Genomic DNA, 108,300 nt, shown 5'->3' on the forward strand with positions numbered 1-108,300 from the left:
AAATATAAATAAATGCGAATGCGGTTGCAAACTACAGATAGCCTACAGATCGCGTTGTGTGTTTGCGTTTCAGCAGAGGCATGTGATCCTGTTAGACGCGATCTGTAGGCTATCTGTAGTTTATGACTACATTCGCATTTAATTATATTTGTTCATAAATATCTGTAGAAATCAGAATCAGAATAATTTAGAAACCCCTCTGGAAAATGTACAGCTGGATAAAAATATAAAGTATAAAAAAATACCAATAGTAATGTATACATATAATTCATGTATACATATAAAACACTATACACTATAGTAGTGTATCTGCTGTCGAAGTATACTGTATTAAATGTGTATCTGGGTTTTTTTGATATGGGCTATATCAATAACCTATTTTATTATAGTTATTATGATTATTATTAATATTACCAACCACATGAGATATGTTTGTTAACAGACTGAACTTTTATTGCACAACATGAGACTAACAGCCCACGATCTAGCGTTAAATATTCGACTCACACAGGAAATTTGCATTTTCTACTTAACGTGCTGTTTGTTGTCATAAGACCCAATCAGCTCTTAGATGAGGCGAGAGGCAGGCGTTTCCCATCATGCCCCGGGGCTTGCAGTCGGTTGAGCGCAACGGCGGCGCCTGGCTTTATATTTATATATATATATATATATATATATATATATATATATATATACATATTGCATTATTTTATACTTTATGTTTATAAAGCAACTGCAAGTGTACATTTTCCCGAGGTTTTACTAAAGTATTCTGAGTTCCACAGATATTTCTGAACAAATATAAATAAATGCGAATGCGGTTGCAAACTACAGATAGCCTACAGATTGCGTTGTGTGTTTGCGTTTCAGCAGAGGCATGTGCTGCTGATCAATCCTGGAGGGAAGTGGTTCGACCTGGAATAGCCGAACGCTCGTCGACCCCGCAGGATCCCTCACTGGTGTCCCAGTACAAGACGCTCGCCCAGTAGCTGTTTGAGGCCGACGTGGCCTAAATTTATATCTACTCGCTTTCTAAAACACACACACTAAACAATTTGGTTATGAGGACCCTAATTGAGAAATGATTTTCCCAAACCCCTGACCTTAACCTAAACTTAACTGAGGTGAAACGCTACAGCTTGCTTCCATAACATGTCTTCTTTCAGACTTGTGGAGGGAAAACATTTTATTTTACTACTTTGTTTATTTTTAGGTCTGTAGATTTATCCTAAATTCACCAAAAAAAAGGGCGGCACAGTGAATTGTACTGTGTCGCGTGGGTTTTTCGCCGGCAGCTCCGGGTTACCCCACTATAACAAACCAATTTGGCCCCAAATTATATATTAATATATTCTCCCCATCCACGTGGGTTTTTCACCGGGTGCTCCGGTTTCCCACAACTAAAAACAAAAAACCTCTCCGGGAACCATCACCTTAACGTGGTGGAGAGGTTTGTGTGTCCCTATGACCCTGAGGGCTGTTGTCTGGAACTTTGTGCTCCTGGTATGGTTTCCTATGGCAAATTGGTCTCAGGCGAGGGGCCAGACTAAGAATGGTTCAAAAGACCCCATGAAATACAATGGAAACCATAGCAACTGTCAACTGACAACTGTTGCTATGGTTACCATTGGTGAGGGCGCCCCAAACAAACAGCCAATCATAACTTCCTTTATATTTCTGAACAAATATAAATAAATGCGAATGCGGTTGCAAACTACAGATAGCCTACAGATCGCGTTGTGTGTTTGCGTTTCAGCAGAGGCATGTGATCCTGTTAGACGCGATCTGTAGGCTATCTGTAGTTTACGACTACATTCGCATTTAATTATATTTGTTCATAAATATCTGTAGAAATCAGAATCAGAATAATTTAGAAACCCCTCTGGAAAATGTACAGCTGGATAAAAATATAAAGTATAAAAAAATACCAATAGTAATGTATACATATAATTCATGTATACATATAAAACACTATACACTATAGTAGTGTATCTGCTGTCGAAGTATACTGTATTAAATGTGTATCTGGGTTTTTTTGATATGGGCTATATCAATAACCTATTTTATTATAGTTATTATGATTATTATTAATATTACCAACCACATGAGATATGTTTGTTAACAGACTGAACTTTTATTGCACAACATGAGACTAACAGCCCACGATCTAGCGTTAAATATTCGACTCACACAGGAAATTTGCATTTTCTACTTAACGTGCTGTTTGTTGTCATAAGACCCAATCAGCTCTTAGATGAGGCGAGAGGCAGGCGTTTCCCATCATGCCCCGGGGCTTGCAGTCGGTTGAGCGCAACGGCGGCGCCTGGCTTTATATTTATATATATATATATATATATATATATATATATATATATATATATACATATTGCATTATTTTATAATTTATATTTTTATACTTATAAAGCAACTGCAAGTGTACATTTTCCCGAGGTTTTACTAAAGTATTCTGAGTTCCACAGATATTTCTGAACAAATATAAATAAATGCGAATGCGGTTGCAAACTACAGATAGCCTACAGATCGCGTTGTGTGTTTGCGTTTCAGCAGAGGCATGTGCTGCTGATCAATCCTGGAGGGAAGTGGTTCGACCTGGAATAGCCGAACGCTCGTCGACCCCGCAGGATCCCTCACTGGTGTCCCAGTACAAGACGCTCGCCCAGTAGCTGTTTGAGGCCGACGTGGCCTAAATTTATATCTACTCGCTTTCTAAAACACACACACTAAACAATTTGGTTATGAGGACCCTAATTGAGAAATGATTTTCCCAAACCCCTGACCTTAACCTAAACTTAACTGAGGTGAAACGCTACAGCTTGCTTCCATAACATGTCTTCTTTCAGACTTGTGGAGGGAAAACATTTTATTTTACTACTTTGTTTATTTTTAGGTCTGTAGATTTATCCTAAATTCACCAAAAAAAAGGGCGGCACAGTGAATTGTACTGTGTCGCGTGGGTTTTTCGCCGGCAGCTCCGGGTTACCCCACTATAACAAACCAATTTGGCCCCAAATTATATATTAATATATTCTCCCCATCCACGTGGGTTTTTCACCGGGTGCTCCGGTTTCCCACAACTAAAAACAAAAAACCTCTCCGGGAACCATCACCTTAACGTGGTGGAGAGGTTTGTGTGTCCCTATGACCCTGAGGGCTGTTGTCTGGAACTTTGTGCTCCTGGTATGGTTTCCTATGGCAAATTGGTCTCAGGCGAGGGGCCAGACTAAGAATGGTTCAAAAGACCCCATGAAATACAATGGAAACCATAGCAACTGTCAACTGACAACTGTTGCTATGGTTACCATTGGTGAGGGCGCCCCAAACAAACAGCCAATCATAACTTCCTTTATATTTCTGAACAAATATAAATAAATGCGAATGCGGTTGCAAACTACAGATAGCCTACAGATCGCGTTGTGTGTTTGCGTTTCAGCAGAGGCATGTGATCCTGTTAGACGCGATCTGTAGGCTATCTGTAGTTTACGACTACATTCGCATTTAATTATATTTGTTCATAAATATCTGTAGAAATCAGAATCAGAATAATTTAGAAACCCCTCTGGAAAATGTACAGCTGGATAAAAATATAAAGTATAAAAAAATACCAATAGTAATGTATACATATAATTCATGTATACATATAAAACACTATACACTATAGTAGTGTATCTGCTGTCGAAGTATACTGTATTAAATGTGTATCTGGGTTTTTTTGATATGGGCTATATCAATAACCTATTTTATTATAGTTATTATGATTATTATTAATATTACCAACCACATGAGATATGTTTGTTAACAGACTGAACTTTTATTGCACAACATGAGACTAACAGCCCACGATCTAGCGTTAAATATTCGACTCACACAGGAAATTTGCATTTTCTACTTAACGTGCTGTTTGTTGTCATAAGACCCAATCAGCTCTTAGATGAGGCGAGAGGCAGGCGTTTCCCATCATGCCCCGGGGCTTGCAGTCGGTTGAGCGCAACGGCGGCGCCTGGCTTTATATTTATATATATATATATATATATATATATACATATTGCATTATTTTATACTTTATATTTTTATACTTATAAAGCAACTGCAAGTGTACATTTTCCCGAGGTTTTACTAAAGTATTCTGAGTTCCACAGATATTTCTGAACAAATATAAATAAATGCGAATACGGTTGCAAACTACAGATAGCCTACAGATCGCGTTGTGTGTTTGCGTTTCAGCAGAGGCATGTGCTGCTGATCAATCCTGGAGGGAAGTGGTTCGACCTGGAATAGCCGAACGCTCGTCGACCCCGCAGGATCCCTCACTGGTGTCCCAGTACAAGACGCTCGCCCAGTAGCTGTTTGAGGCCGACGTGGCCTAAATTTATATCTACTCGCTTTCTAAAACACACACACTAAACAATTTGGTTATGAGGACCCTAATTGAGAAATGATTTTCCCAAACCCCTGACCTTAACCTAAACTTAACTGAGGTGAAACGCTACAGCTTGCTTCCATAACATGTCTTCTTTCAGACTTGTGGAGGGAAAACATTTTATTTTACTACTTTGTTTATTTTTAGGTCTGTAGATTTATCCTAAATTCACCAAAAAAAAGGGCGGCACAGTGAATTGTACTGTGTCGCGTGGGTTTTTCGCCGGCAGCTCCGGGTTACCCCACTATAACAAACCAATTTGGCCCCAAATTATATATTAATATATTCTCCCCATCCACGTGGGTTTTTCACCGGGTGCTCCGGTTTCCCACAACTAAAAACAAAAAACCTCTCCGGGAACCATCACCTTAACGTGGTGGAGAGGTTTGTGTGTCCCTATGACCCTGAGGGCTGTTGTCTGGAACTTTGTGCTCCTGGTATGGTTTCCTATGGCAAATTGGTCTCAGGCGAGGGGCCAGACTAAGAATGGTTCAAAAGACCCCATGAAATACAATGGAAACCATAGCAACTGTCAACTGACAACTGTTGCTATGGTTACCATTGGTGAGGGCGCCCCAAACAAACAGCCAATCATAACTTCCTTTATATTTCTGAACAAATATAAATAAATGCGAATGCGGTTGCAAACTACAGATAGCCTACAGATCGCGTTGTGTGTTTGCGTTTCAGCAGAGGCATGTGATCCTGTTAGACGCGATCTGTAGGCTATCTGTAGTTTACGACTACATTCGCATTTAATTATATTTGTTCATAAATATCTGTAGAAATCAGAATCAGAATAATTTAGAAACCCCTCTGGAAAATGTACAGCTGGATAAAAATATAAAGTATAAAAAAATACCAATAGTAATGTATACATATAATTCATGTATACATATAAAACACTATACACTATAGTAGTGTATCTGCTGTCGAAGTATACTGTATTAAATGTGTATCTGGGTTTTTTTGATATGGGCTATATCAATAACCTATTTTATTATAGTTATTATGATTATTATTAATATTACCAACCACATGAGATATGTTTGTTAACAGACTGAACTTTTATTGCACAACATGAGACTAACAGCCCACGATCTAGCGTTAAATATTCGACTCACACAGGAAATTTGCATTTTCTACTTAACGTGCTGTTTGTTGTCATAAGACCCAATCAGCTCTTAGATGAGGCGAGAGGCAGGCGTTTCCCATCATGCCCCGGGGCTTGCAGTCGGTTGAGCGCAACGGCGGCGCCTGGCTTTATATTTATATATATATATATATATATATATATATATATATACATATTGCATTATTTTATACTTTATATTTTTATACTTATAAAGCAACTGCAAGTGTACATTTTCCCGAGGTTTTACTAAAGTATTCTGAGTTCCACAGATATTTCTGAACAAATATAAATAAATGCGAATACGGTTGCAAACTACAGATAGCCTACAGATCGCGTTGTGTGTTTGCGTTTCAGCAGAGGCATGTGCTGCTGATCAATCCTGGAGGGAAGTGGTTCGACCTGGAATAGCCGAACGCTCGTCGACCCCGCAGGATCCCTCACTGGTGTCCCAGTACAAGACGCTCGCCCAGTAGCTGTTTGAGGCCGACGTGGCCTAAATTTATATCTACTCGCTTTCTAAAACACACACACTAAACAATTTGGTTATGAGGACCCTAATTGAGAAATGATTTTCCCAAACCCCTGACCTTAACCTAAACTTAACTGAGGTGAAACGCTACAGCTTGCTTCCATAACATGTCTTCTTTCAGACTTGTGGAGGGAAAACATTTTATTTTACTACTTTGTTTATTTTTAGGTCTGTAGATTTATCCTAAATTCACCAAAAAAAAGGGCGGCACAGTGAATTGTACTGTGTCGCGTGGGTTTTTCGCCGGCAGCTCCGGGTTACCCCACTATAACAAACCAATTTGGCCCCAAATTATATATTAATATATTCTCCCCATCCACGTGGGTTTTTCACCGGGTGCTCCGGTTTCCCACAACTAAAAACAAAAAACCTCTCCGGGAACCATCACCTTAACGTGGTGGAGAGGTTTGTGTGTCCCTATGACCCTGAGGGCTGTTGTCTGGAACTTTGTGCTCCTGGTATGGTTTCCTATGGCAAATTGGTCTCAGGCGAGGGGCCAGACTAAGAATGGTTCAAAAGACCCCATGAAATACAATGGAAACCATAGCAACTGTCAACTGACAACTGTTGCTATGGTTACCATTGGTGAGGGCGCCCCAAACAAACAGCCAATCATAACTTCCTTTATATTTCTGAACAAATATAAATAAATGCGAATGCGGTTGCAAACTACAGATAGCCTACAGATCGCGTTGTGTGTTTGCGTTTCAGCAGAGGCATGTGATCCTGTTAGACGCGATCTGTAGGCTATCTGTAGTTTACGACTACATTCGCATTTAATTATATTTGTTCATAAATATCTGTAGAAATCAGAATCAGAATAATTTAGAAACCCCTCTGGAAAATGTACAGCTGGATAAAAATATAAAGTATAAAAAAATACCAATAGTAATGTATACATATAATTCATGTATACATATAAAACACTATACACTATAGTAGTGTATCTGCTGTCGAAGTATACTGTATTAAATGTGTATCTGGGTTTTTTTGATATGGGCTATATCAATAACCTATTTTATTATAGTTATTATGATTATTATTAATATTACCAACCACATGAGATATGTTTGTTAACAGACTGAACTTTTATTGCACAACATGAGACTAACAGCCCACGATCTAGCGTTAAATATTCGACTCACACAGGAAATTTGCATTTTCTACTTAACGTGCTGTTTGTTGTCATAAGACCCAATCAGCTCTTAGATGAGGCGAGAGGCAGGCGTTTCCCATCATGCCCCGGGGCTTGCAGTCGGTTGAGCGCAACGGCGGCGCCTGGCTTTATATTTATATATATATATATATATATATATATATACATATTGCATTATTTTATACTTTATATTTTTATACTTATAAAGCAACTGCAAGTGTACATTTTCCCGAGGTTTTACTAAAGTATTCTGAGTTCCACAGATATTTCTGAACAAATATAAATAAATGCGAATACGGTTGCAAACTACAGATAGCCTACAGATCGCGTTGTGTGTTTGCGTTTCAGCAGAGGCATGTGCTGCTGATCAATCCTGGAGGGAAGTGGTTCGACCTGGAATAGCCGAACGCTCGTCGACCCCGCAGGATCCCTCACTGGTGTCCCAGTACAAGACGCTCGCCCAGTAGCTGTTTGAGGCCGACGTGGCCTAAATTTATATCTACTCGCTTTCTAAAACACACACACTAAACAATTTGGTTATGAGGACCCTAATTGAGAAATGATTTTCCCAAACCCCTGACCTTAACCTAAACTTAACTGAGGTGAAACGCTACAGCTTGCTTCCATAACATGTCTTCTTTCAGACTTGTGGAGGGAAAACATTTTATTTTACTACTTTGTTTATTTTTAGGTCTGTAGATTTATCCTAAATTCACCAAAAAAAAGGGCGGCACAGTGAATTGTACTGTGTCGCGTGGGTTTTTCGCCGGCAGCTCCGGGTTACCCCACTATAACAAACCAATTTGGCCCCAAATTATATATTAATATATTCTCCCCATCCACGTGGGTTTTTCACCGGGTGCTCCGGTTTCCCACAACTAAAAACAAAAAACCTCTCCGGGAACCATCACCTTAACGTGGTGGAGAGGTTTGTGTGTCCCTATGACCCTGAGGGCTGTTGTCTGGAACTTTGTGCTCCTGGTATGGTTTCCTATGGCAAATTGGTCTCAGGCGAGGGGCCAGACTAAGAATGGTTCAAAAGACCCCATGAAATACAATGGAAACCATAGCAACTGTCAACTGACAACTGTTGCTATGGTTACCATTGGTGAGGGCGCCCCAAACAAACAGCCAATCATAACTTCCTTTATATTTCTGAACAAATATAAATAAATGCGAATGCGGTTGCAAACTACAGATAGCCTACAGATCGCGTTGTGTGTTTGCGTTTCAGCAGAGGCATGTGATCCTGTTAGACGCGATCTGTAGGCTATCTGTAGTTTACGACTACATTCGCATTTAATTATATTTGTTCATAAATATCTGTAGAAATCAGAATCAGAATAATTTAGAAACCCCTCTGGAAAATGTACAGCTGGATAAAAATATAAAGTATAAAAAAATACCAATAGTAATGTATACATATAATTCATGTATACATATAAAACACTATACACTATAGTAGTGTATCTGCTGTCGAAGTATACTGTATTAAATGTGTATCTGGGTTTTTTTGATATGGGCTATATCAATAACCTATTTTATTATAGTTATTATGATTATTATTAATATTACCAACCACATGAGATATGTTTGTTAACAGACTGAACTTTTATTGCACAACATGAGACTAACAGCCCACGATCTAGCGTTAAATATTCGACTCACACAGGAAATTTGCATTTTCTACTTAACGTGCTGTTTGTTGTCATAAGACCCAATCAGCTCTTAGATGAGGCGAGAGGCAGGCGTTTCCCATCATGCCCCGGGGCTTGCAGTCGGTTGAGCGCAACGGCGGCGCCTGGCTTTATATTTATATATATATATATATATATATATATATATATATATACATATTGCATTATTTTATACTTTATATTTTTATACTTATAAAGCAACTGCAAGTGTACATTTTCCCGAGGTTTTACTAAAGTATTCTGAGTTCCACAGATATTTCTGAACAAATATAAATAAATGCGAATACGGTTGCAAACTACAGATAGCCTACAGATCGCGTTGTGTGTTTGCGTTTCAGCAGAGGCATGTGCTGCTGATCAATCCTGGAGGGAAGTGGTTCGACCTGGAATAGCCGAACGCTCGTCGACCCCGCAGGATCCCTCACTGGTGTCCCAGTACAAGACGCTCGCCCAGTAGCTGTTTGAGGCCGACGTGGCCTAAATTTATATCTACTCGCTTTCTAAAACACACACACTAAACAATTTGGTTATGAGGACCCTAATTGAGAAATGATTTTCCCAAACCCCTGACCTTAACCTAAACTTAACTGAGGTGAAACGCTACAGCTTGCTTCCATAACATGTCTTCTTTCAGACTTGTGGAGGGAAAACATTTTATTTTACTACTTTGTTTATTTTTAGGTCTGTAGATTTATCCTAAATTCACCAAAAAAAAGGGCGGCACAGTGAATTGTACTGTGTCGCGTGGGTTTTTCGCCGGCAGCTCCGGGTTACCCCACTATAACAAACCAATTTGGCCCCAAATTATATATTAATATATTCTCCCCATCCACGTGGGTTTTTCACCGGGTGCTCCGGTTTCCCACAACTAAAAACAAAAAACCTCTCCGGGAACCATCACCTTAACGTGGTGGAGAGGTTTGTGTGTCCCTATGACCCTGAGGGCTGTTGTCTGGAACTTTGTGCTCCTGGTATGGTTTCCTATGGCAAATTGGTCTCAGGCGAGGGGCCAGACTAAGAATGGTTCAAAAGACCCCATGAAATACAATGGAAACCATAGCAACTGTCAACTGACAACTGTTGCTATGGTTACCATTGGTGAGGGCGCCCCAAACAAACAGCCAATCATAACTTCCTTTATATTTCTGAACAAATATAAATAAATGCGAATGCGGTTGCAAACTACAGATAGCCTACAGATCGCGTTGTGTGTTTGCGTTTCAGCAGAGGCATGTGATCCTGTTAGACGCGATCTGTAGGCTATCTGTAGTTTACGACTACATTCGCATTTAATTATATTTGTTCATAAATATCTGTAGAAATCAGAATCAGAATAATTTAGAAACCCCTCTGGAAAATGTACAGCTGGATAAAAATATAAAGTATAAAAAAATACCAATAGTAATGTATACATATAATTCATGTATACATATAAAACACTATACACTATAGTAGTGTATCTGCTGTCGAAGTATACTGTATTAAATGTGTATCTGGGTTTTTTTGATATGGGCTATATCAATAACCTATTTTATTATAGTTATTATGATTATTATTAATATTACCAACCACATGAGATATGTTTGTTAACAGACTGAACTTTTATTGCACAACATGAGACTAACAGCCCACGATCTAGCGTTAAATATTCGACTCACACAGGAAATTTGCATTTTCTACTTAACGTGCTGTTTGTTGTCATAAGACCCAATCAGCTCTTAGATGAGGCGAGAGGCAGGCGTTTCCCATCATGCCCCGGGGCTTGCAGTCGGTTGAGCGCAACGGCGGCGCCTGGCTTTATATTTATATATATATATATATATATATATATACATATTGCATTATTTTATACTTTATATTTTTATACTTATAAAGCAACTGCAAGTGTACATTTTCCCGAGGTTTTACTAAAGTATTCTGAGTTCCACAGATATTTCTGAACAAATATAAATAAATGCGAATACGGTTGCAAACTACAGATAGCCTACAGATCGCGTTGTGTGTTTGCGTTTCAGCAGAGGCATGTGCTGCTGATCAATCCTGGAGGGAAGTGGTTCGACCTGGAATAGCCGAACGCTCGTCGACCCCGCAGGATCCCTCACTGGTGTCCCAGTACAAGACGCTCGCCCAGTAGCTGTTTGAGGCCGACGTGGCCTAAATTTATATCTACTCGCTTTCTAAAACACACACACTAAACAATTTGGTTATGAGGACCCTAATTGAGAAATGATTTTCCCAAACCCCTGACCTTAACCTAAACTTAACTGAGGTGAAACGCTACAGCTTGCTTCCATAACATGTCTTCTTTCAGACTTGTGGAGGGAAAACATTTTATTTTACTACTTTGTTTATTTTTAGGTCTGTAGATTTATCCTAAATTCACCAAAAAAAAGGGCGGCACAGTGAATTGTACTGTGTCGCGTGGGTTTTTCGCCGGCAGCTCCGGGTTACCCCACTATAACAAACCAATTTGGCCCCAAATTATATATTAATATATTCTCCCCATCCACGTGGGTTTTTCACCGGGTGCTCCGGTTTCCCACAACTAAAAACAAAAAACCTCTCCGGGAACCATCACCTTAACGTGGTGGAGAGGTTTGTGTGTCCCTATGACCCTGAGGGCTGTTGTCTGGAACTTTGTGCTCCTGGTATGGTTTCCTATGGCAAATTGGTCTCAGGCGAGGGGCCAGACTAAGAATGGTTCAAAAGACCCCATGAAATACAATGGAAACCATAGCAACTGTCAACTGACAACTGTTGCTATGGTTACCATTGGTGAGGGCGCCCCAAACAAACAGCCAATCATAACTTCCTTTATATTTCTGAACAAATATAAATAAATGCGAATGCGGTTGCAAACTACAGATAGCCTACAGATCGCGTTGTGTGTTTGCGTTTCAGCAGAGGCATGTGATCCTGTTAGACGCGATCTGTAGGCTATCTGTAGTTTACGACTACATTCGCATTTAATTATATTTGTTCATAAATATCTGTAGAAATCAGAATCAGAATAATTTAGAAACCCCTCTGGAAAATGTACAGCTGGATAAAAATATAAAGTATAAAAAAATACCAATAGTAATGTATACATATAATTCATGTATACATATAAAACACTATACACTATAGTAGTGTATCTGCTGTCGAAGTATACTGTATTAAATGTGTATCTGGGTTTTTTTGATATGGGCTATATCAATAACCTATTTTATTATAGTTATTATGATTATTATTAATATTACCAACCACATGAGATATGTTTGTTAACAGACTGAACTTTTATTGCACAACATGAGACTAACAGCCCACGATCTAGCGTTAAATATTCGACTCACACAGGAAATTTGCATTTTCTACTTAACGTGCTGTTTGTTGTCATAAGACCCAATCAGCTCTTAGATGAGGCGAGAGGCAGGCGTTTCCCATCATGCCCCGGGGCTTGCAGTCGGTTGAGCGCAACGGCGGCGCCTGGCTTTATATTTATATATATATATATATATATATATATATACATATTGCATTATTTTATACTTTATATTTTTATACTTATAAAGCAACTGCAAGTGTACATTTTCCCGAGGTTTTACTAAAGTATTCTGAGTTCCACAGATATTTCTGAACAAATATAAATAAATGCGAATACGGTTGCAAACTACAGATAGCCTACAGATCGCGTTGTGTGTTTGCGTTTCAGCAGAGGCATGTGCTGCTGATCAATCCTGGAGGGAAGTGGTTCGACCTGGAATAGCCGAACGCTCGTCGACCCCGCAGGATCCCTCACTGGTGTCCCAGTACAAGACGCTCGCCCAGTAGCTGTTTGAGGCCGACGTGGCCTAAATTTATATCTACTCGCTTTCTAAAACACACACACTAAACAATTTGGTTATGAGGACCCTAATTGAGAAATGATTTTCCCAAACCCCTGACCTTAACCTAAACTTAACTGAGGTGAAACGCTACAGCTTGCTTCCATAACATGTCTTCTTTCAGACTTGTGGAGGGAAAACATTTTATTTTACTACTTTGTTTATTTTTAGGTCTGTAGATTTATCCTAAATTCACCAAAAAAAAGGGCGGCACAGTGAATTGTACTGTGTCGCGTGGGTTTTTCGCCGGCAGCTCCGGGTTACCCCACTATAACAAACCAATTTGGCCCCAAATTATATATTAATATATTCTCCCCATCCACGTGGGTTTTTCACCGGGTGCTCCGGTTTCCCACAACTAAAAACAAAAAACCTCTCCGGGAACCATCACCTTAACGTGGTGGAGAGGTTTGTGTGTCCCTATGACCCTGAGGGCTGTTGTCTGGAACTTTGTGCTCCTGGTATGGTTTCCTATGGCAAATTGGTCTCAGGCGAGGGGCCAGACTAAGAATGGTTCAAAAGACCCCATGAAATACAATGGAAACCATAGCAACTGTCAACTGACAACTGTTGCTATGGTTACCATTGGTGAGGGCGCCCCAAACAAACAGCCAATCATAACTTCCTTTATATTTCTGAACAAATATAAATAAATGCGAATGCGGTTGCAAACTACAGATAGCCTACAGATCGCGTTGTGTGTTTGCGTTTCAGCAGAGGCATGTGATCCTGTTAGACGCGATCTGTAGGCTATCTGTAGTTTACGACTACATTCGCATTTAATTATATTTGTTCATAAATATCTGTAGAAATCAGAATCAGAATAATTTAGAAACCCCTCTGGAAAATGTACAGCTGGATAAAAATATAAAGTATAAAAAAATACCAATAGTAATGTATACATATAATTCATGTATACATATAAAACACTATACACTATAGTAGTGTATCTGCTGTCGAAGTATACTGTATTAAATGTGTATCTGGGTTTTTTTGATATGGGCTATATCAATAACCTATTTTATTATAGTTATTATGATTATTATTAATATTACCAACCACATGAGATATGTTTGTTAACAGACTGAACTTTTATTGCACAACATGAGACTAACAGCCCACGATCTAGCGTTAAATATTCGACTCACACAGGAAATTTGCATTTTCTACTTAACGTGCTGTTTGTTGTCATAAGACCCAATCAGCTCTTAGATGAGGCGAGAGGCAGGCGTTTCCCATCATGCCCCGGGGCTTGCAGTCGGTTGAGCGCAACGGCGGCGCCTGGCTTTATATTTATATATATATATATATATATATATATATATATATATATATATATATATATATATACATATTGCATTATTTTATACTTTATATTTTTATACTTATAAAGCAACTGCAAGTGTACATTTTCCCGAGGTTTTACTAAAGTATTCTGAGTTCCACAGATATTTCTGAACAAATATAAATAAATGCGAATGCGGTTGCAAACTACAGATAGCCTACAGATCGCGTTGTGTGTTTGCGTTTCAGCAGAGGCATGTGCTGCTGATCAATCCTGGAGGGAAGTGGTTCGACCTGGAATAGCCGAACGCTCGTCGACCCCGCAGGATCCCTCACTGGTGTCCCAGTACAAGACGCTCGCCCAGTAGCTGTTTGAGGCCGACGTGGCCTAAATTTATATCTACTCGCTTTCTAAAACACACACACTATAAACAATTTGGTTATGAGGACCCTAATTGAGAAATGATTTTCCCAAACCCCTGACCTTAACCTAAACTTAACTGAGGTGAAACGCTACAGCTTGCTTCCATAACATGTCTTCTTTCAGACTTGTGGAGGGAAAACATTTTATTTTACTACTTTGTTTATTTTTAGGTCTGTAGATTTATCCTAAATTCACCAAAAAAAAGGGCGGCACAGTGAATTGTACTGTGTCGCGTGGGTTTTTCGCCGGCAGCTCCGGGTTACCCCACTATAACAAACCAATTTGGCCCCAAATTATATATTAATATATTCTCCCCATCCACGTGGGTTTTTCACCGGGTGCTCCGGTTTCCCACAACTAAAAACAAAAAACCTCTCCGGGAACCATCACCTTAACGTGGTGGAGAGGTTTGTGTGTCCCTATGACCCTGAGGGCTGTTGTCTGGAACTTTGTGCTCCTGGTATGGTTTCCTATGGCAAATTGGTCTCAGGCGAGGGGCCAGACTAAGAATGGTTCAAAAGACCCCATGAAATACAATGGAAACCATAGCAACTGTCAACTGACAACTGTTGCTATGGTTACCATTGGTGAGGGCGCCCCAAACAAACAGCCAATCATAACTTCCTTTATATTTCTGAACAAATATAAATAAATGCGAATGCGGTTGCAAACTACAGATAGCCTACAGATCGCGTTGTGTGTTTGCGTTTCAGCAGAGGCATGTGATCCTGTTAGACGCGATCTGTAGGCTATCTGTAGTTTACGACTACATTCGCATTTAATTATATTTGTTCATAAATATCTGTAGAAATCAGAATCAGAATAATTTAGAAACCCCTCTGGAAAATGTACAGCTGGATAAAAATATAAAGTATAAAAAAATACCAATAGTAATGTATACATATAATTCATGTATACATATAAAACACTATACACTATAGTAGTGTATCTGCTGTCGAAGTATACTGTATTAAATGTGTATCTGGGTTTTTTTGATATGGGCTATATCAATAACCTATTTTATTATAGTTATTATGATTATTATTAATATTACCAACCACATGAGATATGTTTGTTAACAGACTGAACTTTTATTGCACAACATGAGACTAACAGCCCACGATCTAGCGTTAAATATTCGACTCACACAGGAAATTTGCATTTTCTACTTAACGTGCTGTTTGTTGTCATAAGACCCAATCAGCTCTTAGATGAGGCGAGAGGCAGGCGTTTCCCATCATGCCCCGGGGCTTGCAGTCGGTTGAGCGCAACGGCGGCGCCTGGCTTTATATTTATATATATATATATATATATATATATATATATATATATATATATATATACATATTGCATTATTTTATACTTTATATTTTTATACTTATAAAGCAACTGCAAGTGTACATTTTCCCGAGGTTTTACTAAAGTATTCTGAGTTCCACAGATATTTCTGAACAAATATAAATAAATGCGAATGCGGTTGCAAACTACAGATAGCCTACAGATCGCGTTGTGTGTTTGCGTTTCAGCAGAGGCATGTGCTGCTGATCAATCCTGGAGGGAAGTGGTTCGACCTGGAATAGCCGAACGCTCGTCGACCCCGCAGGATCCCTCACTGGTGTCCCAGTACAAGACGCTCGCCCAGTAGCTGTTTGAGGCCGACGTGGCCTAAATTTATATCTACTCGCTTTCTAAAACACACACACTATAAACAATTTGGTTATGAGGACCCTAATTGAGAAATGATTTTCCCAAACCCCTGACCTTAACCTAAACTTAACTGAGGTGAAACGCTACAGCTTGCTTCCATAACATGTCTTCTTTCAGACTTGTGGAGGGAAAACATTTTATTTTACTACTTTGTTTATTTTTAGGTCTGTAGATTTATCCTAAATTCACCAAAAAAAAGGGCGGCACAGTGAATTGTACTGTGTCGCGTGGGTTTTTCGCCGGCAGCTCCGGGTTACCCCACTATAACAAACCAATTTGGCCCCAAATTATATATTAATATATTCTCCCCATCCACGTGGGTTTTTCACCGGGTGCTCCGGTTTCCCACAACTAAAAACAAAAAACCTCTCCGGGAACCATCACCTTAACGTGGTGGAGAGGTTTGTGTGTCCCTATGACCCTGAGGGCTGTTGTCTGGAACTTTGTGCTCCTGGTATGGTTTCCTATGGCAAATTGGTCTCAGGCGAGGGGCCAGACTAAGAATGGTTCAAAAGACCCCATGAAATACAATGGAAACCATAGCAACTGTCAACTGACAACTGTTGCTATGGTTACCATTGGTGAGGGCGCCCCAAACAAACAGCCAATCATAACTTCCCTTGACCCAGCAACAGCAACCTTATTGGTTAAGAAACTAGTGAACAAACCAGGCAATACGTGTGAGACAGAACCTGAAAATAGGCTCGTTCAAGATGAAGGCGGAGCCTAAAAGCTGCCATCCCCGTGGACAGTTTCCATCGGCCTTTGAAGATTTGACAGGAAGTCATAGAAATGTAACTTTTTCTATGACTTCCTGTCAAATCTGTTAGACGCGATCTGTAGGCTATCTGTAGTTTACGACTACATTCGCATTTAATTATATTTGTTCATAAATATCTGTGGAAATCAGAATCAGAATAATTTAGAAACTCCTCTGGAAAATGTACAGCTGGATAAAAATATAAAGTTAATAATTACATTAATTAAATTAAATTAAATTTTATAGTGTCAATCAACAGAAATCATCTCAGGACACTTAATATTGAGCAGACTAGAATACGCCGAAAATTTCAAGAGTCAGATACACATTTAATAAGTATAGCTAGTATAACTCAAGTATTCTGACTTCCACATTTCTGAACAAATATAAATAAATGCGAATGTGGTTGCAAACTACAGATAGCCTACAGATCGCGTTGTGTGTTTGCGTTTCAGCAGAGGCATGTGCTGCTGATCAAGATGAGAAGATGGACGGCACTCACGTCTGTACAGTAAATATGAAGCTGCAGCCAGCAGCTGGTTAGCTTAGCTTAGCACAAAGCCTCAAATATTCACACGTTATATCTCGGTTGTTTAATCTGGACAAAAACGGATTCTAACGCATTTGTGAACTTCCCTAAATTTTCAGATCGGATCAGTTAAGTTGGTACTCTGAGGACGTCGCTGGCCAACGATCCTTTTCCAGGTCCGAACTCGACCAGCTGAAGCTGTTTGGGTCGACCTGCTCCCATCCACTGTCAATCAGCAGGTAGCGCCGCCCCTACAGCATCCCCTGCTTTCTGGTCTATTTCTCTGACTGACTCTAAATGGACCATAATTGATTGAATGAACATCATGCAGGACTGCAAGACTTGTTACTAGAGACGGAGAAGACTTCTATACAATCAGAGAGCAGTCGCCCCATGGAGGATGCCATTTTAATCAGTGTTGGCTGGGTTCACACCTGCCCCCCTGTTCACACCAAACGTGTATTTCTCCACGACGGTCCACAAGCGCTTCTGCTCAGCTGTTGTTCAGAGCTATTTTTTTCATTATGGAGTAAATAACCCCATAAAATTAATACGCCATATTTCTGTAACCAAGAAGTTTGTACACTTCTTGTATTTATCCGTTCGACAGAGAGAGAGGGAGAGAGAGAGAGAGCATGGTAGTGCAGATATACCGTTGAAATAAACATTTGTTTATCTACTTTCACATTTATTAAATGTATTGTCTCTTCCTGTTTCCCAGTGCAAGTTTAGATACACAAATATGATCGCATTTGTCAATCGTGGTATTTTATTTTGAAAATTGACCGGATTGTCTCGTGTTTCTTTGTGTGATTTTCTGCCAGAATTGACGCGTTCGCTCGTGGCACACGCAAAAAATAGAGCAGACGCCGAAACGATCGCTTCACGGCGCGGGACATCCCGCGCCTGTTCGCGGCGCTTCCGCGGCCGGTGTGAACCAGGCGTGAGATTTTCAGAATAATAATAATAATTAATATGGTAATATGTCGTATAATGTTCCTTTATGATAGAGATCGAATCCATGTCATACAACCGTAAATCTCTAAAGCAATTATGTCCATAATCCAACTCCAACACATTTGTTTATTCAATGTATTCTCGTATCATAAGAGGCCATTCAATTGGTCAGTATTTCACTAACCTTAAAAGCAGATTTCTCAAATAGAAAACTTTTTGATAAATATTTATTTCTCAATATGTATATTTATTCTGTTGAATTAACTGGCAGACTGTGATGAAGATCTTTGAAAGTAGACTGACTGCTGCCTTGGACGCTGCTGGATATCTTCTGTTTACTTGTTCTTACTGAGTGTTCTCTGCTTCTCTGCATGCTCAACTATCTTCTCCTCCACGTAGAGGCCTTTACGGCGGCGGACAGCGTTCATGTATTTCAGGGACTGATTTGCAGAGTCAGCTTTCTCCCCAAAGTGCAGGTATTCTTCTTCTGTGGTAGGAACCCAGTACGGATCACTGCTGATCACCTGAGAGACACAAATATAGTATGAGACAACATGTCCTGTTGGACCAGCTCTTAACTATGCTGCTATAGGCCTAGAATGCCAGGGGAATTACTACTACTATTGTTAATACTACTACTACTATTACTGTTAATACTACTTCTACTACTAATGCTATTACCAACACCAAGCAGTGTGATGTTGGGACTTTGAAAATGTATTGACTGAAAATCATGAGCGTTTTCAAGTCCTGCTCAATGTGTAAAGTGTCCTGAGATAACTTTTGGTTAACAATATACAGAGAAAATGGGAATTTTCCGGGTAGATTTACTGATAGTGTATAATGGTGATTAATCCACAGCTACCCTCTGATTAATCAGATTCAAATCTTGAATGGTTTGACAGCCCTAATATGAATATAAAAATAAGAATCACCTCCCAGTGGCTGAAGATCAGCTGAGGACTGGCCAAGCCACTGGTCCTCTTGCGGATCTCGTCGGCAAATCCAAAGCTCTCAGCCACAGGTAAGACGGCCTTGATGATGAACATGTCCGTCCCTTCCTTCATCTCTTCATGGAGGACGCGACCCTCTCGCTTCCCCAGCACACCATATACTCGGCCTGGTGGAGGAACAGACACAGATGCAGAACACCTGATCAGAGGCAATTTTCAAGAAATCATTTTACCAACTGGAGACGAATTAAACAATACCCATATGCACATAAACAAGCTAATACTGTACATACATCCTGGCTGTTTTATAGGCGCTTGTTTAACTGTACCTTTACTGGCAAGTGTCAATGTTTCCAGTGTTTTAAAAGGCTTGTGGAATCTGTAATTGATGAATACTGACAAAATAATGACATTTGTAAGTTATTGCTAAAGTTGTACAAGGTAGGTCCAGTATGAAGAGAAGAGAACAAGTCTTAAGATACAGATGGAATGCGAGTATTGCATTCAAACAGACTTGTATAATCTAATTGACACAACATGCATGGTCTCACGCTTGCATCACTCAGCCGTCCAATAATGACTCCCATGTAATAAGGTGATTATAGAACTTGGAAACAAAATTAAAGATATCATCAAAATAAATTCATATTGTGCAACAATATGAATAAAAACTCACAATAATAATTTAAAAAAACTTTTTTGCTCATTGTTAACTAATTTTTCATGGAAATACAGGAGGTCTGACTTATAACCGGAAAACAAGGTGGATGTTACAAAAGCTGCTCCACCACACGCCTCCTATATCCAACCTGTCCGAAGGTCCAGACCCAAACAATCAGGGAGGAGTCCTTGAAAACCTGGACATTATGAGGGATCCAGCCCACCCACACACCATTGTGGAGGTAGATGGTGAGTCCCAGAGCATCACATCTTGTGCTTGTGCAGGGAAGTGGAACTTGTGTCACTTGTTTTGCATCAGGTGTGAATGTGAAACTTAAAAAGGATGTGCAGAAGCCCTACATGCACCATCGGGTGGGCCGGGGACATCATGGACCTTCATTTTCTCGTCTTTTTGAACACTCAAGGCCTGTCAGTCTCGAAGACCACTCGCATGCCCCCCAGAGTTTACAAATACATAAAATGTAAAACCCGAAGGAAAAAAATCCTGTCAGAATAAATAGATAATTTTCTTGCACAGTTACAATCATAACTGATAATGTTGCACTGCATTTCTGTATCTATTGTGCTTGCCTGTTTTGTCCTGACTTGTGGGTAGATTGGCCGCCTACCTAATTGAGTGGCACCTCCTCCACTCCATCCTCTTGCTCTACCTCTCAGCCTACAGATCCACCACATTGCTGGCATCCCCATGCTTCTTGACTTTTCTCTCAGTAAACAGCCATAGTTATTGTATTGGTAAACCCTGGTTGTTTTGAGTCCTTTGTATTGCTTCCCTTTGAGCTGGGGCTGTCACAGTGACAGGCTGAAAGTGAGATGTACACAAATTGACTATATGGTAATTTATTCCCATGCATGCTGATCAGAATAATAATAAAAAAAAAATCTCAAAACTTTTTCACAGCACTGTATATCGATATGTATTTGAATTTGATCTGTTTTACTCTGTATGGGAGGGGGCGGGGTAGATAGTTTCAGTGCTACTGTTTGGTTTGTTTATCCATTATTATTGTTGTGCTTTTCGATTTTCTTGTTAAGAACAATATATTTTTGGAGACAAAAAAAAGAACATGTGACATATAGTTCGACACATCCCTACTGCAACAACTTTTTTTCACAACTGGCAGTTTCTAGACTCATTGAAGACCATTACTTAACTATCTAGATGGGCTGCCAGCTCAGGAAATATCTTTGTAAAGTCCCACTGTATGGTTATGTGTGTACTCTCCACTCTGTTCCGGTCCGACAGCGGCAGATAGCCCCCACCCTAAGAGACTCTAACATAACAAACTTGCTTTGATGGCTGAGGATTAAGTAGCCATTCAGTGTTTCCCCTAGAATTTTTTTCAGGCCCGGTGGTACCCACCGAAAAAACCCTAAACAGACGAGACGTGTGGGATGGTGTATTGGTGCAGTTGGATTTAGTCAGGTGGCACAGCAAGCAGTCTGCAATTCTGCAATTATTATATTTGCATTCAACATTTTTGTTCAACCAGAGTGTATTCAAGATCACAAGGAGAGAGTGACTTATTAAGGTGCTGGTTGATGGAAATGATCAGGGTCCAGAAAAATATGGCTGGAAAATGATGAGCATCACATTAATAGCTACAGATACTGTAAAACACTACAACGACATATGAGTGCATATATTGTCTTATTTTATCAAGTAAAATATAAGTTATAGGTTTACTCAACAGCAGTTAACTCAAAGTTCCACATCTTATCAAAAACAATCCTCCCCCCCGGGGAGGGGGGGCAAACGGGCTTTGGCCAGTTGTACATACGTCATCACGTCCTAATACTACACACACATGGCGTGATGTTGTTTTTAAGGAGCGCCGTCTCTGCTTATATTTCTCGACAACACTCGACCTGCATCAGCGCATGTGCGCACGAGCGGATCTGTGCGAGCAGGCAGCGCGAGGAAAGCGGGTTTTGGACGGAGACACACAGCGGCATTTTTATTATGTAAAAATAAATAATAATGTAATGTAATAAAATAAATATTATGGACCCTATGGACCGGTTCCGCTCACACCACGAGTCTGAAGAGTGCAACAGCTTATCAAAATACAGTGTCAACGTTCCGTGTTTTCAAAGTAGAAAGCGACATCGTGGTGGTTTAACGAGGCGGAACGGCATCAGAACAACATCAAGCGCGTAAAGGACACGAAGAAAAAAGTAGCGGGAGCGCGCGGCGAGGATTGTTGCGGCCGCGCGTCTTGCGGAGCAAGTCTGCTGTGCTGCGTGGAGGCGCTCCTAATGTAAATGATTATTGATTTATGAATGAATTGATAGGTGGCTTATTTTTGGTATATTGATTTTTTTTGTTGGCCTGGCGGCAGGTCTCCTTGGCCTGGCGAGCCGCCAGGCCTGTACAATGGTAGGGGAAACACTGCCATTGATACGTACTTTGTAGTTAATGATCAGCACTAACACCTTACATTTGTATTTCTAATTAGTATTAGGACCGCTTCTGTTCTCACTATACACCAGATCACTAGGTTCTTTTACATCACATGGATTCTCCTACCATTGCTACGCAGATGACACCCAGCTGTTCCTCTCTTTTCCCCCAACCTCTGACACTCACATTGCAACTCGCATCTCGGACTGTCTGGCTGACATCTCTGTCTGGACGTCTGCACATCACCTCAAGCTTAACCTGAATAAAACCGAACTCCTCTTCAACCCAGGGAAAGACTGCCCTCGCATGGACCTGTCGGTCACTGTCGAGGGCATCACAGTATTACCTTCCTCAACTGCGAGGAACCTGGGTGTAATCCTCGATGACCAACTATCCTGCACCCCCAACATCACTGCTGTGGCCCGATCCTGCAGATTTGCCCTCTACAACATCCGCAGGATTCGGACCCTCCTCACAAAGGACGCAACGCAACTCTTGGTGCAAGCACTGGTCATCTCCCGCCTTGACTACTGCAACTCTCTCCTGGCCGGACTCCCGGCCTCAGCGACTAAACCATTGCAGCGTATCCAGAACGCTGCAGCACACCTTGTCTTCAATCTACCCAAATTCTCCCATGTGACCCCCCTCCTCCGTGACCTCCACTGGCTCCCTGTTGCAGCACGTATCCAATTCAAGATGATGACACTGGCCTTCAGGGCCATCAATGGAACGGCACCCATCTACCTTCAAACACTGGTCAAACCTCATGCCCCGAAGCGAGCACTTCGCTCCTCTACTTCAGCTGGCCGGCTGGTACCACCATCGCTGAAATCAAACAAATGTCGCTCAGCAAAGTCCAGACTCTTCTCTGTTCTGGCGCCTCAGTGGTGGAACGAACTCCGACTAATGTCAGGACAGCAGAGTAATTTGCCATCTTCCGAAAAAGGCTCAAGACTCACCTGTTCAGACTTCACCTCGACTCTACATAGCATGACCCACTAACACCCCCCCCCCCCCAAAAAAAAACAACAACAACAACAAAAAACCTTACCTATAGCACTCTGATCATAGCACTGTTGCTCTTAAGGTACTACTTTACTCAGATGAGGACCTAACACTTGTTCTATTTTTAGCTCTTACTTTATCGGCAATGATACGTTGTGGTTTCTTTGTTTCCTTCTTTTGACAAATGTACTTATTGTAAGTCGCTTTGGACAAAAGCGTCTGCTAAATGACCTAAATGTAAATCTAATTATTACTGAGTAATAGTAGTAGTTACTGGGGGGGGGGGGGTAAAAAAAATAAAGACATTGTATCCCTGTATACACTGTGTCCCCGACTTGATAAATAAAAGTGATATATATATATATATATATATATATATATATATATATATATATATATAAACAATATTTAACAAAAACTTAAAGGTGGTTGATGATGCTTTCTTACCCAGGACGTCAGCGGTGGCCATTATCTCGCAGGTATACATGGCAGCCATGAGTCTCTGGGGCTGAGTCTGGAAGGCATGGCGGCAGGCGTCCTTCATGGCAGCGATCAGCTGACCAGATACCGGCCCGTAGCAGTCTGCAGAGGCACCGTCTGTAGCCAGGGAGATGGAGTCTTTATGTTGAGGTGGGGCTGAACACTGAATGTCCCACCTCTCCACGGAGAAACAAACTCCCATCAGGGGCTCCTCACACATGGGCCCTGACAGAGTTGCTAGCTGGAAGCCGCTGACAATGCTATTATCCAAGTCTCGCGTAATGGCGTCGGGCTGAGTTCCAGCCTCGCCAGCTTTGAGTGCCTGGCCCAGACACTGCCACACTGACGGCCGCTGGTAGTCCTCCACACTGTTCAGCAGAATGTTGGGTCCATATCTGAAAACAACAACAGTGACATGATGTACTGCAAATATTTCATTTCTGTTAATACAAATGCCAGGTATGCACCGCAGCCTTATTCTGAAACAACATTTTCATGACAACTTTCATTATAAATCAATGTTTGGTCTTATCTGCTTTAAAGTATTTAAAGTGTTTATTATTTAAGCATCCAGCAGAAACAAGATGACATTACCATTTTGATTCATGTCTCTGTTCGCCTGCTTAATCTATGTCCTATATTCACTACCTTTTAGCTCCTTAGTTGCTGAATGCTCACCTACGTTCACCTGCTAGTCTGGTGCAAAACTAAAACACATAAGCTTATAGAAACAGAAAAAATGGACCTGAACCAGGCTTGTCTCAAATACAGGCCTGGTTCCTGGTTTTGTGTGAATAAACTTCCTTTCAGAAAGGTCAGTCTACTCTGTTTTTATTTTTTTTGTGTTCCATGTGAAACCAAACAGAATATATTTTGCCTCCCCTGATTGATGCCCTTGCTGTGTCTTGGTTCAAATCTGTCCTTGAGGAGTCACAATCCATTTTAACCATGCATGTCTAAATCCAATTGCAGACCTGCGAGGCCCAAAGGCCCAGATACGATCCACAACATTCCTCCATTTCCTCCCCTGCAGCAGGCTCTCCAGCTGGGCCTTGAGTCCAGCGATGGCTTCCATGGTCCTGAGGCTGACGTCAAGACTCTTCCCCTCCTTCAGATACATGTTGATCTGCTCCAGAGTCCGGATCAGCTCTGTGCTCCTCTCCAACAGACTGGTCACTTCTGACAAGGAAACAAACGTAATTGACATTTTAAAATATGTGTTTTAAAAAAAAATCATCATCTAGTATTAATTCACTGGTCTTAAACCTGGTTTCGCTGACACAGCATGCTGGTTTTCTATCCACACACAGACTTAAAAGCATTATAAGCTGCAGGTATAATTCACTCCCTGATTAAAAAAAAAGTAAGCGAGAGTAAAGAGCTGGTCCGTTGTTCTGCGGCCAGGACAGAATCCGCATTGTTCCTTCAATCCGAGGTTCGACTATCGGCCGAACCCTCCTTTCTAGCACCTTGGAGGAGACATTACCAGAAAGGCTGAGTAATGTGATGCCCCTTTAGTTGGTACACACTCTCTCCGTCTGAGCATGGCTCAAGTCGGGCTTCCTCCGGACCGGATCACTCCTGCTTTGCCTCGATTTTTCATAGGGTCTTTTAAACCATTGTTAGGCTGGCCCCTCGCCTGAGACTAATTTGGCATGAGAGACCCCACCAGGAGCACAAAGCTCCAGACAACAGCCCTCAGGGTCATAGGGACACACAAACCTCTCCACCACAGTAAGGTGATGGTTCACAAGAACTTTGTTTGACAATGGTTGTAATTTTCAAGAAATGGCAATTTGACAGAGAGGTTGACCTCAGGCTGTGGAGTTGAGGAAGTAGAATTTGACGTTCTCTCTCTTCATGTAAACAAGAACTTACTCTGCCTGATTCCTTTCACTGGTAGGATTCAGGTGTATTGTCTCTCTCTATGATGATAGGGCCTAGCAGTGTAAAAGCTTTGAATGACACAATATTCAGAGAGCTTTAATTCAGGTCTTACCCTGAGGCAGAGGGATGGCCCGGACGCTGACCGTGGCCAGTCTATTAGGGGTGGTGATGGCAACCAGTCCACTGGGGTCCACATGTAGGGTGTCTGACAAACGGCCCTGAGTTGCCTCCTCTTTCACCTAGCAGGGCATAAATACACACCAACATGTTTGAAAACCAGTAATCTGCACTGAGAGATGATAACTCAATGTAAAAATTGCTAACCCAATAGCCACAAAATGTAAACGATTGGTTCCATGTGCAGGGACACAAACTGTCTTTATCATGGTGGAAACCACATGACTATGCCACATCCAGACCTAGTGACTAGTATTACATAAAAAACATATAGAAGCGGAATTAGGGTGGGTTGTGAGGTGAAGAACACATCACTTTGAACCCCCAGACTGTTGGTGGAAAAAAAGTGTTGTTGTAAAGAGGTTTTGTTGTCTAAAACTTATCTCGTTGTCTAAACCTAAACTTGTTTTCATTGTCTTAACCTAAACTTGTTTTCGTTGTCTTAACCTAAACTTGTTTTCGTTGTCTTAACCTAACCTTGTTTTCGTTGTCTAAACCTAAACTTGTTTTTGTTGTATTAACCTAAACTTGTTTTCCTTGTCTAAACCTAAACTTGTTTTTGTTGTATTAACCTAAACTGGTTTTCCTTGTCTAAACCTAACCTTGCTTTCGTTGTCTAAACCTACGCAGCTGCAGGTGATCGAGGTTTACAAGCCTTCTTATGCTCCACAATAAACAGCAGAGGAGGTGGAGCACCCACAGACATGGTGAAAATGTCTGAGAGTTATTATTGGTTTTGGTTTTGTTGTCTCAACCTAACTAAGTGTTTTTTTATGCCAACATTGGTATTGATGCATAATGTCGTTGAGATTTTCATATAAACTGCGTTAATGATTGTTGATGATTATTACACCGTGGTAATGAAAAACATGCCACTTCGACACACAACGGTCAAAGACAACAGAAAACTTTTTCTGAACTGGTTCTACATGGATATAGACTAAAGTTCAATGGTTGACTGACCTTGTGAATGATGGCTACTTTCTGCTGCTTGCCGAGGTCTTCGTTCACCATGTCCACTTTAGGAGGACGTACCACTGTTTCTCTGAATGGAATGATGGGCTTGGATGCGCTGATCTCAATTTTAGCAAACCTTCAAAAGGACGATAAAAGTGAAATTCCTGTTATTGATGGTTTGTTCTTGACCGTCCACCATCAGCTTCATGCAGTTTGATATTGTTGTGCATTACCTTCATATAAGAACAGAAGTTACGAAACGTAGACTGAAACCGTCTGAGAAGAGACTGAAACCATCTGATTTTAGACTGAAACAGTCTGAGTAGACTGAGACGTCTGACAGTCTGAGAGTAGACTGAAACTGTGACTGAGATTTAAAAATAAAATGTGTCACTTTTAAAGGGCTTGTGTTTTACACAATCATCTAAAAGAAATCAAGGAAACTGTCTCTCAACTTTGTCTTTACTGAATCTATATCGTCATTGGAGAGAACAGCTGTCTAAATTCTCTAAAAGTCTATGTGCCAGTCTGTTTTTCTGAGGAGGCCTGCATCTCCACATACCTCAATCGAGTAGAATCACAGAGAGAAAATCAATGTGATTCAGACACAAGTATGAAGATGGGATACAAGGAACGAAGACTGGAGCACATGCGCATTATGTTATTGTGAGCAATACACCAGGTGGGACTTTCTGGAATAATGATTATGACGTATGGAGACGTCCCACACACTGACCTGTCTCTGAGGTCGTCCAGACAGCGTTGGAGATGGACCTCTCCGGCAGTGACCAGGACGTGTTCTCCTGTTTCCTGTATCAGAACCTCAGCACAGGGATCTGCCTGGTTCAACAGACGCATCCCACGAACCAGCTTCGGCATCTCACCTAGCACACAAACATCCCAGGTGGAAAGTGTATTCATTTGTCTAGATGAGCAAAACGACATAGTAGGGAAGCTGAATAAAAACTAAGGAATATTTGTAGAAACAACTGGAATATTCTCTGAGATTCTCTGACAGTAACAATCCACCATTAACCATAGTGTTGTTAAATGTAACGCGAGTTCTTGGGAGGTAACATCTAACGTGACAGAAAATAAAAGATTGCTGAGACACTCTCATGGGAACGTATATAAGGAAAATATTTAAGCTACCATATTGCATTGATGCTGCATAGCCACTGACTTTCTGTCCGTGACACAAGCTAGAAAGAAACGGAGGCACACCAAACAATTGAGGAAATATTAAATAAAACAGAACATGAGCCACACAGCACAAAAATCCCTTAAATTCCCCCTCCCTTTGTAGTCCCAAAATTAACACACCTCTCGCAACGCACATATCACCGTGGAGATCACAATGTCTTCATTCATTTTTTGGGTCACCGGTTCATTAATCACCTTTTTTTTTGTAACGACAACAAACTAACTAACTAACTTTTTTATACACAAGCTACAGTCCATTTAAACTGTTCCATCCTACTCACTGTGAAGACTCCTCAATTGAGAAGCGTGGCAGGGAGACAGGTTGGTGGAGAGAGAAGAGTGGCAGGGAGACAGGTTGGTGGAGGGACAAGAGTGGCAGGGAGACAGGTTGGTGGAGGGAGAAGAGTGGCAGGGAGACAGGTTGGTGGAGAGAGAAGAGTGACAGGGAGACAGGTTGGTGGAGGGAGAAGAGAGTGTGTTCACGTGGTGGAGGACCCTGGGAGCTGTGTTGTCGGGAGTCAATAGCTACTGACATGATGGGTTAGACAAAGACAGGACCATCGCCCTGGAGACCAGTCTTCATGTCTTATGAGCAAATAAAATTGACATTTTTGTCTCACCTAACACTAGCTAGTCACATAAACCTGAACCTCCTTTGAAGTGTACTTTGAAAAGACACTATACATGTAAGAAGCATCAGTTGACATGGCGTCACTGCGTCACAGTTTGAAATGAGTAGCTCTGACCAAGCTGCATTATTTGATGCATTGGAGTGAAAATGTCCATGACCTACTTGGATGTTTGGGCTCTATGGCGACCCTTACAATGGGCGTGGCCTCAAAGTTGAGTGGGATGAAAGGCGGGCAGGCGGGAGAGGTTGACAGGGTGGCCGACTTCAAGACAGACTCCTCCAGACCTCCGATACCTGATGCAGAGTAGAAGAACATTAACAGCGATGGCAAGGCTACTGGCAGGTATCTCCTTTATAACAACATTAAAGTTTAAATATTTTGTGTTCCCACCCCAAGATTCAGAGCCAGATTGAATGGGTATATCCTGGTCCCATGCTACCTATGATATCCTTCAACCAAGGTTCATGACAATCGGCCAAGTCACTGGTTGCTTCTTCTTCCGTTCTCTCCCTTTCAAATGTATCTTGTAGACCATTCTCAAATTATTCGTGTCGATGTGTAGTCATCCCAGCCCTAATCAGTGTGCTCACCTGATTCTTAAGTGTCTAACCTGGTGAGATGGCCAAATGTGTCCTGTAATGCAACATGCAGAAAGAAGAAAGAGATGCGTTTACCTAGAACATTTCCTGCAGGAACCTCCTCCATCTCCTCCAGCTCTCTGCCCATCAGCAGGTAGAGGTTTTCCATGGAACAACAGGACAGATGTGGCACCTCAGGAACCTGGTCTGAAGACCTACAACCCTCCGGCAGCTGGCAGAAAGGACAGAAGGAATGAGCATCATTAAGGCCATGATTTGTCGAATAACTGTAGGTTTATATAAAAAAGCAGCATATTATCAAATTTGAGAGGCTGGACGCAGCACGCAGGGCTGAACTCTAGTAGCCATGTGCCTGATGTCCACTCTGGTTCAGACTCGCTGCAGGTTTGGCTTCCACAGGTGCCCTCGTCGGCGGCATGTAGGAGAACCCTCCTTACTATCCCAGTGGAGCCGGGGGAGGTTTTCAGCTTGGCTGCTCTACAGGTGCTGGAGGGGACTGTCCAGGCTAATCGGATCAGGCAGCAGTTCTCAGCTCTTTGCAGAGACATAACATACCATAATAAAAAGTTGGTTGATAGTTGTTGATTGATTGGTTTACCATGCTCAGGCCCATTGCCGGGTCATACTTTGGTCCTAGTACAAAGACTTTCTGTCCTCTCTTGACCACGCCACTGTAGACCCGAGCAAATGCTATGAAAGTCTGCTGCTGCTCTTCCTCCTCCGACTTTGAGGCTTTCAGCGTCTCCATTTGAGCTGACAGGGAAAAAACAGATACAAAAAAAGCTGTCTTTTGTCAAAGTGTTTCCAGAAACAAGAAGATGGATGAAAAGCGAATCATGGAGTGCAGGGTCAAGCTAACCCGTGTCGCATTCTACAGGTTGGCCTTCCTGCATGACTTTTTTGTTGCTCTCTGCTGTCGTCTGACCAGCTGCCATTCTGTCAGCATTTCTTTGTCTAGCCAGCTCCCTCCGCTGGCTGATCTCCTCCTGGGTCAATGGCCTATACCCACACACACACACACCCACACCCACACAGGAAGATATGAAAAATATGTGAAAAAGGTTATTATCACTTGACTGTCTGGGAAAACTAGGTTTAGACAGAATTACATAACATATGGTTAGGTGCTAACTAAATGGGTACCTCTGTCTGTTCTGAGGCAGGGCCTTGGTGTCCACAGCAAACATCTTGGACACAAAGACGATAAGAGGATCACTGTCCCCGCTGGAACACTGGCGGAACACTGGGAAGACACCAAGAGCAGGAACGAGAGTCAAACACACACCTGAAATCGAATCAAACTGCGAGCGACAATAAACATATTGAAAGTGGACAGAATTAAATGATTTACATGTATTATTATTTTTGAGTAAGTTGTATGACTGCATCTGCTGACTAATGAATGTCAGTGTTTCTCTAATTGAATCATTTTTATTACTCAATTTATTTTTTTCATGTGGATATTTTTACTATATTATTTGCACATAATTGATGGCCAATACATTCTATCCTGATAGGTCATTTTATATCTTGATAACGATATACAGTATATCAAAATATAACATATTTGCTTGTGATTCAATGAATACATAGTTTATATAAAATAACTACATGGTAAAGCCTACTGTTCTTTACTCCTGCCTGAATTAAAACTTGACTAAAGAAAAGTACTGAGCATCTTATTATGTGTACCTTTCTTCAGCTCTTGTGTCTGTTCAGGTAATGAGTCAAATCGTCTCGCTCCAACACTCATTAGTTTCTCCACCCTCTCTGCCGACATTTCTAAAGGACTGGGTAGTTTCTCACACACCATCGCTGCAGTCTGAATTAAAGAACAACACTCAAATGCACAGACCTTCAAAAGAAGCAGCTAAAAGAACACAAAGTGTTAACAAAGGTGGTAAAGAAACCAGAAAAGGATACAAAGGACAGCCCGGGACAGAGGTAACCACTGGGTGCAGATGGCAGACAGGAGGACTTTGGGGTCGGCGTGACGAGAGTCTCTGGTCATCAACTTCACCCCAAGAGACGTCACCACCTTGTCCACCTTCTCCTTGTCTCTACTCACACGAATAGGACAGATAGTTTTCACATCACACTCGGACCTGAACCTTACATCTTTATACTGTAGATAGAGCTATATATATTTAATTTTTGGTGTGATTTTGAATCCATGAATGGGTTGATGATTTTGGTTTCCATTGATGGTTGTTTTGTCCTCAACAAATTACACAAGATACACCAGGACAGTTTTCAAGTTCACCAAGGGTCTGAACACACATCAATGTGATATATCATTTATCAGATTTACCAGGGAATTGAATTTAAACTATTTTAGCATACAGCTTTATATACACAGCTCGGGATTAATTAAGAGACCACTACAAAATAATAACTTTCTTACTATTTATAGGTATGTGTTCAAGTAAAATTAACATTTTTGCTTTATTCTATAAACTACTGACAACAATTCTTCCAAAATCCAAATAAAAGTATGACATTTACAGCATTTATTTTTAGAATAGAAAATGTCAACTGGTCAAAATAACAAAAAAGATCCAGTGTTTTCAGACCTTGATAATGCAAAGAAAACAAGTTCATAATTATTGTTAAACAACACAATAGTCAGAAATCAATATTTGGTGGAATAACTCTGATTTTTAATCACAGCATTCATGCATCTTCTCTCCACCAGTCCACCAGACATCAACTTCAAGGATAAAATGTTCATTAGCTTCCTAATATATCCCAACCACTGCCAGGTACCATTGTAACGCGATAATCAATGATATACGCCTCACCTGGCAGTGGTCATAATGTTATGGCTGATTGGTGCATCGTTATGACTAAACATCACATTACAACAGAGAAATCATAAAATGGAGAAACCTATCTATGTGTTTGAGGGTTGTATGTTTCACCTACCTCCTAATGACGACAGCATCATATAGACTCCAGATGTTATCCAGCACAAGCTGCACAAACAGCTGCTTCTTTCCTTTGGCCTGCAGCAAACAGGGCGACAAAGACACGACAAGAGTTTGACTGAGCATTGTTTGGTACCTTTTGCTGATGTTGTGGTCTTTCACAAAATGCAACTACAGTGGAACAATGTTTTCTGTTAAAACTTTAAACACACGTCCATATCGTGTTTTTCTCTGGAAGTGCATCATTAAAAATGTAAAGAATCACTCTTTCTGTCAACATCAAATACAAGGAAATAATCAATGTTGGCAACTTCTGGTAAAAACCTTAATTGGATGACGGTCATTGCTCTACATGAATGCACCTGATCAGTGTCTAAATAAAACTTGTTACATTGTCCTACAGGCTGCGTTTTATTTCACTACTGTACCCTGTATGCTGATGATGATCTGCTCTTACATACAAACACTTCCCGGGATTGGTTCAGTCTGTGTATACACGAGTAAAAGCCCAAATCAATATTCTACAGATGTTTACGAAATTACTCTTAATTAATCAAAGCCATTATTAACCATTATCAGTCAGCCCAATGATGAATATGCATTAACATCTAGCTTTATTTAAGAGAAAGAGACTATGCTCAATCAGCTTGGGAACAGAACACCATGTGCATGAATTAGAGGAAACATTTCTCAAAATACCCAACGAATCGAGGGAAGGTTTCTCTTTTGTTGGATTATTATAATATTTATGACCCGAGATTGTTTAAATATAGTACCATAACAGATGTCAGCAAGGGCAGAATCAGTGAGAGGAAGTTGAGCCTGTTATGGTAGTTACAGTTGTAGTATTTGGTCAATTTTTTAATCCATGCATATCAGATTCACAGGGTCAGAGTAAAGAACATGTTAAAGAACTAGAGGATAGTCACATTACCTGAGCTCCTTTCATGATCTTCTTTGCTTTGATGTTGAGGTAGAAATCTCCCCACAGGGTTTTGAGCAGCACCTCTTTCCTGATCCCCATCTTCTGGCTGTAGATGTGGGCAAACTGCTGGATGCTAAAGGACCCAACATCAACTGTTAGTCTTCCATTACCATTTATTCTGCATGTTTACTGTCGCAGAAAGACCTTTTTACAAACAGCTGCATAGTGGAGCTTTGTAGAGGCCTGCAAGCCCGACGGGTCCCGACGGGCCCCGACACAATATGCAAATTCGGGCCGGGTACGGGCCTTAAATTCAATGAATAGCACGGGCTCGGGTCGGGCTCGGGCTTGACACAAGTAAAGTTGGTTTTATGTATTCATGATTTTCATGTCCAATGCGCTATTGTAATGTTGCCTTTATTAGGTGAGCAATACAGTTATTTAATTGTTATTTAATAAATATTCAAAGTGATTGAATTCCTTTATTTCACGGTGCTTACTAAGTTGGCTATGGACAATGATCTCATGTGTGCTGCTCATTTATCTACTCCCGCGGCGCACAGATTTACCGATGTCATATATCCTGACTTTCCTTGGTTACAACCTGCTATTGCGACATCCCGTTATTTCGACATTGAGGTCAAATTAAATTCATGAACGCTTGTCTTTGCATGGGTTAATCGTGTGTTAAAAGTATTATTTGTTTAATTGTTTAATACGGCTTTCTGAGAAACTATTACACGACCGAAGTGTCGGGAAACCGGCATGTCTAAATAGCGGACCCTTTTAGTCGGGCTCGGGCTCAGTAATTGCTTAATTTGTCGGGCCAGGTTCGGGCTAGGGCCTGATTGCCGGGTTTCCGGGTTTCCGGGCCGGGCCTGAAATTTTAGGCCCATGCAGGCCTCTAAGCTCTTGCAACAGGATCAGGGTAAACGTGACGGTTGTCTGGGTCTCAGCTTCCTCTGGTAAACATGCGTCTTAGGTTCTGATGTGGACAAGACTTTACGATATGGCACTATTCATTAAGATCAATCTTAACAGATTTCTGTCAAACAACTCGGAATTGTAGTTGAAATGTCAGGTATAATGGCCCACTTATTCAAAAAATGAAGCCTTCCAGAGACCCGCGGATGCTTTTCTGTAAGAAAAAGACAGCATGTGGACACAGGTCCTATGAGGGATCTAGCCTCACCTGAAGCCCCACCCATCTATGGCGCTGGCAAACACCACATTTCCCTGATCAGGAGAAAAGTAGAGCTCGGAGTCGTCAGCCTCCTCTAGTCCAGCACTCCAGTCGTAAACCTGATCTCCACTAAACGTCCGGCTTTCCGTCTCCTCCTTCTCTTTCTCCGCTCGCTCCTCCAGCACTTTGGATGTGAACAAAGTCCCCGTTACTGCATTCACCTACAGAGAGGACCACAGAGGGTGCAGCGTAAAAAAATTACCTGCGGACCACTATCTGGTGGTCTGAAGGACACTGTATGTAGGGCCCTACGAAATCTGTTTTATTTTTTTCCAGATTCTGTATTATTTTTTTTCCCAAATTCTGTGTTTTACAATTTAGGTGCATTTTTTTTCCACAAAATGTTGTCTAATCATGTAGTTGATGAATCAAAATTAAGAAATTTACTGAGGAAACATTCTAGTGGTTCTCATAATAAGTGATTCTAATTCCTTGTCATTCAGAGACCATGCAAATGTGCATAAATATGTAAGTGTATGTGCAATCATTTATGGAGGAGTCACATATACCACCCACTTTTTCAACCCCCCCCCCCCAGTCAGCACATCTGTCGATCCACTCAACTTTCAGTTGTGAATCCATTCATTTCTGAACGTTTCTGATGTGAGATTCTTTTTGAAAAGGTATTTGGAAAAGAAAAGGTTTCTGTGTTGCAAGCTCCTCACCTGCTCCAGAATCTTCTGCAGGTGAGCGTAAGCTTCCTGAGAGGTGAGTTTTAGCTCCATGATGAGTCTGTCGATTTTATTGATGACCAGAACTGGCCTGATGTTTTCCAGCCACGCCTGACGCAGAACAGCCTGAGTCTACATACAATACACACACACACACACACACACAATAATAATAATAATAATAATACAATTATAATAATTAATAAAATAAAATCAAGTCTTTATGCTTAGCAAAGCTAACTGGCGCCAGCTTCATATAACTGTGCATGTGTGAGGGACGTGCACACATAAATAAAACAGGGCTTGAGCCCCTTTCCTGCATGAGATTTTCTTTGGATTTTTTTTATAAATGGATAAATTCCTGTGTGTGCACAGCCTGCCTTGTCCCCTTAAATATAGATTAAATCAGAATATGAGGCTGTAACATTACTCACACTAACACCAGGTCTCTCTGTGTGTTGGGTACCAGGATGTAACGTTACTCACACTAACAACAGGTCTCTCTGTGTGTTCGGTACCAGGATGTAACGTTACTCACACTAACACCAGGTCTCTCTGTGTGTTGGGTACCAGGATGTAACGTTACTCGTACATACCTAGCTAAGTTAGCTAGCTAGCTAGCAAGACGAGCTAACGGCTGTGTTGGTGACATACACTGTGTGAGACCAGAGATGTAGTTCACTGAGCGGCTTCACACTAAACTAAATGATACGACAAACCTACAACACACAGACTTTCTTGACAAACATATGTGTAATTCATGGTACAGTTCAATCAGAATAAAAAAGTAATTTTTCCCATGCTATCGACTACCGTACATATTTATTAAGAAATAAGGTCCCATGGGGGACAGAGGAGGGTGGGACATAGTTTCTAGAAACAAACAAGTCAGAGGCACCTGTGATATTTACCTGTGGACAGACTCCCTCCACAGCATCTACTACTACGATGGCCCCGTCACACAATCTGACAGCAGTGGACACTTCTGAGGAGAAGTCCACGTGACCAGGTGAGTCGATCAGGTTCACTAAGTAGTCCTGATCTCCTGAGGACACACAAGGCACACAAACCACACAAACACTATTCAGAATCGTAGACAGCAGTCCATCTATCAGGTTTTGATTTAGAGTCATGTCAATAACACTGGAGCTTATGAGCCAACTAACAATCATTTTCATGAATCAGTATGTTCAATTTTTAACGCTACATAAATCTAAACATTAAGTAGTAGACTCATATTAAAGCAATACGAGTCAAAACTACAGATTAAATATATACTATACTTCACTGCTCAAAAAAATTCAATGACCACTTAAATCTCACATCAAATCTTGTGAACATGTGAACATTTCTGCGGTTTAAGAACAGACTTAGACTTTTCTTAGGAACATTCTTTAAAAACATCAACAGCAGCAGTTAACAGGAAGAGAAACTTGAAAGTCTTACCATTAGTGCAATGCAGAGAGATGGCACTGGACTTCATTGTGATTCCTCTGATCTGTTCATCCTCCCTGCTGTCCAGATACCTCAGCTGGAAAATCAACATACCACAAATAAGCACAATAATGACTAAACAACATGACAGCAGCACATTAAGCCACTCACCTTCCCAGCCAGACGACTTGATATGATACCATTACTGGCCACTAAGCAGTCCGCCAGAGTAGTTTTACCTGCAAGATAAGAACATATAAGACAGTCCTTTATACGTCCCATGGTGGGGAATAAACGTCTCTGATTGGCTGAGACCCCGGTCTCTTCTTCGCTGAATGTTGGTGGGAAAAAGAAATGAGGCAGAGTGTATAAGCCTTAATACTATGTGTGAAACTGTAGGTTATCCTGCTCCTCCTTGACGGACAACAATGAACTGTAGATCATTTCTTCGTACAGAAAGGGGGTGGGCCCATAAGACCACCTGTCCCAGCACAGACACGACATCATCTACGGAGTTAACCGCTTCATCACCTGTCTCCCCTTGCACCATAAGAAGCCGGTCCCATCTCATCTGACTCTGAGTCGATGTAGCGAACCGGGCGGTCTGGTCGGTCGTAGTTTTAAGAACCGAACGTTTGATTCGGTCTCCAGTTCACCGTGGGCGGGCCGACATACACATTCAGTGCAAACAGGGAAAGCTGCTTTTACTGTCGGAGCATCGTCGTTCAAAATCGTAAGCACCAGAAACTGTGACAGGTGCATGGTGGGCAGCATTTTTATTATAAAAGGAAGTTCGGCTCCAGTTGCACTCACACCACGAGTCTGAAGCATGCCCGAGTCCTACCCAGAATCCAGCTGGCACAGTCAGAATGCAATCTTTGAGTTGGACACTGAGCCATAATGTGCTTGTGCTCATGCATGAGTAACTGTACCGTGCCAAAGTTCACACATTCCAACCATGAACTGTGCATAGGTTCGGTACGGAGCACTCACACTAGTTAAACATACTGGACTATGGGGGACGAACATGCTTGTGCATGGTACGTAGGGCCTACTGTAGTAGTTTAATCCTGTTAGATATGATGTGTGGGCCATCTTTAGCTTGCGACTACGCTCGGATTTATTTTTGTTGTTGTAAATATCTGTGGAAATGTGTGTTGTCATTGTATTCTATCCTTTTAATGTTTGCCACGTTAAGAACGTTGTAATTGCTCATTTTGATAAGTGCTATGCTGAATAACCTTTATTGTTATTGTTCCTGTTGTTGTTATTATTATCATCAACAGCCACACAAGATATGATTAATATCTGTCAACACATAATATATCAGCCTGTGGACTTACCGTGGTCAACATGAGCCAGAATGCACAGGTTTCTGATGTTGGCAGGGTTTTTCTGCAGTGCAATGATCTTCTCCAGGCTGGTGTGTCCCATGGCCAACACCTACACAATACAACACGTACAGTTAGTATAGCCTGCTTTTAATTTATAGTTTGCTACTGATGCTAATATAGCGATAATTCATTGATACGGTGATAGTACAGTAAGAGTCTCAGTTACAAGCATGAAGTTAATTTACAGACTTTCATTGCGACAGCTATTGACAACAGTATACACAATAGGTAGCTGTCATCGTGAATACATCTTTGAGTAGTTTAAGTCGCCAGTAAACAAGGTCGCTTGATAAACAGAAGCACTTTCGCTAACTAACACGGTTACTGGACAGCTAGTTAGCTAGCTAGCTAGCGAGATGTAGCTGGACGATCCATTTAGACAGTGTTGTTCCGATGTTAACCCGAGTACCATGAACACATTGGGTGAAACCAGACTGGACACTAAATAACGTCCCTCACAGCGACTCTGATAACTGTGAGAAACGCAGAGGCTCATAAAGAGAAGAATCCGAGCCAACCTGTCATCTGAAGTATCCACACTATGGGATTATCACGAGCTGCGCCGCTGTGTCGCATTCAACACAGCACATGTGAGTATTCTCAACTCGCTGTTTTCCCGGAAGTCGTCAGGGCACATTAAAAAGCCCATTGGCTAACACAGGTGCTGCATTCAGGCTACAATAGTAAAAACCGCACAAATGCATCCGACTATAATTGTTTTCCTCGTACCGATGTAATTAGATACAACAATGTAATTCTGATGATAAGATTGGTATATAATTTCAAGGTGTAAATACAGTGGATTATACAGCAATAATCCACATATTGATTACAGCTGCAAATAAACTGTAATAATAGCATTATCATCTGTCATCTATCACTGTCAATAGAAAAAAACCTACACACTGCATATATATATATATATATATATATGTGTGTGTTTCTTTGTATATTTATATATATATATATATATATATATATATATATATATATAGATATAGATATATAGATATATAGATATAGATATATACTGTATATTCACACTTGTCAGTGTACGAATAGCCTTCTTGGCCAAATAAAATTGAATCTGATTATCCTCTTTATGTTCGTGACAGTGAATGTAGCATCTCCACAATGGTGAGATCAGCTGCTCTGTGGCTGCTGGGTTACCAGATATAAGAACATATTTGAAAAGATTCTTTTATAATAAGATTTTTATAAATTATGTCTGAGTGGTCGGGTTTAGATGCTGTTGTCTTGTTCTTTTGTTCATGTTCTTTTTTCATCTCTACATGATTCTTTATCTTTTTTAAATATCTCTACCGGGCTGCACGGTGGTGTAGTGGGTAGCACTCTCGCCTCACAGCAAGAGGGTCCTGGGTTCGATCCCCGGGTCGACCCGGGTTCCTTCTGTGTGGAGTTTGCATGTTCTCCCCGTGTAAGCGTGGGTTCTCTCCGGGTTCTCCGGCTTCCTCCCACAGTCCAAAGACATGCAGGATGGGGATAGGTTAATTGATGACTCTAAATTGCCCGTAGGTGTGAATGTGAGCGTGAATGGTTGTTTGTCTCTACATGTCGGCCCTGCGATAGACTGGCGTCCTGTCCAGGGTGTACCCTGCCTTCGCCCAATGACAGCTGGGATCGGCTCCAGCCCCCCCGCGACCCTGAATACAGGATAAGCGGTAGAAAATGGATGGATGGAAATATCTCTACCTTGAGATGATGTCAGTGTTTTATCTGATGGATGGAAAAATCTCTATAAATAAATTATAAAAATCACAATAGATAGTTAAAAATGTGTGTGATGTATTTGTCTGATACCACGTTAAAGTGGTGTGCTTTCGACGGGTGTATTCTCTCCACGATTCTCTCCATATGATTTCAGTATGTAATTGTAGTGAGCAGGTTTTGAGACAGTAATCAACAACAATATTTTACTGTACTGTATGTAATGTTTCTAATAACACAGAAGAAACTCGGGATCATTAACAAGGTTATTTATTGGTGACTGCAGCCTGCGTGTTGTCTTTTTTTATCAAAACATTATTATACCTTCAAGCATACGGAAAATTATAAACATAGTTGGCAAGGTACAATGATACATATTTCCATCAGTATATAGACAAGCCCTGCACAGCAGTCACAAGTTAACAGAAGGGGGGGGGGGGGGGGGGGATAAGAATATAAATTAATTGCAGACAAAACATAAGAGGGGAGATCTTGGGGTTCTCCACTAAGTCATTAAGTTCTCCATCAAAGAGACAAAGCTCTTTGTGGAAACTGTAGCAATTCAGCTGTGTTTTTAGAAATATTTTGTTAAGCAAGAAGAATTTACCAAGAACAATGAAAGTTTTTCTTTAGTCAAACCAGAAAAATTGTAAACTTTTGGAAATATTTAGGGATGCCCCGATACATGGGTACAGTTTGTAGCAACAGACTACCAGGTGTCATCTTGATGTGTGCTGCTGGATTGAGGAGAACTGGATGTGGATCTTTTGGACAGAACATGGCCATGGTTGGAGAAAGCACCTTGCATGGTGTGAAGTGGTATGCTAACTGTACAGTCAGTCTTCTCAGTAACTACATAGGAGCACACAGGTAGAGGTTAATAGGTGGGATGGCAAGCATAAGGAAATCATCAAAGTCCCCTGCCCTGCTGTCGTGAGAGAGTCATATACTGTATGTTTTCCTGTCTCATATATGTTTTCCTGTCAAAAGAACATGACATGTTGGAAAGATTCACACACAGACAAGCGAGTGCAGGTACCCCCATGTAGCAAAGGTTGCACAACGGTACCTCTGTTGCAAGTGAGAGAATTTTCTCCACTGCAAACCGCTCTCGCCTTGCTGCAGAGAAGGTGGACACGTTTACCTTTTTACGGAAGAACTCATAATACAGGAATAGACAGCTGACATGGCACTATACTCACAAATCCCCGGCTGAGCGCCGCTACATTGGAGTTTACCCTGGTGGACGCCTTAAAGGGGTGAAAACTTTTGGCCTTCTTGGAGACCCTGAATGGAGTCCTGCATGGAGCTTCAGTAGGGGACTCCATAGTTCTGCTGGGTGACTCAGATGGTGTGTTGGTCCAAAAAGCAGGCGGACTGTCAGTTGAACTGGTTTCAGGATCTGAAGGGTGAGATGATGTTATCTGTAGATAGTGTCTCTGATTCTAACACAATGTGTATAATGGGCCAAACCAATCAGGTGGCAAAGTCACCATAATGCCCCAGTTGCCTTGTCTGTCTGTTTGTTTAGTGGGCGAACCCGCTTTGGTACTTTATCATTAACACAGTACAAACAAGGTCATTAGATCCCTGAGGGCAGGCAGAAAAAACGCTGGTGTATGTGTGTTGTGTCAATCCGCTAGCTGTCCTTTACTTCCTGGAGGGGAGGAATAAAACCTCCAGGTAAGTGTGACTGGGCTGGGTGTAACCCTTAAGAATGTCAAACAGAGAGAGAGGCTGGGTGAATAGAGGATTTTACCATCTGTGTTCATGAGACACGTCAAATGATCAGCTCTTTACCCGAAGGTAAGACTGTCACCTTGACTGCTGATTCCACTACTTGTTTTAACTTCAACCTTTTTATGTGTAAAAGAGTGTTTTGGACCAGCAGCTCAACTTTTAGAGCTGATTCACAGGTTTTATTCTTTACTGGTACTTTACTTGGGCCATTTGTCCAGTCATTTCAGAGGATCGAACTGAACTTCTACTCACTGTTAAGGTTTTGAGATGTCAGATGGAGAGTTGTATGGAAACGCAAGCTTAACATGTTTTATGATGCACATCACATCAACCCTCGTCAGGATGAAACTTCAAACATGTTAGGCTGACATGTTAAGGACACTGAAACAAACTCTGTCAAGTTCAGTATTCAAACTGGAACTAAACATCTATCTATAATGATGAATTTAATATTGTCTCTGTTTTTAGTTGTGGAGGTGAGCAGCAGCTACGTAACATGACTCTGCTCATGTTTATCATAAAAACAAAACAGAACGGGTTCACAAAGACCTCCGCCCACCTGGACAATACATGTCATCATCAAATCCTCATCCTGACTCTCTGACAGCTCACAGACTATAGGATGTCCTTTTTTCATGATTAGAATTGTAGGTTTTGCAGTGTGGCTTGAGGAAAATCCCCAAATGGTTTGGTTTACTCGAATCACATAAGAGATACAACTTCCTAACTCACATCTCACATCAGACTCACTTAGGGACTTACATCTGTCGTAAAGCTAACTAAAAAGCCATCCTTCTAACATAGACAAGGCAAAGCAATGTTATTTGTATAGCACCTTGTATAGCAACAGGGCAATTCAAAGTGCTTTACATAAAACATTAAAAGTATTGGAGAAAAAACATTAAAAAAAGCAAATAAAAGAAAATATTTTTTTTAAATAAATAAAAACAAGCATTTCAAGGAATAGAAATGACCGTGCAGTATAAGAAGTTTAGTATTGTTTATTGAAAGGCAGCGGCAAACAGAAAAGTCTTCAGTCTTGATTTAAATGAACTGAGATTTGCAGCAGACCTGCAGCTTTCTGAAAGCTTGTTCCAGATATGTGGTGCGTAAAATCTAAAAACTGTGTCGTTTGGTTCACATAATGTCATGACTTCGTATGAATCAGAATTGTAAGCTTTTAGTTTCATTTTATTCAGTCCAGGGAGCTTAGCTACTGTAGCAGATTATTGTAGTGAGCAGTTAATAATGGAAGCTTTAATCAGGCTTTCATTGTCAGTTTTTTGCTGGGCATATCTCTCTCCCTCTCTTTGAAATCTGTTGAAGTAGGCGTGGAAGTCATCTTGAGAATAAGGGAGGGACTGGGTCAATATTTGTTTTGGAAATAGACCATTATGTACAATATACAGTAAGTGCAGCATCTCTGACTGCAGTATGCTTGTTGCTTGAGTCACTTCACTGAAAAGATCTTTCATTAAAAAACAAATAATGTATAGTGAATGTCTGCCTTGTAGTGAATTATGTTCCCATACAGCTAAACTTCTGTCATTTTATGTGTTTTTACGGACCAGATGATCTCAGTTGAAACATGTACTTAATGAACAAAACAAAACTCGCCACAGAACGATATATTTAGGTTTAGACAACAAAAGTACTGGCTTAGGTTTAATAAAAAAATGGAGGTTTGGAGGGGCTGCACGGTGGTGTAGTGGTTAGCACTCTAACAGCAATAGGGGCCCGAGTTAGAGTTTGGGTTCCTTCTGTGTGGAGTTTGCATGTCCAGATGATGACTCTAAATGTCCCGTAGCCCTGTGATAGTCAGTTGACTTGGCGTGAAGGTGTGAAGTCATAAAGAGCATGCAAACAGTCCTGTTGTGTTAGACATACGCCCCGCGGATAGTGGTGTACATTTATCATAATTCATCATCACATATCCCCATTCTTCTTCTTCTTCTTCTTCTTCTTCTTCTTCTTCTTCTTCATTATTATTATTATTATTATTATTATTATTATTATTATTATTATTAGTGCTGCATGTATACTTGTGGTAACAGAATGAGCCTGTATTGTATGCTTCCTGTATTTATGTGACCAGGTGGAGGGATGTTGGACTCGCTGTATGAGTGGTTCTGGTGGGATAGGATCTGGCTGCCTGTGAACTTAACATGGGCTGACCTGGAGGACAGGGACAGCCGAGTCTATGCCAAAGCCTCCCATCTCTACGTCACTGTCCCCTACACTTTCGCCTTCCTAATCATCAGATTCTTGTTTGAAAGGTGAGATACCATACTGTACCAACATTGCACACTCAACACTTAATTCTACGTCACTAGCTATGGATGTTGCATCGTCTCAAGATTGTGTTTAAGGTGTCGTGTAAAATTATCTTTAGATTGACATTGTTTTAGTGCTGAGAGACACAAAAAATGACGGACCAGCTAACCCGGATCAAGCCGATGTCTGTAGGCTTTAGGACAACAGCAGATAAATCTCTCCTGAGGTGTCTTTGGTGTAGAGGGAATAGAGCTGTTGGGAGAGCACATCATTGGGGGGCTCCAGTGCTGAGGATCTGCTAAATGTCCCTGCAGAATCAGGGTGCTGCAGCATGTAGTTCAGACCAATGTTGACAGCCTCATCCACTGACCTGTTTGTCTGGTAGGAAAACAGTAGGGGGTCCAGCAGGGATCCTGTGACATCTTGAAATCATCTGGCACCCCACCAAACTAGAAAACCCTACGTAGTCTGGCAAGACAGTTTTAAAACATATAAGAAGACTCTCTGTAATGCCAGAGCAGCCTACTACTCATCTTTAACAGAGGAAAATGAAGTAGTACTGTATCCAGGTTCTACTGAGCCGTGAATTCCGATAGATCTTAGTAGTAATGACTTTATGAACTTCTTTAATGATACAATTTTAACTATCAGAGACAAAATTACTCCCTTCTTGCTTTCAACCAGAACTACTTTAACCTCAAACTCACTGAAGTTAGATACTGTTTCTGTGCTCGGACCAATTATTTTGAACTTGTGCTTCCTTTAGGCAATATCGTTAGAAGAGACTCTATAAATGTCCATTGTTATGCAGATGATACTGAATTATATCTACCAATCAAACCTGAAGAAACTAATCAGCTAGTTAAACTCCAGGCATATATTGATGATTTAAAAACCTACAATTTCCTGATGTTAAACTCAGATAAGACCTGTATTAAGGGTTATCAACCTAACAGCAGCATAAATTACATATAGATTAATAATACTCAATCAGTGTAATCATTAAACTGTATATTCTCTTGTCATATCTTCATATTGTATATTTGCTGATTAGTCATGTGAAATATCAGCTTCTTCAGTCGTATGTTACAGCATGTCTTGACCTTATGTGCTCAGACTGTCTGCATCACCCTGCATTACTTTGCTACCAGTACTTCTATGATGCTGTGGTGATTATAAGACATGCAAGGAAAACTTCTTACTGCTTTCAATCATGTTTTTATATTCATGGTATTTTTATTTGCTCCAAGTCTGTTTCACACCGCTGGGGTTGCAGCTGGAAGAAGTCTAAAAAAATGTTTATATAATATACAAATGTATGTATGTATATTGTGTTCTAGCAGTAATATTAAGTGAGTCATTGAGTCTATTTATTATCACCAGCAGCAGTAATAAAAGGTGTCAATTCAGACTAAAGCAACACAGTTTAAACTATTTGTCTGATATTGTAGATTATGAAATACGCTGACAGTAGACTTGTCTATATTAAACTCCGCCCCTTTCACGTGAACGATGCTCATAGCCAGACTGAGAAATCCTGGTTGATTTACTGAATCGATAACCACCGTCGCAGACTGCTTTGTGTGATCACAGTTTTTAGTGTTAGTCATACCAGATAACCTAAAGATACCTGGGTATGTTGAACTTGCTTCGTAGTCAACGACTCAGGATATACTCTGCTTAGTCTGTCATGTTTTATATAAATGTCTTCTAGGTGGATAGCAACACCATTGGCAGCCTTGGCTGGGATCACACAGAGACTCCACCTGAAAGCAGAGGACAACCCCATCCTCGAGCTCTACTACATGACTCAGAGTAGAAAACCTGCTCAGGTAAATAAAACACATGCAAATCAAGAAAACATCTCCATTAATTTGACAACACAGTAAAAAAAACTGGATGTGCAGCATTTATAAAAAAAAATAGAGAAAATACAAGCACATACAGAAACATAACTGCTACCTGTTCTTTAATTACACAAAGGGTCAGTATATATTTTAGGTGAGCTAGCTTTGGTCATCTTTTTTGTCACATTTCTGTCATATTTGTTGGAATTAACATTACATCCAGAGCAATTAATATATCAGATGCTCTGACGACAAAATAAAATCATCTGGCATCTTCAACATGAAGCACCGTGAAGTTAGTCAAGCGAATCCAGAACTGACGAGCAGAGATGAAGGTTTGATGAGAGCAAGAAGCTGATACAGAAGCTGGTACACTGAAGGCTACTTCTTCACTAGTTGACTGCTTGATGCTGAAGAAGAAGTGGGAGCAGAACTGTGAACAGTGGTGGACATTATGTTCTTTCTGTTGGGAGACAGATACACATCTTGTCCATCTGTTGGGGCCTCAAGTTTTGTGTCTATGAAACAATTCATGGATGCAGATGAAATTTTTGAACATTAAAATGGGAAGTCTTCTGTGTGAAAACACTCACACAGGGGGAGACCTCCCCCATCTGCCTGCGGTCCTGATCTCCCTCACTTTTAGTGACACCTGCCATGTGACCTCCACACACACACACACACACACACAAACAAACACACACACACAGACACACACACACACACACACACACACACACACACACACACACACACACACACACACACACACACACACACACAGAGAAACTCTTGTATTGTATTTTGTTATATATGCCACTTAGACTTAGTGTATGTTTATTTTATCCATTCTGAACATACTGCTGTGTTTATTAATGTTGTAAAAGAATGAATGATATCAACCTCTTATCTGCAAAGAATTGACCATTCCTTCAATTGTTCATAGGCTAATAGTTATTCATTATTGGCATTTGAGTATAAACCCCTTTAAATTGAGACTGTGTCAAGGTTCGGTTATCTATTTGTCATTTCAAGGTGGTGTGCCGTTTTTTATATATTTTTTATTTTTTTTATGAATACTCCTATTAATATCAATAATTGTATTGATATTAGTAATGATCTATTAATAACCGAAACTGCTCCTGCTAGTGCCCCAACAACTCGTTCTGTCTGTTTGTGTCCTTCCAGGCAGACATCGATGGGCTGTCTAAGAAAAGCAGTCTGTCAGTCAGACAAGTTCTTCGCTGGTTCCGAAGAAGACGCAGTCAGGACCATCCAGGATTACTAAAGAAGTTCACGGAGTCCAGGTACCTATGTGTGTGATGGTGATGATAATAATAATAATTTAATATCTCCAATAGTGTCTACATGTTTCCACTCTGCTTCCTGCAGTTGGAGGTTTGTCTTCTACCTGTCGGCGTTCATCGGAGGAATGGTGGCTCTGTACGATGTGAGTCGATTATGTGATCTCACCACAATTAAATTACATTTTAAAGCTGCTTGTAAAGCAAAGCATATTGCAAAGCTATACTACTCTACATGGCAAATAACCTCAACAAATATAATAACATTTATTCTCTGTTTTTGCAGAAAGAATGGTTTTATGACACTCAGGAAGTGTGGACAGGTTTCCCTAATCAGGTTGGTCAGAATCTTATTAAATATGATTCAAGTTTTCATTGTATTTAATCACAAATGTGTAGATGTGGAATCTTATTTTTTATGACTAACAGAACAAACAAGAGACTCAGTCGTCCTTATTGAATACACAGTTTATATTAAGTTCAGTCAGAGAAAATCTTTTTAGAGCATCTAGACGCACATTCAGTCAGCTTCTGATTTGAGCTAAAAGGAGGATTTTAACTCTGGTGAGTTCTAATGAACCATGACAAATATTATCTTTCACTGAACATGAACAAAAAGTTAAACACAAAATATCTAAAAAAAATCAAGCAACTTTGGTAAACATGGTAAAAGTTATTGTAAGCTAGGTGGCCAATGTTGTCAATGGACAGTGACATGTAGTACCACTGGTATGGTCCTTTAAGACCATTTATCATGAGTCTTGCACCACTCACAGATTTTGTCTAATACATTTCCACCACAATAGGGCTGTCTCTTAACACTGCTCATGGTCCGTGACAGCATATTCAGCAGACTTAACAAAATCTCATCGTGTTACCGTGTACAATCTGGACCAGATCATTATCAGTTTCTCTTTGCTGATCCTGACCAGATTATTTATACCAGCGGGGTAGCTGATGACTGGCAGTTAGTGGTGGGTAGAGTAACCAAAAACTGTACTTGACTTGACTCGAGTGGAAGTAAAAAGTAGTCATCCAAATAGTTACTTGAGTAGTTTTTTCCACTAAATGCTTCCTTACTCCCTTACTCAAGTACAGAGTAACTGCTGAGTAACTTCTGATTTACTGTTTCAATCATCAGAGCAGGAATGTAAAATAGACAAAATATAAACGTGCAAAATCAGATATTGCCAAACAATATCCCTGTATCTAAAACAATAATAAATAATTATAAAAAATAAATAAATAACATAAATGAAGGCAAATTCAGCCACAAAAAAAACAAAACACTAATAAATCCTACAAACTTGCTCAATTTAGGTTCAAAACATTTTTTTATTGTCAGACTGTCACTCATTTTCATAACAAGCTTTTGAAACCATAGCCTTTACATGCCCCTGGTAATGCAAGAGATGTTTTGTGCCCTAGGTAATCTGAAAGACTCTGCTGTCTCTCTCTGTGTCTCTGTCTCCAGTCCATGCTGGAGTCTCAGTACTGGTATTACGTCCTGGAGATGAGCTTCTATGGCTCTCTCCTTTTGAGTGTTGCCTTCGATGTCAAGAGAAAGGTGAGTATTTAACGTGCATCTCTTTATGTTTGATCTGAAGTCCTGCAATCATAGTAGTGAGCACCCTTTAATATAATGTGCTTAACCCTCAACTTTATGCCATTCCTACTCACTGATATCAAAAAGTGTTCTCCAAGGAGACAAAAACACCTGACAGAACACACAGTATAATTAATGGCTGTAGTGAAAATTAGGTCAGAAAAAAGAAAGGCAAACCCTACACACGACTCCACGCCTCTATTTATTAGTTGATGTTTCCTTCTGCTTGGATCTTCATCTCAGATGCATTCCAGAAAGGAGGTCCTGTTAAAACTCTGAGTTTGTTAATCCTGAGGAGAAGGATAGGCCTACTCTGGATTTTGCATTCCCATAAGAGAGTGAACTTAATCTATAGGTCAGTTACCATGGTAACAAACGTTTAAACTCAACTTTTACATCAATGCAGTCTCAGGTCTCATTGTTCAGGATGGGGATAGGTTCATTGATGACTCCAAAATGCCTGTAGGTGTGAATGTGAGAGTGAATGGTTGTCTGTCTCTACCTAGGATCGGCTCTAGCCCCCCCCGGGACCCTGAATACAGGATAAAGCGGTAGATGATGGATGGATGAATATCTTAATCTGAGCAAGAGGAAAACATGAACTGTGTATATAACTCAATTGTCTGTCAAAGAGTCTGTGTTTACCCTGCAGTAATTGGCTGGTTTGATTATTTTCCTCCTGTAGGACTTTAAGGAACAAATCATCCACCACCTGGCCACGCTGGTTCTCTTATCATTTTCCTGGTGTGTCAACTACATCCGAATAGGAACATTGGTCATGATAGTCCATGATGCCTCGGATGTTTTACTTGAGGTCAGTTTAAACAGCACTGACACCCCATGATGCTTGATGACCCTGAAAACAACTTCATTATATCCAGTGTTTCTATTTGTGTTTACTATATATGTTGGGCCTTGACAGGCTCCAATTACATGTATAGCTCCAGATGCATAGCTCCAGGTGTATAGCTCCAGATACATGTAGGTCCAGATACACGTTTAGGTCCAGGTACAAGTATAGCTCCAGATGCATGTATAATTCCAGGTTAATGTATAGCTCCAGATACATGTAGAGCTCCAGGTACATGTATAGCTCCAGGTACATGTATAGGTCCAGGTACATGTATAACTCCAGGTTAATGTATAGCTCCAGATACATGTAGAGCTCCAGATGTATAGCTCCAGGTACATGTATAGCTCTAGGTACATGTATAGGTCCAGGTACATGTATAGCTCTAGGTACATGTATAGCTCTAGGTACATGTATAGGTCCAGGTACATGTATAGCTCTAGGTACATGTATAGCTCTAGGTACATGTATAGCTCCATGTACATGTATAGCTCCAGATACATGTAGAGCTCCAGATGTATAGCTCCAGGTACATGTATAGCTCTAGGTACATAGCTCTAGGTACATGTATAGGTCCAGGTACATGTATAGCTCTAGGTACATGTATAGCTCTAGGTACATGTATAGGTCCAGGTACATGTATAGCTCTAGGTACATGTATAGCTCTAGGTACATGTATAGCTCCATGTACATGTATAGCTCCAGGTACATGTATAGCTCTAGGTACATGTATAGGTCCAGGTACATGTATAGCTCTAGGTACATGTATAGCTCCAGGTACATGTATAGGTCCAGGTGCATGTATAGCTCCAGGTGCATGTATAGCTCCAGGTACATGTATAGCTCCAGATACAGGAGGACCAGGATAAGGACAGTCTGAGGTCATCTAGTGGACAGGTGGAGAATAGCAGTAAAGCTGAATAGAGTTGAATGCATCTCTATGTAACTAAACGGCTGGTTAGACGTACTCATCCACCTTCTTAATGGCCACACATAAAGGATACGTTACTTCCTGTATTGGTACTGAACATTGTTTTTGGCAGAATTGTCCAATATGAAATTAATTCCTTTGGATACCTGATTTAGATTATAGCATGACACAGTAGAAAATGTACAGCTAATCAGTTAAAACGTGTTCTTTGTTTTCATTTTTTCAGTCTGCCAAATTATTCAACTATGCCAAATGGGAGAAAACCTGCAAAAGTCTGTTCGTTGTATTTGCTATGGTGTTTATGGTGACACGGCTGATCATCTTCCCATTCTGGTAAGTTATTACATGAGACAAAGATAATTTCAATATGTTTGTCTATGCTAAATGACAGTGAGCTTTAAAGTACAATATTTGACTTTCTTTCCATGGATTGTTAAAATGTTGTTATTTCTTTCTAACTGGTCCGTATCACTCAATGAAGACCTTATTAATGTTGTGCACGTCACTTCACAGTTAAGATAGAAATGTATTCACCCAGAGGGAAACTGTTGCAGTACAAAGTGTGAAAGGGAGCAAATATAAACAAAAGGTTAGCAAAAAGGTGCAAAATGAAATATGTACAAATTTCCGTTGATTCACTATATAATGCAGTAAAAACATGTGCATAGCTGGACTAGATTGTTTAACTGTTTATACAAACAAAGACATCAATTTGAAGTTCACCTGGGTTTGACTTGTTTTTAACGGCTTTAGTACACCCTGAATAAGAAGAAATACATAGTTTGTACATCTAGTTCCTGGAGAGACTGGTACCATCTTCATGCTATTGTGGTGCCTACTAAATGCCTCCTGCCATCATCATGAATACTCACATGTTCATCATGGTGGCTTTTTTGAGAGGTTTCAGCATTACTGTCTCCTTACTGGTAGCATTTACAAATACAGTGTAGTAGAAAATATAAATGTGGTAGTCCACCGAGCAGAAACAATGTGGGTCTAACAGAATCTGGTCTTACCTTATAAGTTTTAATTATATAATAATAATAATAATAATAATAATAATAATAATAATAATAATACATTTTATTTACTGGCGCCTTTCAGTACACTCAAGGACACCTTACACATACAATAATAAAAACAGATGCACAAGACTGAAAACAGACCAAACATAAAAACAAAGCAATGAACAAAAACAAATTAAAATCAGAACAGGTAGATACTAAAAGATAAACAGAGTACGCCAGTTTGAAGAGGTGGGTTTTCAGGTGGGATTTGTAAGTGGGGAGGAAGAGGGGAGAGTAGTGTGAACAGTCTTAACAGTGAGGAGGAGAATCTTGAAGTCAATGCGGTAATTGACAGGCATGCAGTGCAGTTGTTTGAGGACGGGGCTGTTGCGTTTGAAGAATGGGATCTATGGAGGAGTTTGAGTGGGAGACCGGAGAGGAGAGAGTTGCAATGATTTATACGCGAGGTAATGATTGCATTAACAACAGCGGTTTAGTTAGAAAGGCCACTAAGACTTGGTGTATGTTTATTTATTTATTGTTAATAAACCCCTTTTGAACATACTGCTGTGTATAAGAATGAATGATATCAACCGCTTATCTACAAAGAATTGACCATTCCTTCAATTGTTTGTACTCCATGCTAATAGGTATTAATTATTGTCAATTGTGTATAAACCCCTTTATATTGAGACTGAGTCAAGGTTCAGTTATCTTTTCCCGGATGTCAGGGTGGTACCCCGTTATTTCGATTATATAAATAATCCTATTAATATCAATAATTGTATCAATAGAGAGGTGATTGTATTTGCTGAAGAAGTGCTTAGCGTAAAATAATTGATCAAAAATAAGACTGGTTTGAGCTCACAGTTTACAAGCCTGCTTGTATTGTGCTGTTTCAGGCTGATCCACTGTACATGGGTCTATCCTGTTCAGCAGTACCCCCCCTTCTTTGGCTACTACTTCTTCAACATCATGCTGCTGGTCCTCCTCTGTCTGCACATATTCTGGGCCTATCTCATCCTCTGCATGATCAGGAAGTTCATGTTTGGCACTGTAAGTCCTGTTTTGTATTTGTTTGTTTTTTTCAATTTCATAGTCATTGTAATCCAAACCATGATTTTTCAAACCTAATGTTGTTTTGTTGCCTAAACTAAAATATGCATTTTTGGTGTCCAAACCTAACCATAAGGTTTTGCCTAACGTATCTATGCAGTTTGCCGTGTCTTTGTTTTGTTTTGTTTTAATTTCACCATCATTTTAATCCAAACCATGATGGTTTTAATAAAAGGTACTGCCTCTCTCCATTGTTAGACATTACCCATTTGCCAGGTGACCACAAAGCCATTTTGCAAGTAATTTGGAGCTGGAGCAAGGGAGCAAAACAAGTATTTTGCCTCAGTCTAGTTCCTCTGCCAGGCTCTCCAGCAGCCACGTCTGTCTCTCCACCTGGGCATGGAGGAGCTCCAGATCCTGCCGGTTGGCAGCCCCCTGCTCGTGGTGCATGGCAACATCTGGCTGCGCCTCTGTCATCACTCTCCACTGCCCAACAGTTCTGCGACACAGCGTGTCCGTGTACTTCTTCCCTCGCGACCTCCTTCTCCTGGAGCATATACGCTTCCTCATCACCCAGATCACCTGCAGCTGCTTTAATCAGCTGACACTGCTGCCACCTTCACACATCTCTCTCTCTCTCTCCTGCAGCCAGATGCTGCACCATGCCCACCTCCACTATGATGTTATCATAACTGTAGTTTCCTTAGTATTCTTGAAATGGCATTACCTTTCCAACGCCAAGTTATGTTTCACCTCTGACTCATATGACCAGTTGGAGTCTGCTTCTCTTTGTCTCTGAACATTCACTCCCTTCATGTTTTCCTCTTTAACTGTCATATCTGCTGTCTCTCTCCACATATACTCTATTTCACAGCTGACTGGAGATGAAAGGAGTGATAATGAAGAGGAAGAGAAGGAAGACAGCAGCCCATCAGAGGATGAAAGTGAGGACCAGCACAGCGCTGGTCACGGACTCGGTGAGAAGGAGGACAACAATGGAGGCTTTGGATGTTTGTCTCTACCAGAGGAAATCTGCCACTCAAAGACTGTATACTGACTAATATCAGTCATTCCAGTCGGTCAATGAGCAAGAAGAGCGCTGAGATCCTGATTCAGGAAATATCAACAGAAAATGAAAGTGATGAACTGTGCGCAGGGACAACCTACTTTTCAACAGGAGAAGGATTTCCATTCATACAGAAACAGCACAGCTGTTCAGAAGAAGCATACACTTTTACCATGGTAAAAAAAGTAGCTGCAAGCTACTGGAATAACTTTTCTGTTACATTTTGTATTGAATCATGGAATTCCAATCACCCAAGTCCAGGACCTTCTAAATGGCCTGTAATTAAACAGTGAAGAATCTCCTTTCTTTTTCTTTTTGTTTCTTAGTGATTATAGTAAGCCTACATCCACATTCATTGCCTCTTTCATTTCATAGGCAATAGAGTTGCTTATCTGTTTTTTGTTTGTTTCAGATATTTCCGGGAGAAATTTAATTCTTCCATATTAATTTCTCAGGTGTCCAGATCTGTCATGAGATTATGAATACAAATAAAAAAAATATATATAAAAAAAAACAATTGAGGATTTCCATCTTATTTCCATTCTATTCTCTCATTTCTCTCCCCCTCCCCTTTCTGTTCTTTCAGTTAAAACCATTATCCAACCCAATGAGGTTGGGATCAATTTGAAAATGACAACAAATAGCTTCTCTGCAAGCAGAGATATGGCTATTAAAAGCAGAAGACAAGTCAGTGAATATGTGTCTAGCATGTGTCTTGGGGCCCTCCGGATGCCCGAACAGAAAATGTAAAAGTGTAGCAACTCCATACCTCTACCCGGCCTGCATGCAAACTGTAATGGATAGAGCAGTAATACCTTCCTCTTGATAAGATTCTTAAAAGACTTCAAAAGACATCACTAATGAAGTCAGAACCACTCAATGTTTATCCTTCCTTCACTATCAATGTCAGACCTTTGTATGCATGAAAAAACTACAAGTAAGCTGGTGGATAAATATATCATTACAAATGTATGCAATTTATTTAAGTGTGTATGGAATTATCTTGGATTTAGCCAATATTCCTGGCCCATGTTGTCAATAATCCATTTCAGAGAAAAATAACAATGATAAATACATTTCAACTAATATGAACTGAAAATAAGCAGAACGTGAGGTCTTCTTGTGATAAGCTTTGAGCTACACACATGTAAAATGGAAGATATTGTACTTGGGCCTAAACTCCTCCAAAATTTGTTGTCTAAAGATATAGCTACTATTGATGGGATTGCCATTGCCTCAAATACTGTAGAACCTTGGAGTTATCTTTGGATCTGTCCTTTAACTCACATATTAAACAAACTACAACGACAGCCTTCTTTCACCTGCGTAACATTACTAATATCAGGTCCATGTTGTCACAAAAAGATGCAGAAAAACTAGTCCATGCATTTGTTACCTTGAGGCTGGATTATTTAAATTCCTTATTATCAGGCTGTTCCAACAAATCACTTAGGGGGCGCACTCACAGGGCCATTTGATCCATCCCGTGCCTCGGCACGATTGCCCCCTCTCTCCTGTCCCCCGTGGCATCACACATGGCATCACACCACAGGTCTGAAGCCCAACCCCGACCCAGAATTCTGCTGTGACTTCAGTCATCAACAGTATTTGCGGTCATAAATCGGCTCGATAGTGGGGGGGGGGGATGATCTGAGTTGAACACTGAGCGATAATGAGAGGGACGGCCTATCGATTAAAGCCTAGGTCATGTCCGCATTGTGTACGGTGCGTGTGCTCATGCATGAATCGTACCGTACTCAAATCCACCTTTTCCAATTGTGCCGGGCCGAGGAAGCGTATCGTTCTTAAGTACGGAACGGAGCACTCACAATGGCCAAACAACTTTAGGCTCAATCCTGCCTGGGCTTGGTATGGTTGGCCCAGTGTGAGTGCGCCCTAAATCTATCCAGCTGGTCCAGAATGCTGCAGCGTGTGTTCTAACTACAAATAGAAAAAGGGATCACATTTCTCTTGTTTTAGCTCCTCTGCACCGGCTCCCAGTAAAATCCAGAATAGAATTGAAAATCCTTCCCCTCACTTACAAGGCTCTTAATGGTCAGGCACCATCATATCTTAAACCCTACCGTCCTAGTAGAGCACTGCACTCTCAGAATAAAGGGTTACTTGTTGTTCCTAGAGTCTCCGAAAGTAGAGCAGGTGCCGGAGCATTCAGCCATCAAGCTCCTCTTCTGTGTGACTGTTATATTCTGATTGTTGCAGGGTGTTTTTTATAGTTTTATTGTTACAGTGTTGTTATAATATGATTGTTACAGTGTGGTTTTTAATCATATGATTGTTAGTGTGTGGTTCTGACAGTGTAATTGTTATAGTGTGGTATTTGCAGTGTCATTGTTACAGTGTGGTGTGGTATAAAATGGTTGTTAGAGTGTGCTGTTATAGTATGATCGTTACAGTGTGGTTGTTATAGTATGATTGTTACAATATCTGAACTTCCTGTTATCTTTCTTATTTTATTTCATTTTGGACAGGCTCTCCCACTCGTCTCTGCTCCTGATTTTAATTTATAAATATAAAATATCATTATGTTTTTCTTGCAATGGTTTAAAGTTGAATTGCCTTTGCTGTAGAACCCTTGCCTTCCTTGTTAATTTTGCACACTAGGTTTTTCACTAGGTTTTTTTTTTAATGAAGACTAAAGCCTTAGCTGCTGACACACACACACACACACACACACGCACACACACACACACACACACACACACACACACACACACACACACACACACACACACACACATTCACACACACACACACACACACACACACACACACACACACACACACACACACTGAGACCACGTGTAGGGTTTCAGCCTGTGACAGACATCCTCTCTGACCAATGAGAGTGGAGTCTGATGGTCCCAGTGTGACAGAGGAGGAGGCGTGTCCTGGACAGAGAGTCGGTCTTTGCAGCTTAAATTAAAGTTGTCCAACCTGAGGGACGCCGCTGTCCTCTTGGTATACCTCTCATTAAAACCACCAACAAGTTCCAAAGTTTTCTCCTTCTTCCTAAGATGCACCACCACCACCACCGCAGCAGCAGCCATGTTCCCCTCCTGCTCCTGTCTCTTGTGTGCATCGGACTGACTGGTGAGTACCGTTACTGACTTCGAGGTCTTTACGTGTTGGATCCAGGCGACGCCTACGTCTCCTGGATCAGCAGGTTTCCGCAGTAAACCGCGGAATGTGTTGAAGAACGACGGTAGTTTCCTCATGTATGACAGCCTTGAGACTTCTGCAGGTCTCTGATGAGGACAAGCTGTGCTCTGGAGTTGAACGTGGCTCTGAGAGTTCAATTCAGGAGACTAGGCCTCTGTCTAATGGACACTGTCCCTCCCCACAGCCCAGTCCGACCCTGAGACGGAGGAAGTGTTTCCCAGGCTGCTGTCCGGAGGGGAGACACACCTGTCCTCTGACCACACGGTCCGCCGCCTGCGGCGTCGCGGAAGGCGGACCCTGAGCGCCGCGGGGACGGGACACCCTGACCCGGATAACATCATCCTGTCTCTCCCCGTATTTGGAAGGAACTTGTATTTAAACCTGACCCGGGACAGCAGGTTTCTGTCGGGGGACTTCGTGGTGGAGGAGAGACGCGGGGACCAGAGCGCAGCGGTGAGCCGTCTGTCCACGGACCGGATCTGCTTTTACTCCGGATCCATTATCAACCACACGGACTCCCTGGCTTCACTTAGCACCTGTGGCGGTCTGGTGAGTCCTACTTCAGTAGTTTCATCCCATTAAATCAATGTGAATCTCGCAGCTGTGCATGTTACCGGTGGGTGTAATCTCTGCTGGTGGGTCAGTTCCAACACACACACCGGTGTCATCTGAATGCTCCCAGAAACCCATCCGTTTTTGGAGCAGCAAAAGACATTGAGTGATCTTAATTTAAATGCCATACATTTATATATATATTTAAGAAAACCATCTGTAGGCCAATGTTAAAACGCAATGAGCTTCTAATTGAGCTCTCACAGTCTCTTCAGTGGATGGAGGAAGAGCAGACTGTGAGATGTGGTTGTAAGCTCAGGAAAAGTAAAACTCAGGGTCAAACTGTTTTTGTATTTAAATCTTGCAGAATAAGGTTATTACTCTGATCTTAGAGCTACTTTGGGGAAATAAACGGTGTAAAGATCAGACTGTCACATTCTGGAGCAGAGCCTGACCTCTGACCTTCTTATGTTGGGGGGGGGGGGGGGGTTAAAGACAATACAGACCACTGTGAGCAATGAAGCTCCATATCGTCTGAGGCATTTGGATAAAGCTCTTATATAATGTGAGTGTGCAGGTCGGGGTCCACGCTCAGTCCTGGAAGCTCTTAAAGTAGACCTTTTATTTCCTTGATATATCGTCAGTGACCGTTGATGCGTTCAGCTGACCTACAGTCAACAAGCACATCTTTGTCCTGCTTCTGCATGCAGCGTGCTGTGTACACTGGCCGCTAATTGAAGTGATTATTTGTTGGCTCTGGATTCCAGCAGAACATCTGTCTGTTCAAACATGCTGCTCTACTTTATGGTGTTTACCACAGCAGCACAGTTCACTGTGACCGCTGTAGCTTCTTCCTCTCCTCTATACTCTCGCTGCATTGATTGCTCTGCAAACAATGGTTGTCTGCACTTCACTTGACTTGGACTTGATAGGTAGAACTCCTTCATTGAACCTTGTTTTCAGGAGCAGCACAGGTTTTCTGGACGACTTGAAGGAAGCAGCACAAGTATATATAAATTTAAAAACTTTGGCAGCTGACCAGCACATTTTATTCAAAACCAAAACCAGTTTTCTACATATAATACATTTCAATAACCATTACAGTGTTTCCCACAGGTTTGAAATGTACTTGTTGTTGTAGCTGATATGGTGGAGTGTCCTTAGACCAGGGTTCCTCGCATTGAAAACTTTGAACATCACTTAATTTCCTTCATTCTGGTGACATTTTATGCATCAATTTCCTAACAAGCAGACAGTACCTAACAATGCCGATAATGAGAGCAGACTGTCCCTAACCACGCTTATAGTGACAGCAGACAGTCCCTAACAACGTCTATAGTGACAGCAGACTGTCCCTAACAAAGTCTATAGTGACAGCAGACGGTCCCTAACAACGTCTATAGTGACAGCAGACGGTCCCTAACAACGTCTATAGTGACACCAGACGGTCCCTAACAACGTCTATAGTGACAGCAGACGGTCCCTAACAACGTCTATAGTGACACCAGACGGTCCCTAACAACGTCTATAGTGACAGCAGACGGTCCCTAACAACGTCTATAGTGACACCAGACGGTCCCTAACAACGTCTATAGTGACACCAGACGGTCCCTAACAACGTCTATAGTGACACCAGACGGTCCCTAACAACGTCTATAGTGACAGCAGACGGTCCCTAACAACGTCTATAGTGACAGCAGACGGTCCCTAACAACGTCTATAGTGACAGCAGACGGGCCCTAACAACGTCTATAGTGACAGCAGACGGGCCCTAACAACGTCTATAGTGACAGCAGACGGTCCCTAACAACATCTATAGTGACAGCAGACGGTCCCCAACGTCTATAGTGACAGCAGACGGTCCCTAACAAAGTCTATAGTGACAGCAGACGGTCCCTAACAAAGTCTATAGTGGCAGCAGACGGTCCCCAACGTCTATAGTGCAGCAGACGGTCCCTAACAAAGTCTATAGTGACAGCAGACGGTCCCTAACAAAGTCTATAGTGGCAGCAGACGGTCCCCAACGTCTATAGTGCAGCAGACGGTCCCCAACAAAGTCTATAGTGGCTAGGGTTGCAAAATTCCGGGATTTTTTAAAGGTGGAAACTTTCCATGGGAATTAATGGGAATTGATGGGAATAAACAGGAATAAACTGAGAATTTTTAAAATTGATGGTTGGCTCTTCAAAGGGGACTTAAATATAGCTGAGGAAAGTTATTTTGTAGAATAATCTTGACTAAAACAAACGGATGCCATTCAAATAAACTTGAATATCCATGCCATTCCTCAACCACATGCACAGAGCACACTGCTTAGTGCATGGCTATTGAGACCACGCCCCCTACTGGCACTGTGCATGCCTCCATCACATGTACAGAAGATCACTAGAAGACTGGACCACACTTTTGAGCCTGAAGCACAAAGACTATTGAAGGCACACATTTGAGCTTCTGGACCAAACAAAGTGAAGTTTTGATGCTATTATGGGGAAATGTATTTATTAAAACTCTAGTCTACGATTTGAAAGGTTTGAAAAAAGCCCCCCCCCCCACACACACACACCCCTCCCCTCCTTGCTCCTCCGAGCTCGTATCGTTCTCCCCTCGCAGCCTCCCACCTCCCTCTTATTTTACGAAAATAGTTCAACGAAATGTGTTTCTGAAAACATTTTAGGCGAGAAATAAGCTATGCAGTTGCTGAATCTGTCTTTATTTTAGATCGACAACGGTCAGTTTAAAAGATTTTCGAGAGCTTGCAGTGTTCTGTTCTGTTCTGTTCTACGTTCAAATAAATCTGTTGAAAACATTTTGTATAGATGTTTTCTTATGACTTCTGTTCATATTTATGCTTGGATATAATATATTCACAATTAGTTCCCCTAAATTCCCATTAATTCCCATAATTCCCATTATTCCCATGGCAAGTTTCCAAATATGGAATATTTCCAAAATTCCCAAGCTTAAGTTCCCGTGGAACTTTACCAGAAACTTTCCGGAAATTTACCGGGAATTTTCCGCCCCTTTGCAACCCTAATAGTGGCAGCAGACAGTCCCTAACAACTACAGTGGCAGCAGACGGTCCCTTACAACGTCTGTAGTGGCAGCAGACAGTCCCTAACGTTTAGATCCCATGGTACTATTCTAGCACTGGGATGGAAAAGCTTTCATGAACTGGTTGTTTGTGTTTAATCAGTTGGTTATCACAAAAAAGAAAAAAAGATCCTGTAAAATAGTGTCCGTTGCTTAAATCTTGTAACTGTTACATTCACCATACACTTAGATATTTAAATTTCTGCTCATCTTGACTCTGAAATAGAAATAATCACACGTTGATCTTGTGCGTGTCCTGGTTTTGTCCACAGACTGGTCTCATCCAGATCGGGGAGGACAGCCTCTTCATCCAGCCAGTAGGTGAAACTGGTCTATCACAGTCCTTCTCAGGACTGAAACACCGGCTGCTGAGACGCAGACGGCGTACCAAGACCAGCTCTGGCCCCGATGCTGACCAGACTAACTACTGTGGGACTGTATTAGGTGAGTGAGTCTGAGAGCTAGATAGGATATGGGATCACGGTCACGCTGACTGACCCCGAAATTTTCGACTACAGGTGAGAGGCTGGCGTTCAGTGGTTTTATTTCCGTGGAATCCAGGAGGATATTCTCCATTGGGCTGGAATAATTGACCCTTGGACTGTCCTTCATTGCTGGAAGCAATTTGGATCAGAACTGTTCTTCTGGACTGTCGCCGGTGGTGAGATTTCGTAGTGTTCCATGAACTTTGACTGGGGCGTCTCAACACGCCTGCTTGTAACCTTTTTCTATTATTTGTGGATTATTCCTTGAGGAACTGTGCCCATCGGATTTATTAAGTAGGAAATTTAGGGACACTATACAGGGCTCCCGACTAACTTTTGTATATTGGCCGCACAGGTGCCAAAACTGTGCCTTCTGGCCGCTTTGCCCACCACCACCTTTCACGGTACAGGTTGTGATTCTTGAGCTTTTTAATGTTTCGATTCGGCTGGAGTTGACCAAGGTGTGAGGCGCTGGGCGGGTGCGGGAATACTCACAAATCCTGAATGCCGCTGCGTTGGAGTTTACCCAGGTGGATGAGAGGGTTGGCTCCCTGCGCCTTCCGGTTATGGGGGACTGTCAGCAGTTCGGAGTATTCGGCCTTCTTGGAGACCCTGAATGGAGTCCTGCAATAGGGGATTCCATAGTTCTGCTGGGAGACTTCAATGCGCATGTGGGCAACAATAGAGATCCCTGGAGCAGTGTGATTGGGAGGAACAACCTCCCTGATCTAAACCGAAGCAGTCCTTCTGTGGTAGTCATGGACTGTCCATAACAAACACCACGTTCGAACATAAGGATGCTCAAAAGTGTACATGGTACCAGAGCCCCCTAGGCCAAAGCTCAATGATCGTTTTTTGTGATCGTATCGTCTGATCTGAGGCCGCATGTTTTGGACACTCGGGTGAAGAAAGGGGCGGAGCCACCATCTGGTGGTGAGTTGGGTCAGATGGTGGGGGAAACCTTTGGACGTACCTGGTAAGCCCAAACGGGTAGTGCGGGTGAACTGGGAACGTCTGAAGGAGAGATCTTAAACTCACATCTCTGTGGTGGACAACGGTGATCAGGGAAGCCGTGCGACTGAAGGAGTTATTTCATGATATGTTAACTCTGAAGACTCCGGAGGTGGTTGCAAGGTACCGACAGGCCCGAAGGCCTGCACCCTCTTCCGTGAGGGAGGCAAAGCAGCGGGTGTGGGAGGACTTCAGAGCAGCAATGGGAAGGACTTTTGGTCAGCACCAAGGTGCTTCTGGAAAACCTTGGTCCTGATGGTTGTTTTAAAAACTGGTTGTTTCTGGCGCGCAGGTGGCGGAGTGGTTAGAGCGCATGCCATGTATGCACGTATGCATACGCAGCCGACCCCGGTTCAATTCCCGGCCGGAGGTCCTTTGCTGCATGTCACACCCCCTCTTTCTCCTGTCTTATCTATCTGTCCACTGCTAATAAAAGGCATCTTTGCCTAAAAAAATCTTAAAAACAAAAACTGGTTGTTTCATTTGTTCTCTGGTTCACCGCAAAGGGGTTAGTCCAACAACTCAGTGAATTAACTTGGTTCAACGACTTTTGGGACTTTTTGGTCACACTGTCATCTCTATGAGCCAGTGCCCACCATATTCAAACATGCCAAAGAATATGTGTTTCAGGAGGAATGGCTTGTCCAATTTCTGTAGCTAAGATATGACAAAAATACATTACAGCCAATATTATACATTAATTGCAAAGTACAGCCAGAGCCTGGCTGAGAACGCTGCTTTAGCTGTCGGAGCATCATTGTTCCGAATCAAAATGAGAAAAAAATGCACAAGAATCACAACCTGTACTGAGACAGTTGGGTGGTGGGCAGAGCAGGATTAGTGACGAGGGATAACCATGGCGGAGGCCAACCCTCACTAGGAATAATAATAATAATAATAATACATTTTATTCATAAAGCGCTTTTCAGGATACTCAAAGACCCTTTACAAGGGTTAAACAACAAAACAACATAAATATAAATCAATTATTAGGGGTTACAACAGAAAAATCACAGGTTAAAAGTTCTTCAAAATGGGTGGGTTTTTACTTGTGATTTAAAAGTACAGTGTGGAGCAGTCACGGATGTGTTTGGGGAGATGGTTACAGAGGGAGGGGGCAGTTATGGAGAAGACTCTGTCGCCCCAGGTCGGGTGCTTGGTCCTGAGAGGTGGAGAGAGGAGAGGAGAGCATTTTTTTTTCATCAAATGGTGTCTAATCATGTGGTTGATGAATAAAAATTAAGAAATTTACTGAAGAAAATAATTCCTTGTCATTCAGAGACAAATGTGCATAACTATGCAAGTGTCTGTGCAGTCATTTTTGGAGGAGTCACAGTATACCACCCCCTTATTCGAAATAAGAGAGCAGCATTTAGCTTTGATGTTCATTCAGCTTCGGTCTGTTTTCAGGAATGTGCTGTGTGGAATGCAGATGTTTCCTCATTTAATGTTCTTCTCATTTCTGCACAGTTCTTGTTGGAACCTGTTAACCTGGTAATGCTATCAAACACGGAGAAAAACCTTTCTTCACCTGTCTATCTTCATTATGTGAAGATTTTTGGGGCGATAGTGGCTCAGAAGTAGAACGAGACATCCTACAATTGGAAGATCATGGTTTGAATCCTGGCTCCTCCTGGCCGAAGGCTGTGCCATCGGTGTGTGAATTTGTGTGAATGAGCAGACTGTGTCTCCTCTGCCATCAGTGTGTGTGACTGGGTGAATGTAGACTGGATGTAGTGTAAAGTGTGTGGAGTTGTCGAAAAGACTAGAAAAACGCTCTAGAAATGCAGGTCCATTTTACTGGGGGTCTGCCTGCGCATCAGCTTCGGTCATCAGTAGGGTTGGGCATCGTTTGGATTTAAACGATTCCGATTCTTAATTTTGATTCCTGTTCTAAACGATTCTCGATTCCGATTCTTTGAGTTGTGCAGGTCAATAGAAGAAGACAATCACAATTTTCATGTACCTGATTCCGTTTTTCAACGAGGAGTTGTTGGCTGATGGTTGACTGTCCGACGAAGTGGAGGAAGCGACAGGAGCAGGAGAGCAGCGCAACAACACTGTACTGTACACTCAATGATTATACCGTGCTGCAGGTGAACGTGTTTAGCCATGTTTGTTGTGCAACCTCCTTTGGCAGAAATACCTTTAGGTGTTGCAGTGTGCCAATTTGTCCTTTTTCAAATTAAAATGAAGCCAGACTTTCGGGCGACATCGGTCATCCAATCACAGACTGTTTGTGTATTTTATGTATCACTTACCTTCACCAGACTGACTGACAGCAGACATTTACTCATGTTGGCTCCATGGGAAGAAAACAACAGTGGTTGTACTTATTGATTAGTGATGTGATGAGAGTAGATGAATTCATGTTCTCACTTTTGGAAATTATTACCTTTTCGATAAATTTGGACTGAGATAATGCTATTAGTGTGAGAGTGCTGATCCGTGTGAGATTTTTTTTCTCATTATCTGGTTTTGGCCGGTGATGAACCAATCTGTAATCTGCAATCTTTTTGTTTGCTTTCTTTTTTTTTTTGTGGATTATATTTTGTGGACAGATGCGGGATGCACGGGCATCTCGGCAGCCTTCTTCCGTTTATTGGAGAACTTTGAGGAATGGACTTTAAAGGACACTATTGTCCTTTAAGTGATAAGCTACTCCTCTGAGTCTCTTAGCTTTTTTTATCTTAAACATTTATCTAAACCGTTAATTATTAATATCCCTGCATACTCTGCTCTGTTTGGAAGACACAAAGTTAAATGTTAAAATATCAGCAACAGCATCATGTTGTATATTTGTTACAGTCAGAAAGTGATCTGATGAAAATTAAAGATGTTTCAAAGTTATTGTTAGAACTGTAATGGTATCTGGTATCTGAACCCCCTCTATGTCAACACACACAAGTGGGGACATCATTGTAGCCTCAGAAAGCTTTTCACAGATTGTGTATTACGGACAAATATATCATAATATAATCCTCCTGATCGACTCAGCCCAGAAGAAGGCTGCTTTCTGTAACTTTGCCCAGCTCAATCAGGAACCTGGAAAAACCAACAAGTCTGTCCTAGCAGTCCCTCGGGCGTAGCATTTCTAACCATGGTCTCCCTATCTATCTCTGGTAGGGAAGAAGAAGGATAAGATGTCTAAAGACAGGGAGGAGGGTCGAAGGAGGAGAAACGCCATTCGCCTTCATGAAGCATACACTGTGGAGACGGTGGTGGTGGCGGACTCTGACATGGTGCAGTACCACGGTGCCGAAGCAGCTCAGAGGTTCCTTCTGACGGTTATGAACATGGTAAGAATACTAGAAACATATACTCAAGTCCTCTCCTCAAGGTCCACATGTAAAAAACCTTTTGCTGTTTAAGGTCTTCAACACTTTGAGAGGTTTGCTTTAACATGTGCTCAGTCAATCATGCAATGATCCTTTCTGATACTTTTTTCTTGCAGCCTTCAGAAGAATGCGTTCTGTGCTGATGATCAGTCCTAATGTATGAATGGACACATTTACACCCAAACCAATCACAGTGACCAATAACCTGTTCAATGTGTGGGCATGTCAGTAGTTTTAATATGATTTTATCCTTCATCCATTTATTCCTGTAGTGTTGAGGTCATTTGTCCAGTCCAAAAATGAAAGATGGTTTGAAGACAAACCTGAGCAGCCGGGTTTCCACAGAAACATCATAATCGATTTGGCCAGAGTACTTCCTGTCAGATGCTGGGTGTTTAATGACGGAGATGATCCAGAACCACTGGATCCCACCTATAGCCCTTTTAGCTATCCTGCTCCTCCTCGAGCAAGGAGAGAACCTAGATTGTTTTTTCATAAAGAAAGGTGCTGTTCCTTTAATGCCACCTGTCCCAGCACAGACACGACATCATCGTCTGAGTTAACCACTTCACCACCTGTCTCCCTTCGTAACGTAAGATGCCGGTCCCATCTCATCGGACTCCGAGCCGGTTTCGCGAAGCGGGTGGTCTGGGTGGTCCTAGTTGGAGTGTGTTGGTGTTGGATGCCATGAATTTCCTAGGCCCGAACTACATCCAGTTCCCTTACAGGAATCCACAACAAGCCGAGATCAAATGGGGATTTCACACAATCGCTGGATTTCCAAATATAATAGGAGGGATAGACATAGTGATAGAGCCATAGTGATTAAAAACACTGTCACGCAACAAATAAAAATCTTGAAATCTTGAAAATGATGAATTATGTTGATGTAATACAATTTACTTTACCTTTTTCTAGTGCAGCTCGCATTCACAGCCTTCATGTCTTATATTTTGTAATTTTGTGTCTGGTTCTAATCTTTGAAGGACATCATCATAAAACTGGACCATAAATATTCACTTGATATGTCTCTGCTCTGTCTACTGTAGGTCTACAACATGTTCCGCCACCCCAGTTTGGGAGTCCGGATCAACATCCGTGTCACCAAACTGGTGTTTCTTCACAGGCGCCCAGTAAGTCTGACTTTCCACCCAGGTTGACCCCTCATTAACGCCCTGTTGACCCCAACAACATGACAGGTGACAAATGCTTGGCCCACCCTGCAAGACTTTGTCTTTTACAATGCTCTGTCTTGTGGACTTCAAATGGAAGAGTCTAAGTAACCTGCATTTAACCCATTACAACGCAGGTCTCAAACTCAAATTGGCTGGGGTCCATTTTTGGCATTGTCATCATCTATGAACTATAGCATATGTTGTGCAAACAACATTATACACATTATTGTGACAGAAAGGGTCTGCCAGCAGCTGGGGGGTGTCATGGTGTACCCTGAAGTCATTGATCATCCTTCTGACATTAAATAATGATGACTTAACCGCAATGAGGGTTTTTAGATTTTTTTTTGCTGGATGCTATACATGGAGATAGACATGCATGAAGACAGCTACTCTATAGACTCACTGATGGTTATGTCTCACTGACTAACATCCAGCCAATGCTAGAGTAGGCACAAGCATTGATCTGTGATTGAATGTCTAATCATCCATTTATGTCTAACTGGGAACGAGGCTACAGCTCCTCAATGTCATTATTGGCGCGAGTTGAAATATTTCAACTCAATTGAGAAAGTGTTTGGATTCAGATTCTGAATCAGAAATTAAGGAAACAAATTTTTGTCTTCTGTGTTTGTTGTCCCCCAGAGGTCTACAATAGTAGCTCATATTAGTCCAGGGACCAGACCAGACTACATGGAGAAACCAAAAACTGTCTGTGGTCTCCCAGAGGTCTACAATAGTAGCTCATATTAGTCCAGAGACCAAACCAGACTATATGGAGAAACCAGAGACTGTCTGTGGTCCAAACCAACAGACAGTGTTGCTGTATTTATGTCTATTCCGGTCAAATGTGTGAGGAATGTAAGGTGAAAATGTGCTTGCTAGGTGTGACAACGGCCTTAGGTATTAAATGTGGACACACTGTGTTTGTGGATGTCTCTCGTCTTATTTACAATGGAAAACATTTACATTACATTTTACATTTACGGGCATTTAGCAGATGCTTTTGTCCAAAGCGAGATACAATAAGTACATTTGTCGAAAGAAAGAAACCACAACATATCATTGCCAATAAAGTAAGAGTGAAAAAAAGAAACCAGTGTTAGGTCCTCATCTGAGTAAAGTAGTAGCTGTTCAGAAAGGATACCTTAAGGACAACAGTGCTATGATCAAAGGGCTATAGGTAAGAACATAGAAGTGTTGTTTTTTGTCTTTTTCTGGTTTGTCTTTCTGGGTAAAGTAAGTTGCATGCAAGTCATCAGCAGTGAAGGAGGGGGAGGGTTTGGAGGGGTGAGGAGGGAGGAGAACATGGAGAAGATTTTCCTGGGGTTGGAGGCAAAAGAGTTGATCCTTGACAGGTAGAAGGCACATTTAATATTCCGGGGAAAAAGTCGCACATTTTCAGAGAAATAGATCACAAATTAGATTGAGATTATAAAGTCGAAAATATACTCTATGAAGTGAACCTTCCTTGGGTCTGTCCTTCAGGATGAAGTTAATCTTTTCTGTGTTTATCCTTCAGGACAAGCTGAAGGTGGGCCATCATGGGGAAAGGTCTCTGGAGAGTTTCTGTCAGTGGCAGCATCAAGAGTTTGGGGGTCTGCGATACCTCGGCACCAACCATGTCCCTGGTGGACGGGACGACGCCCCCCCAGTGGACACTGCTGTACTGGTCACCAGGTATGTAGATGAAAGAACAATAATAATGTGTTAAATGTCAGCTGATTTCATCTTCACTATAAAGAAGCCAACCAACTAACAGTGATTATTTCAAATCATGGACTTGATGTAATCTAAAGCAGGTGGTAGGGTTAATGTTGACGTTCCTCTCCTGGTTGTCGAGCTAACATTAGCCTACTTTATAAGGCTTTCCAGTCCTCTAGTTCCTGCTGCGTTCTATAAATGATGTACTATAATTTATATGTTTCCGTAATATGAAATTATTCTTAAAAACCATAGCAACGCCGCCACCCCTAGCAGTACTCCTAGGTGTGCCAATGAATAAACAGCACCTATCCACATCTCGATTTAAAACAGTATATCCAGGTGTTGAATGAAGAAGCACTTCAGAATAAACCTTAGAGGATACAGACCTCGCATTGAGCAGTCCCAGCTTTACCGCGAGGTGTTCCGGAGTTTGTGGACGTCAGGCATATTTCAATGGCCGAGTGGTCACCCGCAGTCTTGGAGACGCTGGGCTGACGGTCATCGGAGTCCGGGAGGGAGCGATGAGGAGATGGCAAGAGTATCTCAGGTCCCACGATCGTCGGGCCAGGTGGAGGTCTCTGCACCCTGAGCTGGAAGGCCGACGGTGCCTTTTCCTCACCTGAATGCCCCCGCGTCTGCCCCTCTTCCTGTGTCTCTTATGACACATCACGTCAATCTGTCATTCACACTTCACTCCCGCTGCTGCTTTGCCTGGCAGAGGCCTATTAGCCAACTAGCTGAAGGTAAATTATGTATAATAATGACCGATGAGGTGTCCATTATTAGGAGATAATGGATGACGGACGCTGGCATTCATTTTTCATTAATGTTGTTGTTACAGTTAAGTCATAAAAGAAAAGTACTTATCATTACAGTAATAGGGCCTTCGCCCACTACTTAGTCGGTGCCCTGTTTGTAAAACATGGGAGACAGACTGAGTTAATTGGCTCTGGTTTCTCTTTCAGGACCGATTTCTGTGTTCATAAAGACGAACCCTGTGATACTGTGGGTGAGTACCACTCACTCACTCACTCATTCACTCACTCACTCATTCACTCACTCACTCACTCACTCACTCACTCACTCACTCACTCACTCACTCACTCACTCACTCACTCACTCACTCACTCACTCACTCACATCTCTGGGCAGTCCATCCTTACCGTAACCAAGCGATATTTAGATGGTGGCTGGTGTCACATGGTTACATGACATGCATGAGTTGTGAATTCAAAATATTTTTTGTTGATACATCATGGTTGTGGCAGTATCTACATCAATCTTAAAGGGGCTTGTTTTCCCTTGTTGCATTGAGCAGATGTGGAGGGTGATAAGGGGGTCCTCAGAAATATAGTTGGCAATGCTGTTGCCTGATTTTAACGTTTTTTTTTTTTTAATAAATATGTGATGGTGTTGACAAAAACTTGGGACACCGCTGCTTTTAGTTTTGAAGAGGTTTTTTCACTATAATTTTTCATCTGGCATAAATATGCATTTCAAGTACGGCTGTCCGTAGGTGTGAATGTGAGTGTGAATGGTTGTCTGTCTCTACATGTCGGCGCTGTGATGGACTGGTTACCTGTCCAGGGTGTACCCTGCCTTCGCCCAATGACAGCTGGGATTGGCTCCAGCCCCCCCGCGACCCTGAATACAGGATAAGCGGTAGACAATGGATGGAACAAGGGCTGTCAAACAATTAAAAATGTTTATCAGATTCATCGCAGGGTAGCTGTGGATTAATCACGATTAATCACTTTTCATAAATATATATGAAAAATTCCAATTTTGTCTGTTTATTGTTGGGGGAACGTAAAGACAAATGAGAGAAGGTGTATATGCACCAGAATCTGAAGCCTCTACAAATAGAGATGCACAGATACCACTTTTTACAAATACTTAAATTTCAGTACTTGCCGATACTGAGTAGTGATATTAGAACTTAATAATACCGTTACAGTTCTAACAATAACATTGAAACATTAAACTTGGTGTTTTCCTGATACAAACAGAGCAGAGTTGATATATAGTGTATTATTGTATTATCAGAAATCTGCAAGGTTGACCCTGGGATGTTGGGGGAAGTTGAGACTTTGAAAATGGATTGAATCTGAAAATCATGAGCGTGTTCTAGTCCTGCTCAAAGTGTCCTGAGATAACTTCTGTTGTGAAATGACACTATAAATACAATTTCATTAAATTGAATTGAGCTTGTCCCCTGACTTTGGGTCTGAGAGGTGTATTACCATTGTGTTTTTATTATGTAATGTCACTGTGTTTCAGGTATTGCTTATTTGGGAGGTGCCTGCAGCAGCAGGAGGAAGTGTGTTTTAGCAGAGGACAATGGACTCAATTTGGCCTTCACCATAGCTCATGAGCTGGGACACAAGTAGGTTTATTTCAACACTTTATGATACTGTTGCTCTACTGTCCACGTTGCTGTAAAAAGTGTGCTCCTGGTTTCCGAGTCCCGGGAGCCAGAGTTCAATTCTGCATATGGATGAAGGAAAACACATTGGGCCTCATTCACCAATATCTTCCTATGTTTTTCTAGAATTTGTTCTCATGAAAGGTCCTAAGAAAAGTCCACTTCGGATTCATGACGTGTTCTTTAACGGCAGAAATATTCCCATCTGTGTTCTTATCATGATGAATCCCACGTCTTCGTAAATTGAAAGCGCGTGCCAGTTGTTACTACATAGCTTAATACCCTGCCAATGCCCATGAAAGGGCATGAGACTGCAGAGCCGTGTGCACACACAGAACTTGAGAAAAAAGTTGAGAAGGAAGGAAATCTAAAGACGGTGAACAACCGGACTCCAAACGAAAGAAAAACTTCAGCCGTTCTGAAGTGGAGGAAAGCGACTGTTGCAGGAAGTGAACAGCAAATGAGCCGTTATATTTTGTAGCGTCAGTAGTGGATCTAAAATAACACTAAAATGAGATGCATGGATGCTGTTAGTCATTCAGTGAATGCTGTAACTGGTGAAAGATGCACAAGCTATGAAATAAAAAAAAAATTTGCCAAACAGAGAAGAGAGATGCCAGCCACTGGAGGTGGAAACGCTGCTCAGAGTTATCTGTTTAAAACTATTAAAGAAATGAATACATATCTTCAAAAATAAAGATGCTCTTACCTATTTGTTGAAGTGATGAACATCTTTCTTGCGATTAATTGGAAAGCTATAAATAAATCGCACTGTTAAAGTTTAAATTTTATTCAGCATAGTGCATTTTAAGTCTGGGTCGCCAGCAGAGCAGCGCCACCGGATGCAAAACTCCTTTAATAAAGTTCTAAAAACAAGTAGTGAGTGAAGAATCGTCAGTATAACACGGGTAGTAAAAGGTGTGTGGAGAAAGTGTGAGTCACCGTGAGACCACCAGAGGTCTTTGGGCATACAATCGTAACTGGACACCAATATGAAATATGATGCAGCAGAATTAAAGATCAGTTGTGGACAGACACAGAGTTGCACACTCACTCACAAACTAACACATGGTCGATCACATGAAAGATAGAAGAGATGTCTGTTTGACTCTTTGATGGAGCGACTCTGTCTCTATGTATGATCCTCAGCATGGGTATGAGCCATGATGACGACCACACCACCTGCACCGGTCACTCCCACATCATGTCTGGTGAATGGGTGAAAGGAAGGAACCCCAGTGACCTGTCATGGTCCTCCTGTAGCCGCAACGACCTGGAGAACTTCCTGAGGTGAGACACACCTTGAAGACATGTATTACTGCCACATGATTTTTGTCTGTTTCATACCACAACATACTTTGACGTTGGTGTAATGGTACACAAAAAAATAGGGTACAATAGGGGAAAGAAAGAAAATGCATAACATAACTTTTTATGAAAATTCCTGAAATGGGGCTGTAACAATATACACACATACATACACATAGAGACAACAGCATGACCAAGGCTACATTTACACAACAGTGCCTTTTAAAATAATCTACATTTAGACATTGTTTTGAAAATGATCAGCATTCACACAGAGCTGCAAAAACAAACCTTACACTGTAGTATGCATGCCAGGCCAGTAGGTGGCGGTGAAACTTTGTAATAGATGGCCCTTCTTGACAATTTGCCACATGTAAATAATCTGTCTCCTGATCACAGTAATGGTGCAGCAAATAAACACTTTGTTGGAGGAGCATTCATAAATTAATCAGAGCAACATAATCATAATCGAGTTGCTTATTCAAACAGTTTCACTTAAAAAAAGATTTTCATTTTGGTTGTCATGTAAACAAGCGGTCAGAATGTAAAAATACTTTAGCATATTATGTTGAAAACGTTGTCGTGTAAATGGCCCCTAAAATACACATGTGAATGCACATTGTAGCGGTGCTCAAGCACTTTGATCACATGCTTTACTTCTGTATTTTCTATGATCAAGTGTGGCTGCATATACACATTAATACACACTATAGCGTCATGTATTCAGTTAAATTCAATTGTATTTATATAGCCTTAAATCACAAATTTGCCTCAGGGGGCTTTACAATCTGTACAGAGTACAACATTCTCTGTCCCTGGACCCTCCATTAAAAAAATAGAAAACACAGGGAGAGAGGATCACTTTCCCAGGATGGACAGAAGTGCAACTGATGCCTTGTACATGATAAACAACAAAAATGACAACATAGTCAAATCACGGGAACTAAGGTGTATGAAATACACTTACAAAAATGCAGTCAGACCTGGAGTAGGCATTAAAGCAGAAACGAAAAAACAAAAAAGAAAAGAAGGATCTAAATAAAAACTACAATAATAGCTAAATAAAACATACAGGTAGATGAATGAAAAAAACATCACTGGAAGCTGGCACACATCACTGGGGGGCACTGGGAGGCCAGACAGAGCAACGGTGAGCCGACAACCACAGACAAACTAGCAATGACACAAAGGAAACACTTAGACTAAATCCCATCGTTTAGACTCAGCACCCATGGGTGCCAGAGTCTTCAGCTGCTCTGCCCCACGTTGGAATGCTCTCCCACCTCATACCATCAACTTGACTCTCCTCATCTGTTCAAATGATTTCACAACTTAAAACACATCTGTTTAGATTAGCATACCCGACATAACTTCACCATATCCACCTTGATTTTAACTTAAATGTTTTAAACTTGATTTTACTTTCTACTTGATTTTACCATCAATAAATGTGTTGTATTGCTTTTATTTAAATTTGTATTTTTGTCCCTGAAGGCTGAACTATGGGTTTGTGAATGTGTTTGAATGAGTTAGATTAAATTGGATCCTGATGTGCGGGTGGCTCCTCTGCCATGACTATATTAATATGTGTGAATGGGTAAAGAGAGAGAGTAGATTGAATGTAGTGTAAAGTTCCTTGAGTGGTCAGAAAAAAAAGAAGACTAGTGCTCTATAAATGCAGGTCCATTTACCAGGTCCAAGTACTGTGGCTTGATGAATCAGACTATGCTATCTTGTTACTGTACTGCTCTGGCGAATACGAGTACATTATGATCTCTTTTGTGTCTTTCCAACAGGTCCAAATCCAGTACCTGCCTCCTGCACACAGACCCCAGGAGCCGGTATCAGGTCCGGCTTCCTCCCAAGCTGCCAGGGATGCACTACAGCGTGGATGAACAGTGCCAGATCCTGTTTGGAACCAATGCTACCTTTTGCAATGACATGGAGGTAAAACACACTCCATTAGTGCCAGTAATGTCACATCATAACATAATTATTTTACACATAACATCTCGCTGAACAACCTCCTAGACCCTAATCAATCAGGATTCAGGACTGCTCACTCCACTGAGACGGCCCTCCTCACAGTGACCGAGTCCCTGCGAGACGCCAGAGCCTCGTCCCACTCCTCCGTTCTCGTTCTCCTCGACCTATCTGCTGCGTTCGACACAGTCAATCACCAAATCCTCCTCTCCACTCTGGCTGAACTTGGCATAACTGACTCTGCTCTCGCCTGGTTTACATCATACCTGACAAATCGCACCTTTCAGGTCACATGGAATGGCTCTATGTCCAAACCCTGTTCTCTGGACACGGGTGTCCCTCAAGGCTCAGTATTAGGACCGCTTCTGTTCTCACTATACACCAGATCACTAGGTTCTGTTATCACATCGCATGGATTCTCCTACCATTGCTACGCAGATGACACCCAGCTGTTCCTCTCTTTTCCCCCGTCCTCTGACACCCACATTGCAACTCGCATCTCGGACTGTCTGGCTGACATCTCTGTCTGGACAACTGCACATCACCTCAAGCTTAACCTGAATAAAACCGAACTCCTCTTCATCCCAGGGAAAGACTGCCCTCGCATGGACCTGTCGGTCACTGTCGAGGGCATCACAGTATTGCCGTCGTCAACTGCGAGGAACCTGGGTGTAATCCTCGATGACCAACTATCCTGCACCCCCAACATCACTGCTGTGGCCCGATCCTGCAGATTTGCCCTCTACAACATCCGCAGGATTCGGACCCTCCTCACAAAGGATGCAACGCAACTCCTGGTCCAAGCACTGGTCATCTCCCGCCTTGACTACTGCAACTCTCTCCTGGCCGGACTCCCGGCCTCTGCGATTAAACCATTGCAGCGTATCCAGAACGCTGCAGCACGTCTTATCTTCAATCTACCCAAATTCTCCCATGTGACCCCCCTCCTCCGTGACCTCCACTGGCTCCCTGTTGCAGCACGCATCCAATTCAAGATGATGACACTGGCCTTCAGGGCCATCAATGGAACGGCACCCATCTACCTTCAAACACTAGTCAAACCTCATGCCCCGAAGCGAGCACTTCGCTCCTCTACTTCAGCTGGCCGGCTGGTACCACCATCGCTGAAATCAAACAAATGTCGCTCAGCAAAGTCCAGACTCTTCTCTGTTCTGGCGCCTCAGTGGTGGAACGAACTCCCGACCAATGTCAGGACAGCTGAGTCATTTGCCATTTTCCGAAAAAGGCTCAAGACTCACCTGTTCAGACTTCACCTCGACTAGCATGACCCCCCCCCCCCCCCCCCCCCCCCCCCCAAAAAAAAAAAAAAAAAAACCCTTACCTATAGCACTCTGATCGTAGCACTGTTGCTCTTGAACTACTAGTTTACTCAGATGAGGACCTAACACTTGTTCTACTTTTAGCTCTTACTTTATCGGCAATGATTCGTTGTGGTTTCCTTGTTTCCTTCTTTTGACAAATGTACAAAATGTACTTATTGTAAGTCGCTTTGGACAAAAGCGTCTGCTAAATGACCTAAATGTAAATGTAATGTAAATAACATTAAAACCGGGAGATAGAGTGATATTTATGATGTGGTGGGTGGGGTTCCCTCTCTCTCTGTCTCTTGACCACACACAGCAGCTACCGATACATCAGTCGTCTAAACTAAATAGGAGCACATGGAGGTGGCTGACTGGCAGTTGATTAAATCATGTGACTACAAACTAGGGATGTTAGTGGTTAACAAGGACTTTTTTTTACAGTTTTAGCGGTTACGCAAGTCGGTTGATGTTGGTTTTGTTGTCCATCCATCCATCATCAACCGCTTATCCTGTATTCAGGGTCGTGGGGGGGCTGGAGCCGATCCCAGCTGTCATTGGGTGAAGGCAGGGTACACCTGGACAGGTAACCAGTCTATCACAGGGAGACATGTAGAGACAGACCGGTAACCAGTCTATCACAGGGAGACATGTAGAGACAGACAGGTAACCAGTCTATCACAGGACCAACATGTAGAGACAGACAGGTCGCCAGTCTATCACAGGGCTGACATGTAGAGACAGACAGGTATCCAGTCTATCACAGGGCTGACATGTAGAGACAGACAGGTAACCAGTCTATCACAGGACCAACATGTAGAGACAGACAGGTAACCAGGCTTTCACAGGGCTGACATATAGAGACAGACAGGTAACCAGGCTTTCACAGGGCTGACATATAGAGACAGACAGGTCGCCAGTCTATCACAGGGTTGACAGACACAATTTGAATCCACCTGCTACACACTTAAAATCATAGCAAATCAGACATGGCAATAAGAAGCATTGGGTATGAATACGTAAATCAGTACAGAAGCGAGAGGACCATAGTGGTGAGTATAACATGAATATGTTTATTTGATCCTGCATTCATCATGTGAATCCCTGTATTTATATTTATCAGCACCTGATGTGCGCCGGCCTGTGGTGTTTAGTAGATGGAGAAGCTTCCTGTAAGACCAAACTGGATCCTCCTCTGGATGGAACAGAGTGTGGAGCTGATAAGGTACGTCCTACAAACATCTGAAATCACAAAGAGACATAGGACAGTGTGTAGACAGTGTTAAAAACAAGCATTACGACACAAACATAAGTACAGGACACTTCAACACTTATATTGTGTTGTTGAGTGTTTTGTAACGTGACATTCATCAAAATAGAGATTGATCAATCAATCAATTTACGGTAATTAATGGTTGTAACTCTACGTGCATGTGTTACGCAACATGTTTATGTATGGTTGACGAAGAATTATGTTATGTGAGTAAAACATAAACTGGAATTTTAATTTTAATTAACCGAAGGCAAATGTATCATTTTACTTCTACAAATAAGATATTTGGGGGCTGCCTCTGTCACTGACACTGTCGCCTCTCAGTGAGAGGGTCCCGGGTTCAATTCCCGGGTCAGGTCCGGGTTCCTTCTGTGTGGAGTTTGCATGTTCTCCCCGTGTGAGCGTGGGTTCTCTCCGGGTTCTCCAGCTTCCTCCCACAGTCCAAAGACATGCAGGATGGGGATAGGTTTATTGGTGACTCTAAATTGCCCGTAGGTGTGAATGTGAGAGTGAATGGTTGTCTGTCTCTACATGTCGGCCCTGTGATAGACTGGTTACCTGTCTGTCTCTACATGTCAGCCCTGTGATAGACTGGTTACCTGTCTGTCTCTACATGTCAGCCCTGTGATAGACTGGTTACCTGTCTGTCTCTACATGTCAGCCCTGTGATAGACTGGCCACCTGTCCAGGCCTTCGTACAATGTCAGCTGGGATCTCGGGCTAGAACGACTCATCGACATAATCGACTACATAAATATGTCGACACGAATAATTTGCATGGACGCGTCGTCCCAAACGACTAGATTAAGGCCCTGTTCACACTGTACCTTTATCCGGCTAATTCAGGCTACTTCCGGCTTCCTTATTATTATTGTGCAAAATGGATCCCGTTATAGCCAGGAGAGCGCTGCTACGTGTTCTAGTAATTCAGTAACTGTATGCACAGGAATTTATCATAAAGAATTGGCCTGTTCCCAACCTGTTCCCAACCTTACCTCAATGTTTTGTTTACTTGGCTTTTTACGATGAAGGCGGGTGGAATGAGACCAGTGGAGTTTATAACCAGGGTGATCGGGGGTGGGGGGAGTGAAGGGAAACAGGCCATGACTAGGGTGGTATGTTTTCATGCCAGTGGGATGCAGGTTTCATGAACTGAAAGACTCACAATATGCCTGTTGACTAAATGAAGAATCTGACCATTGTCAAAAGTATTTTTGAAGTAATTTAATCTGTGTGTGTGTGTGTGTGTGTGTGTGTGTGTGTGTGTGTGTGTGTGTGTGTGTGTGTGTGTGTGTGTGTGTGTGTGTGTGTGTGTGTGTGTGTGTGTGTGTGTGTCTCAGTGGTGCAGGGCTGGTGAGTGTGTCAGTAAGACTCCCATCCCTCAGCATGTGGACGGTGACTGGAGTCCCTGGAGCCAGTGGAGCATGTGCAGCAGGACCTGTGGTACTGGAGTCCAGTTCAGGCAGAGGAAATGTGACAACCCTCCGTATGTCGTCTGTCTGTCCGTCCGTCCGCCCGCCCACACGTCTCTCTGTCTTTCTGTTTGTCCTCTGTGTGTCTTCAGATTTGCGAGATGCTAAGTTCAGCCCCTTCCTGTGTCACCCGTGGGACTTAATTTCAGAATAAATATGTTCAGTAGTCAACGGAGAGAAACATGTTTTGATCCTTTTGAAGTGAACCATGGTTAAAATAATAGCAGTCCAACATCACTAAACGGATCAATCACTGTTTTTGGCAGAAATTATATTTCTACATGGCAAATAATTTACTGGTAGGTGTAGTAGAGTAATAGAATACCAACCGACCGCCAAGTCCTGACATGCATGCTGCTCTTCTGTGTAATTGAATCATTAATTGCATGTTCAAAATAATAGCAGTGTGGAGCCACTCATTCAGTAAAACAGCAGGTGACACACATGTGGCCCTTATTTAAGAACAAAGGCAGCAAATGTTGTACATGCTAGCTATAGTACTTTCTGAAAATCGGAGTAAAATAGATCTACTTGATTGTTTTGTAGTGCTATTTGTTTTTCTGTTGAGGTTTGTTCAGTCAGTAAACAGTGCCACCTACTCCATAGCCTCTAACTACATGTTAACTAATGTGGGTGTGTGTTTTTGTTTGTGTAGACCTGGCCCCGGTGGGCAGCACTGCCAGAAGGCCAATGTGGAACACAAGGCCTGTGAACGTCCTCCATGTCCCAAGGGGACACCCAGCTTCAGAGACCTACAGTGTCTGTCCTACGACCGACACGCCAGCAAGAAAAAGGGCAGCATGCTGACGTCTATCATTAATGATGGTGAGACACACACACATGCACAGGGTTAGATCAAATAAGTCAAAACCAGTTCCACCAGTTTAGTGATAGCAGACAGGCTGTAGGGTTGCTTTAAGTATCCCACAATCCACTGTGCATGGATAGTTTGTGTTATGGAGGTTTCAGGTGAACTAGGACATGATGTGTTGAAGTTTTATCTTCAATGACAGGAAGTGAGGGGAGAGTAGAATATGTGACAGGGCGTGTACTGGGACCGTAGTAGTTCATGGTCAGCACCATACAAACTGAGGCCACCATGATGGCCCCACAGGTTGTATGTCATCACTTCCTGGTATATATATTGCTTGAAGGGGCAAGGTGAGAATAATTAACCCAAGTGTTTAATGAGCATGCATGTAAATACCATTACATTTAGGTGGTTGTTGCTGTGCACATGACTGACCCAGACCCTGAACCTGAATTTAGTTTACTGGGAAGATTATTGTTGAGTCTTTATATAATATACTACAGGGGTTATGCACAGTCATTTCTAAACAGAGTTTTTAAAGTGTGTGTGTGTGTGTGTGTGTGTGTGTGTGTGTGTGTGTGTGTGTGTGTGTGTGTGTGTGTGTGTGTGTGTGTGTGTGTGTGTGTGTGTGTGTGTGTGTGTGCGCGCGCAGAGAAGCCCTGTGTGTTGTTCTGTAGCCCGGTGGGTCGAGACCTGTCAGTCCTGATGGCGGACAGAGTGATGGACGGGACGCCGTGTGGACCCTATGAGGCTGACCTGTGTGTTAATGGACGGTGTCAGGTACACACACACACACACACACATTTGAAAGTCACCCTTTATTCTGAGAGTGTAGTGCACTGGCAGGACACTCAGGTTGTCAGGCGAAGTCCAGAAGAGGAAGATGAGAGTGTTCAGGTTGAAATCCCAAGTATTTGAAATAAAAACATTTGACCATATACAAAATTAATGATTTCCATTTAATTAGATGATGCAAATCACTTATGGTTATTAGTTTGTATAAGCACACATTGTACACTTTGATTTAAATCACAATTATATATGTGATACTCTTACTTTTGAGTTGAGAATATATATTGTATATTATAAGACAGCCCAGTGCAGTACAATTGTGTAACAGTCGTGGTTGGAAATAAGATGGTGATTCACAGAAGCAGTCTTTTACTGACTAGGTCAGGCAGGAGAACAAGATAGGAAAGAGCAAAGTCTGAAAATCCTTAAGACAAAACCTGGGTCAAAAAACGACGACTAGGTATAAACGCTTGAGAGTAATGAACACTAAGGGTACGAAGACAATCTGGCAAGGAGCTGGGAAACCAGGAGAGACTATGTAGGGAAAGGCTTGATGGGAAAGGCAGATGGGTATTCGGGGGAATATGAAACAAGGGCAGGAACTGAAACAATAAGAACAGTTAGAACTACAAAATGAAATAAGGAAACAACAATTAATGTCTCTTAATGGGATGTTGCAAAGTGATAATTTAAAAATGATGTCAAATTGTACATTTTTGCTTGGTTACTCCAACAGTGGTAACTTTTTATGAAGGGGTGTGACTATTGATGTCACATGGAGGGGAAAAGACAATACAAAATGTTGCTGTTAAAGATTTAGTCCCTAATCAGCCCTAAGTTATAAACACATGACTTGAAACTAATTCGGGTAGAAAAAAAATGTCTTTTTTTCTGTTTATGATGTGGCCCAGGAAAGGGAAGTTTGGGGTCGCCTGTTAAAGCTGCTGCCCCCGGGAACCGACACCGGATAAGCGCTAGACGATGAAATGATGAGATGTATTTCTGTTTAACAGCTCACACAGTAAAATACAAGTGTTTAATAGGGACTTAATATGCCTATTGATATTTTTCTTTCTCTAAAATGTCTCTTGGGTGTGAATGTGTGTGTGAATGGTTGTCGGCCTTTACATGTCAGCCCTGTGATGGTCTTTTGTTTTGGTCAGAGAATCGGCTGTGACGGCATCATCGGCTCTGTAGCCAAAGAGGACCGCTGTGGTGTTTGTAATGGAGACGGACACGCCTGTAAGATTGTGAGAGGAGACTTGAACTACACTAAAGGAATGGGTGAGTGTTTACCATCCTACTAGTAGGTCTCTCTGTGCTGGTATTGGCTTCAGGGATGTATGCAACTGTTCCTTTAGAGTAGTGGTGGACAGAGAGTGGGGGGGATCACCAGGCCAGATCATTAAGTGAAATCAAAACAGCTGTGTGGTTGTCTCAGCAGACAAAGAAACACAACGACCATTATGGCAGAGTAGTTTTGACAAGTTCATTTAAATTTCTCTAGTGTGATTTTGTGAACCAGACGTAGGGTTTTCATTATGTAGTCGTCTTGATTGTACAGATAATATTAATAGAGGAAATGGTTGGGAAGATTACTTAAGAAACTATTTGAAAAGTTTCAAGATAAACATTCATGAATGAGCCATGTTTCTTATGAACTGAAATACTGTAGGTGTTGGTAAAAATGATATATATGGTATATTATGCTGTATGAATAAACTAGAATGAGCTGGATGACAGAATTCTAACTTTTAATTCAATATCGCAGATCCACATACATTTATTTTAATGATAAGCTACTGGAATAAAACATAAAAAAAGTTTTGTGGCCAGTTGTGGACAGAGCATCTCTGAGACAGACAGTCACCAGCCTGTCCATGTCCACCTCTGTAATGTCTCTGAGTCAGGTTTTTAAATATTATTTTCCTCTGAATGTGTTTTGACTTCATGTCTCTGTCTCCGTCAGGCTACGTGGAGGCTGTGATCATCCCTGCGGGAGCCAGGAGGATCAGAGTTGTGGAGGATAAACCTTCACATAGCTTTCTGGGTAATGATGCATGTGTTTGAATACTGCTGACTTACACACCTGCTCACAAACACAAATCCATGTTATTTATGTTATGTTTAGTTTTAGAAAACTCAGGTAATGTCATGTAAACATGTTGACTTCTCCAGCTTTGTATTTTTCTAAATGCACAGAATATGGTGGAGCTACAAGCTAAAGATTTGATCAGAGCCTGACAGTTAAATCTCCACAGTAGCCATTGCTAGCGTTAGCTAGTATTAGCATGCCTGCAGCCTAAACAATCTAACTTCACACCTAACAGACAGCAAAACTCTAAGTGAAGCATTGCAAACTTTATCAACATGTTTACGTGATTCATTGGCTCGTTGGATACGATGCTGTTGGATAACGGTCTTAGTTAGCATTTTTACTAGCCAACACTCAGCCACTGGCTGCACCTGAAATGCCTCATCAACATGATATACACAATAATAAAACAGGAAGGTTTTAGAGACGGTTTGAGTCGAGAGAGATGCATTTTTTTTGTGTGGTGATTAAGAAGATAGTCATTGAGGTTGAGAAGCACATTGACCAACACAGTACAGCCAGATATGAGGTTTCACCTAATCTTGTTTTCGGGCTTATTTTCTGTCCGTCACCTCGCTGTTGACAGCTTCTGGTGAGTTTAGGAGCTGATTGATCCTCTTCATATTGTGATGGAAATGCATATCTCAAGGAGACGTCTGGAGATGGTAGATGTCTTATACAGAAAAATGGATTGGTGCCCGATGTACATCGTGAGAATCTGGGTTGTAGCAGTACAACAGTTATGATAATTAACAGGGCAGTGCCAACCCCAAGTCTGACCAATGTCCTTATGGAAAAGGAATAAGAAGGAAGAGAATTTTGTGTTCAGCAAAAGAGACACAATAGTGTCTTGTTTGTGACCTTGCCTCGCCTGGAGAAGCAGACACTGAATAACTCAGATTAAAGGCAGTCCAGATGACATGAATTAATCTTACAGTGAGGGAATCAGGTATAGAGAAAATTCCCTCACACATGTCTGACTGGGCTAAACTAAACCACACTAAACATATTCTTAATATAACGCTAAAAGATATTATTGAAAAAATGTAGATATAAATATATAATAAAAAAATAATGCATTCACAGAGCTCCTTTAATTAGGGCAAACATTACGATTGAGAATAAATCATTTTACAATTTTGTTTAGCTCTGTAGAAGATATTTGGTTGCTTGTGAGCCAATATAACAGCATTGAGAAGAAGGCCCATGAAGCAGCATCCCTGGGAAATAACATGCACTGCAAAATGAAGATGCACAAGCAAAGAAAGAATTTCTGATTTCGATGCTTCCTCCTATGCTTTTCTCATGATGGGATTTAATGTTTGGAGTGGCACGCTGTTACAGTAAGTCTGCAGCTTTGGATAGAGGAAGAGTTTGTTTGAGATCAGAGATATAACAATCTGGTGTTGCACAGTAGTTGGATAATCCACTAGCAGAAAAGCATCCACTTCATCATTAATCTGGCAGTTACAGTTATTAACAAGAATCCAGCGAAGTCCTTCTGACAGAGTAGCAAATATGTTTAGGCTGCTTAATTTCTCTCCGTTCAACACTTAATTAATGCCATTGTGCCGGGTGTAAGATTATCACTGAGAGTTTGGCTCGCCGCCTGCTTGTTCAATAAACGTAACTTTAAAGGATTTTGTCAATTGAAGCATGAAAGGCAGAGAAGGCTGCAGAAAGAATGCAACTATTGATGCTCTAGTCTTTGTCATTATCAGGGGCAGATAAATGAATGATTGGGTGTGTTAATGGCTGATGCGGGCCGTAACACCCCAATGCACAAACTGGGCAAAGCATATGTAACTTCCTCCCTTTCCCTCACATGAGGCCGAAGACGAAAGCATTCAGCAGTTTGAAAGAACTCCAAAAGTGATGCTAAGTTAATCTAATATATTACTGTTACCATGTAGTAGTAGTAGTAGTAGTAGTAGTAGTAGTAGTAGTAGTAGTAGTAGTAAGAGTTGGATAAATAAAAGTAAATAAATGTGACAAAATGATGTCAAGTAGTTGTCACTGTCTGAATCTCTGATGTAAACAATACAACTATCATGTGGAGGACAAGGACAACCAGCTAATAAATTACATGTGACTCCATGTATAAGACAGGTCATACATGGCCAGAATGTCTGATCATTGTATTATATATTATTGAAGGTTCCCTTGTGTCTTCCTCACAGCTCTCAGAGACTCCAGTAAGAGGTCCATCAACAGCGACTGGAAGATTGAACTTCCAGGAGAGTTTGAGTTGGCTGGAACCACAGTGCGCTACGTGAGAAGGGGTTTGTGGGAGAAGATGTCTGCCAAGGGACCAACTAAGACACCGTTACACCTAATGGTAAACATCAGTCTCTCTGATCATAATACCCAATGTTTTTCATGGATACAATGACTGAAACACTGCTTGTGGTTAGTTCTGCCTCCTACAGATAGGAAAACAAACTTAGATTGATTTGCTTTTAAGAATATGTTTTATGAACACAGAATAACTTAAACAGAGCACAGACACAAAAGGACACAGCTAACAAAAATGTGGATGCAACTAAGATGGAGGAGGCATCATGGCAGCTTGGCTCGGTACTGACTAGAGCTGGGTTTCGATTCAAATTTCAAGAATCGATTCGATTCCGATTTTTAAGTTTCAGAATCGATTTTTTCCGATTTTCTCAGATTCCATCCGATTCGATACGATTTTGATCTGATTTCCGATTCGATCCGATTTCGATTCGATCCGGGGGTTAATGTTATTAAAAATGAAAAATGTATTTGAACCGTTTCCTTCACTTCATGACTGTGTAGAGAAGCAACATATTAAAACTAGTATTATATCAATATTAAACAGCAAATCTTGGGCTGGAAGACTGATGAAAAGGTTAAGGGTCAATCTACCTTCAAGAAAGATAATTCAGGACAATAAATGGAGGACATCATTGAGGTGACTATATCTGCAACAGTGGATTCCTACTGGGACACTAACCAGTGCATTATTATTATGCTTGAAAATAATTAAGAATTCACCCAAAAGCGGTTGCTACCAAAAGCATTTTTATTTTAAAACTGCTCACACTTAATAAACTGAGAAGTACTGAAACTGGAAGTATAAAATGTAAACGTTGAGCATTTTTCTTTAAAGTGCGAACATAAGAACAGAACAGTTCACTGAGGGAAATGTAGAAAATAATTTTAATTAAAAAAAATCGATCTTTGGCGCGCAGTTGGCGGAGTGGTTAGAGCGCATGCCATGTACGAACGTACATACGCAGCCGACCCCGGTTCGAATCCCGGCCGGAGGTCCTTTGCTGCATGTCACATCCCCTCTCTCTCTCCTCATGTTTCCGATCTATCCACTGCTAATAAAAGGCGTCTATGCCTCAAAAAAATCTTAAAAAAAAAAAAAAATCGATCTTTGGACGTACGAATCGATAATCGGTCATTAATATGCGAATCGATTAAAAATTGGAAAATCGATTTTTTCAACACAGCTCTAGTACTGACAGACCCGGCCCAACAAACTCTAGTAGTGTTAATCTACTATTTAATTGGAAGCAAATGTTTTCTTGAAAGTAAATTCAATGAGTGAAGGTTGGTCAGCTTCAGTCACAGCTTCTCTTTTCTCTCTTGGTGTTGTCCATCCAGGTGCTGCTCTTTCATGACCAGAGTTATGGGATCCACTATGAGTACACACTGTCCCTGAACACAACACAGGACAGGAGCAGTGAGGAACCAGAGTATCTGTACATCTGGACACACAGCAGCTGGCAGGACTGTACTGTCCAATGTGGAGGAGGTAATACACACGTGTAAATGTGTAAATGTGTAAATGCTTCTTACTGTTGCAGAGTCGAGACATCTTTATTGTCCCTGAGAGGAACAATCATGTAACAGGATGCCAAAACATTCACAAATAGAAGAACAATATGTTTCCATTCACATATTTTAGGTAATTTGGAGCATCACATTAGAAACGCTGTGTAAGAGTATTAATACCTTTTTGGATAAAGTATTTGCTCGTTATCAGAAGGAAAACAAAAACCTCTGTAAACAATTATTAACCAGTCAATACCCAATTATTAGTCACTTATTTATGTATACCGTAGATGACCAAATAATCGCCCGCGTGCAAATACGCGCCTGTGCTCTAATAGCCGCCGGGGTCCGACCTCATTTTGCATAATAAACGCCGGTTCAATTAAACGCCCGGGCGATTAAGTGTTTACCATAGTCTTGCACAGAAAACAAAAGTTTTTTTTTAACAGCACTTCACCGGCTCTCACCTCTTCTGTCAGTCAGCCCCTCCTCTCGCTCTCTCTCTCTCTCTCGCATGCAGGCGCGCGCACACACACACACAGACACACAAACACAGGCGCGCTAGACTGAGGGATATAGGGATATAGATAAATGCGCTAATATACAGTGTTGAAATTACCGCGATCGACCCCCCCTTCCGTTATCATTCATAACACTGCTCTGATCAGCTCCCTGTGTCGCGGTAACACAGACAAACTGTCTTTGTATTTATTGTCTGATGTCAATAAAGATGCGTCGGGGGGAAAAAGTAGTTTTGTTCCAGTGGTGCTATGGTGCTATGGTGAGCTCCTTGTTCTTTGCATGATGGTCTGGTGCTGCTCATTGCAAAAATAAATTGTAGCCTGTTGCAAATACGCGCCTGGTTCTTATAAACGCCTGGGCTCCAAGTCGATTTAGCATATTAAACGCCCGGGCTACTAAATGGTCATCTACGGTAACTACATTTTTAGTGAGCAAATATTGGTAATAAATGAAGATAATATGAAGGAATACAAAATCAAATATTATGCAAAATGATAATACAGTATGTGATTGTAGATAAACTGGGACGTATGAATTTTATATGCAAAATGCCTATTTGGAATCAAAATTAAGTTTAAAATACCGGTAGCTAAGCTGACATCAACTCCTATCACAGCAGCAGCCGAGGGGAGATTTTTTCCCTTTTTTTTCTTTGCAGCGTCAACTCTGAGAAAAGCCTTTCAGAGGACCCCAAACTGTCGCTTCACGGCACCGAGACTTCACGGCATTATTTCCCAGTGGGGTGACACCAACTCAGACACAGGGGTGTAGAACAGGTCGGACGGACATCGATGTTCTTCCACTACTGTAGGCTGCAGAAAGTCTTTTGTTTGGCAAATTAACCACCACTGTCAGTTTAGCTTTGGCAGTTGGCAAGTAGCGCTAAATTCGATAAATTTTGATCCCGAAGTTGGATGTTGAATATTAGCTCTGCTATCTTGCTGTACTCGCTTCTAAAAATGAAAAACAATCTCGGTGGCCCTGAGTTCGCATTGACTTTGCCACTTTAGATGTAGAATCACTAAAAACATAGAAAAAAACACCCTACAAGTTTCCGGGGGCGCGGCTTCGCTGCTCACCCTGTGCTCACCGTATGTTTGAATGAGACCTATAAGTAGCTTTTTTACTAACTACTATGAGCAGTCCCTTTTCTTCATGTGGATTATATCTGTTTTTGGATATATAATTGTATCCTACACTTGGTCAAAATGAACCTTGCACCATTATGGACGCTATTGTTCCTCGGGGAACAATTGTTGGACCAGCCAGTAAAACGCCGCCACCTACACGCGAGAGCATCTGCTGTCATTTCGTCCAGTCGGTGGTCGCCTGCTGTAAGCCTTTCTGCAGACTGTTACCAAATCCGATGGCCTGATAAATGGCTGGAGAGGACAAAGCGTGGCTCAAGAGGAGGCGTGAGACACCGACTATGGAAACGCCGGAACAGATTCCCTCTGCCTGTCATCACCCTGTCAAACGTGCGTTTGGTAAGCAATAAATACGATGAACTTATGCTAAGAGCTGAACATGACTGTGATTCCCGAGCAATCTCGTTTGTCTGACAGAAACTTGGCTAAAAATTCATCACTCACCCCCGAGCCTACCAGGATATACTACAATAAGAGCAGACAGAGAAGAGCGCAGCTCATTTAAATCCATCGGTGGCTACAGGCCACACAGTACTGTGTAAGAGAGAAAGTATTCTTACAGTGTCACTCAAACCTTTCTACCTCCGGCCAAGTTCGGCCAAATCACCATCATACTTGCATATGTGCCCGGACCGAATAATGACGCTGCAGGCGAGAGAATAGCGGAGAGTTACAATAACACACTCAGCCGCTCTGCAGACCAACCCGTCTTCATTCTGGGGGATTTTAACTCATGTCATTGATTAGAACATCTGCCCATCCTCCAGCAACATGTGGACTGTCCCACTCGGCTAAACCGGACTCTTGATCGCTGTTATGGGAATATTCCTGATGCTTTTCAAGCAGTATGCAGACCCCCCCCTCGGGAAATCAGATCACAACGTTATTAATTTACTGCCAAAATACAGAGCTGTGGTGAAACGAGTGAAACATGTCGCCAAACAAATACAAGTGTGGTCGAACACATGTAAGGAGCAACTCGGGGACTGGTTCGAGGAGACAAATTGGGACATTTTCTTTCAGTCGTGTCAGGGCGCTGATGAACTCACAGACACTATAATGCCATACATTCAATTCTGTGAAGATACAGCGTCTGAAATAAAAACTGTCCAAATAACAAAACATGGGCATCTAAACAGCTTAAATCATGTACTAATGAAAGGAAGGAAGCCTTCCACACTGGTGACTTGGAATTGCTGTGTGAGGGGGGAACTTTTTAAAGCTAAAATTGATTTTAAAAATAAATTCAAACTTTTTTATTGCAGATTTGACACAATAGATGACAGGGCACAATGTGATGAGTTATGCAACCGTCTCTTTGTAGAGTCACCTATTGTTATTAAAGAGAATGATGTTGCTGCAAGTCTTTATAAGTTAAAGCATAACAAGGCCATGGGCCAGGCGGTTTGAAAGCCCGTCTTGAATGAATGCACTCCTCAACTAAAAGGAGTCCTTGCAAGGTTGTATTGGTCCCTTCTGGACACACGCACAGTTCCAAAATCCAGGACACTTCAACAATCAGACTGTGCCAAAAAAGACAGGTGCGCAAACATACCGAAGATTTCCAGACCATAGCAATAACTTTTATTCATGGATTTAGCTCTGCTTTTAACTCACTGCAAATTCACATTCCCCTTAAAGGCTAATTGATCTTAAAATGAATTCAGGGTTAATTCTCTGAATAAGAGGCTTTCTTTCCTGCCGTCCACAGAGGATCTGTGTAAGGGGGAACACAGGCTGCCCACAAGGTTGTGTACTTTCCCCTGTTCTATTATCTCTTTTCACAGATTTTTTGTATGTCATTTTGAACTGGTTCATGTTTGGACATTGCATTAACTCCACATTCAAACTGCTCCACAATCCTACTCCACAGACCGAAATACAAAAAGTTTTTCTGGTCATGCGGACTCTTTGTACCTTAAAAGGAAATATTCTTCTTAGACTATAACCCTCCACTCGCTAATTGATTAATTTTTGTATATTTCCAGGTAAGGTTTATTTTTGGCCCTAAACATCTGTGCCCATCTATGTGTCTGCTTTTTGTAGTGTGATGTCATTTCTTATGTCATGTGAGCTGAAGACAAATTTCCACCCCGGTGGACAATAATGATCTATCTTATCCTACCTATCTCATCTTAACTTAAGGTGGGCATGTTTTGTGGTAAAGAGGGTCTTGCTCTGACTTGTCTCAGAAGAAAAGTAATGAGGTTTATTTTGTGTATTATGTTATGCGCGGTGGACACATACTCTTGTCACTATGGTCAAAAATAGGCTCTTAACATAAAATTATACTTCATCACACACAGCATTTAAAGTGAAAACATAAGTTTAAGCATTTCGTACACAAAAACATTAATACTTAATACTAGCTTGCTGTTGAATTATAAGGAATACGATTCAATACAAACAAAATGAAGGACTATCATAGAAGCACAGACAAGTTAGAGAATCAGAAAGGAGTTTATTGCCAAGTATGTTAGTGTGCATCTCGGTGGTGGTCCCGATGAGGCCTGTTGCAGACGGGAAGAAACTGTTTTTGTGGCATGAGGTTCTGGTCTTGACAGACCTCAATGTCTTGCCGGAGGAGAATGTTTCAAAGAGATTGTGTCCGTGGTGGGAAGGCAGGTTGACAACCAGGTTTACTTCATTTAACAACCAACACCTAATAGTTGAGTTCTAAGAATAACCTGGTCAGGTAGTTGTTATAAAATTAAAATCCATGTGCAAAATGTATTAAACATTGTTGGTAAAAAAGAAATGGGATAATATCAATTACTAATTCATTCAATAAAGTAACTATTTTGAACCATTTATTAATACACATGTTGAATGTAAAAATAAAACAGAGAAGTAAATCAGTGTGAGCTGTAATTTGTTGTTGTGCTGTTTGTCTCATATATTATATATTTTGACGATGCATTTCATGATGAAAATAGATGTCATATGACAGAGTGTGAGTGTGTGTGTGTTTAGGTGAGAGGAGGACGGTGGTTTCCTGTACGAGGATAGCCAATAAAACCATGGAGGTGGTCAATGACAGCTACTGCCAACCTGAGAACAGACCAAAGCCACAAGTACGACTCTGCAACTCTCACACCTGCCAGTACAGGTGAGGCGCGCGCACACACACACACACACGGTCTCATTCATGAAACGTGAGCAGAACTAATTTGTGTGTAAACTGTTCACAGAGGGAAATGTATGTATTTCTACATTCATCAAAACATTATTAGCTCCAAACTTTTCGTATTTTGTAGCAATTCACATATGTAAGCTTCAGATTAGGTTTACCTGTCCCTGTCACACCACTACTAACAGAAGAACACATCACATCTGTTTCCTCAGCGACTATTTTGTGCCATTAATAATTTCAGAATAACTGAAACGGTTGTGCTAGTCAGTCCAAAGAGTTAATCCGATTATTATGTCTTTTTTAGATTAACTCAACACGACTCTAAAATCATCGTGCTGACTTACTTTGTTTTGAAATTCTCTTTAAAATGAACTGTTGTTTTTGACAGGTGGGTGACAGCAGAGTGGGGGTCCTGCTCCCTCACATGTGGTAAAGGTGTTCAGCAGAGGGAGGTGGTCTGTGTTTACCACCTACAGAACGGGTCTCTCATCCACACCAGGGACCTGTACTGTCAGGGAGGAAAACCTCCTGTCCTGCAGGACTGTGAGGGTCGACTCTGTCTCAGTGTGTGGGAGGCTTCAGAGTGGTCCAAGGTACGTCAAACACATTCTGTGTCTTGTGAAAACCAGGTGATCTTAAGGTGTACACAACTATCTGTGTGTTGCTAACTATGAATAAGTTAGCCAGCCTACTTCTGTGTAGCGTGTACTCCATGCCGTTTATCGATGAGAGAAGACACGGGCGCGTTCACAGAATCTGGTGCACGCGCACTGACCAGCACTCGATGGGAGGGATGGGAGGAGCTCGGTGGTAGAGGGGGAGGGGCGTGAGTGTTGTAAACATTCCAAATTTGACAATTTGTCAACTCGATCTGCCAGACTTGCCGACTGTAGCTTTAAATCTCAGTCAAATAGGAGTCCTACATTTAAGAGACCATGGGCACCTACGATGGAACTGATCAGTGTGATATCTTTGAGTTAGGCCTGTTCGATTCATCAATTTTAAATAGTAATCGCGATTATGTAGTTAGGACGATGTTAAAAACGTGAAAAATCGTAAAACTTTTCAAAAAGTTAAAGTTCTGCACTTTATTCATTCATTTTTGTTTAATGGACACACCTTAAAGGAAAACACCACTGCATTTCCATACTGAACTATGTTCTGCTCTGATCTTAGACGAGGTGATACATACCTCCCTCTCCTCTGTGCGTGCACTCAGGGGCTCTTGCGCGCACTCCGCGCAGCGCTAATTTGCTAGCATGTAGCTTGTCCCAGTATATTCCTTAGGATCCAAAGGGGGGTGAAGTTAGAAGCGACCAAGCACTTCCACGTTGTCCCTATTTAAATACGGTTACGTGAGTAGTTACACGACCCAAGTTTGGTTACACAAAATGAAACATGCCAATTTTTCTAAGCGGATAACAAGGATAACTATATAGTATGGCGGAATAACAACTGGAAGCACTTCGACGTCGGCGCAGTAATATCATCACTCCGCTCCCCCTCTTACTTCCGTCAATAGAACCTACGTGAGCTGCACGCCGTCGCCTGCACTACCTGTAGTAGTTTGTGCACAGTTGAGGAAGCATCAGGCTGTAGTAAGATAGTTTGTGAACAATCAAACATCATGGTTATAACGTGCATCGTACAGGGTTGTGAAAACAAGCAGAAGGTATATAGTCCCGTCATGTTTTGAGTGATGATATTACTGCGCCGACGTCGAAGTGCTTCCAGTTGTTATTCCGCCATACTATATAGTTATCCTTGTTATCCGCTTAGAAAAATTGGCATGTTTCATTTTGTGTAACCAAACTTGGGTCGTGTAACTACTCACGTAACCGTATTTAAAAAGGGACAACGTGGAAGTGCTTGGTCGCTTCTAACTTCACCCCCCTTTGGATCCTAAGGAATATACTGGGACAAGCTACATGCTAGCAAATTAGCGCTGCGCGGAGTGCGCGCAAGAGCCATTGAGTGCACGCACAGAGGAGAGGGAGGTATGTATCACCTCGTCTAAGATCAGAGCAGAACATAGTTCAGTATGGAAATGCGGTGGTGTTTTCCTTTTAAGATACATGTGAAAGTGAGGTTTTTCTCTTAATCCCAAAGGGATTGTTTTTTTTGTTTTTTTTTGTTTACAAGAGCTCTACAAGAAGATAAAGCCAGATGGCAAAAGTTCATTAATTGTTCTTTATATTAATCCCTTGAGGGATTTTTTGTTTAATAAGAGCAAGGTTTGCACTCAAATCCCAATGGGGAAATTATTTGCAAAATGTTCAATAAAAAACAGCATATTTGAAATAATTTCTTTGCCTTTTGTCATTTCACAAAATAATTGTAATCGAAAATCGGATTTTGAGAGAAGAAAATCGGGATTTTATTTTTGGGTAAAATCGAACAGCCCTATTTTGAGTTAATTAGTTTAACAAAATGTTCTTCCATCCAACAAGCAACAACCATTCATGCTGTCCCTGAGACAGCTTTAAACAGCAGCTACACTTCCAGGGTCATCGGGTCTCAGATGAAGTTTTATCTGTGTGTCAGCTGTGTAGAAATGAAAAGCAATTTTGTGGCGTTTGATGATTTGACCCTGTGGAGTACGCTATAGCAAACACAAGTTCGCTAGTCTTCTTTCTCTTTTCCATCACTCCCTCCAGTGTTCGTCAGACTGTGGTCAAGGCATTCACAAGCGGACAGTGTTTTGTACAAACCCCAAGGGTGTATGTGATCCTCAGTCCCAGCCCAGTCACGAGGAGCCCTGTGAGGACAACTCCAAATGTTACGAATGGAAGACCGGAGACTGGTCCAAGGTAAACCTACCTTCAAACACCACGGTTCATGTGTGGTTGTGAGGGTCCCCCTTTTTGAACAGGGGGACCGCCGTCTGCCACTTCTTAGGCAATGTCCACGCAATATTGAAGAGACGTGTCATCCAAGACAGCCCTTCCACTCCCAAAGCCTTCAGCACAGGCTTTGCCACTGTGGAGTTGTTTGACTACCTCAGTGACTTCCACCAGGGAAATTGAAGATGATAATATGATACATGATAATATATCATTATCATGTATCATGTAGAACTTACAGTTCTGCCTCTACATGGTCCTGTTAATCTGTTACTATTAAATATGGTGTAGCATATTCTTGTACAATAGAGCTCTGTCTAGTGAAAATCCAATAGCAGGGATTCCTTACATTGACTGGAAACAGCCTAGCAGTGTAAAGTCACACTGCTCAGATGTCCCAGGATGCTGCAGGGTACTGTAGACCTGAACATCATGTCTGTGTGCTAATTACTAAGTGCTAAGTAACTTTGATTGGCTGTTACAGTGCTCGTCATCCTGTGGGAAGGGCCTGCAGTCCCGAGTTGTCCAGTGTATGCACAAAGTGACTGGTCGCCATGGTAACGATTGCCCAGTGACACAGAGACCGCCCACCTACCGACCCTGTCACCAGGCTACCTGCAATGACAAAATCAATGTGAACACCATCACGTCCCCCAGGCTAGGTGAGACATCTCTGTTCTACACCTGAAGACCCAACATCATGCATTTCTGTATTTGTGCATACCATAAGGTTCATTATTAAAAGGGATGGAAGTTGGATTTGACATCTGAGGGCCTAGACAGGTATATCCCAAGATGGCCGCCAGTCCCCCAGGTCTTTTTTCCAAATGTGTTTCGTTTTGCAACAAGTGATGAGATGCATTTAATGTGTGATTAACAACTAAGTTGGGTGTGGTGATACTTTGGAGATCTCCAGAACCCAAGGACAAGCATTCGGTACAAGGTGAAATTACGTTTAAAAATGTTGCTAATGCATTTATTTAGAGCTTAGACACTGGATTGGACCTCTGCAATATAACCATACAAATTGAACAAATTACCTTTAACATGGTAAATCTGACTCAACATCATGTACTATTACTTTTTGGTACAATCCCACGTAGAAGATGGACTACTGGCTGAAACAAACAACATGTTTTGAGTTTTGTAAGCTGCCATCACTGCTGGAGTATTTTTCTCACTTTGAGGCTATGATGTTTTACATTGACTAGCTGCCTTCCCCCCTCCCCTTAGCTGCTCTGACCTACAAGTGCCTGGGGGACCAGTGGACGGTGTACTGCCGTGTGATCCGGGAGAAGGACCTGTGTCAGGACATGAGGTGGTACCAGCGCTGCTGTCAAACCTGTAGGGACTTTTATGCCAAGAAAATCCTGCATTAGATCAGTGACCAAACACACCACTGTAACACTCCTTTTGTGTAACTTTTTCCAATATGTTCAATGCTAAGTAAATATAATTGGAAGAAAACTATTTCTTAGTTTATGTAACTTTTAATATTTAAAAAAAGAAAATGGCAATACAGGTAAATGTACACTTTACATGGGCCTATACTATTCTCGATTTCATGAATATTTTTGCTGTACACCAAAAAAACAACAACTTTAAAACAATGTGAGCCTTTAAAATGTCAGTCAGACGGTATAATTGCACAGAATGATTGAAATAATTGTTTGATTTTTAGCTGTGAGAGTCTATCAGACAACATTATTATTATGAGTCAGCCAGAGCTTTCCTTTTCCTTTCTTCCTTTGTTAATTATGTGGTACACTGTATCTTTTACTTTGTTCTACTGCAATCTCAAATAACGAGTTAATATCTTTATATATAGTAGTAATATTAATATAATTAAGTATTACAGTTTTTCCTCAATCGCTTTGGCTCATTTTCACTTATGGGACATCACAATTATATAACAGGTCTACAAAAGGTGATTACTCACCCAAAAAAGGAATTCATGTTTACATCATTATTTGCCTTTTTTCCACAGTTAAATGCGTGATAAGGGGTTATATAATTAAAATTGAATTGAAAAAAATTCAATCAAAATTCAATCAAAATGAGAAAAAGTTGAGCCGTACTGGTCAAAATGTTTACATGTTTCCTCAACCCTGGCAATGAAACCTCTGTTGTTGACACTTTCTGCCTTAATGCTGGACTTGTTCAGATCTCAACGTTTCCTGTGAAAAACAAATACCACAGGTAACCATAGATATGCACATTTGTATACATTAAACGTATCTACTGTATACAGCATCAACTCATCCGCTTTGAACAGCATGCCATAAACGAGTGGTTAGTTTGCCAATTGTAAACAGTTGTGCTTAATCTTTCAAATCACAAAAACACAATGATTTCCTTGAATGAATGAGAAATTTGAATGTTTGAATTCAAAACTTGAGCCAAAAGTAAAGAGATTATTATGTCCACATTCCATTCCGCCAGTATATACAGTATATAAGTTATGTATGGCAACTGCAAATTCTATGAGTACAGGCGTAGCCCTCTAAGAGCTATCCCTACTGGGTTCATCGCATGTACAGAACATGTACAGTAATGAAGATTTTTTCGAGCCCTCAATGAGCCTCTCTTACCCTCCTTTCACATTCAAACGGAGGATGCAAGCCATAGTTCTCATAATTTAAACATTTCTTCAGCTGGTGTAAATTGAACAAGATGGGCCGACATCTTAGAATGCTACACCTACACACATAGAATCTGGAGTTATAAAACGTAACTATGATTATGGTCCCCATTCAGCCCACTAATCCGTGATGATCAGATTATAGGTGCACTGTTTAACACATGCATAAAAGCACTGAATCGGTAATGCTTTATCTGCCGTCCAGCACATGAACACTGAATGAGTCAGGGAAGATTCCGATACATCTCGCAGATAGCCCTCTTAAAACTAGCCTTGGTATCCATGTATTCATAGATAGCAGGCTGGTCCACGCTGACCTTGGGGTGGGGGGTGTGGTGATTACAGACTCCCTACAGCCAATGGGAAGGCTGCCACTGAAGGGCTGGTGCTGAAAACTCTTAAGATATCACCACTAACTCCCAGTGGTTAGTCGGAGGTAGTTGATAATTCTTTAAGGTCAGCAATGCACATTTTAAATGAGTCATTGTCATTATGAAAGTATGAGGAAGTTGCTGTGGTACCTGCTGCTGTAAAGTGTGTTGCAGCAGCGAGCTTTTGTTTTGAAGGTCTGATGAGGGATGTATCAATCAGGCTGTCTGTCCACAGACAGACACACAGCTAGACCTCTTCACCTTCTTCACTTCTTCACATGAGTGATGACAATCAAAGACAAATGGGGGCACAACTAATGTTGCAAGTGTGGACGTAAGACAAGGCGACAGCTCTTAGAAGGCAAAGCAAATATTGGACTGCCAAATACCTGGTTAAGATTTGTCCTTTCAAGTGTCCCATGTACAAATTCAGACACTCTTTAATCCATGTTTGTTTACACATATGCACCCCTGTTGGCCAAATGACCGATCTGATTACAACCCCTCTTGGTTTTCCTGGAAACAAGTCCAGAATGTGGTGGTAATGCAATGGAAGGTGTTTGCTAACTGACAAGAACACCTTTTTATCCAATACAGAAACAGGGATGAATTCTTCATGAACTCCCCTCCCTCACCCACACACATTACTGCTCTGCATGTTTTACACACAGTACACCAGCAGTACAACAACATGAGATAATCACATGCACCACTCAGTGTGATTATCATTCAAATCCACAATTGATATGCACTTTCTACAGACAGACTTTGTTCTGCCTGTACATGTGTCATAGAAAGGTGATCCTAATAATACATTATGTAATAATATTATATACAAGAAACAAACAATGTTGTTGCTATCAATGGCGTTGGCTGGAAATAATGATCTTTAATACTTACTAAATATTTGTCACCAGCAGCTGTTGATCTGTCTGTCCTCTTTGCAGTCGTGGTGCTCACATGTAACAATGGTGTTTTCCAAGTGGTTGAGTGGTGCTTCACTATTCATCAGTGTTAACACTTATCTGTTTTCATATGTTGTAGGATTATTTAAATGACGTTGCCTTTTTTAAATATTTTTTTTTTTGCCAACGTAGTGCAAATGTCCTTAATTATTCCTGTACTGTACTTGTTTTAGCTGCACATACAGTATGTTTGGTACATTAACTGACACTACCTGTATTTTATGGTGCTGATTTGGAAGTGAGTAAATAATCTATTTATACAGCAGTTTAACCATTTGTTGTGCTGTGTAAATAATCTATTTATACAGCAGTTTAACCATTTGTTGTGCTGTGTACTCACTATATTTGTACTGTGTCTCATATTCAACAGACCGTTGAGAAAGAACCTGAATGGTTCGAAACAAATTCTACTGTAAAGTGATTCTCTTTATTTTCTTATAATAAATTATGAGATTTTACATGGAGAAAGAAACCTGTATGACCCACTATTAAGGTATGTTTAAACATTTATTTACCATTAAACCAGAATGCAGACTGCTCTCTTCCTCTTCCTGTCTCACAGCACACTGCCATGCTCAAGTATAGCACCAATTAAAGTAATTGCAAACACACATAAGAACATTTTTAGGCGTTGATATTTTTTCAATAATTATATACCCTCCTGTGAAGCATCTGTAAAGACTTTTCATGACAACATGGCAAACACCAAAAGCTGAAGAGTCCCGGAGACACAGAGATTACGGTTTGCCCAAAGAGTCGGTTCTTTATACCGAGTTAATTCACTGACACGGTGGAATTGGTTGTCGGCAGCAAATAAGCCGGTTCTTATTCAAATGTAGTTTTGCCTTTATCGTCTGTCCCAGTAGCTGCGAATACATAACCTACGCTTTTACCAAGGCTTCTTGTTTTATGGTGTTTAACATTATTCTCCTGGTCCACTAGCGCCTACTGGCTAGAGCTACCACAGCGACCATGAGAACTGTGATAGATGTCCATGAGACCGAGTCCACAGCAATTCAGCAGACTCTCATGCTGACTGTGTTTTAAAGCAGTCACTGAAGCGGTGAATATGACTCTGGAATATTACATTCAACTTTATACACTCAACAAAAATATAAACGCAACACTTTTGTTTTTGCTCCCATTTTTCATGAGATGGACTTAAAGATCTAAAATTCACTCCAGATACACAATATTACCATTTCTCTCAAACATTGTTCACAAATCTGTCTAAATGTGTGATAGTGAGCACTTCTGCTTTGCTGAGATAATCCATCTCACCTTACAGGTGTGCCACATCAAGATGCTGATCTGACATCATGATTAGTGCACAGGTGTACCTTATACTGCCCACAATAAAAGGCCACTCTGAAATGTGCAGTTTTGTCTCACAGCAAAATGCCACAGATGCCACAAGCATTGAGGGAGCGTGCAATTGGCATGCTGACAGCAGGAATGTCAACCAGATCTGTTGCTCGTGCATTGAATGTTCATTTCTCCACCATAAGCCGTCTCCAAAGGTGTTTCAGAGAATATGGCAGTACATCCAACTGGCCTCACAACCGCAGACCGCGTGTAACCACACCAGCCCAGGACCTCCACATCCAGCAGGTTCACCTCCAAGATCGTCTGAGACCAGCCACTCAGACAGCTGCTGAAACAATTGGTTTGCATAACCAAACAATTTCTGCACAAACTGTCAGAAACCGTCTCAGGGAAGCTCAACTGCATGCTCGTCGTCCTCATCGGGGTCTTGACCTGACTCCAGCTCGTCGCCGTAACAGACTTGAGTGGGCAAATGCTCACATTCGATGGCGTCTGGCACGTTGGAGAGGTGTTCTCTTCACGGATGATTCTCGGTTTACATTGTTCAGGGCAGATGGCAGACAGCGTGTGTGGCGTCGTGTGGGTGAGCGCTTTGCTGATGTCAATGTTGTGGATCGAGTGGCCCATGGTGGTGGTGGGGTTATGGTATGGGCAGGCATCTGTTATGGATGAAGAACACAGGTGCATTTTATTGATGGCATTTTGAATGCACAGAGATACCGTGATGAGATCCTGAGGCCCATTGTTGTGCCATACATCCATGAACATCACCTCATGTTTCAGCAAGATAATGCACGGCCCCATGTTGCAAGGATCTGTACACAATTCTTGGAAGCTGAAAATGTCCCAGTTCTTGCATGGCCAGCATACTCACCGGACATGTCACCCATTGAGCATGTTTGGGATGTGCTTGACCGGCGTATACGACAGCGTGTACCAGTTCCCACTAATATCCAGCAACTTCGCACAGCCATTGAAGAGGAGTGGACCAACATTCCACAGGCCACAATTGACAATCTGATAAACTCTATGCGAAGAAGATGTGTTGCACTGCATGAGGCAAATGGTGGTCACACCAGATACTGACTGGTTCTGAGTCCCCAGACCCCCAATAAAGCAAAAAAATGCACATTTCAGGGTGGCCTTTTATTGTGGACAGTCTAAGGCACACCTGTGCACTAATCATGATGTCAGATCAGCATCTTGATGTGGCACACCTGTGAGGTGGGATGGATTATCTCAGCAAAGCAGAAGTGCTCACTATCACACATTTAGACAGATTTGTGAACAATGTTTGAGAGAAATGGTAATATTGTGTATCTGGAATGAATTTTAGATCTTTAAGTCCATCTCATGAAAAATGGGAGCAAAAACAATAGTGTTGCGTTTATATTTTTGTTGAGTGTAGGTATATCACATTTTTGTTTTGTTCCATGTTTTAGTGCACAGTGTAGTTTGTTAATGGAGTCAAATCAAATGAAAGTATTGAGCGCATTTAAACACAACAGGAGGGACAAACAAACAGTGAGAAAAGGGCCTTTTTTTTCACGCAAAGTGGAGACCAATCAGCTAACCGGTTCTTAAAACTACAACTGACCGGACCGCCCAGTTCGCAACACTGAGTCGGTGATCCTGTCTCTCTGAGATGCAGCTAAACAGCTGGAGGAAATCCAGTAAGAGGATATTTCCGGGTTGTTGAACCATAAACATCAACATAGTTTTGAAAACAGCTATAAACAGCCCCCGGTACACCCCCTGTGAATGATACACACGTATGCAATAACAATTTACAAATGCTTTATGTGCTAGAAAAAGGATTTTAGCAGTAGCTTCAAATGAAATTATGTTAAATTTAGGCTCTTTAATTATTCCAATTTTAGATTTTTATCTAAATTAAATGTTTTAAATGTTTAACAGGTTTTACAGCACACAGTGTCAGTTTTACTGATATTTTACCAAATAATAAGCTAATAACCTATTTAAAGTGTAAGTTTGGCGGAAATTGAAAATAAAGCTATTTTCTGAATGAAAATACATCAACTAAGCCGTGGAGGAAGTAATTTTCGCTCATCACGCAGTTCAGAGCTAGCACGGGTGGGAGCTAGAGTCCAAAATCGCAAACAGTGGGTTAGCATGGGGCCAACAGCCACACGCTTTCAAAATCGCATTTTTAAACCACTAACATTGCTCAAAACAGCGCCAAACCTCGTCAGCAGCTTGCTCTGGGTGTCTACACATAAAACGAAGCACCAACAACTCAGTTCATGAACCCGAAGTTTATAACAGAAGACAGTTAAGAACACTCACCAATTCTACCCCTGCCAGCTCCTCGCGAAGGATAGTCCGTAAGTGTCGATTACCGAACGCAGCTCTCGTGTTCCCGTGTGAGATCTCGCGTGACATGTATGTGCTTCAGATAAGGCTGCTGTCTTGAACTGATTGGAAGTGTATACAAACTATCCCGACGTTTTTACCCACCGTTATTAACTTATATTTGGCCAAACTGCCACTAATTTAAAAGTATACTCGTTTTATTCTGGGCGAAATCTTCAGTTTCACTTTCACTTTTGCATTGCGTTCGGTAATCGACACTTACGGACTATCCTTCGCGAGGAGCTGGCAGGGGTAAATTTGAGGGATGTAGCTTTGTGTCAGAATGTGTAGCAAGCAACCTTATGGGAGCATCTCCAGTTGCATATTGAAAGTGGGACAAAAGTACCTTGCCCATATGATAACTGTTCCAAGACTTTTTCTGTCCGTTCATCTTTCACCTCACACATCAGTCTGAAACTTAAAAAAAGAACATGCACCTCTAGTGCTGCCGCTGCCAGCACAGCTAGCTTGTCAAAAGTGAAATGACCAAAACATCTCAAACAGGTTTAGATGAAAATGCAATTCTATCTTGATGATAATGCTCTATTAAGATGAAAAATGTAGGAATGAGACATTATAACTATATTTTTTCCTTATGTTTTGTTATGCAGATCCAAAGAGTCCCCAGTCGACCACCTCTTCACGTGTTTCTTCCCCTAGTACTGTGCCTTCCCTTTCTATGTCATTCTCAGATGAGCCTTCCACCAGTCAACCACAACAGAGGTTATACCAAAAAGATACCAGCTATAGCTACTACTTTTGCCCAGTGTAAAACCAAAAAGGCAAGTCAGTTTCAGCTGAAACTATACAGTGGAAAGCACTATAACTGTTTACTGTGTAGGTATTCTTTCTGAAGTTATTATGTGAAGTGCTTTTTTGTACCTTTTTGTTAATCTAAATTCTAATACTCATATGTGACAACAACTCCTGCCGATGCAGAGGAACAGTTGGTCCTTCCCAGCACCCCAAGGGTCATTGCACTAGGTAAAACTGTCATTCAATAAAAGCAGATACACAGAGGATATAGCCAGGTAACTTTTGTAGCAGTTCAGCTTTACATATCTATCTATATGTGTGTGTGTGTGTGTGTGTGTGTGTGTGTATATGTGTGTCATTTCAGATGTCATAATTTAAAAAGATAATTTAGGCCCCTCTAATTGTTTGGGCGGTATTTGCCATTGTATATAGAGCACATTACATTTACATTTACATTTACATTTAGGTCATTTAGCAGACGCTTTTGTCCAAAGCGACTTACAATAAGTACATGGTGTATGTGACATTTGTCCTCTGGATTTACCCTAGACTAGTGAGGAAGTGTCATTACTGCAATGCCCAGGGAGTACATTTCAACACATTGACTTGGAGGGCCGTGGTTGAGCCGGTGATCCTCTGATAACTAGACACCCTCCTACCCACTCAGCCACTGCCGCACTGGGCACAAGTAAAGAGGGAATGCAGAGTCAGACATTACTTACATGTAATTGAATTGTTGTTTTATGTTTGATTATTACAGGAGACACTGTGTGGTCTGCTAATAGATGGATGCTGTCCATAGAGGGCCGTGTTGTAATACCACATTCACCTCCCATGCCGGGTTTCACAACTGCCTTGGCCGTTTTCTTTGCCAGTTTCTATGTATTCAATATTGAATATCAGGTGGAAGCAGTCACAACACTGGAATTTGTTCAGAGGTATTGCCAATAACATTCTAACTTAACTTTGAACTACAAATATTTTTAAAAATCCCAGAACACTTCACAGTGGTGAAAGAACACTAATTTGTATTCCAAGATGAAAACACAGAATTGGAGACATTTTAAAAGGATTTATACATAGTTGTCTTCATTAAATGAACATAATTGCTCTAAGGAAATACAAGTCTTTTGATCAAAACACAAATCGGCATCTAAGCCATTTCTATGTTTTAACAGTTAGGAGGCACATTGACAAAAAATATTTGACTGTTAAAGTTCATATCCTTTCAGGTTGATCCTAACCCTGAACTACATATTTTCCATATAATTATAAAATATGAGTTTTATCTTTTGATAAACTTTTTGATCTGTCCTGAGGACTTCTGTTGAACTGATGTGTTCATCAAACTGGCCAAGAAATATATTAACTTCCATTGTCAATTCTATTAGGTTCCTTGCCAGGATCAATCCTGATTCCAGCAAGTGCACAGCCAAGGTCCAGAGAAGCCGGAAAACTGGCAGAACTGTAAAGCGAAAGACATCTGATATGAGTCCATGCGTCATTTCCTTCATGAATGCTTCTCTGCATTTGACTGGCAAAACAACTAGATTAAGGTGAGGTTCTGATTTTAGCCATCAAATCCATGAAGATGGGTTTAGTTTGTATTTGACAAAGTTTTGAGATCTTAGTCTAAATAATGTTTAACTACTTACCACTGAAGAAATAGTCGGCACTAATTAAATTCCCTTTATTAATCTGGTATCCTTTCAAAAAAGCTACACGTTTACTCTTAAAGACATGTCCTCTCAAAACGACTTTTCTAAAAATATATCAGATAAATATTGTTTTCTGACCTTTTTTTTTTGCATAGATCTTTCAGTCAACCTCTGTTCTTACTAAATTTGTATTTTTTCTTTGGTTTTTAATAATTTTGGGCAATTTAATAACGCATACGCCAGTCTTCTGGTATCAGACCCTTGGATATGTCAAAGATTAGTAACAAAACTGATTTTTATGGGATGGATGTTTTTGTTTTTATTTTATCTCGCGAGTGCGACTTACTATCACGCATGTGTGACTTACTGTACCTCGCGCGCAAGATGGTAAGTCGCACGTGTGAGATAACTGGCCTTCACGAGATAGTAACTAAGATGCACTGGCACTCTGGCTCAAATTATTGAATAAAAGTGAACGTTGTGGTGTTAGTTAAAAAATGATGGGACGCTGGAATCATGAACAAGTGCCATTTACTTCAACAACTTAATTAATTTATTTCATAAATTAATTATAACCAAACTACTATTACCTTGACAACTCCTCCATCATCATGGCTAGTATAGTAGCTATTAAAACCTACACCTGGACACTCAAAATGCATATTACATGTACCTCTTACCATTACATAATAACAGTAAGACACTTTCTTTTCTTAATTAATTTAGATTCTGAGATGGTCTCGATCCATGATAAGCCTTCACTTAACCGACTGCACTGCCTAATAACGTCAAAATGCGCATGAATTCATATCACGCATGTGCGAATACAAAGTCGCGCGCGCGAGATAGTATGTGGCGCGTGCAAGATAATAAATAAAACATCCATGTCACCTCTAGGGCTCCGTAGATTTTGATGCATTATTAGTTAAGTTTTTCAATTTTACTCACACTTATACCCTTAGGGGACATTGTCCCATAGACTTCTATTATAACCATATTTTTGGATTGCAGAGCTATAACAGTTTAGATCTACTGCATTCTTCAGTAAAAACAACAATATCAGTGTTTCTGAATGTTATTTCTTCACTTTGTTGTCCAATTTTGCTGATGTATGGCATTGTTGAACATACGATACCAGTCAAAAGTTTGCTGAGATCTTCCCATTCACTTGAGAAAGTGTCCAAACTTTTGACTGGTACTACATAATGGTGTTCATGATTAATTGGTTATGAAATTAAGAACAGCTATTACATTATGAACACAGCACCATGATTCAAGGTTTTTCAAGGAAATACTGCTTTAAAGCTGCAGTACAGCATTGCTTTAGGCATATTGACCTACTACTTGCACAAATATGGGTTGTTTATACACTTATTTACTATGATTGTTTACTTTTCAGTAGGGATGGGTAAAAATATCGATTCAGCAATGCATTGCGATTCTTTTCCCCGCAATTCAATATCGATTCAGCCATTTTCTGAATCGATTCAAGCCCCTGGCCAGTGGGGGCGCTGTGACCGACACCCTCGTGTGATTTGCGCTGTACGGACGGGGGCCGCACTAGACCAAACCATTACAATATGGCTACCGGAGTGTGTACAGCGTTCACACCGGCCACGGAAGCGTCGCGAATAGGCGCGGAGGGTAGCCCGCTTCCTTTCGGCGCCCTTGTTAAGCGATAGTGTAGTTCACACCAGACACGGAGTGCCGCGAATAGGCGCCGTGAAGCATTTCAGTGTCTGCTCTATTTTTTGCGCATGCTGCGAGCGAACGCGTCAGTTCTGGCAGGAAATCACACAAAGAGACACGAGACAATCCGGTCAATTTTCAAAATAAAAGCAATTTTCAAAATAAAATACCGCGATTGACAAATGCGATCATATTTGTGTATCTCAACTCGCACTCGGAAACAGGAAGAGAAAATACATTTAATAAATGTGAAGAGTAGATAAACAAATATGTGCATTTCAACTGTATATCTGCACTACTACTGTCTATTACCATAGCTTCCGCGGCCGGTGTGAACCCGTTACATGCACTGTAGTTCAGTGTTTAAGCAGTGTCCTGTTTTATCATGCCATGAGTTATACCACGGCTGTTCATAACACTGCATGAAAAGTCGGATTTTCGTCCCTGTAAACGCCCGGAAATCTCCCTAATTTTCGGGAGTTAACGACAATTTACAGGCTGCGAACGCCGCGTTCGTCTGTGCCGAAAATTGTCGAAAACGAACCACAGCGAAGGCTCTAATTAGCATATGAATAGCAGCGAAACCGCGCCTGGCCAGAGATGGCTTGAATATCCTCACTCAGGATTGGATGAAACCACTAGTTTTAAACAAGTATAATCGCTCGTGATTGGTTGGCAGATCTGGTCATTATAAATGTAAAGCCAACCCACGTTGGCAGATCTGTCACTATTGGTCAACCTGATGAGTCATTATAAATGTAAACCCCACCCCCGTTGGCAGATGTGTTACTATTGGTCACACTGGGTCTTTTAAACAAGAATAATCACTAGTGATTGGTTAGCAGATCTATCACTATATATATATATATACATACACATATATGTTTATATATATGTATGTATATTTATACATATATATACACACACATATATTTATTTTTATTTATTTATATATTTATAAATATAAATATGAATGAATTTATTGAGGAAAGGAAAAATTGCCAGGAGGAAGTATTCAAAGAAAGAGCTTTATTGACAACACAACACACAACTGTACAAATTTGCCCACACAACAAACAAATGAACTGGCGACATTCTGTCCGAATTTGGTCAATTTTACAGCCGCCTGCGGTGCGTGGCCCTGTACTTGGGAGTCTTCTCTAATCGCGACTGTAGAGTCACACAGAGCTCGGTGAGCTCCTGGCTACGAGAGGATGGAGGTCGCACAATCCATCCAGACACCCCGCCAACGACGCCGTCCTCCTCATCAGACATCATGTCTGTGGTGGCGCACTTCCAACGGTCCACCTCATCGCCAGCAAGCACACTCCGTCTCGCTTCCAGCAGCTGTAAAACGATCAATAAAGACAATCAGTACTGCGCGATGCACTGCGCATGGACACAACACATCTATTAATGCACCTGAAAAATAGGTTTAGGTAGGTTTGGTCACATTGACCAAAAACGGATCTAATAAATCTAATAAGTCTTACCCTCTTTCTCCTGGAACGACTCCGAGCTGACGTCTTCACAGCTTCCGCCTGCGATGCGAGATCAGGCTGTGTGTGTCTGAAGCTCCTGCGTAGCGTTTCATAGTATGTCTTACAGGCAGCTGGAAAACAATTAAATGAGTGGTATGAATAAGAAAACTTAAGTCACAGTAAAATTAAAACAAGGAAGAAGAAAACAGTAAAAGTTACTTACACACAATGGCGTCACTATCAACGTCATAGAAATCCGGACTTGCGGACAAAGCTCCGAGCAAGTAAGAGGTCACAGCTTCGTTATGAGGCGAGGTTCGTCTGTGAAAACAAAATGAACAGTTAAGATCGGTATCTACTGTTAACGCATCTATTTCCTTATACAGCAGAATGAAAGCATATTCTTTAAATCGTACCCTTGCTCCGGTTCGTAGCGCCTACACTTCGTCTCCGAGTTGTGAAGACGGCGTACTGCTTCCTGTAAAAGACCAACAACATACACTTAACAAAGCAACTTAACGTTACACTGGTTCCTCTCTCTTGTTCTTTTACAAGGCTACTATGCTACTTTTAGCTTGGACTATTAGCTTTTAAGCTACTTTTAGCTTGGGCTTGCTTTGCTAATTTTAGCTTAGCTAGCAGTCACCGAACATATTCTTACCGCAATCATCCTGAGAGTCTCCAGCAGTCCTGGATATAAGAATTATAACATTTAAACCACATTTTCTTAAGTGAAGCCTCTCAGAGCAGCATCCCTCCTGCCGGTGAACGTGAACGTCTCCTCATAGTTCCCTCCACTGAATGAGGCGCTCGGTGTCTGCATCCGTCCCTTTAACGGACAACGGTGCACGGCGTTATTAATCACCGTTAGTAAATATATAACCACGGTTTAACATAAGCAATATATTATTAGTTAACGTCGGTAAAAACGGCACATTTTCCGCTTCGCTTGCGCTCGCTAACCCCGCTAGCCGGCTGGCAGGACCTTCGATTCGTAACGTTAACGTACAATACCAACAACAATAAAGTAACGTTCAATATTAATACGATTTAAAAGTCAGCTGGAAACATAAAAGTAGTGATGTGACTTCCGAAACGGGCGTGTCGGCGCTTCTCTGAACTCCCGGATCGAAACGTTTCGAAACGATGTGCCGAAGAGCGGTTCTGAAACGCGCATGTCACGTGACTGTAGTTCAGTGATTGAAGGAACGCCTCTATGTTTCGAAACGGCTATTCCAAGACGGGCAGATCCTTTGAAATACTGGCAAGAGTGACGTGCTGTCTTCCCTAATTTGTACCAACTGACTAAGACATTTTTAAGTGTCCCTGCAACAAGTGTACCTGTGAAAGGATTTTTTCAAAAGCAGGGGAAGTGTTATCCAAAAAAAAAAGAAACAGACTCAGCTCAAAAAGAGCTGAACAAATATTATTTTTGAATAAAAATATTTGATTATTGTATTGCATATAACAATGTGTCATTTATTTATTTTTAATAATGTTTCTTTAATTCAACCTGTATTCTACTTAAATTAAGGAAACCTAAGACCGGCTCATTTCATAGTGGCACATAATTAGGAGTTTTCTTTGGCGCGAGCATGTAGTTCACAGAAGTGGCCAGGAGATGCCACTGTAGAGTCAGGTTTCATATTCGTTTCAAGGCTTCAACACAGACTGAAACATCGCTTCGAACTGTTTCGAAGCTTCCCTTTGCCCATCACTACATACAAGTCAAGTTACACTATACTTACATGTGTACGCGGTTTGTGTCGGGCTGTCGCCAGAATCACCGCAGTCGTCCGCCATTATCCAAAACTTGTGAAGTCAGACGAGCCGCAATGCATTTTGGGAAGTTGAGTAGATTTAGCAAGGTCCGCTGTATACTCAGAAATTCTTGCCAATGGAGTATACATCCGGGCATTTCTCGCGTACACAAATTCACATACTATTGTATGTGAACGCACTACATACTCAAATTTACGTCACAATTAAGTACGAGTAGGACGTTAGTATGGCATTTCGAACACAGCCGAGATCTATGATCTATGAACCCATCCTTGACCCTCTAGCAGAACTACGACCAGCCATTATAAAGCAGTTTATAGTTG

General features: G+C 41.4%; 3 protein-coding genes across 4 annotated transcripts; 2 read left to right on the forward strand and 1 right to left on the reverse strand.

Moving 5' to 3' along the window:
• Window positions 1-18,594: 18,594 nt before the first annotated feature.
• On the reverse strand, window positions 18,595-38,665 carry efl1 (elongation factor like GTPase 1). The gene is made up of 23 exons (XM_084017295.1): window positions 38,573-38,665; window positions 38,004-38,103; window positions 36,832-36,899; window positions 36,673-36,757; window positions 36,138-36,271; window positions 35,221-35,358; window positions 34,505-34,716; window positions 33,322-33,445; window positions 32,386-32,465; window positions 31,384-31,520; window positions 31,153-31,275; window positions 30,604-30,703; window positions 30,320-30,459; window positions 30,059-30,213; window positions 29,536-29,671; window positions 29,023-29,154; window positions 27,763-27,910; window positions 27,033-27,162; window positions 26,005-26,131; window positions 24,980-25,184; window positions 23,973-24,400; window positions 19,418-19,602; window positions 18,595-19,006 (listed from the first exon to the last, which is right to left on the reverse strand). The coding sequence occupies exons 2-23, from the start codon at window positions 38,092-38,094 to the stop codon at window positions 18,818-18,820; spliced, it is 3,267 nt and encodes a 1,088-aa protein (XP_083873421.1). The 5' UTR covers window positions 38,095-38,103; window positions 38,573-38,665; the 3' UTR covers window positions 18,595-18,817.
• A 2,719-nt stretch (window positions 38,666-41,384) lies between these two features.
• LOC311019694 (ceramide synthase 2-like) lies at window positions 41,385-53,990 on the forward strand. 2 transcript variants are annotated; one of them, XM_084019291.1, is made up of 11 exons: window positions 41,385-41,465; window positions 43,618-43,798; window positions 45,511-45,628; window positions 46,832-46,950; window positions 47,036-47,093; window positions 47,234-47,284; window positions 48,422-48,514; window positions 49,239-49,367; window positions 50,561-50,667; window positions 52,244-52,397; window positions 53,272-53,990. In XM_084019291.1, the coding sequence occupies exons 2-11, from the start codon at window positions 43,626-43,628 to the stop codon at window positions 53,452-53,454; spliced, it is 1,185 nt and encodes a 394-aa protein (XP_083875417.1). In that variant the 5' UTR covers window positions 41,385-41,465; window positions 43,618-43,625; the 3' UTR covers window positions 53,455-53,990. The 2 variants fall into 2 exon arrangements, with proteins under 2 accessions (XP_083875417.1, XP_083875416.1); XM_084019290.1 differs by lacking the exon at window positions 41,385-41,465 and adding an exon at window positions 41,487-41,588.
• A 2,433-nt stretch (window positions 53,991-56,423) lies between these two features.
• On the forward strand, window positions 56,424-97,449 carry adamts17 (ADAM metallopeptidase with thrombospondin type 1 motif, 17). The gene is made up of 23 exons (XM_084019134.1): window positions 56,424-56,574; window positions 56,828-57,192; window positions 60,558-60,729; window positions 64,908-65,080; window positions 66,169-66,252; window positions 67,817-67,974; window positions 68,967-69,010; window positions 70,282-70,387; window positions 71,576-71,716; window positions 73,531-73,681; window positions 76,163-76,264; window positions 77,653-77,798; window positions 78,440-78,609; window positions 79,248-79,375; window positions 80,551-80,671; window positions 81,357-81,437; window positions 83,663-83,820; window positions 85,119-85,269; window positions 89,933-90,068; window positions 90,481-90,685; window positions 92,750-92,902; window positions 93,420-93,597; window positions 94,169-97,449. Exons 1-23 carry the CDS (start codon window positions 56,499-56,501, stop codon window positions 94,312-94,314), a joined length of 3,345 nt encoding a protein of 1,114 aa, XP_083875260.1. The 5' UTR covers window positions 56,424-56,498; the 3' UTR covers window positions 94,315-97,449.
• Window positions 97,450-108,300: the final 10,851 nt, after the last annotated feature.

The sequence above is a fragment of the Eutrigla gurnardus genome (genome assembly GCF_963514095.1).
Source record: "Eutrigla gurnardus genome assembly, chromosome: 1".
Classification (NCBI taxonomy): Eukaryota; Metazoa; Chordata; class Actinopteri; order Perciformes; family Triglidae; genus Eutrigla; species Eutrigla gurnardus.

Excerpts from the sequence above, each read along its gene's own strand:
- efl1 (XM_084017295.1), bottom strand. The coding sequence starts at position 38,094 with ATGGGACACACCAGCCTGGAGAAGATCATTGCACTGCAGAAAAACCCT. Across the intron at positions 36,272-36,672 it reads CTCTCTGCATTGCACTAATG|GAGATCAGGACTACTTAGTG; the intron begins GTAAGACTTTCA and ends GTGTGTCCTCAG. Across the intron at positions 29,672-30,058 it reads CGGCAATGGGCCTGAGCATG|CTGCCGGAGGGTTGTAGGTC; the intron begins GTAAACCAATCA and ends CCTTTCTGCCAG.
- LOC311019694 (XM_084019290.1), top strand. The coding sequence starts at position 41,567 with ATGATCAGCTCTTTACCCGAAG. Across the intron at positions 41,589-43,617 it reads GATCAGCTCTTTACCCGAAG|GTGGAGGGATGTTGGACTCG; the intron begins GTAAGACTGTCA and ends TTATGTGACCAG. Across the intron at positions 50,668-52,243 it reads CTGATCATCTTCCCATTCTG|GCTGATCCACTGTACATGGG; the intron begins GTAAGTTATTAC and ends GTGCTGTTTCAG.
- adamts17 (XM_084019134.1), top strand. The coding sequence starts at position 56,499 with ATGCACCACCACCACCACCGCAGCAGCAGCCATGTTCCCCTCCTGCTC. Across the intron at positions 80,672-81,356 it reads GAACTACACTAAAGGAATGG|GCTACGTGGAGGCTGTGATC; the intron begins GTGAGTGTTTAC and ends TGTCTCCGTCAG. Across the intron at positions 93,598-94,168 it reads CATCACGTCCCCCAGGCTAG|CTGCTCTGACCTACAAGTGC; the intron begins GTGAGACATCTC and ends CCCTCCCCTTAG.